This window comes from Lithobates pipiens, unplaced genomic scaffold (assembly GCF_037356315.1).
Source record: "Lithobates pipiens isolate NorthernLeopardFrog02 unplaced genomic scaffold, aLitPip1_a1.2 Scaffold_23, whole genome shotgun sequence".
Classification (NCBI taxonomy): Eukaryota; Metazoa; Chordata; class Amphibia; order Anura; family Ranidae; genus Lithobates; species Lithobates pipiens.
In genome coordinates, this window is record NW_027507785.1 from 309,274,503 (window position 1) to 309,418,681 (window position 144,179).

At 44.9% G+C, this 144,179-nt stretch overlaps 1 protein-coding gene across 2 annotated transcripts; it reads left to right on the forward strand.

The window, feature by feature from the left end:
- Positions 1–29,689: 29,689 nt before the first annotated feature.
- LRRC40 (leucine rich repeat containing 40) lies at positions 29,690–107,906 on the forward strand. Of its 2 annotated transcripts, XM_077450488.1 has the most exons (15): positions 29,690–29,901; positions 31,370–31,551; positions 35,659–35,732; positions 48,015–48,144; positions 49,601–49,724; positions 60,163–60,305; positions 60,698–60,870; positions 61,648–61,738; positions 66,656–66,707; positions 72,983–73,091; positions 77,735–77,842; positions 88,961–89,071; positions 98,642–98,719; positions 101,746–101,931; positions 103,996–107,906. In XM_077450488.1, exons 1-15 carry the CDS (start codon positions 29,751–29,753, stop codon positions 104,099–104,101), a joined length of 1,818 nt encoding a protein of 605 aa, XP_077306614.1. In that variant the 5' UTR covers positions 29,690–29,750; the 3' UTR covers positions 104,102–107,906. The 2 variants fall into 2 exon arrangements, with proteins under 2 accessions (XP_077306614.1, XP_077306615.1); XM_077450489.1 differs by lacking the exon at positions 98,642–98,719.
- Positions 107,907–144,179: the final 36,273 nt, after the last annotated feature.

A 144,179-nucleotide genomic window follows, 5' to 3' on the forward strand; every position in this document is an offset into this window, starting at 1 on the left:
CCGCCGGGCGAACCGTTCGGCCATCACTATTCATTACACCCCAGAAAGTGGGATTGTATCATATTAAGTAATAAGGGAGTCCACGCCGACTCCTAAGTGGCAATACACTCAATAAGGGATTGGTGAATTTTGTCTTGAGTCACCAAACCCTTAAAAAAATAAAAAAAATTTAGGGAAGAGGAAGATGAAATGAACCAACATTTTGTTTATTGTGTACTTATGAGTGTAAAAATAAAAAATAAATAACATTTTGTAAGAGGCCTCTAAGGGCCATCTTGCCACAAAGTACTTATTTTAATTAACTAATACCTATCAAAAAAAAAAGGAGGAAGTGAAAAATGATTAAATCCAAAAATGTATTGTGCACTTATTAGTGTATAAAACAAAAATATATGTAAAAGGCCTCTAAGGGCCACATTGCCACTAAGACCCCTTTCACACTGGGGCGTTTTTCGGGCGCTTTAGCGTTAACAAAAGCGCCTGTAAAGCGATTGAAAGAAGCTGCAACTGCAATCCCAATGTAAAAGCCCGAGTGCTTTCACACTGAGGCGCTACGCTGGCAGAGCATCAAAAAAAGCCCTGCTAGCAGCTTCTTTGCAGCGCTTTTGAAGCGGTGAAATCAATGGGAAGCACCTGTAAAATGCCTGAAAAGCACTATTGGCAGCAGCGTTTTGTGGGCGCGTTTAACCCTTTATTTGGCCATTAGCAGGGGTTAAAAGTGCCCTAATAACGCTTGAAAAACGCTGGTAAAGTGATGCTAAGTGGCGCTTTACGAGCGTTTTTCAGGTGCTGACATTGTGAAAGGGCTCTTAAAGAGGAAGTAAACCCTTCCAAACAACTTGGACCTATAGGTAAGCCTAGATTAAGGCTTACCTGTAGGTCCAAGCAATATCTCCTAAACCTATATGGTTTAGGAGATATTTGCCCGAAAATGGGCACCGCTGTCTACGGCGCATGCGGCGCGCAGCGCACTAAATGCGGCAAATCCAAGAATGGATTTGCCTAATTTGTCGACTCCCGTGCGCATGCGCGGGAGTGACGTCATCGCGGCTTCGCCGTATGGCAGCGGTGGAGCTGCGAGACGCGACTCCCGTGCGCATGCGCGGGAGTGACGTCATCGCGGCTGCGCCGCTGTGATTCGTCGGAGCTGCGAGACGCCACCAGCAACATGGATGCGGCGGACTACAGGGGACAGCGGCGACTTCGCTGGCTCCTGTGTCAGGTAAGTGACACATAATGAGCTACTATGCGATGCATAGTAGTCCATTATGCTTTACCTTTGCAGGGAAAAAAAGAGGAAGTAAACCCATCAGGGTTTACTTCCTCTTTAAAGCACTTGGGCTTTCACATTGGGACTGCAGATGAGGCTTCTTTCAAGCGCTTTACAGTCGCTTTTTTTAACGCTAAAACGCCTGAAAAATGCCCCAGTGTGAAAGGGGTCTAAGGGCAAGTGCCTATTTAGTTCACTTAATACAAAAAAAAAAAAAGGAAGTGATCATTAATGATGAAGATTCTATTCAATATAATGTGAGAATACAGTACACAAATAAGATACAGAAAATAAGTGCCATTCGAATTATAAAGTGTAAAGTCCTTTGTTATGTGACCAGGACATCTTCAGTTGCTTGTGTAGTGCCGACTGGTGAGAGCGATATTAAGGCGTTTTTATCATTATGTTGATATAAGTGCAATCTTACTTTTTTTTAATAATAAACTTACCCTAAGATTTTGTGAAGCATCTTTGTATTTCCGGGGATGGATTTATGGAAGCATCATCTGGATGGCCTTCACCTTTGGCTTTGAGGGGATCCAATACAAACGGCATTGAAATGCCATGGCTGGGTGTTTAGCCACAAGCGTTGCTGACCTTCCACGATGGAAGGACTAATTGAGCTGGTAAGTGGGCATTTTTGTCCAGACACAGGTAGCGGTGCCCTATTCAAAATATACAGTATGTATGAAAAAAAATTAATAGTGATACATATTCTCTCTTGCAAATTGTAACCACTTTCTGCCCACGCTATAGTCATAAGATGGTTACAGCGTGGGCATACTTTGCTGGGAGGGCGTACATGGACGTCCTTCCATAATAGTGCCACCCGTGATCCCCCGGTGGCACGCAGACAGCACACTCTGTGATCGCTTAGTCCTTCAGACTCACAGACCTATCACAGCGTCCCTTTACCACTTGATCAGCTGTGTCCAATAACAGGTGATCACACATAAACACAAGCCAGTTATCGGCTTTTCTTTGCTCAGGCTGACAGCATGAGGAGAGGAGAAGAGAGCCGATAACCGGCTTGTGTTAAATGGACATCGGCATTGAATATTACTGCAGTCCCAACAGTGCCCACTATTGCTGCCAATTTGTGCCCACCAGTGCTGCCTATCAGTGCCCATCCATGCTGCCAATCTGTGCCCATCAGTGTCACCATCAGCGCTGCCTATCAGTGCCCACCAGTGCCACCTCATTAGTGCCCACCTGTGTTGCCTATCAGTGCACATCAGTTAAGGAGAAAAATTACCTGTTTGCAAACTAAGATAAACTAAGGTTTTTCTTTTCAAAGTGTTTCTGTCCCTTTTTGTTTGTTTAGCAAAAAATAAAAACCCCAATGATGATTAAATACCTCAAAGGAAATCTCTATTTGTGTGAAAAAAATGATAAAAATCTCATGTCAGTGTTGCATGATCGTGCAATTGTCATTTAAAGTGCAACAGTGTTAAAAGCAGAAAATTGACCTGGGAGTGCCCAATTATATATTATATATATATATATATATATATATATATATATATATATATATATATATATATATACACACATACACACACATACATACATACATATATATTTAAAAAGAAGAGAAAGAAGTGGGATTTTAAATGAAGCACACAGCAGTAAAGGAGTAAGTCAAGTGACTAAGAAATAATGTTCATTTATTTAGTATAATCCATGATAAATTATAAAACATTTTGGGCATAAAACCTCTAAAAATGCTTTGGGCGATAAGCCTCTTCACAATAAACCATGGATTAATTATACATAAATGACACAATAAATCACAATACAATGGACATTCATATAAAAACGCAAATGACAATAAATGCGTATGTATATATTTCATGCTGTAATTGAACCCAAAATGGGCAAAATGACTTAGATAAAAAATATATTAATAAAAAAAAAAAATCCGTAATAAATAATTATGAGTATGGGTAGGATCATATAAATCTTGATATTCCATGATTTAGGTATAGAGGTATTAATAAAAGGCTCTACACGTTTCGCGGTGTTACAGCCGCTCATCAGGAGCATAAGTCATAGAATAATTCTAAAAAAAAAATAGGGAAAAAAGAAAAATGAAATGCAGTGTGTCCTGCTGCACCAACAGGACACACTGCAACTGCGTGCAATGCATACAATTGCGGTTTGGTACCCCCACAATCATCCACTTGCCTTCCGAAAGGTTTACTCCCCTTCCTGCCAAGGCCATTTTTTGCGATACGGCACTGCGTTACTTTAACTGACAATTGTGCAGGCGTGTGATGCTGTACCAAAATAAAATTGATGTCCTTTTTTTTTACATATACAGCTTTCTTTTGATGGTATTTGATCACCTCTGCCTTTTTTATTTTTTGCGCTATAAACAAAAATGACAGACAATTAAAATGAAATATATTTTTTTTTACTTTCTGCTATAAAACATATCCAATAAAAAATGTTATAGCGTCTACAAACTATGAAATATATACTTTTATTTTTAAATTAGTAATGGTGGCGATCAACGACTTATAGCGGGACTGCGATATTGCGGTGGACAAATTAGACACTAACTGACACTTTTTGGGGACCAGTGACACCAATACAGTGATTAGTGCTAAAAATATGCACTGTCACTGTACTAATGACACTGGCTGGGAAGAGGTTAAATATATAGGGCGATAAAATGGTTAACTGTGTGCCTAGCCAGTGTTTCAGTGTAGTGGGGGAGGTGCTTTTACTAGGGGAAGGCATGGATCAGTGTTTCTGCTCTACAGGAACACAGGATCCATGCCTTCTGTACTGACAGGACAGTGATCTGCATCGTTTACACAGACAGACTGCTGTTTTTCCTCTGTACCGAACGATCAGCAGTTTCCTGGTGGACATCGAGTCAGCGGGACCCACTGATCAGCTTCCCCTGTGTAAAATTGCAGCGGAAGCAAGCCGCTGCCGGCCCACCCTTGCGCCCTATATTCAGAAGTGCAGAATCACATATAAATACGTGATCCTACGCAGCGTGTCCGCCCTGTTGCAGTAAATGAGCTTTGGGGCGGACAGGAAGTGTTACATCATTACCTGTCAAACACCTCTGAAAAGCTATCCTAGTGGATTGCTTTTTAGCAGAGTGGCAGTGTCTAAATTAACCCATAAGCTTGTGGTAAGGACTGCCATGCCTCTGAAAAGCGATCCGCGCTTGAATTGCTTTTCAGTGGCACTCGACAGGCAGTGAGGTGGTTTGTCGGACCCTCAACATTTGTTTTAACCCCGTGAATGCTGCACAACAGTTGCAGTATAGCCTCACGCATCTGAACCGGTTGCATTAGTGTCCATAAAACATGACAGGGGATATAATTCCTCCCACAATCAGGAAACAAAGCATTGCGGCATGTGTACACCTCTGGCTCCTACCTTTGCAGCTAAAGGGGGAGAAGCTGGGGAACCAAACCAAAAGATATATATGAGCCCTAAAGGGGCGTTTTGGATAGATTGGAGAGGGATTTAAACACCTGTCATGTTTTTAGTGTAGTCTGTGTCCCCGCCAGCAGGGCCGGTTTAAACTCATTGCGCCAATCGCACACAAATATGTGGCCTCTTGGCGGCCGGGCCTTGGCGCTGAGTGGCTGCATATTTGCATGCAATAGTGCTGATAGAGCTGTGCGGAGAGCACGCTCCCTGCGTGGTCCTGACACATTTACCTGGGTGGGACTTAAGGTCACGTGACTAATGTGATTGGCCGTCACATGACCATAAGTCCCAACCCCACCTCCTGGCATTCTAAAGCCCTTAAAGGGCCAGCCTTTTTATGGAAATAAAATAAAAATGCTATTTTTTTTTTTGTTAAAACAAATTAGATAAACAAATTTAAATAAATAGAGTGGGGGTGAGAGAGACAGGGGGTGGGGGCTGAGAAAGAGGGGGGGTGAGGGAAAGAGGAAGGGTGAGAGAGAAAAGGGGGTGGAAGAGAGAGGAGGTGAGAGAGAGGAAGGGTGTTGGGTGGGGGAGAGAAAGGGGCTTAAAGAGAGAGAGGGGGATTAAGGGGTGAGAGAGAGAGGAGAGAGAGAGAGGAAGAGTGAGAAGATAAGAGGGGTGAGAGTGATAGGAGGAGGAGAGATAAAGGAAGGGTGAGAGAGAGAGAGGGGGTGAGAGAGAGGGGGTCAGAGAGAAAGAGAGAGGGGGTGGGTGTGTGTGAGAGAGAGAGAGAGAGAGAGAGTAATAGAGGGGGGGTGTGAGAGAGAGAGGGGCGAGAGAGAGAAAGGGGAAGGGTAATAGAGAGAGGGGGTGTGAGAGATAGAGAGAGGAAGGGTGAGAGAGACAGAGGGGAAGGGTAATAGAGAGAGGGGGTGAGAGAGAGAGGAAGGTGAGAGAGATAGAGGGGTATGATGAGGGGGAGAGAGAGAGAGAGAGAGAGAGAGAGAGAGAGAGAGAGAGAGAGAGAGAGAGAGAGAGAGAGAGAGAGAGAGGAAGGAGAGGGAGAGAGAGAGGAAGGAGGGAAGGAGAGAGAGAGAGAGAGAGAGAGAGAGAGAGGGAACCTTTGGGTAGCTTTAGTGGGATAGTAATATGGTGGAACCACATTGCGGTAAGAGTGGGAGGGGCTGCCCTACACGTGATGCATGGGAATGGGTAAGGGCAGATGATTCATGTAGTATTTACTTTCTGGAATCCATCTGCCCTTAGCTCAGTCATGTAGGCAGGAGGGTGTGCTTAGCTGATGAAACCCCTCCCCTCCTCCAGATTAAAGACAAGAAAATGCCATGTGATGGGATGTGTGACATTATTTGGCCTAGGTCAAAAAACAAAATGTAACTGAAATGGTAAAAAAAAAAAAAAAAAGAAGTTTTTAAAACATGAATATATTCCTAGCTATTTACTAACAGACATATCAGTCTGGATGTCACATCACTTCCTCAAACTCAACCTATCCAAAACCGAGCTCATGGTATTTCCTCCCCCAAGTGCCCCTTCCCCTGATATCTCTGCCAATATCAACAGTTCAACTATCAACCCCATATCTGCCAACAGTCCCGAGAAAAATCAAGGTAATATGGTGTTGTCCCGGCAACACATCACCGGCCAACCACCGGCTGCAGCTCCCGGTTGGGAAGACATGGCCGCAGGGGGATCTCCGTGCGTCTAGCAGGTCTCTTCCATGTGTGTACAGTGCAGAGGGGAGGGGCCTCCAACCTGGCAGATAATTGGCTTCTCTCTTTAGTGTACACGCAGAGCAATTAACTTGTACACTGATGTTTGGAGGCCCCTCCTCTCTGCACTGTACGTACATGAAATGGACCTGCTAGCCGGAGGGAGATCCTGCGGCACCACAGAGCTACCGTCTTAGTGAGCTGACAGGCAGCAGAGGGGCAGGGGGGATGCTGCTGACACCAGGATGTTGCAGGGGAGCGGCCATCATGGGGTGATCTGCTGGTCGGTCTGTGTGTTGGGGGGGGGGTACAGAGTGCTGTGTTGGAGGTGCACATCAAGTGTAGTCCTGTACCTTGCCTGCACCTTCTCATCCTCTCCTGTACCATGAATGCACCCTCTCACCCTCTCCTGTACCATGCCTGCACCCTATCACCTTCTCCTGTACCATGTCCACACCCTCTCACCCTCTCCTGTACCATACCTGCACCCTCTCACCCTCTCCTGTACCATGTCCGCACACTCTCACCCTCTCCTGTACCATGTCTGCACACTCTCACCCTCTCCTGTACCATGTCCGCACCCTCTCACCCTCTCTTGTACAAGGTCCGCACCCTCTTCTGTACTGTGCCTGCACCCTCTCACCCTCTTCTGCATCATGTCTGCACCCTCTCACCCTCCCCCGTACCATGTCCCCACCCTCTCACCCTCTCTTGTATCATGTCCGCACTCACTCCCCCTCTCCTGTACCATGTCCGCACCCTCTCACCCTCTCGTACCAGGTCCGCACCCTCTCCTGTACCATGCCTGCACCCTCTTCTGTATCATGTCCGCACCCTCTCACCCTCTCCTGTACCATGTCTCCACCCACTCACCCTGTCCTGTACCATGTCCGCACCCTTCCACCCTCTCTGGTACCATGCCCGCACCCTCTCCTGTATCGTGTCCCCACCCACTCACCCTATCCTGTACCCTGTCCGCACCGTCTCACCCTCTTCTGTACCATGCCTGCACCCTCTCCTGTATCGTGTCCGCACCCACTCACCCTGTCCTGTACTATGTCTCCACCCTCTCACCCTCTTCTGTATCATGTCCGCACCCTCTCTCCCTCTCCTGTATGATGTCTGCACCCTCTCCTGTACCATTCCTGCACCCTTTCACCCTTTCCTGTACCATGTCCGCAACCTCTCTGACTGTCTCCTATATCATGTCCTCACGTGTCTGCAGTCTCTGACCATTTCTTGTATCATGTCTGCAGTCTCTGTCCATTTCTTGCATCATGTCTGCAGTCTCTGACCATCTCTTGTATCATGTCCGCACACTCTCTGATCAACTCCCTTTCTTGCCTTTTCTCTCTCCCTCTTTCTCCCTTTCTTTTTCTCTCCCTCTCCCTTTATCCCTCTTTCATTTCAGACTCTAACCACACCCCCATTAAGCCATGCCCAAAATTTAATTTAAGCCACGCCCATTTCCACTGCATCTGTTTTCTCACGACTAAGCCACACATACAAATGAATGCCCCACCCCTAATTAAAATAATACTCCGCCTACATACAAAAAAGTATCCCTATTCATTTTTTCTGAATTTTGGCAACTATGCAACCCGTTCCCCCATGCCAAGGTCCTAGATTTAATCCTGGACTCCGATCTAGCCTTTCGGCCCCACATCCAATCGCTCTCCAAAATTTGCAGCCACAACATCTCTAAGATATGCCCCTTTCTAACCAATGTCTTGTATGGGATGATAATGGACAATATACAAGATTGTTGTAATGAGAACGGTATCATTAGCAGTAATCAGCATGGATTCATGAAGAATTGTTCTTGCCAAACCAATCTATTAACCTTCTATGAGGAGGTGAGTTGCCATCTAGATAAAGGAAGGCCCGTAGACGTGGTGTATCTGGGTTTTGCAAAAACATTTGACACAGTTCCCCATAAACGTTTACTGTACGAAATAAGGTCCGTTGGCATGGACCATAGGGTGAGTACATGGATTGAAAACTGGCTACAAGGGCGAGTTCAGAGGGTGATGATAAATGGGGAGTACTCGGAATGGTCAGGGGTCAGGGGTGGGTAGTGGGGTCCCCCAGGGTTCTGTGCTGGGACCAATCCTGTTTAATTTGTTCATAAACGACCTGGAAGCTGGGGTAAACAGTTCAATCTTTGTATTTGCGGATGATACTAAGCAAAGCAGGGCAATAACTTCTCCGCAGGATGTGGAAACCTTGCAAAAAGATCTCAAATTAATGTGGTGGGCAACTACATGGCAAATGAGGTTACATGTAGAAAATTGTAAAATAATGCATTTGGGTGGCAAAAATATGAATGCAATCTATACACTGGGGTAGAGGTGTAACTTGTACCTTCAGGGCCCCGATGCAAAAAAACATGAAGGGCCCCCCAGACAGGGCTCTTCTCTCCAAGCCCGGTGGCGGAACAACAGGGCCCAGTCACAAGTGGGTGGCTGAATATAATGGAACCAATTTCTCCCCCCCCCCCCCCCACTTCTCCTCCTCTCCCACCCACAGGCATTCAGCAGCTGCAGGAAGAAAATAGAGACATGGGTTCCTCTATGTCTGTTTCTCAATCTTTTTCCAGTCAGGGCATCCTTGAACTATACCCCTAGGTGAATGGGGCTGCACTGCAACCACCCAGCAACTGTGTGCATTGCATGCAGTTGCAGCATAGTTATGATGCATTTAAGGGGTTAAAACAGTCAGTAGGCAACATATTGCCTCTTTACCGGCTGTCAAATGCATCTGAAAAGCGATCTGAGCATGGATCGCTTTTCGGAGGAACAGCATTAATTTGCTGGTACTATGAACAAGCAAGAAAAAAAAAAGAAATAGGTTCTGATTGTACACATATAGGGGGTCAGGATTAAAAACGACTACATAAAATGTGCATACACACACACACACACACACACACACACACACAATATATATAAAAACACACACACATTTTATATATATATATATATATATATATATATATATATATATATATATACACGCATATATAAACCAGTGGCGGCTGGTGCTCAAAATTTTTAGGGGGGCTCGAGCAAACTGAAAAATTCTGAAAAAAAAAAAACATCAATTGCAACCACTGTACCCATCAATTGCAGCCACTGTACCCATCAAAAGCCGCCACTGTGACCATCAATTGCCACCACTGTGCCCCATAAAATGCAGCCACTGTGCCCATCAAAAGCTGCCATTGTGCCCATCAAAAGCTGCCACTGTGCCCATCAAAAGCTGCCACTGTGCCCATCAAATGCCACCACTGTGCCCATCAAATGCCACCACTGTAAATCCCCCCCCACTTGTTGGCCATCTGCCCCCCCTGCACTGCCCGGCACTTACCCTGTCGCGGTGGGGCAGCTGATGACGGCCACGAGTGGGGTCCTCCATGCGTCTCCTGCCGTCCTCATCTCTCGTACTCAGAAGAAAGCGCAGCTGGCTCTACACAATAATGGGAAACAAAAGTATTAATTGAAGACCAGGAAGCTGCTCTACAGATAACTTCTGGTGCGACATGTCGAACTGCTGCCCAAGAGGTCGAGATGCCCCGAGTTGAATGAGCAGTCACTGCCTCAGGAGGAACCATGCCCTTTGCCTTGTATGCCCTTTGAATCGTTTGGACCACCCAAGATGAGATTGATCTTACTGATGCTCGCATCCCTTTATTTTTGCCATGGAGAAGGACAAAAAGAAAGTCTGTTCGTCTGAACGAGGCAGTAGCGTCCAAATATTGCTTCAAGGTGCGACCAACATCCAAGGGATGAATCTCTTGGTTGTCTGACATTCTAAACGTAGGTAGCACGATCTCCTGATTTTCATGAAATACTGATGTAACTTTTGGATTTGACCCAAGCATAGGGATCAGGACCACTCTGTCCGGAAAGAAGGTTAGAAATGGTTCCACAGACCCAAGATTCCTAATTTCCGACACTCTTTTGGCTGAAGTTATTGCCACCAAAAACACAGTCTTGATAGTGAGATCTCCTAAAGACAGGGGAGCGTCCAAACTTTTCCCAAGATCAGAAAGAAAGTCCAGTACTAATGGAAGGTCCCATTTGGGAAACCTGGGCCTTTTTTGAGGCCTAAGCCTGATGGCTCCTTTAAAGAATTGTTGTATTAATGTATGATTCGCCCATGAAACTCCTGTAAAGGCTGAAATGGCTGAAACTTGTACTCTCAGTGAACTGCCAGAGACAAGTCTAACCCTGACTGAAGGAAAGACAAGATATCTTGAACTGCCGGAGAATTATATGAATTTGACCTAGAAGACATGTGGACCATAAACCTGGCCCATATACGTTCGTATACTTTATTGGTACTCTTCCGTCTGGCACTAAGAAGGGTTGGAATCGCTTCTTCTGGGCAACCCAGAGCTTCTAGCCTTCCCCTCTCAAGAACCATGCCCTGAGGTGTAGACAGGATGGGCACGGGTGTAACAGTGTGCCCTGGGACAGTAGATCTGGCCTGAGAGGCAGGGGAACTGGATCCTGATAGCTGAGGAGCAACAGCAGAGGAAACCAAGGCCTGTTGGGCCAGAATGGTATTATCGCAATGATCTCCACCTTCTCCCCTCTGAGCCTCCGAAGAAACTGTAGGATTACAGGAACTGGAGGGAAGGCATAGGCTCTCTGGAACTTCCAACAATCCGTGAGAGCATCTGTCCCGAATGCCTGAGGATCCCTGAACCTCGAGTAGTATCTGTGCATCTTGCGATTGTACGGCAAAGCGAACAGATCGACCTCTGGAGATACTCCCAGAGTCAGAAGCCACTCAAAGACATCCCTGTGAAGGGACCACTCGTTGTTGTCTATTCTGACCTGTGACAAAAAATCTAACATTCTGGACCCCTGGGATGTATACAGCAGAAATGTTGACCAAATTCTTCTGAGCCCAGCTCATTATCGGTTCTACTTCTCGTAATAGAGACCAACTGCGAGTCCCTCCTTGTTTCTTTATATAGGCCACCGCAGTTGTGTTGTCCAATCTTTTTTTTTTTTTTTTTTTTTTTTTTTTTTTTCCAACAAAAGTTTTATTGATAAAAGGTATGAACATGTACAGCATGAAAAGTCGACATAAAGTACCGCAGGTACTCAATAAGTCATTCAAACATATCACATCTGTGAGGAGGGTAAATACCCTAAAATGGTACAATACATTAACACAACTTGAATAGCTTTACATTCTTGAAATGATCTACAGAAATATAGGCCTCAAGGATTGGAACAGCAGCGTAACCCAATAATGAAGACAATGGGTGTTCACATTCTCAACAATTATCTTAACAAAAAAAACACCATTAGACCAGTTGTTAGACAGTGGAGAAAGAAGTAGGGATAAGCCCTAAAGAATGACAAAAGCTAAAATAAAAGTGAAAGTGCAAGACCCTAGGAAGTTAATGAGGAATATTCCGATGAATTTCGGAAATGCTGCCAGCAAGCCCAAATTTTCCAGAAACTTAATGGGGAATCTTTCGATTGGTGTATTAATTGTTCCATCTCAGCCACCTTAGAAATGCGATGGAACCAATCCGAGATGGAAGGAGGAGTACTGGATTTCCATAGGACTGGGATGCACATTCTCGCGGCATTAATGAGGTGCTGCGTCAGTGATCCTCGATATTTTGATCTCGAGATCGAGGAATGGTGAAAAAGGAATTGTGCAGGAGTAAAATCAACGGATAGGGTAGTGATTTTACAGAGGAGACGGTGTACCTCCGTCCAGAAGGGTTGGATATTGGGACATGACCACCAAATGTGGAGGAGAGTTCCCTCTTCCTGGGAGCATCTCCAACATGTAGAGGGTACTTGGGGGAAAAATTTGTGTAACTGGGAAGGAGTCTTATACCATTTAGCGGCAATTTTGAAACCATTTTCTTGAACTGACACATTGACAGATCCCTTGTGTATATGGGAGAATATAGTTTCCCACTCTTCTTCTGACCATTGCTGGTCCAGGTCTGATTCCCAACTGCTGGAGGATTTAAGATATTTGGGATTACAGTCCGTGAAGAAGAGGGTATAGATTTTAGATATGAGGTGTCTTTGAGGTTCTATCGTGTCGCAGAGAGATTCAAAAGGAGTGAGTGATCTAGCAAAGTCTGGTTGATGCTGGTGTGATGTTAGGAAATGTCTAATTTGAAAGTATACCCATTGAGGAATAGGTCGTCTGGTGTCTAAACACGGTACAGATGTACGTGGTAAAAGATTCCCATTGGTGAAAAAGTGCTGTGCTAGCATCTCTGAATGTGGCCATATGGAACGGAGAAAGGACTCAGACTGACCAATCGGAAAGTCTGGATTATGTCTAATAGATGTTAGTGGGCTGTGGTGTGACGAGATACGCTGTGTTTGGCACGCCAAGCGAAACACATGTAAGGTAGGAGCAATTAACGGGTGCTTTTTGCAGATCGTGGGGATGTGTTTCTGGTCCAACCAGGGTAAATATCTCGTCGGAATGGGTGCAAGCGTATTTTCCAGCTGTACCCAAGCTTTGGTAGCGTTATGTACTTTCCAGTCTACAACTCTGGAAAGATGGCAAGCCCAATAATATTTCCTCATATCTGGTAAGCCTATACCACCTTTTGTTTTAGGAATTGTTAGTCTGTCGTGGCTCAATCTGGGCCTCTTTCCGTTCCACAGGAAATGGGTGCAAATCGATTTGTATGAGTTGAAAAAGGCCATTGGGATCCTAATGGGGATTGTTTGTAGTAAATAAAGTAATCTGGGTAAGATATTCATCTTGACGATCGAGGCTCTGCCAAACCAAGAAAAGATTCCCGAGGACCATTTTTTAAGATCGGTTTGAATAGTTTGGAGCAGGGGGAGATAATTAAGCGTATAAAGATTCTTAAGGTCGGAAGGTAGTTTAATGCCCAGGTAAGTGATAGCTGAGCTGTTCCATTTAAAAGGGAAATTTCTTTGACATTGCTCTACTGTAGGTTCGCTAAGGGATACATTAAGCGCTTCAGATTTGCTAAAGTTTATCTGTAAATTGGAGATGTGTTTGAATGAATCTAGATCTTTCAGGAGGTTGGGTAATGTAACATGCGGTTCTGTAAGGAACAATAGGATATCATCAGCGAAAGCTGCTATCTTTTGTACTGTACCTGCCATTGACACACCTCTTATATCACTATTTGCTCGAATACGATTGAGTAAGGGCTCTAACGTGAGAACAAATAGAATGGGCGAGAGCGGACATCCCTGACGAGTCCCGTTGGATACGGAGAAGGCGTCCGACAGGTGGCCATTCACTCTTACCTGAGCTTTCGGCGAGGCGTATAGTGCCATAATATGTGAAATAAATTTGTGAGGTAGTCCGTGTTGTCCAATCTTAACATTACTGACGACCCTGCCACCAGATGGCGAAACGCTATGAGCGCTTGAAAGGCTGCTCTCAACTCCAGGATGTTGGAGACCACACACAGCGACGGGAACGACCACCTTCCTTGAGCTACTTCCGTAAGGCAATGAGCGCCCCAACCTTTGTTGCTGGCATCTGAAGTTACTATTACCCAGGAAATGGGGACTATCGAATGATGGTTGCGTAGATTCTTCCCTTGAAGCCACCAGAGGAGAGACATCCTCATCGCTGGAGTAAGGAGTATGCGTTGTGTTTGACTGGACGAGTCCCACTGTTGCAGAAACCCTTTCTGGAAGGGACGAGTGTGCCACTGGGCCCACTTCACCATAGGGATGGTGGCCGCCATTGTGCCAATCACCTTCAAACATTGTAGAGCCGAAAGATGAGATGATTCCCAAGCCTTGTGAATCCTGTCTCGGATCACACTGATTTTCTCCTCCGGTAGGGAGATAGTGCCTTTTAATGTGTCGAACTGAGCCCCTAGAAACACGATAACTTGAGTTGGAACCAGATGGCTCTTCTCCAGGTTTAGGAGCCAACCAAACATCTGCAGAGTGGAGATGACTAAACTCTTGTGTTCCAGAATTTGATCTCTGTCCTGAGATAATAGGAGCAAATCATCCAGATAATGATGGAGACGAACTCCTTTGACTCGTAAAAGAGCTACTATAGCTAGGAGTACCCGGGAGAAGACCCGAGGAGATGTTGTCAACCCGAATGGGAGACAGGTAAACTGGAGGTGTTCGCCAACTGCGAAACGGAGAAATTGCTGGAAATCCCTTGCTACTGGCACGTGAAAGTATGCGTCCTTCAAATCGATTGAGATTAACCAATCCCCTAGCTGCACCGACTGTTGGATTGTAAGAAGAGATTCCATCTTGAACTTTTCCTTGCGAATGAAGGAATTGAGGTGGGTCAAATCTATCACCGGCCTCCATGCGCCATTTCTTTTCTGAACCGTAAACAGAGGAGAATACATGCCGTCGTCACGTTCGTCTTCTGGCACGGGCACGGCTGCGCCTTGATCCAGTAAACAACTTACGTAGGTCAATAGGACCTGTTTCTTTTCCTCTGAGCCTGGAATTGTTGTGGGAACGAACCTTAACCTCGGAGTGTTGATGAAAGTCCACTTGTGACCCGAGGAAACCGTCTTGACGGTCCAATAATCTTGAATTGATGCCACCCAAACATGTCGGTAGTGAAGAAGGCGAGCCCCCACCTGACATGTTTGAGCGGGCCCAATTTCAAAAAGATTTAGTAGAATCTTGGTTATCTGCGGAAGCCCCCTTTGAGGTTTTCTTAAGGGAGGATTGTCTGGACCTCCAAGGTCTAGAGAACTCCCTGCCGGGTCTATAACTGCGCGCTTCTCTAGCGCGATCTGAGGTCTGCCTTCTTGGAAAAATACCTTTTTGGTTTTGAAGATGTCTGTCTTGAGGGAGGAACCCAGACCTCCCACCCGTGGCCCGGGATATGGCGCTATCTAGTTTATTACCAAACAAGGAGGTTCCCTCAAATGGTATACGACACCATGCCTGCTTAGATGTTGGATCCGCCAACCAGGGACGGAGCCACAAAGCACGGCGTGCCGAGACTGCTGCCAACATAGCCCGAGACACAAGGCGGGTAATGTCAATAGATGCCTCCCCCAAAAAGGCTGATGCCATTCTGATCTCCTGAATGGGAGAGTCTTTAGCCGTATTCACCGAGATACCTCTCAAGAACTCCTCAACATTGTCAGCCCATGTTTCAATAGCCTTTGAGACTGCGGCTAAAGCCAAAGTTGGTTTACAAGCCATCCCTGAAGTTAGATAAATTCTTTTCAGATCTGAGTCAATTCTTCTCTCTAAACGGATTTTTGAAAGATACCGTGTCTTCCAAAGGGAGAGTCACGTATTTGACTAAAACGCATAAGTGCTGCGTCTACCAGAGGAGCTGATTCAAGGTGCTTCACATCATCCTCCTTAACCACTTGCTTACTGGGCACTTAAACCCCCCTCAGTCCCAGACCAATTTTCAGCTTTCAGCGCTGATGCACTTTGAATGACAATTGCGCGGGCATACAACACTGTACCCAAATGAAATTTTTATCATTTTTTTCCCACAAATAGAGCTTTCTTTTGGTGGTATTTAGTTACAGCTCGGAGTTTTATTTTTTGCTAAACAAACAAAAAAAGATGCAAAAAAAAAAAATCATGTTTTAATAGTTTGTTATAAAATTTTGCAAACGGGTCATTTTTCTCCTTCATTGAAGTGCGCTGATTAGGCGGCACTGATGGCTGCATTGGTGGGCACTGATGGGCTGCATTGGTGGGCACTGATGGGCTGCATTGGTGGGCACTGATGGGCTGCACTGGTGGGCACTGATAGGCATAGTTAAGGCGGCACTAATAGGCACAGATAAGGCAGCACCGATGGGCACAGATAAGGCGGCACTGATGGGCAAAGATGGGCACAGATAAGATGGCATGGATGGGTGGCACGGATAAGTGGCACGGATGGGTGGCACGGATGGGCACTGATAGGTACCACTGATAGATGGGACTGATCGGCACTGATAGGTGGCACTGATAGGTGGCTCTGATAGGTGGCACTGCTGGGCACTGATGGGCGGCACTGCTGGGCACTGATGGGCGGCACTGCTGGGCACTGATGGGCGGCACTGGGTCGCAGCACCTTTGAGGCAGATTGTGGGCACTGTGGGTGGCACTGTTGGTGGCACTGCTGGATGGCACTGTGGGTGGCATTGTGGGCACTATGGGCACTGATGGGGGGCACTGATGGGGGGCACTTACTTTTATTCAGGATGGCACGGCGGTGGGCAGGTGGGCACTGGCAGGGGGCAGGTGGTCAGCTGTATTGCTGGCCGTGATCGGGACTGATGTCCCGATCACGGCCGCCGGTGATCGGCTTTTTTTTTCTCTCCTCGCGCTGTCAGCGCGAGGAGGAATAATAGCCGATTACCGGCTCCGTTCTATCACATGATCAGCTGTCATTGGCTGACAGCTGATCACGTGATAAGGGGTCGGGATCGACCCTTTGCACGGATCGGTGATCAGGCGAGTCTCATGGACTCGCCGATCACAGAGCGCGCCGCATGCGCCCCTCAGGGGGCGCGCAGGCCGCTCGTATCCGGGACGACGTCAATAGACGTAGTCCCGGAAATGTAGGTCCGCGCTGATGCCGTCATTTGGCAATAGCGCGGATCTGTAGTGGTTAAAGGGGTACAGTTTAGACACTTTTTATTGCATGGAGCTCTTCCTATCAATCTTGCTCCACTCTTCAGTAATGATTTCTCCCAATTCAGATAGGAAAGGAAAATATTGCTGTTCCTTTTTGAGTTGTTTGAAAAACTTTCTTTGCTTGGGGAGGGGGGAAGTAGTGGGTTCTTCCCAGGGCTGGACTGGGACAAAAATTTGGCCCTGGACTTTATCCAGACTGGCCCACTTTAATTTTGCAAACACGCACAAAAACAGTATATAAACTATACGCAATTGCGCAAAAAAATAAGTAAAACATTCCTAAGTAAGTAAAACTGATACGTGGCACTAATGACAGATGGCACTAATATGTGGCACTGATGACAGATGGCACTATGTAGCACTGATGACAGATGGCACTATGTGGCACTGATGACAGATGGCACTTATACGTGGCACTGATGACAGATGGCACCGGGGACAAATGGCACTGACAACAGGTGGCACTGGGGACAGATGGCACTAACAGGTGGCACTGGGGGCAGGTAGCACTAACAGGTGGCACTGGGGGCAGGTAGCACTGGGGTGGATGGCACTGGGGTGGATGGCACTGGGGCGGATGGCACTTTTTTTAATTAATTTTTTTATTTTCCCACTTACGGCCGCTGCAGCCGTTCATCTCTCCCTCCTCACACGCTGTCTGTGTGAGGAGGGAGAGAGGCGATGAGAGATGATCTCATATGTTTACATATGAGATCATCTCACATTGGACACGCCGATCGCGCTGTAAACGGCCGCTGTGATTGGCCGTTTACAGCTATCTGTGTCTCTGGGGGACACGGCAAACACAGAACTTCCCTGATGCGCGCCAGCGGCGGCGCACATTGCGGAAGTAAATACCAGGACGTCCAGGGATGGCCTCCCGGACGAAAGCGCCTGCTCTATAGCCGTCATTCGGCTATAGGGCGGGCGGGAAGAGGTTAATCAGTTACAGTGGACAGTGGCAGTACATTTACTCCTACCCCCCCCCCCTCCCCCCCCCTGCCATGCTGCATATTACAGATATCACATAATTATTTAGCTGGTTTTCTCTGTTAGTAGAGCAATGCTAAAATGTACAGTAATCTTTGAAATCCATCATATAGGCTACATTCAGACACACAGATGGTTCAGGTTTGGTCAAGTATTGTAAATGGAAGTGCGGAGAGACGAGCACATGCCTGTCTGTGGTATACTGTTAAAACACGCTGACCAAAATATTAACAGCCTGCAGTTGATTTTACTATTTAGTGCTTACTTGATGTCTGATAATGTGATTGCTTTGTCCCTGGACAGTGGACACTGACACAGTCTGTGCTGCTGTTTACTCTGGAGACAATCCTGCAGGCTGCAGCTGTGGAGCAATGATATGGTTCCTCGCTCCTCGTTCCTCCTCGGCAGCGCTTTCCCTTCACTCCCAGACCAGGCAGCTAGGCTTGAACTCCTCCCATATCCCCGGGCCGCCTCCGCCCTCCGGCCGTGACGTCGCGGCGCTGGGACAAGGGGAGTGAGTGGCAGCGTCAACCGGGGGGTTGTACTTGTGCGCCGGGCCGGCCCAGGTGCTGTGGCGGAGCCGCGTTCGCGGCCGCCGCCACCGCCGTCGGAGGTGGGAAAAAAAAAATTAATAAGCTGAAACTGATAACAACCGGCCCAGCGGCCCACTGAGCCAATCGGCCCACCGGGAATCTCCCGGTAGTCCCGATGGCCAGTACAGGCCTGGTTCTTCCCATTTTAAAGCTTCTTTCACTGCCTTGACTAGAGCAGGTACTAAAGCATAATCAAATCCTACTCCTGGATCCTCTGGATCCGATTCGCTGTCAGACAAGAGTACAGAGTGGTGGCTTGGTTGAGAAGATTCCCCAGTCTCTTGTAAGAGCCCTTCACCACCTGAAGGACATAATGGGTCTGAAGGGGATTCCATAGAGTGATGAGCTTCCCTCTGCTGCAGGGATTCCTTTACCACCCTTCTCACCATAGATTCCAAGCGTTGATCCGCACCATCTCTTTCATCTGCGACTTTAGAGAAGCAATGATCACAGAGCGATTTGTCTGATGGGATGGGCATCTTACAGCCCCAACATGAATTATCTGGTCCTCTGCTTGAGTGCGAGTGACCACTGCGTTGTTCAGATCTGGAAGACCTATGGTAACCAGACTTTGATGATGATTTACGGTGGTGCGATTTTGACGATCCACTGCGACTATGCGCACTGTAATGCGGTTCGGACCTAGAAGGGCTATAAGGAAATATACAAAAGAGAGAGAGAGACACAGACCAGGCTGGTATCAAATGCTAAGGAATACTCCACATATACACAGCAATCCAGCCATGCACATACCTGTTACAAGCGGGCAGGTCACTAGTAGGCAGTGAGGCATCCATGACTAAAGAACGCTGACTAACAACAATAGACCCTCATAAGCAGCCATACAAAACACAGGAGCAACAATACATCAGAGCAGATCATAACCTACCTTACACCAACCAGCGACTTCCCGGGGCCATTCTCTGAATTTCCTGCAATCATTCCCAAATTCTGACATCTCTCACTGTGTTTTAAATATGGTGCTCATGACGTCATCAGCGGCGTCAGACGCGAGATGCCCGCGCGCATGCGCGGGAACCAAGCCTCGCTTTGGATTTGGGTCCGCGCATGCGCAGAACGCAGCGCTGGACCCGGAAAACAGTAGGAGAAAGGCTGCTGGAACGCGGAAACGTCAGCGCCTATGCACAAGAACCAGCTGGCATATGAAAAAGACACAGGTAGAAAAAACACATAAACACTGCTGCCATGAAAAACTGAATTTTTACAGCTCACCACTCCACCAACGATCATCTGGCCGAACAGATTCAAGCACACACCACCGATCCACCGGGCAGATAATGGCCACCTTACATAGCAGGTAATAAGCCGTGCGCACTTATCTTCGGACAAACCAAGCCTTCAGCGCTACTCTGCCATACACTCCATACCCATGCTTAACAGACAGGGCCTATCGGAGGAAAATAGCTTGATAGTCGGCCGTCTTGATCGTAGTGAAGATCTCTTCAGATAGGAAACACCTATCCTATGGAGGAGGACAAAAAAGGAACACGGATAGCAGCAAAGATTTATGGGAGTAGAGGTCCTATTGGGTAATTATGGAGGCGGGGCTAACCCACACGTATGCTGCCATGGAGCCTGTCAGGAAAAGAGGTTTAACCTTAACCACTTACAGACCGGACCATTTTGCTGATCAAAGACCAGACCACTTTTCGCGATTCGGCACTGCGTCGCTTTAACTGACAATTGCGTGGTCGTGCGACGTGGCTCCCAAACAAAATTGACGTCCTTTTTTTCCCACAAATAGAGCTTTCTTTTGGTGGTATTTGATCACCTCTGCGGTTTTTATTTTTTGCGCTATAAACAAAAATAGAGCGACAATTTTGAAAAAAACGCATTATTTTTTACTTTTTGTTATAATAAATATCCCCCAAAAATATATAAAAAAAACATTTTTTTCCCTCAGTTTAGGCCGATACGTATTCTTCTACATATTTTTGGTAAAAAAAAATCGCAATAAGCGATTATTGATTGGTTTGCGCAAAAGTTATAGCATTTACAAAATAGGGATAGTTTTATAGCATTTTTATTAATAATTTTTTATTATTTTTTTTTTTACTAGTAATGGCGGCGATCAGCGATTTTTATTGTGACTGCGACATTATGGCGGACACATCGGACATTTTTGACACATTTTTGGGACCATTGTCATTTATACAGTAATCACTGCTATATAAATGCAGTGATTCCTGTGTAAATGACACTGGCAGTGAAGGGGTTAACCAGTGGGTGGCAGTGTAGGGGTTAAGTGTTCCTAGGGGTGTGTTACTAACTGTTGGGGGGTTGGGCTTTCATTTTGTGAACACTGATCTCTGCTCCAATCACATGGAGCAGAGATCAGCGTCACTAGTTGCTAGGCAGAATGAAGAAATTCTGTTTACACGGCATTTCCTCCATTCAGCCTGTCCCGTGAGACGATCGCGGGTATGCCCGCGGCGATCAAGTCCGCGGGTCCCGTGACCGGACTCACGGGGGTCCCGACCAGCGCGGGTGCGCTCCGCCGGCGGCGCGCTCCCGATGGCAGGGCTGCATTGAAGATTGGACGTACATGTACGCCAATATGCCTGCCCGTGCCATTCTGTCGACGTACATCATCGTGCGCTGGTCGGGAACCGGTTAAACTATATAGAGGGTTCTTTACTGTAAGAGCAGCAAGGATGTGGAATTCCCTTCCACTGGTGGTGGTCTCAGCGGGGGGCATCGATAGTTTCAAGAAACTATTAGATAAGCACCCGAAGGGCCGCAACATACAGGGATATACAATGTAATACTGACATATAATCACACACATACGTTGGAGTTGTGTCTTTTTTCAACCTCACCTACTATGTAAGACTATGCAATGTCACCACAAGGCTCCTGATCCACTCCCTGGTCATCTCTCACCTCCACTACTGCAACTCCCTCCTCATTGGATTACCTCTACATAGTCTATGCCCAGTTCAGTCCATCATGAACACTGCTGCCAGGCTCGTCCACCTCACAAACCGCTCAGTGTCTGCCATACCCCTCTCTGCCAATCCTTTCAATTTCAGACACTCAACCAACAAATTCAATATAAGATACTAACAATAACTTACAAAGCCATCCACAACTCGGCCCCCAACTTCATCACCAGCCTAGTCTCTAAATACCAACCTAATCGCTCACTTCCCTCCTCCTAAGACCTCCAGCTCCCTAACTCCCATGATCACCTCCAGGACTTCTCCAGAGCCTCTCCCATCCTCTGGAATGCTCTACCCCAATCTGTCCCATTATCTCCTACTTTATCCACTTTCAGACGATCCCTGAAAACTCATCTCTTCAGAGAAGCCTATCTGGTCCCCCACCTAACAACCGTACATTTATCTTCTCCATCAGCCCATCCCCCACAGTTATCACCTCTTATATCTCTTGACCCTCCCTCCTAGATTGTAAGCTCTAAGGATGAGCCGAACACCCCCCGGTTCGGTTCGCACCGGAACTTTCGAACGGACCCCAAATTCGTACGAACGTTAGAACCCCATTGAAGTCTATGGGACTCGAACGTTCGAAATTAAAAGTGCTAATTTTAATGGCTAATATGCAAGATACTGTCCTAAAAAGGGTTTGGGGACCTGGCTCCTGCCCCAGGGGACATGGGTCAATGCAAAAAAAAGTTTTAAAAACAGCCGTTTTGGCGGGAGCACTGATTTTAATGACAATTAAAGTGGGAAAAAAAGTGAAATATTCCTTTAAATATGGTGCCTGGGGGGTGTCTGTAGTATGCCTGTGAAGTGCCACGTGTTTCCCGTGTTTAGAACAGTCCCTGCACAAAATGACATTTAACGGAAATAACGTCATTTAAAGCTGCTTGCGGTTTTAATGTTATATCTGGTTCCTGCAATATGGTTGAAAATCATTGAGAAAAATGGCATGGGTAGCCCTCCCTGCCCATTACCAGCCTATTTGGGTCTTGTACGCATATTAAGGGGAACCCTGTACCCATATTAAAAAAAGGAAATGCGTGTGGCCCCCAGGCCCTATATACTCAGAACAGCAGTATACAGGCGGTGCAAACAAGACAGGGACTGTGTAGGTTTGTTGTGTTAAGTTGAATCTGTTTGTAATTTTCAACTGGTACATTTTTAAAGTGTAGCTCCAGTCAAGAAAACTATTTTTAAGCTTTTTGGAAAACATAGGGAAGGGTTATCACCCCTGTATAATTTGTTTTGTCGTCCATCTTTTTTCCTCTCACTTGCTGTTGTCTCCTTCCGTTTGCAAGTAGGAGATGTTTGTAAGTTGGATGTTTGAAAGTAGGAGCCTGCCCTATATGCTCTGCAGAAATGGCGGAACAAGGTGTTGGTTTTGCCACAACATTGTAAGCCCTCAAAGTGACTCTTGGTGGGCGCTGGAGCGCCCTGCTGTGAACGATTATATCAAGAATTGTAATTACATGCCATTGTTGAACAGTGGTAGAAAAATTGACCTTTGGTGGTTGTGGTGCTGGTGCCACAACACTATAAGTCCTCACCGTTACTCTGGGTGGGCACAGGAACGGGCCCTCCTGTGAAATATTATATCAAGAATTGTAATTACATGTCCCTGTTAAACAGGGGCAGAAAAATTTGGCCTTAGGCACTGCTGCTGGTGCCACCACACTGCAACCTCTCCCATATACTCTAGTTTTATTGCAGGAATTAGCCCTGCTGCAAAGCATTGCATCAAAAATTGTACTTAAACGCCCCTGTTAAACAGGGGCAGAAAAATTGGGCCTTAGGCACTGGTGCTACCACACTGCAACCTCTCCCATATACTCTTGTTTTATTGCAGGAATTAGCCCTGCTGCAAAGCATTGCATCAAAAATTGTAATTAAACGCCCCTGTTAAACAGGGGCAGAAAAATTGGGCCTTAGGCACTGGTGCTGGTGCCACGACACTGCAACCTCTCCCATATACTCTTGTTTTATTGCAGGAATTAGCCCTGCTGCAAAGCATTGCATCAAAAATTGTACTTAAATGCCCCTGTTAAACAGGGGCAGAAAAATTGGGCCTTAGGCACTGGTGCTGGTGCCACGACACTGCAACCTCTCCCATATACTCTTGTTTTATTGCAGGAATTAGCCCTGCTGCAAAGCATTGCATCAAAAAATTGTACTTAAACGCCCCTGTTAAGCAGGGGCAGAAAAATTGGGCTGATGGCATCACCCAGAACCAGAAATGTTCTTCCAACATATCATCGGAGAAGGAAGAGGATAGACAATCAACATAACAGGACAGTCACTCAGCATCAGCATAGGCAGTCTTGAAGGGATGTGATATTTCAAAAAAAATTATTCGGTTACATCAGCTTCGGGTGCTTGGTAGCTGTGGGTTATCCAAGACTGATTCATCTTGATGAAGGTCAGTCGATCAACTGATTCGGTGGACAGGCGCACCCTGTGATCGGTAACAAAGCCACCAGCAGCACTGAAGGTGCGTTCCGAAAGAACGCTGGATGCAGGACAGGCCAGTAGCTCAATTGCATACTGTGCAAGCTCTGGCCAGTGATCCATCCTCAAGACCCAGTAAGCCAGAGGATTTTCGGTGGGAAAGGTGTCCAAGTCTGATCTTGCCCCTAGGTATTCCTGCACCATGTAAATCAGACGCTGGCGATGGTTGCTGGAACCGATCATACCTTGGGGCTGCGGACTAAAAAATTGTCTGAAAGCATCAGTCAGACGGCCACCTTCTCCTCCGCTCCTTCTAACCGATGCCTCAGCAACACGTTGTTCAGGACCAGGAGTTTGTAACCTCCCAGTCTCTGGGAACGCGTTGCACAGACCTTTCTGCAAGGCCTCCCGGAGATGTCTCATCCTCTGCTCCCTCTGCGATGGCAAGATAAGGTCGGCAACCTTACCCTTGTACCGTGGATCAAGGAGAGTGGCCAGCCAGTAATGGTCCCTCTCCTTGATCCGAAGAATACGAGGATCCTTCCGCAGGCTTTGCAGGATCAGGGAGGCCATGCAGCATAGGTTAGCTGAGGCATTCTGTCCGGAGTCCTCTGGGTCACTAAGGGCAACATGATCCGCAGCTACCTCCTCCCAGCCACGTACAAGTCCACGTGTTTCTTGGGACTGTAAATCATCCCTACAAGACTGCTGCTGCTGATGCTGAGTGCCAGCCTCCACCTCCATGCTGACACAATCATCCTCCTCCTCCTCTTCCTCCTCCTCATCCTCTTCCTGTGTGATGGGTGGCACAGCAGGAACACTGTCTGGATAAAGGGGGCCTTGAGAGGCAAGGAAGTCCTCCTCTTCCTGCCTCTGTTCTGCCTCAAGTGCCCTGTCCATTATTCCACGCAGCGTATGCTCCAAGAGGTGGACAAGAGGTACAGTGTCACTGATGCATGCACTGTCACTGCTCACCATCCTTGTGGCCTTCTCAAACGGTGACAGGACAGTGCAAAAAAAAAAATATATGTAAGCTCACCCACACATTAACAAGAGAAGTCTGTATGATAGAGATGTCGTATAAATTACTATCAAGATGGTATATGACTCCTAAAAGCATGCAGAGGTTTACAGGGGCACGGCAGGCATTGTGTTGGAGGGAGTGTTCGGAAGAGGGCTCCCTCTCACATATATGGTGGAGTTGCCCCAAAATATCCCCGTTCTGGGATAAAATTGTAGAAATTATAAACCTGGTGGCACAAAAGAAATTAAAGAAAAACCCCTGGACATGTCTTTTTCACGACACCGAACTTGGAGTAATACAATATAGGAATACGATAGTCCCACACCTCCTCAATGCCGCCAAGATATTGATTCCCCGTTTTTGGAAATCTAAACAAATCCCAAGAATTACGGAATGGGTTCAGAGGGTAGAACAAACGAGGAAAATGGAGGAATCATTACATAAACTACAAAACACAGAGGAAAAAGATCATGGGGAGTGGCAACACTGGCTGGCATTGTTGGAGAGGGAGGACTGTCGCGAAATGTTTGAGGGTTAAGGGGACAGGGAGGGAGAGGACAGGGGTTTTTTTTTTTTTTTTTTGGGGGGGGGGGGGGGGGTAAAAGAAATTTAGGGAGGGTAAGTAATTGTCAGTAGTGTACTTATATGTGAATAAATGTATAATTGTTTATTAAATGAGAAAGATAAAGGAAAGGTAAAAGAAAAACTTTGCCACAATGATGTCAAAAGGATTTAGCGGAGACATGAACAGTGAGTTGATTATACTCCGCAAGGATAAAGTATTGGACTGAGATGGCAAAAAAAAAAAAAAAAAAGGACAGTGCATGCATCCCTGATCATGCCCCACTGGCGTGGTGAGAAAAAACCGAGCTCCCCTGACCCTGTCCTGGTGCCGTAGTCGCACAGGTACTCATTGATGGCCTTCTGCTGCGTGTGCAGCCGCTGCAGCATGACCAACGTTGAGTTCCACCTGGTGGGCATGTCACATATAAGGCGGTTCTTGGGCAGGTTCAACTCCTTTTGGAGCTCAGCCAGCCGAGCACAGGCATTAAATGATTGGCGGAAATGCACACAGACTTTCCTGGCCTGCGTCAGTACATCCTGTAAGCCGTGGTACCTGCCCAAGAACCGCTGCACCACCAGGTTAAGGACGTGAGCTACACAGGGCACATGGGTCAGTTTTCCCTGTCGGAGGGCGGAGAGGAGGTTGGTGCCATTGTCGCAAACCACCATTCCTGGCTTAAGCTGGCGTGGCGTCAACCACCTCTCGGCCTGCCCCTGCAGAGCTGACAAAACATCCGCCCCAGTGTGGCTCCTGTCCCCCAAACAAACCAGCGCAAACACGGCATGGCATCGTTTTGCCTGCGTACTTGCGTAGCCCCTGGAACGCCTACGGAGCACCGCTGGTTCTGAGGACAGAGCACTGGAAGAGGCCATGGAGGAAGAAGAAGGGGAGGGGGTGGAGGAGAGAGGTGTGTCACAACCAATAGTAGCATTTTGGAGGCATGGTGGCGGAACAACCTCCAACACTACTGCACCTTGTCCTGCATCCTTCCCAGCTGCCAGAAGAGTGACCCAATGGGCCGTGAAAGACAGGTAACGTCCCTGTCCATGCCTGCTGGACCATGAGTCAGCGGTAATATGCACCTTGCCTTCCACATGCCGGTAGAGAGCCGGAATCGCCTTCCGTGAGAAAAAGTGGCGTTTGGGGACCTGCCACTGAGGAACCGCACATTGTACAAACTCACGGAAGGGGGCCGAGTCTACCAACTGAAAAGGCAGCAGTTGAAGTGCTAGCAATTTAGCCAAGCTAGCATTCAACCGCTGGGCATTTGGATGGCTGGGAGTGAACTTCTTTCGCCGGTCCAGCAGCTGGGGCAGGGACATTTGCCTGATGTAATCGGACGTGGGTGTACCGCTAGCAGAGTGCCCGGAAACACTTGGCTGTGACACACCTAATTCTACACCTTCATTCCTCTCAGAGCAGGTTTCAGAGAGGACTGAAGGTCTAGTGGGGTTGGAGATGCCAGCTGATGAGGAGCAAGGAGAGGGTCGCTTTGTTCTTTGGTGTGGGTCTTTGAGGTACGCTTGCCAACGAGCTGCATGGCAGGTCAACATATGTCTGGTCAAGCATGTGGTGCCCAAGCGGCTGATGTTTTGGCCACGCGAGATACGCTTGAGACATATGTTGCAAATAGCAGCGGTGCGATCTGATGCACTCGTCTCAAAAAAGGCCCACACCAAAGAACTTTTAGAATAACACGCAGAGGCAGCGCCCTGCACAGGCGGAGCTCTGCGGTGTGATTCAGTCGGTGTGCTGCCCCTAAGCTGGCCCCCGGAGGGCATCCTGCCTCGTTGGACATGTGCCTCCTCCTCCTCCTCCTCCTCCTCCTCCTCCTCCTCCTCTCTCCTACCAGGCACCCACGTGGAGTCAGTGCCCTCATCATCCCCTCCCTCTTCATCGCTGTAGCAAACCTGGCAGTATGCTGCAGCTTGTGGAACATGACTGCCAGATTGCTGTCCTTCTTGAGCATCCCCTCTCTCTGCATTCACGCTACTGCCTTCCTCTAGCTGAGTGTCATCATCAGAGCCCACCAAACACTGGGCATCCTCCTGGAGCATGTACCCAACACTGTGCTCAAAGAGTTCAGGAGACTCCTCAGGAGGACGTGGTGGGTCTAGGGAAGGAGTCACTGATGATGACATTGAGAGGAGGGAAGACGATGCGTTGGCAGCTGCTTTGCTAGTACCCTGAGACTGGGTGAGAGAGGATGAGGAGGATGAATAGGGCTTGGTCATCCACTCTACCAAGTCGTTGGCATGTTGCGGCTCAACATGTCCAGCTGCCGAAAAGAAGGACAAGCGTGTCCCATGGCCCCGTGCTGATGACAATGCACCGCGTCCACGACCAGCACTGTTGTCTCTAGACACAGAGCCTGCTTGCCCTCTTTTATCGGCTCGCGCCTGTCTGCCTCTCCTTGCTGGCCTTCCAGACATGGTAATGGCCTGAAGGGAGTTTGGTAAAAATGCAGTTGGGTAGTTTATATTGTGCTAGAGGCACACAACACCCACTAACTCCTGCAGATGCCTTTATTACAGAGATAAGGGGGTATATACAGATGTATACTGTGCTGTGCTGGAAGCACACACAACTTCCAATAACTCCTGCAGATGGCAAGTGGGCTCAAATAGAGAAGATGGATATAGCGGTATATACTGGGTACAGAGCACGCAGACAGCACACACAAGCTCCTAACACTACTGACTGCAAGCTCTATTATAAAAGATAGATCACTAGCTATATAGGTGAGGTGAATATAGTGGTGTATACTGCGGTCAGGGCACGCAGACAACAACCACTACACAACAGCAAGATAGAAAATCGTCCGAAATCGATCGGTGTGTACTGTGTTGAAGGTACACAGAACACCCACTAACTGCTTCAGACGCCAACACACTACACAAGGCCGCCGCGCTGGCGGCCTTATATAGTGTGGGGCGTGCACTACACAGCCTGAGCTATGATTGCCTGTGGCCAATCATGGCTCTCCTCGCTGCTGGCGCTGCAATTGGCCAAGCATGCGGGGTCACAGTGCATGCTTGGCCAATCATGAGCCAGCAATGCACTGCGCCATCGCAGTGCATTGTGGGCCGTGAGCGCCACACGAATTTGGCGCGAACGGACCAAAACGTTCGGACTTCCCCGAATGGGCGAACAGCCGATGTTTGAGTCGAACGTATGTTCGACTCGAACGCGAAGCTCATCCCTAGTAAGCTCTAATGAGCCGGGCCCTCTGATTCCTCCTGTATGGAATCATATAATGTAATTGTACTGTCTGCCATAATGTTGTAAAGCTCTGCGCTATATAAATCCTGTATTATAATAATAATAATACTAGCAGCATAAGGATTAAAAATAGTTAATAAACTCGTATTGATTTTTTTTAAATAACAGAAATTCTTTCTGGGTACCAGACAAGTCATTCATGTTTCCTATTTCTGTGTGATATAAAACTGACAATAAATTGTGCTCTGTAGCGGCATCTAGTGGCGGCAGTGGGGTATGGTCAGATCTGTGCTCTGTAGCGGCATCTAGTGGCGGCGGTGGGGTAGTGTCCGGTCTGTGCTCTGTAGCGGCATCTAGTGGCGACGGTGGGGTAGTGTCCGGTCTGTGCTCTGTAGCGGCATCTAGTGGCGGCGGTGGGGTAGTGTCCGATCCGTGCTCTGTAGCGGCATCTAGTGGCGGCGGTGGGGTAGTGTCCGATCCGTGCTCTGTAGCGGCATCTAGTGGCGGCGGTGGGGTAGTGTCCGGTCTGTGCTCTGTAGCGGCATCTAGTGGCGGCGGTGGGGTAGTGTCCGATCCGTGCTCTGTAGCGGCATCTAGTGGCGGGAGTGCGGTAGTGTCAGGTCTGTGCTCAGAAGCGGCATCTAGTGGCGGCGATGGGGTAGTGTCAGGTCCGTGCTCTGTAGCGGCATCTAGTGGCGGCGGTGGGGTAGTGTCAGGTCCGTGCTCTGTAGCGGCATCTAGTGGCGGCGGTGGGGTAGTGTCAGGTCTGTGCTCTGTAGCGGCATCTAGTGGCGGCGGTGGGGTAGTGTCAGGTCTGTGCTCTGTAGCGGCATCTAGTGGCGGCGGTGGGGTGGTGTCAGGTCTGGGCGGGTTCTGCAGTTTGAACCGGGTGCTGGTAGCACGCTGTCCGGGGGGGAGATGTCTCGGTTCAGGCGGGGAGGGAGAGCTCCGGATCCCCGGGCTGGTTTCCAGGATCAGAGGGAGAAGGAGCCGACCGTTCCCCAGGGACTGATCAAGGCGGCCCGGAAGAGCGGACAGCTGAACCTTTCCGGGAGAGGCCTGACCGAGGGTGAGAGACCGGGGCCCTGCTAGAACCGGGGTGTGCGGGAGATAGGTGTAATAATGGGGTGTCTGCAGGTGATAGGTGTAATGATGGGGTATCTGCAGGTGATAGGTGTAATGATGGGGTGTCTTGCGGGTGATAGGTGTAATGGGGTGTCTTGCAGGTAATAGGTGTAATAATGGGGTGTCTTGCAGGTGATGGGTGTAATAATGGGGTGTCTTGCAGGTGATGGGTGCAATAATGGGGTGTCTTGCAGGTGATGGGTGTAATAATGGGGTGTCTTGCAGGTGATGGGTGCAATAATGGTGTGTCTTGCAGGTGATGGGTGTAATAATGGGGTGTCTTGCGGGTGATAGGTGTAATAATGGGGTGTCTTGCGGGTGATAGGTGTAATAATGGGGTGTCTTGCGGGTAATAGGTGTAATAATGGGGTGTCTTGCAGGTGATTGGTGTAATAATGGGGTGTCTTGCAGGTGATGGGTGTAATAATGGGGTGTCTTGTGGGTAATAGGTGTAATAATGGGGTGTCTTGCGGGTGATAGGTGTAATAATGGGGTGTCTTGCGGGTGATAGGTGTAATAATGGGGTGTCTTGCGGGTAATAGGTGTAATAATGGGGTGTCTTGCAGATGATAGGTGTAATAATTTTTTATCTGTGGATGTTAGAGGTAATAACTGGGTGTCAGGTGTAATAATGGGGTGTGTGCAGGTGATAGGTGTAATAATGGGGTGTCTGCAGACATTGATACATGTAAAAATAAGGTGTCTGTGGATAATAAGTGTAAATAATGGGGCGTCAGCAGATGATAGTTGTAATAGTGGGGTGTCCACGTGTGATAGGTATAAGTAATGGGGTGTCTGTAGATGACAGATGTAAAAACAGGCGTCTGCGGGCAATAGATGTAATAATGGGGTGTCTGCGGGTGATTGGTGTAATGATAGAGTGTCAAATGCAATAAAGGGTAGTCTGCAGGAATTGGGTATAATAATGGGGTATCTATGGACATTAGATCTAGTAATGGGCTATATGCAGGCGGTGGGTGTAATAATGGGGTGTCTGTAGGTTGTTGGTGTAATAATGGGGAGTCTGTAGGTTGTTGATGTAATAATGGGGAGTCTGTAGGTTGTTGATGTAATAATGGGGTGTCTGTGGGTTGTTGGTGTAATAATGGGGTGTCTGTGGGTTGTTTGGTGTAATAATGGGGTGTCTGTGGGTTGTTGGTGTAATAATGGGGTGTCTGTGGGTTGTTGGTGTAATAATGGGGTGTCTGGGTGATCAGTACAAGACTGGGGTGTCTTTGGGTAAAAGATGTAATAATGGGGTGTCTGCGGACATTAGATCTAATAATTGGGTGAGTGCGGGCGTTGGGTGTAGTAATTGGGGTGTCTGTGGGTGATTGGTGACCCCGGTGGGGAAGTGACAGAGGTGGAAGGTGTTTAGTTCTCAGCCTTTCCTTGTGTCTCCTCCCCCGCAGTCCCGGTGAGCGTGTGGCGGATAAACGTGGACACCCCGGAGGAGGCGCACACCAATGTGCAGTTCGATGGGACGGACCGATGGTGGGAACAGACGGAGCTGACCAAGCTGATCCTGGCCTCCAACAAACTACAGTCTCTGTCGGAGGAGCTCCGCCTGCTGCCGGCTCTGGTGGTGTTGGATGTAAGTCCGGTGTTCACCGATAACTACCCCCTGTACTGCACTATGACATCACAGTGTCCAATAAACACACAGAGTAGTGATCTGTCATCACAGACCAGTCCCTGCATACCGAGTCTGAAGAAGGAGAGATCTTTTCAGTTAGAATTCCAGATAAAACCTTTAATTTTTGGCTAGAATGTGGAAGGATTGGGTCCTCTGTCAGGTTTTTATCTCTGTGTTGGGGAGATTTCTGATCACTTCCTGTCCCTGTGACCCCCCTTTTGTGTTTTTGGTTATCCTGTCCTCATACATTCCTATTGAGAATCCTCATGGGGACAGTGACAATGTCCTTGGCGGTGACAGGTCTGTGCTCTCTACTGGCCTCTAATGGTGGGAGTCAGGTAGTGACAGATCTGTGCTCATTACTGGCCTCTAATGGTGGGGGTCAGGTAGTGACAGATCTGTGCTCATTACTGGCCTCTAATGGTGGGGGTCAGGTAGTGACAGGTCTGTGCTCACTACTGATCTCTAATGGTGGGGGTCAGGTAGTGACAGGTCTGTGCTCATTACTGGCCTCTAATGGTGGGTGTCAGGTAGTGACAGGTCTGTGCTCATTACTGGCCTCTAATGGTGGGGGTCAGGTAGTGACAGGTCTGTGCTCTCTAATGGTGGGGGTCAGGTAGTGACAGGTCTGTGCTCACTACTGGCCTCTAATGGTGGGGTTTAGCAATGTCTCGCTTCAGCAGTCAGGTAGTGACAGGTTTGTGCTCTCTAGCAGCATCTAATGACAAGGATCGGGTAGTGTAATGTCTGCTCTCTAGCAGCACCCGGTGGCGGCAATTGGGATTTTCAGGTCCTGTGCACCCAATGCATGAGACTCTGGCATTTAGGTGGGGGTAGAAGGCATAGGTGCACCATCCATCTCTTCTGGCAGCAGCCTGTAAAAGTCTATGAGAGGCTGACAGTTGCTGGGTGGGGTTCAAGGGGTTAAAGCAGGCAATTAGAAGGCAATATAACGCCTCCTCACTGCCCGTCAAACGCTCTGTGATGAGTGATCCTAACATATATCGTTTTTCAGAGTAAAGATTATGTGAACAAACCCTAATGGGTGCCCCTGCTGGGTGTGCTGTATCAAATACAGTGGATATAAAAAAATCTACCCCCCCATTAAATTGTCAGGTTTCTGTGATGTAAAAAAATGAGACAGATAAATAATTTCAGAACTTTTTCCACCTTTAGAGTGACCTGTAAACTCAGCTGAACAACAAAACAACAAACTTAACATTTCTATGCTGTAAATAGGTGCATACAGGAACTCACCAGATCCAATGGACCCCCAAGCAGTACTGCATTGTGGGTCAGGTAAGCTTAAGCCGCGTACACACGATCAGACTTTCTGACGGTGACAGGCGATGACAGGCTGTTGGCGGACAATCCGACCATTTGTACGCTCCGTTGCACAATTTTTGTTTGACTTTCGGCCCACAAATGTTGGATGGCAGGTTTTCAAATTTTCCGCGGACAAATGTATGTTGTCGGAATTTCCGAGCGTGTGTACAGAAGTACAAAGTACAAACACGCATGCTCGGAAGCAAGGACGAGCCGGAAGCGGTCGGTCTTGTAAACTAGCGTTTGTAATAGAGAAATAACATTCGTGAAATTATGGAATCTGGAAATGCAGTGCACAATTCTCTTCTTCTTTAATGGGATAATAATGAAGCTGCTTTGCTGGTGATACTGATGGAGTTATTGCAAACTAATTTTCAAAGGCTTTTTTTCCTAGTGATATCAAGAATAATATTATTATTATGCTTTTTTTTTTTTTTTTTTTATATATTTGGGCAAGTTACCACAACACCATCATCCCGTAGTTTTTAAAGCAAAGCTCCACCCTAAAGTGGAGCTTCCGCTCATTGGAATCCTCCCCCCCCTCCGGCGTCACAATTACCACCTTTCAGGGGGGAGGGGGGTGCAGGTACCTGTACAGTAAAGGTATCTGCACCCACTTCCGGCATAGATATCCGCAGAATCTACGCCCCTTTCCGCAGGTCCCCCCGCTGCCTGTTGGGAAACACACGGATCCCAGAGACAGAGGGGACCATCCTTATTGCGCAGCGCGAGCGCAGCGCAGTAGGGAACCGGGAAATGAAGCCGCAAGACTCCACTTCCTGATTCCCATACCCAAGATGGCGGCGGCATCACCCGAGAGACGATCGAGAGATCGGCTTCAGGTGCCGACATCGCGGGCGCGCTGGGCGGGTAAGTGTCATTATTTTAAAAGTCAGCAGCTGCAGTATTTGTAGCTGCTGGCTTTAAAAAAAAAAAAAAAAAAACGGCGGACTCCCGCTTTAGGATCAAAGATACAACTATGTTGGTGTCCTTTGTAAATTTTACTTTGTTTTTTTTTTAAATGTAACTGCCTACTCCCAAACTGTCATTTGAAGTAAAACACATAGCCAATATACCAAATCAAATTATTATTCAACCAGAAAAATGTCAAAGCAATAACTCCAAGGCCAATAATAAATAACATGTTATCTCCTCCGATTCCACAACAAGTCTGGTTGACGAACGGCCGTTCAGAAAGGAACTGAAAAGCTCAAAATGAAAAATGCGAATCAACACTCACCAAACTTCTATTAACACAAAATTAGCAGAAGGAGCCCAAAGGGTGGCGCTAAAGAGCTGAAAAACCACGTAGTACGTCTCAACGTTCGTAATTATTGGCCAACGTTGGTGTATGCAAGACAAGTTCGCGCCAACACCCTTCAGACAAAATTCCACAGTTTTGTTGGCCAGCAATCCGATCGTGTGTACGAGGCTTAAGTATGTTGAGCAGGGTGATGAAAACGCCAACTCCTGGGTGTTTTCAGGCACAGACATATGGCGAAAAGAGCCCACGTAGTAAAGTACGTCTTTAAAATGAATCTTTACAAGGTTCCAAGGTGGAGGGCAAACGGATGAACATCAATTACCAATCCATTAATCGATAGGTTCTCTCACAACCTAACTGCAATTGGACAGACATCGGACGTGATGTCACCGCCGTGCCGCAAGCTGCGTCTGGCTTTGGGGCTGTTTTTCTTCAGCTGGAACAGGGGCCTTAGTCAAGGTAGAGGGGATTATGAACAGTCCCAAATACCAGCCAATATTGGCACAGAACCTTCCGGCTTCTGCTAGAAAGCTGAACATGAAGAGGAACTTCATCTTTCAGCACAACAACAACCCAGAGCATCCATACAAATCAGCAAAGGAATGGCTTCACCAGAAGAAGATTCAAGTTTTGGAATGGCCCAGCCAGAGCCCCGACCTGAACCCCAACGAAAATCTGTGGGGTGATCTGAAGAGGGCTGTGCACAGGAGATGCCCTCGCAATCTGACAGATTTGGAGTATTTTAGTATAGAAGAGCGGGCAAATATTGCCAAGTCAAGATGTGCCACGCTGATACTCATACCCAAAAAGACTGAGTGCTGAAATAAAATCAAAAGGTGCTTCAGCAAAGGATTAGTGTAAGGGTGTGCACACTTATGCAACCATATTATTTAAGTTTTTTTATTTTTACTTCCACCTCTAAAAGATTTCAGTTTTGTTTTTCGATTGAGTTGTAGTTTATAGGTCACATTAAAGGTGGAAAAAGTTCTGAAATGATTTATCTCTGTCTCGTTTTTTTTTACATTGCAGAAACCTGACAATTTCCCAGAGATATGTAGACTTTTTATATCCACTGTATATGTAGCGTCCGCTTCACGTGAATTATTCAGCGGCGCTCAACCTGTCTCTATTTTCTTCCAGGTGTGAGACGGGAAAAATTCCTGTCTCGCTGCTGGAAGACAGCGTTGTATACTACGTGCAGCTTAGGCTTTATACACTTCATGTAGAGCACCCAGCAAGCACACCTGTCAGTGCAGTAAATTACTAGTTTGGGCCAGCTTGGCCTGAACAAACTGTTTAAAGGGACATTAAATATGTAAGTCTTTAACCATGCGCTTCCCCCCACTCTCCTCCCCGTCACCCAATTTGGGCGTCTGTGACTTCTGCACTAAGAGGTCAACCCGCATCCAGTTGTGGTTGGATTTATAGACAGGTACCTGAGAAAAGTCATTTTCTGAAGATGTTTGTGTTTGTAGGTTCATGACAATCAGCTGTCGGAACTTCCCAGAGCGATCGGGGAGCTGGTGAACCTCCAAAGGCTGAATATCAGGTATGGCCTCCCCAGAAATTCTGCTTTTATTCTAGGTTGTTGTCGGCTTCAAGCTGTAATATGAAGGGGCATACATGTGTGATGGGAGACCCTACAGGGCAGTGTAAGTACACAGCCGAGGCCAAATGTTATGAGAATAACACACACATCATTTTTTACAAAGTCTGCTGCTTCAGTGATTTTGGATCTTTTTGTCAGATGTTACTATGGAAGTATAATTACAAGTATTTCATGAGTGTCAAAGGCTTTTATTGACGATTACATGAAGTTTATGCAAAGAGTCAATATTTGCAGTGTTGGCCGTTCTTTTTCAGGACCAATTCGCCCTGACATACTGTCTATTAGACCCCTTTCACACCATGGCGTTTTGCAGGCGCTATATCGTTAGAAATAGCGCCTGCAATCCGCCCTAAAAAAAAGCTGCACCGTTGTTTGAGGGCTTTCACACGTCAGGGAAAAGTCCTGCCAGCAGCTTCTTTGGAGCAGTGAAGGAGCGGTGTGTTTACCGCTCCTCCATCGCTGCTTCCCATTGAAATCAATGGGGCAGCGCTGTAATGCCGCCGGCAAAATGCCGCTATTGTGGCATATTGCTGGCGGTTTTAACCCTTTCTCAGCCTCTAGCGGGGGTAAAAGCGCCCCGCTAGATGCCGAAATGCCGAATTGGCGCCGGTAAAACGCCGCTAAAAATAGCGGCGTTTTACCGCCCACGCTATGGGCGGTGTGGTGTGAAAGGGGTCTAAAAGTGGTTGTAAAGCCTTATAGACCACTTTAACCTACAGGTAAGCCTAGATTAAGGCTTACCTGTAGGTGCAAGAAATATCTCCTTAACCTACACGATTAAGGAGATAGTTTCCTAAAAACGGGCACCGATGTCTACGGCGCATGCACTGAGCATGCTGTTAGTGAAGGCTATCATGCAGTCACTGACGGCTCCCGTGCGCATGCGCCAGAGTGACGTCATGCACCAGTCACAGCGCCGGAGCAAAGATACCCAGAAGTCACTCCGGTATCATGGCGGCGACGGAGGAGGTGATCAAGGGTCATTTCAAGGGCTTTGATCTCAGGTAAGTAATTCATAATGAGCTAGTATGCTATGCCTTTGTCCTGCAGGGTGTTTTTTTTTTTTTTTTTTTTTGTAGAGAGGGATTACTTCCTCTTTGACTTCTGGACCACATCCTGACTGATGGCTGTCCATTCTTGCATAATCAAAGCTTGGAGTTTGTCAGAAGTTGTGTTTTTTTTTTTCTTTTTTTTTTTTTCTTCACCCGTCTCTTGAGGATTGACCACAAGTTCTCAATGGGATTAAGGTCTGGGGAGTTTCCTGGCCATGGACCCAAAATTTCGATTTAGTTTTGTTCCCCAAGCCACGTAGTTTTCTTTATCATACATCATGGGACACGGACTAGCTATAGTAATTACTATCTGTGTTATACGCCACCTATAGGTGAATGGACACTGGCACACCCAAAAGACAGGAAGTCCCCCCCCCCCCCCCCCCCTCTATATAACCCCTCCGATACAGGGAGTACCTCCAGTTTTTTTCGCCAGTGTCTGTAAGGTGGTGGTCACTGATGTGATACATAAGCTCTTGGAGCATACTTGGAAGTCTGGACGGTTCTATTAAGAATCATGGACTTTAATCGGATCCATTCGAAAAAGCTGTCAGACAAAATGTATGGTATCCTCATTGGAAGAAGAGAAGATTCCTTGAGGTTTGCCTGTAATGCAGCCTTATGGAGGTGGACCCTGCGTAATGGAACCCAGATTAAGGGGGGACCCAGTCTCTGAAGATCAAGTTGGATGGTTTGCGCTTGTGATCAGCAATCTTTAAGTCTGACCACAGATTTTCTATTGGATTGAGGTCTGGGCTTTGACTAGGCCATTCCAACACATTTACATGTTTCCCCTTAAACTAGTTAAGTGTTGCTTTAGCAGTGTTTGGGGTCATTGTCCTACTGGAAGGTGAACCTCCGTCCTAGCCTCAAATCACACACAGAGTGGTACAGGTTTTGTTCAAGAATATCCCTGTATTTAGCACCATCCATCTTTCCCTCAACCCTGACCAGTTTCCCAGTCCCGACTGCTGAAAAACATCCCCACAGCATGATGCCATGTGTCACTGTGGGCATGGTGTACTTTGGATGATGTGATGTGATGTGTTGGGTTTGCACCAGAGTTTTCTTTGATGGCCAAAAAGTTAAATTTTAGTCTCATCAGACCAGAGCACCTTCCTCCATACATTTTGGGAGTCTCCCACATGCCTTTTCCCAAACTCCAAACGTGCCATTTTGTTTTTTTGCTGAAAGTAATGGCTTTCTTCTGGCCACTCCGCCATAAAACCCAACTCCATGGAACGTACGGCTTATTGTCGTCCTATGTACAGATACTCCAGTCTCTGCTGTGGAACTCTGCAGCTCCTCCAGGGTTACCTTAGTTCTCTGTGCCGCCTCTCTGATTAATGCCCTCCTTGCCCGGTCTGTGAGTTTTGGTGTGCAGCTGTCTCTTGGCAGGTTTGTTGTTGTGCCAGTTCTTTGCATTTGGTTATGATATATTTGATGGTGCTCCTAGGGATCATCAAAGATTTGGATATTTCTCCCTTCGTCTTTCAGGACAGCACCTGGAGAGAGCGCAGCTCCACCCACTTTCCCAGGAAACACTGCAGATCACTTTAAAGACCGGACACTTCCACCATGGCCTCAGTTGTAGTGTTTCCTCCGGCCATGGTGGAAGCGCTGCAGGGAACCAAGGGGTGCTGCGCTCTCTCCAGGTGGGGAGAGTTGGAGGCATACCACTGTTTGCGGTTTGAACAGACCTGGCCCAGCTTCCTCCCTTCACGTGCGGGGGTCGCTCCGGTGCCCGCTCTCCTTCATACCCAGGGGGGTCAGGCTGTGGAGGTTCCTCCCTCCTCTAGACCGGCGGCTGGGTCAGGGACGCGGCCGAGATTCATATCTCGCGCCGTTCATTCAGGCTCATGCCTTCCGGGTCCGGATGGCGAGTGCGTCATTTCCGTCCGGGGGCGGGACTTCCGACGGTGCGACACAGCTTCTGCTTCCGGCCACTGGAATGCAGGGAGAGGGGGCGGTCTCTTCGGCTGACATCACTTCCGGGATTGGCGCGGAATTCAAACAGATAAAAGCGCCCAGACGCCATTGATCTTTGCTGAACGATGGAGGAGGATCAATCGGCGGTGGCAGGAGCCACGATTGTCAGCCAGGCTCAGGTAAGCAGGGGCAGTGGTCTCTGTCATTATTGTTGGAGCCTTGTTTGTTTTCTCCCTTCCTTGCATGGGGAAGCCTGCAGCATTGTTTTCCTAGGATGCTATTTAGGAATAATGCTTTCAATGGTTGTTTAGTGAGTCTGTGGGGGGATTCACTGGCTGAAGAGCAAATAGAATGTGAAAATCTGTTCTATTTGGCAGCATATCTTCTTTTTTCTACTTTATGTGTATTGTAACTCAGGTTTGGTTTTCCTTGGTATATTTCAGAAAGCAAAAGAAAAGACCAAACATGTGTCCCCTCCCAGCAAGAGGAGGTGTCCATCATGTAAAAACGTACTTAGAGATTCTTGGACTAAGGTGTTATGCAGGTCCTGCATAAGCGACTTGGTCAAAGAAGAAGCAGCTTCCAATACCCCTGCGTCTCAGCAGGGAGAGCTATTAAGTTCTTTCAGGAAAGAATTGTCAGATACCTTTGAATCTTTCCGGTCTTATTTAGACAGACGCCCAGCTGCAGGTAGTGGCTCAGCGCTCCATTCTCACTCTCCAGCATCTGCATCCAGGGGGGGCAGTGACTCGGAGGAGGAACACGGTACGTCCTCTGTTTCAGAGGGGGAGGCAGAGGAAGTAAAGGAGGCTTCTGCTTCTTCATCCCGGTATAAATTATCCTTAGAAGAGGTGGATGACCTGCTTAAAAATATCCACACGACTCTAAATATCACAGAGGATAAGGCCCAACTGTCACTACATGACAAAATGTTTCAGGGTTTGGGCGAGGTGAAACGCAGAGTTTTCCCGGTGCATAAGTTTCTATCCAAAACTGTCAAAAAGGAATGGAGAGCCCCTGAGAGGCCTCCTTTCTTTTCCAGGTCCCTCAAACGCAGGTTTCCCTTTGAAGAGGATAGCTCTCAGGTGTGGAACAAGAAACCTAAGCTCGACGCGGCCTTTTCCCAAGTCTCAAGGAATACGGATCTTGCGTTTGAGGACATGGGTATCCTCAAGGATCCCATGGACAAAAGAGCTGATTCCCTGCTAAGGAAGGCCTGGGACTCAACATTGGCAAATCTCAAACCAGCAATGGCTTCTACTGTAGTAGCCAGAAATTTGGAGCACTGGCTAGAACAGTTAAAAGACCATATCGAGGCAGGAACACCTAGAAAGGACCTGCTCGATACCTTGCCTGTTCTCTTAAAAGCAGTAGGGTATATGGCGGATGCCTCAGCGGAGTCAATTAAAATGTCAGCCAGGTCCTCAGCCCTGATAATCTCAGCCCGTAGGGCCTTATGGGTGAAGACATGGACAGGGGGATACTGCCTCAAAAGCCAAGTTATGCGGTCTTCCGTTCGAGGGAGATTTGGTGTTCGGCCCTGACCTTGAAGCCATTCTGGACAGAACGGCTGACAAGAAGAAGGGTTTTCCTGTTAAAAAGAAGGTGATTCCCCAGAGCACTAAAAATTTTCGTGCTTTTCAAAGAACCTCAGAGACCAAAGAGACAGGATATAGAAGGCCCTGGAAGCCTCAGAGGGGAAGGGGCAAGTCGGGAGTGTTATTCCGGCCCCCCTACCCCAAACCCAAAGAGCCAGTGACAGTCTTCCAGCTGTGGGAGCAAGGTTACAGGCCTTTCTTCCGCAGTGGAAGTCAGTGACAGACAGTCTGTTCATCCTCAGTATAATAGAAGAGGGTTACAGGATGGAATTCGCTCATCCCCCCCCCCCCCCCCCGCACAGTTTTATGTAACCCAGGCTCCCCAGGACTCAGAAAAATCAGTAGCCATGATCTCTATTCTGCGGGAACTGATGCAGCAAAAGGTGATCATGTACGTTTCCCTCGAGGAGCTAGGGCTGGGCTGTTACTCACACATTTTTCTTGTAAGAAAACCATCGGGCGAATTCAGATTGATCCTGAATCTAAAGATTTTAAACAAATCGAACAAAATATTCAGGATGGATACAATCTTCTCGGTGAAGAGTCTTCTGATGCCAAACTGTTTTATGGCATCCATAGACTTAAGAGATGCATATCTCCATGTGCGCCTGGCCATAGCTTCACAGAAATATCTGAGGTTTGCGCTCAGGACGGGAGGCTCTGTGATACATCTCCAGTTCAGAGCTCTCCCATTCGGTCTATCCTCATCTCCAAGGATATTTACAAAGATCGTAGCAGAGGCCCTAGCCCCCCTCAGGGTAGAAGGTATATCAATCGTTCCATACTTGGACGACCTTTTAATCTTTGCCAATACAAAACATCTATTGGAGAAAGACCTGGGGAGGACAGTAAGACACTTAGAGGGTCTCGGATGGCTGATAAACAGGGAAAAATCAAGCATGATTGCATCCCAGTCGATAAAGTTCCTGGGGTACACCATCGACTCCAGACAGGAAAAGATTTTTCTACCAGTGGAGAAAATAGAAAAAGTCCAGAGTGCTGTGAAGAGGACCCAGACAAACCAGCCTATTTCTGTCAGGGCAGCCATGTCTGTGTTGGGCCTCCTCACATCATCCATCCCTGCAGTACAATGGGCACGCCTGCATGCAAGGGAGCTCCAACAGGCAATTTAGACGAATTGGTCCTACGGGGACTCCCTGGAGAAACAATTCAGGATGCCCCCTCGGGTCCAGAGAAAGCTCTGGTGGTGGAGGAGTCACTCAAATCTAGACAGGGGTCTACTTTGGTGTTTTCCGGTAGACCGGAGGCTGACTACAGACGCAAACTCCTGGGGGTGGGGTGCCCACCTGGAAGGGCAGATGGCCCAGGGGAGCTGGACAGTCAGGGAGTCCAGGAGATCCTCCAATTGGAGGGAACTCAGGGCCATTCTGCTCGGACTATGGGCCTTCAAGGAAGTGGTTCAGGGGCTCCATATCCAGATCCTATCTGACAACGCCACAGCTGTATCCTATATTACAAGAAGCAGGGTGCTGCTATCCTTGGCCAGCCAGATTCTGTCATGGGCAGAGGGCAACCTGAGGTCCATATCAGCAGTACACCTTAAGGGGGACCTGAATGTTGTAGCGGATTTTCTGAGCAGGGAAAAAGTTTGGGAATCAGAATGGAGTCTGAACCCCAAAGTTTTTCAGGATCTGACAGTGAGATGGGGTCTGCCTCAGATAGATCTATTTGCGTCCCGGAGCAACACCAAGGTGAGGGCCTTCTTCTCTTTAAACAGGCAAGATCAGGCAAGCGGACTGGATGCCCTAGCACACCCGTGGGATTTCCGCCTGTGCTACACTTTCCCCCCTTTTCAAATAATCCCTTTGGTTCTAAAGAAATTGCAGGGGGAATCCACAAGTCTAATTTTAGTGGCCCCCTTTTGGCCCAAAAGGTCATGGTTTGCTACATACAGAGGATGGCGGTGGGACCCCACTGGGTTCTTCTGCTTCGAAGGAATCTCCTAACCCAGGGACCTCTTCAGCATCCGAACATCGTACAACTCAACTTAACCGGGTGGTTACTGAGGAGCACCCTAGATTGTATTTGAAAAATGTGGTGTTATTGTTATGTTCTGCTTATTTAATTTCAGCATGGCTGGAGGTACTCTATAAACAACTGAGGCCATGGTGGAAGTGTCCGGTCTTTAAAGTGATCTGCAGTGTTTCCTGGGAAAGTGGGTGGAGCTGCGCTCTCTCCAGGTGCTGTCCTGAAAGACTCGTAGAAATACCGTTACCGGTAAGTCTAACTAGGGTTTTTTTTTTTATAACCTAACCCTGACTTGTATAACATTATCCCTTACTTGTTTGGAGAGTTCCTTGGTCTTCATGGCAGTGTTTGGTTAGTGGTGCCTCTTGCTTAGGTGTTGCAGCCTCTGGGGCCTTTCATAAAGGTGTGTATATCTAATGACAGATCATGTGACACTTAGATTGCACACAGGTGGACATCATTTATCTAATTATGTGACTTCTGGGTCCATCAAAGATTTCTGTAATGGCAGTGGAAAGCCGTTTGTTTTTTTGGGTTGATCACAGCTTCGGAGGGTTCTCAAAGCGTCTAGCCCCAGTACTGGTCTTGCTGAAGACACTTCAATCTTTGCTCAGGAAGCAATCAATTCCAGGGGTTCCTTTGATATATTTCTACAGGAGGAAGCTGTGTTTAGGCCAAAGCGCGTTCTCTACATACAGCCCTAGCTCTACTACTCCAGGTCTTAGTAGAGGTTCATTCTCTGTCTGGAACTTACAGATCCAGTCATTGCATTGCCGGAAGACTCTGTTTCTGGGGTGTTGCAGGGCAAAAATTGGGGCTTGATATTCTTTTTCAGAAATTTGGAAAATAATACCCACTGATGCCAGTCTAAGTAGACTTGAGGCTGGCTACAGTTCAGTGGGCTTGGTCTCCACAGGAGAGAATACTGTCCAATAGCTTGGAATTCTTGGCCAGTATGCCTTGCTCTGGATTATAGGACAAACCTGTGGTAGGTTCAATCTGGAAATGCCTCTGCAGATAGAGAGATAGAGATAGAGAGAGAGATATATATATATATATATATATATATATATATATATATATCTCTCTATCTCTATCGACCACCAGGGCGGCACCAGAGGTCATGCGACTCGGGGAGGTGTAGCAACGTAGAGTGGTGGAAGAGAAAGGAAGGAGGTGCCCCCCAACTAGGAAGCAAACTAAGCTCTAAGGATCAGCCAGGCTGTGCAACCTCTCGGAAGTATGCGTCAGTGTAAATGTAGTGTTGCCATGGTCTCCATGTCTCCCGAAAGGTCTCCTCCCTACCGTACATTGTAGCAGTGAGATCCTCCATGTTTCTTAGTTGATTCACCTTGGCAAACCACAGGGAATTCGCCGGCGGCATCTCCGATCTCCAAAACAGGGGAATACATGTCATGGCTGCGTTTTAAGAGCTGGACGGTAAGGGAGGCTTTGTATTTCTTGATGGGTCGCTTTGAGTGGTGCAATAAGCAAGACCCAGGGCCCCCCTCCAGTGTAACATTAGTCAGGTGCTTGATCGTGCATGTCACCTCCAGCCAAAAGGGTCTGATCTTGGGGCAATCCCAGAAGATATGTAGCACCGTTCCCTCCTCTGTGCCACATCGCCAGCATAGACTGGGTACCTGCAGGAAGAAGCGGTGCAGGGTAGTAGGAACTCTGTACCATCGGATCATGATCTTATAGCAGGTCTCTTGAACTCTGGTAACTATGGAGAACTTCTGAGCAAAGTGGAGGATCTTCTCCCTCTGTCAGTAAATCAGACTCCCAGATCTGCTTCCCACTTGGAGAGAAATGGGGGGGGGGGGGTGTAAACTCTTCTGCTGGTAGAATCAAGGAGGAGTAGATTAGAGAGAGGCAGTGACGGACTGGCTCTCCACAGTGGCAGATTCGTTCTAGTTCCGTGAGCGGGCGTGAGATACCCGGAGTTCGCGATCACTGACGTAGGAAGTTACATAGCTGGAGACCGCTCCAGAAGTCCAGAGGGGGCCTGTAGCAGGCACCCCTGCTTCTGCGAGTTGACCGTCTGGCCCCAGAAAATCATGAAGGCAAAGCCGCCCACCTGCTGTCGGACGCCTAAAAGTTGGGATTCAGATGGCCGGACAGATTTGTTACCCTTCTTGACACCAGGCCATCCTCCAAAAGTCTTCTCCTCACTGTGTGTGCGCCAATGTACTCACACCTACCTGCTGCCATTCCTGAGCAAGCTCTGCACAGGTGGTGCCCCGATCCCGCAGCTCAATCAACTGTAGGAGACGGTCCTGGCACTTGCTGGACTTTCTTGGGCGCCCTGAAGCCTTCTTCACAAATTCAGTGGAAATGTATTTTTTATGGGATGAAGTTCATTTTCATGGCAAAGAGGGACTTTTCAATTCATTGCAATTCATCTGATCACTCTTCATAACATTCTGGAGTAGATGCAAATTGCCATGATAAAAACTGAGGCAGCAGACTTTGTGAAAATGAATATTTGTGTCATTCTCAAAACTTTTGGCCACGGCTGTAGATCTTTGCCAGCACATCATGGATCTTCAGGTTGAGTCCAAACAATTTTTTTTTTTATTGAAACATGATCACATCACAAACAGCAGAGTGCAACGTTTTGGAGCCACGCAGGACCCCTTTGTTAGACGTGGTCATCATGTCTGGGGTCCTGCATCACCCTGAAACATTGCACTCTGTTGTTTGTGATGTGATCATACTTCATTAAAAAATAGTTTGGACTCAACCTGGAGATCCTTGGTGTGTTGACCAGTGACTTGGTATATTTTACTTATATTTTCCACTAAAGGTCTGGAGGAGGTTCATGAGAAAGGAGTTTTTTTTTTTTCACCCCTTGAAATGTTGATTTCTTCTCCCCTCTCTCTCTCTCTCTAGGTCTGGCTCTCCGTCTTCTCTCTCTACTCTATTTGGGGTGCAACTCCTTGTATGTATTCGCAACATCAGCTGCCATCTAAGGCGCTAGGGTTACACAGGCACCAGGGCTTGCTACCCCTCTGTAAAGCAATCTGCGCCTATTTAGGAAGACAGGCAGGCTTCTGTATTGTCGGGGGGGGGGACATGATGAGGCTTGTATATGCTGTATGTCCCAGGGTTCAAGTGACATATCCTACTGGCATTCATGTTGCTGGTGAGAATTTGCTAGAAATGCAGGCAAGGAGGGTGGGGGGATATACATATCTACTTTGTGTGTTGCTCCCTCTCTGGTTTCGGCAGTGGAGCTTTGCTCCCTTGCTTTTGAACGTGTTGCAAACCAAGAGAGCGCCATCTTGCCTCTTCAATCAGAGAGTGACATCTGCCAGCAGGTAAGTGTTTTACTGGCTGCATGTGTCCCTCCAGGGTGATCCTGCCACAGTGTGACATGGCTCTAAAGGCTCTGCGGCTAAACGTTAAGGCCGGGTTCGCACATATGCGAATTGGATACGGTTTTCCCCACATCCAATTTGCATGACATGTGAGTGTGACTGGCTTTCAATGGAGCTGGTTCACACATGTCCGGGAGACGGCCGTGGTCTGCAATGAAAAGGGGTCTGGTGCGTCTTTGGGTTAGGTTCAGGTGCGAATTCAGGTAAAAATTCAGACCTGAATCGCACCTGAACTGGTGTACAGGAATGCACATGTGTGAACACGGCCTTATTTCTTGTTAAAGCGGAGTTCCACCAAAAAATGCTTTTCTGGTCCCCCCTCCCCCTCTGGTGTCACATTTGACACCTTTCAGGGGGGAGTGGAGAGCAGATACCTGTCTAATACAGGTATTTTGCTCCCACTTCTGGGCATAGATACCCGAGCCACCCACGGGTATACACAACACTCCCCCCCCCCCCCCACTGTCTTCTGGGAGACACATGGGTCTCAGAAAACAGCAGGGACCAGTGGGATAGCGCAGCGTGAGTCGCGCATTGCGCAGCAGTGAACCAGGAAGTGAAGCCGCAAGGCTTCATTTCCTGATTCCCTTACGAAGGATGGCGACGGCAGCACCTGACAGCCGACGGATAGATCAGCTTCAGGTGCCAACATCGTGGCCGCCCTGGACAGGCATGTGTCCTTATTTTAAAAGTCAGCAGCTGCAGTATTTGTTTCTGTTGACTTTAAAAAAAATTAAAAATCAGCAGAACGCCTCTTTAATCAGTTCAACCCATTGGAGCAAATTGGACCATGCATTAGAAAGAGTTTTTGCCTTCCACTGGATCAGCTGTGGGTATAGGGTTCTGTATATAGGATTTCAATTTATTTATTCATTCTTTTTATTGGACTTTTTTTTAAACCTAACTTTATACCTATGACATGTAAGGCCGCGTACACACGGGCGGATTGTCTGTCCAACTTAGTCCGCTGAACCGTGTTTCAGCGGACAATCCGCTTGTGTGTGGGCTTCAGCGGACTTTTTCAGCGGACAGTCTGACGAACAATTTCCGTAAGACAGTCCGTTCAAACTTGGTTTTGTCCGTCCAAACTTGGTTTCAGCGGACAGTCCGCTCGTGTGTAGGCAAGTTGGACGGACTAAGTATGGCGCATGCTCAGAAAGGATTTACACGGCCAAAGGTTGCATTGCAGTGTATAGGACGCCGTTTTTCTAGTCCCGTCGTACGTGCTGTACACGTCATCACGCACGCTTTCAGCGGACTGTCTGCTCATCGTGTGTGGTCAAGTCCGTTCATTCAAATTTTGAACGGACTGTCTGTTGGATTGTCTGACGAACTTAGTTGGGCAGACAATCCGCCCGTGTGTACGCGGCCTAAGAAGAAGAAAAAAAGCAGCTCTGCAATACATACATTTAATCTAAAGCTATCCCCTGCAGTACCTCTCCTTGGCCACAAGATGTCCTCAGTCTTCCAGGTTACGAAACCTTGAAGTAGAACTACAAGCAAAAACATTTTGCCTCTGTAAGGGAGGGTCATAACCCCTGCCAGGTTTTGCCATCTGCGACCCACTGGGGAGATTACCTACACTTCCTGTCCTATAACCAAAATAGAAAATCAGAGGAAATCCCTGCAGATTTTCAGGCGATCCCTTGAGGCCGCACAGGTCACCAGAACTAGCGTCCCCATTGGATGATTTCCCCTGTATTTCTGTTCTGGGGACAACCCAAAATTTGGTATTTTTTTTTTTTTATTTCACTTTCAGTGATAATGGTAAACAGGACAAATACAGAGGGGGGATCTCTCTAAGGGTGGCATAGACTGCAATAAAAACTGACAGGGGTTCTAATCCCTCTTCACTATCCCAAAAAAAAAGTGTTTCCTTTAGTTATACTTGAAGATTCTATTGCGAGTGAAAGGCATCGTGGCCCCGCTATGTAGGGGTGGCACCGCGGCTACCTTCATTTACAGTGTGCTGGTGCAGAGAGCGCCACTGATGTCACCACGTCGGCACCGCTGTCTAGATCAGTGAGGATCACCCAGACCTGAGAAGAGGCGAACATAAATAGGACTTTTCCGTAGTCATGTGACCCACCTCCTTACGACTTTAGAAAAGGTAGCTATAAAAACGCAACTGTAAAATTTACCAATATGGTGGGGGGGGGGGGGGGGGGGATAAAACGGAGCTCCAAGATAGTATTAAATCTTTTAAAAAAGATTTGAGTTTTTTTTTTCTTTATTTTATATCTGTCTTGTCTGTATTTCTTTCTAACAAAGTCACAATAAGTTGAAAAGTCTTCCAGAAGAACTGGCCCAGCTGCAGAACCTCAAGAATCTTCTTCTTCACCACAACCAATTGGAGGAGGTTCCCGGCTCCATGGGACAGCTGACTGCTCTGGAGGAATTGGTAAGCTGTTTATAATGATAGAAAGGTGGTCAGTTAAAGCCCAACTCCGGGCAAAATTTTTATTTGAATTATTTTTTTCATGCAGTGGGCCTGTGCTTTTACTGCATGGGTCACCCTATCCTTTGATCCTCTGGAAAATTGCGCTCCCCTTAGGTACAGCAGTGGACTCCCAGTGGTCTTGAATAGTTGACTGTTCCTAATGTTATCACGCCCAGAGTAGGCTCCATAGACCAGGAATAGTCCACTATTCAAGACTGCTGGAGAGTGGGGGGGCCTGACCGGTCTTGTGTGGGGAGGATCAGGCAAGTATATCTCCGCTCTCCTCTCCCATAGAAAAATAGCAGTTAACCTATGCAGTGCGGACCCCAGATGGCTGCAGAATCGATCTGATACTGCATCTGTAACCTGCCAGCTTCACACTGAGAACTGAGTGTTCAAACGTCGATGATTGCTCAGTTCTCAGGTCCACTGCTAGCACAGAGCTGTGACTTTCAGTCACCAGTCTGTGCTCTGCCCCTCCAGCGCTCACTGGGGTACCCGGGCTGGGGGGCGGGGGGCAGGAGGGCGGGAGCGGCTGCCTCATGCTCTCAGTGGTGTGCTGAGAGGATGAGCCAACTGCTGGTAAGGCATCTGGGTGGATCCCAACCTTATTGCCAGGATCTCTGCAAAGCCTGGGAGGCTCTGCGACGTCAGCCAACAGCGGCAATTGACCCGTTGTCTGCTGAATGTGGGTCAAAGGAGTGCAGAATTAAGTGCACTCCTGTGACCCACAGAAGTATGGCCAAAAGAGCTTTAAAACTTCTCCTTTTAAAGGAGCAATTCACATTTAAGTCTATGTTTCATGTTACAACCATAATTAGGGTGTAGTATGAAGCACTATAGCATACAGTCACCCCAGTCTGCCCGTACTTCCTTCCCACCTGAATTGTGGGGTGCATCATACTGGGAGATCCTGTTTTTTTATTTTTGTTTTTATTTAGTGCAGCTTTGCGTGGCTCCGCCTGCGTTGTAATCTTTATATTGTAAAGCGCTGCGTAAATTGCTGGCGCTATATAAAGCCTGAATAATAATAATAATAATCTCGGCAGTTCTGTGGTACATTGATTACACTGCCTGATATTCAACCACCCACTAGAGCAGGGGTAGGGAACCTCGGCCCTCCAGCTGTTTTGAAACTACAAGTCCCATGAGACATTGCAAGACCCCGACAATCACAGGCATGACTCCTGGAGGCAGAGGCATGATGGGATTTGTAGTTTCAAAACAGCTGGAGGGCCGAGGTTTCCTACCCCTGCACTAGAGGGATAATGTACAAATGTGCACTTGTGGACCGGTTCCGAAATTTAGAACAAAAACAAACAAAGCAAAATTTGAATCCAGTGTTTCTTTCATGTAAAAATAAGCACTTACTGTAAATGCTGTAGTGTTCCCTTTTAACATGGCAATAATATTGCAGGACCTCTCCAATAACAGCCTGAGGAGCGTTTCCAGCTGTCTTGGTGCCCTCACCTTCCTCACCCGGCTAAACTTGTCCAACAACAAGCTGAAGACCCTTCCTCCAGAGATCAGCCGCATGAAGAGTAAGATGGTCTCTTTTTATAAACCGATATAGATGTTATTTCTTAATTGCATAAGGCTTCTTGGGCACACAGTATGGAGATCAGACACAAAATGATGGCAAAGGTTGCTTTTCTTCTTGGTAAACAAATTACGAAGGAGAAAAGACTTCTGGGTTAATGCAGCATTTACATTCAGGCCAGTTAGAGACAATCCCTTCCACTGGGATTTAAAGGAGCTGTACGCTGTAAATTATTGAATTTTATGTCCGTTTAAAAAAAAAATGTCTGGAAGACCAGTTAACTGCAGCTCGTGAACTAAGACACCCCCCCCCCCCCCCAGTGTTGCAAGGCAGATGTACTAATCAGTGAGCCTCTTTGGCTTCCCCACTTTATCTTAACCACGTGTTTACTGAGCACTTAAACCCTCCTCAGTCCCAGACCAATTTTCAGCTTTCAGCGCTGATGCACTTTGAATGACAATTGCGCGGGCATACAACACTGTACCCAAATGAAATTTTTATCATTTTTTTCCCACAAATAGAGCTTTCTTTTGGTGGTATTTAGTTACAGCTCTGAGTTTTATTTTTTGCTAAACAAACAAAAAAAATGCAAAAAAAATAAATCATGTTTAATAGTTTGTTATAAAATTTTGCAAACAGGTCATTTTTCTCCTTCATTGAAGTGCGCTGATGAGGCGGCACTGATGGGCTGCATTGGTGGGCACTGATGGGCTGCATTGGTGGGCACTGATGGGCTGCATTGGTGGGCACTGATGGGCTGCATTGGTGGGCACTGATGGGCTGCATTGGTGGGCACTGATGGGCTGCATTGGTGGGCACTGATGGGCTGCATTGGTGGGCACTGATGGGCTGCATTGGTGGGCACTGATGGGCTGCATTGGTGGGCACTGATAGGCATAGTTAAGGCGGCACCGATGGGCACAGATAAGGCGGCACTTATGGGCAAAGATGGGCACAGATAAGATGGCACGGATGGGTGGCACGGATGGGCACTGATAGGTACCACTGATAGATAGGACTGATGGGCACTGATAGGTGGCACTGATAGGTGGCACTGATAGGTGGCTCTGATAGGTGGCACTGCTGGGCACTGGTAGATGACACTGATGGGCACGGATATGTGGCACTGGGGTGCAGCACATTTGTTAAGGCAGATTGTGGGCACTGCTGGGTGGCACTGTGGGCACTGCTGGGTGGCACTGACGGGGGCACTTACTTTTTATTAATGTGGCACTGGAAGGGGGCAGGTGGGCACTGGCAGGGGGCAGGTGGTCACTAGCAGGGCTGGCCGTGATCGGGACTGATGTCCCGATCACGGCCGCCGGTGATCGGCTTTTTTTTTTCTCCTCGCGCTGACAGCGCGAGGAGGAATAATAGCCGATTACCGGCTCCGTTATATCACATGATCAGCTGTCATTGGCTGACAGCTGATCACGTGGTAAGGGGTCGGGATCGACCCCTTGCACGGATCGGTGATCAGGCGAGTCTCGTAGACTCGCCGATCACAGAGCGCGCCGCGCGCGCCCCTCAGGGGGCGCGCAGGCCGCTCGTGCACGGGACTTACGTCAATAGACGTAGTCCCGGAAAAGGAGATCCGCGCTGTAGCCGTCATTCGGCTATAGCGCGGGTCTCAAGTAAACACCCTTCCTGCCCAGACCAATTTTCAGCTTTCGGTGCTCTCACACTTTGAATGACAATTACTCAGTCATGCAACACTGTACCCAAATAAATTTTTTGTCCTTTTTTTCCCACAAATAGAGCTTTCTTTTGGTGGTATTTGATCACCTCTGGGGTTTTTATTTTTTGCGCTATAAATGAAAAAAGACCGAAAATTTTGAAAAAAAAAAGCATATTTCTTTGTTTCTGTGACAAAATTATGCAAATTATTAATTTTTCTTCATAAATTTTGGCCACAATTTATATTGCTACATATCTTTGGTAAAAATAACCAAAATTAGTGGATATTATTTGGTCTTTGTGAAAGTTAGAGAGTCTACAAGCTGTGGTGCGAATTGCACAAAATTGATCACATCTGATGTACTGGTGGCCTATCTCGCTTCTTGTGACCCGAACAAGTCAGGAAAGTACAAATACCCCCCAAATGACCCCTTTTTGGAAAGTAGACATTCCAAGGTATTTAGTAAGAGGCATGGTGAGCTTTTTGATGTTGTCATTTTTTCCCACAACTCTTTTCAAAATTAAGATTTATTTTTTTCCACAAAATTGTCATTGTAATAGGTTATTTCTCTCACATGGCATGTGTATACCACAAATGACACCCCCAAAAAAATTCTGCTACTCCTCCTGAGTATTACGATACCACATGTGTGGGACTTTTTCACAGCCCGGCCACATAGAGAGGCCCAACATGCAGGGAGCGCCTTCACATGTTCTAGGAGCATAAATTACACATCTAACTTGTTGACTACCTATTACACTTTTGAAGGCCCTGGGGCACCAGGACAATGACACGTGGCACTTATACGTGGCACTGATGACACTTATACGTGACACGTGGCACTAATACGTGGCACTGATGACACGTGGCTCTGATGACACGTGGCACTAATATGTGGCACTGATGACAGATGGCACTAATACGTGGCACTAATACGAGGCACCAGTGACAGATGGCACTAATACGTGGCACCGATGACACGTGACACTGAAGACAGATGGCACTGATAAGTGGCATTGATGACGCGTGACACTGACAACAGATGGCACGTGACACTGACAGGTGGCACTGATGACAAATGGCACTGATACATGGCACTGATGACAGATGGCACTAATATGTGGCACTGATGACAGATGGCACTAATATGTGGCACTGATGACAGATGGCACTTATACGTGGCACTGATGACAGATGGCACTGGGGACAAATGGCACTGACAACAGGTGGCACTGGGGACAGATAGCACTAACAAGTGGCACTGGGAACAGATAGCACTAACAGGTGGCACTGGGGGCAGGTGGCACTGGGGGGAGGATGGCGCTTTTTTTTTTTTTTTTAAACTTACGGCCGCTGCAGCCGTTGATCTCTCCCTTCCCACACACTGTCTGTGTGAGGAGGGAGAGCGGCCCTGAGAGATGGTCTCATATGTTTACATATGAGATCATCTCACATTGGACACGCCGATCACGCTGTAAACGGCCGCTGTAATTGGCCGTTTACAGCGATCTGTGACTGGCTGTGTCCGAGGCACACGGCCAGCACAGAACTTCCCCGATGCGCGCTTGCGGGAGAGCGCATTGCGGAAGTAAACAGGAGGCCGTTCAGGAACGGCCTCCCGGCAGTTAGCGTCCGCTCTGCAGCCATATTTCGGCTTTAGGGCGGGGGTGAAGCGGTTAAAGAGGAAGTAAACTCTCCCACTCTGATACTTCTTTTCATTTAGTCCATTATAATAAGTACCATATTTATCGGCGTATGACACACACTCTGTTGTGCTTTTAAGGACATTTTTCCCGCACAATATTTCCTAAGTAATTTTTAACGAAGATATTTTTAAGATGCAGAATCAGTCTATATGACACAGTCTATATATGTGAAACTTATTCACGGAGACGAGTGATCATACAAAATAGCTACATTTATTGGTTGACAGAAAACAAACATTTACATGAAATATTAAAATACAGATTACATTACTTGATCATTTTGACAATTTCTGTGAACACCCTCAAACTGGGCGTAGTAGTACCTTGGACACAATTATCACCATTATCATTTCTCGGTAGAATCAATAACCTTTTGATAATTGACAATTAAACAGAATGTCTGTATTTCACACATCCAACCGTTACTATACTGCAGGTAAGTAAGTGGTTAACAATGTGAAATAAATTAGACATTTGTTTGTCAATAAAATTGGCATCTATGCAAAAAGAAATGTAAGAAAAATTTAATTTAGAGAAAAATCTAAAAGGCGGTTATTGATTCGGGAGAAGTATTTCAATAATAGGATATTCAAAAACATCAATATTTAAGAGAACATAAAATAGATGATAAACATATATTTACCCATTTCCAATATGGCTATTAGTGTGGAGTATTAGTTACCAGGAATTTTAAGATGGCTGCCGTGGCTTCAACATTCCAAGGAGCAGGGATCTTCATGAATGTAAAATGTGTATTCATGCATGTCTTCCAGTGTCCCTTCTCAGGGGGGGTCCCTAAGCTTCCCCCTGACTCTCTCCCCCCAGCTCTCCTCCGAGCTTCCTTCTTTTTCTCCATCTTTCTAGTTTCTTAAATATCCTCTTCAACAAAAGGATTATAAAATTATACTAAGTTCTGCCCAGAGGGTATGTGTTCCCCCCTCATTGGCCGACAGACTTAATGGTTAGCTTTCCCGGGAGTCTCGTGATTTTAAGGTAATAGCACCTTCCACCACCAGGTGTCTCACCTATGTTGGGTGTTTTATTTCTTTAAGTGAATATTTTTCTAATTCTGTAATATGTGTTCGTTATTTATATGTTCTAACGAATATATTAATATATAAGTGTTCAAGAATTATGGCATAATGTAGAATACTCTTTAACATAAATTTCAATAATCACTTGCATAAATTGTTGATATATATGTATATCAATGTATATCTGTTAATCTTTAGTCCGTTTAGAAAGGACACAGGTTAGATATATCACAAACAATATCACATACAATTATTATCTATATGGATCCATGTATAATTTGGGTATCCAATCAATATTTGTTTATCTAAACATAGGTTAAATTCTTATACAATTATAATCATGATTATATGTTTTTCATAATACTAATTTGTTGCTAAAACACTTCTACTTATAATCACACTTTCATATATAATTCTTTATGACAAAGTTCTTTAGATCATTAGATACTAAATTTATAATCTCAGTTGTGACCTATGTATAAATTGAATGGCTTAGAAAAATATAGATGATACTGGTAGATGAATCTTACAGCATGTTTTGGGATGAACTCTGAGCTTCCAATAAATGATTAAATGGGTTAGCTGTGTCCTTCAATATGTTTTTGGATGAGGCGTCAGCTATTTGCACGGTTGTATATTGTCCAAATAGTCTTTTACTTACGTACAATGGGGTTCTCTAGTTAAGGGTTATTTCCATGTGATAAATACTTATGCAAGTTTGGCCTTCTCACTCTAACCAACAAAATAAGTAAACAGCTTTTTATTTGGTGACAGAAGATACCATTGTTTCAGCGAGTTTCTTTTTTAAACACAGGTTTTGTAAAAGTTTAACAAGAACTAATCCTTTCAACATTTGGAAAAAAAAAAAACCTGCGAGATCTTGTACTTTGCTTTAAAGGTCTCCAAGAGGTCACAGTTCAATAAAATACTGAAATCCCTCATCTCGGCCAGCGAATATTAAATGTATTTCTTCATGAATTCACAACAACTCCAAGTTTGGGAGGGAATTTTACAGAATTTTTTTTTAGGAGGGTAGTTTAAGGGAAAAAAAACTTAAATTTAAATGCCCATCAATGCAGCCTGGTCAGTGTCCATTGCAGCCTTGCCAGTCATTTGCAGCCTTGTCAGTGTCTTGCCGGCTTGCCGTTTAAAAATGGCGCCACTGAGATACAGAGCGCATTTCCTGTGTATCTCGGCGGCGCTCGGTAGCTCTCGGGGCCTTTCGACTATTTTCGGCCGTTCTTTCCGAAAGCCGCCGAAAATAGCTGAAAGGCCCAGAGATCGGCCGAAAATAGCCGAAAGCCTCCGAGAACAGCAGAAAAGCCCAGAGAACTCATAATCGGCGGGGGATTGGCGTATAACATGCACCCACAATTTCCCCCTGATTTTAAGGGGAAATAAGTGCGTGTTATACACTGATAAATAAGGTAATTATCAAACTATAGCCACTGTAATCCTGCCCAAATTGCATATTACTTACTGTTTAAAGAAACTTTAAAAAACTTGTTTCCAGGGGTTAGGCAGTACCATCTTAAGTATTGTTTTCTGAGTCCACAGTGGAGTGTATTTCTGCTCTTACATTGAGCACTTCCTGTACTGTTAACCAAGCCTCCTTCTCAATCCAACGTTTCTATGGCAACCCTGCTTCTCTGTTTATAGCTTACTTGTTTTATTTCATAGTATTTACTTGTGCTGATTATCTAGTGTTTGCCTGTGTGAGTCCTATCAGCTTCAGATAATAAGACTGCAGTAATGCTCTCCCATGCCCTGCTTTACACTGCATGTGATGTCACATGGACACATGGTGTGTAGGAGGAAGCACTGAGTGATTATGAAGTCTCCTGGGAGTTCAGTGTTGTGCCGTAGGAAGTCCTGATAACAGAAAGATAAGCAGATAGAGAGTGTGCTGTAAATCAAGGGAGATCTGGGCATGCCCAGTGACGTCATTCTAAAGAACAAAAAGGATTACAACAATACTAAGCAAGTAAGGAGATATCTACAAGCAGTGTTCATTAGGGTTTTTTATGCTGATTTACATGGGGCAAAGTTGTGGGGGAGGGTTTACAACCACTTTAAGCACCCTCTGGTGAATCCCTGAACCAGCCTGCTCACTAGCCAAATGAATGTGAATGTAAAATGTTGGACATCCCATTCCAAATCAATAGGCATTAATACGGAGTTGGCCCTCAACTTTTCGGGGAAGTCTTTCCACAAGATTTTGGAGGATATCTGAGGGAATTCAGCCAAAAAAGCATTTGTAAGGTCCGGTATTGATGTTGGATGAGAAGCCCTGACTTGCATTCAAATTCATAGGTTTGAGGTCAGGGTTGTGTCTGGGTCACTCCACACCAAACCCGTCAAATCAAGTCTTTATAGAGCTAGCCGCGCACAGTAGCGCATCTATGCTATTGCAGAAAAGAACCTCGCATCAGGACAGAGAAATTTCGTAGAACGACCTGAACATAATAAAAGAGTGTGCAGACAAATGGCAAATGAGGTTTAATGTGGAGAAATGTAAAGTAACGCACTTGAGGTCAAAAAACATTAATGAAAAATATTCACTGGGTGGAGAACAGCTGGGTGAATCGAGGATGGAGAAGGATCTAGGGGGGGTGCTAATAGATGTCAGATTGAGCAACAGCATGCAGTGCCAAGCTGCAGTTACCAAAGCGGGCAGAATATTAGCATGCATAAAAAAGGGGATACCCTCCAGAGACAAAACCATAATTCTGCCACTCTATAAAGCTCTGGTCAGACCTCATCTGGAGTTTTCCATTCAGTTCTGGTCACCAGTCCTCCGAAGGGATGTACTGGAGCTAGGGCTGGGGAAAAAAAACAATTTAAATCTAGAATCGATTTGTGAGGTCAAATCGATTTAAAATTGTAACCACTTGGCGCCCACACTACGTCTATTGACGTCATGGGCTTTGTGGCGGTATATCTGAATGATGCCTGAGGCCACAGACATCATTCAGATATCGGCGTTTTCAGCTGGCGATTCCCTGCACCATAAGAACGATCATGTTCCGCCGCTTGATCAAGAATGTTCCGCCGCTTGATAGTTCTTACGGGCGGCGGGAGGGGACACCCCCCCCTCCCGCCGCCCTCCGGTGCTTGTACCGACTCACCACTTCCATCGGTGAGTCGGTCACAGGATCCGCCAGCACCCGGAAGTTACCATAGAGATTTCCAGTGGACCAGATCGTCCCCGGAGTCTCTATGATCGTTCGGAGGCCAGGCGCGATGTTATGACGTCACGCCCGGCCTCTGCATTCAAATTAACGGCGCCGATTTGGCTGGGAAGCCGGGATGTTTTTTTTTTTTTTTTGATTTTAGGCTTCCCAGCCTAGAGGTGAGATATGGGGTCTTATTGACTTCATATCTCACTGTAAATCGGTCCGATCGTGCCATATTCCTATTACAAGGGATGTTTACATTCCTTGTAATAGGAATAAAAGTAATACATTTTTTTAAAAGTGTCAAACTAAAAAAATAAAATTACCAAAAAAAAAAAATTTTTTTTTCTTAAAGCGCCCCTGTCCCTGTGAGCTCGTACACAGAAGCGAACGCATACGTAAGTCCCGCCCACATATGGAAATGGTGTTCAAACCACACATGTGAGGTATCGCCGCAAAATTTAGAGCGAGAGCAATAATTCTAGCTCTAGACCTCCTCTATAACCTAAAACATGTAACCAGTAAAAAAATTTAAATCGTCGCCTATGGGGATTTTAAAATACCAACGTTTGACGCCATTCCGCAAGCGCGTGCAATTTTGAAGCGTGACATGTTGGGTATCTATTTACTCAGCGTATCTTCCTCTTTCACATTATGCAAAAAAATTGGGCTAAGTTTACTGTTTTTTTTTTTTTTTTAAGCATGTTTGAAAGCATGTTTTTTTAAGCAAGTTTGAAAAATTGCTGCACAAATACCGTGTGAGGTAAAAAGTTGCAACGACCGCCACTGTATTCTCTAGGGTCTTTGCTAAAAAAAATATATAATGTTTGGGGGTTCTATGTAATTTTCTAGCAAAAAAATTATGAATTTTACATGTAGGAGAGAAATGTAAGAATTGGCCTGGATGCGAAGTGGTTAAGCAAATAAATGTTTTTTAGATTTTTTATTTTTTTTTCACCACCGTGCGTGCCGGTCCTGAGGAGCTGTGGGTGTTTTTAGGCGAGGCCGCAGCTTTGGCCTAGTCCGCGGCCTAAAAACTCCCGCTCGCAGCTCCTCGGGAATCGTGAATCCAGTTTTTTCTTTTTTTTTTTTAAATCGCTGATTTTTTTTTTTTACAAAATCGCCCAGCTCTAATTGGAGCTAGAGAGAGTCCAAAGAAGGGCAAAGAAACTTATTAGGGGACTGGAGGATCTCACTTATGAGGAATGGCTGCAAACACAAAATGTATTCTCGCTGGAGAAAAGACACGTGAGAAGGGACATGATGGCAATCTACAAATATCTCAATGGTTTTCCTAGCATAGGAAATAAACTTTTCATTCCTAGGGAGTGTAAAAGGACACGAGGGCCACACAATGAGACTGGGGGAGAAGCGGTTTAACCTTAAACTGCATAGGGGGTTCTTCACTGTCAGGGCAATAAGGATGTGGAACTCTCTTCCACAATTCGTGATGGATGCAGGGAATATGGATATCTTTAAAATACTTAAATATACATCTTAAAGTATACAACATACAGGGTTATGGAAAATCAGCATAGACACTGATACATGCACCTACACAGATTGAACTCGATGGACTGTTTTCTTTTTTCAGCCTTGCCTACTATGTAACCTTCACTAATATGTTATAACAAGGCTGGAAGCACACAGTTGTCTAAAATATTTTTTGATGCAGTAATGATACCCGTTGTTGGAAACACCTGACCTCAATCATTTAAATATGCTCTCCCAGGCCTGTCTGTGTTCGTATGTGTATATATGTGGCGGCTTCAGCCTGCTCTGCTTTACAAACCATGTTACTGACGTGTTTCGTCCCGCCCACTGGATCTTGTTCATAGAGGACTGGGTGGGGCGAAACGTGTCAGCCGGCGTGGCTTGTGGAGTTGGCAGAGGCCACCACATATATACATGGACACAGACAGGACCAGGGGAGTAGTGTTATTCTGCTTGCAAAATACACACTACTGGATGATGTTATTACACGCCAGCACCCCATTCCTGAGACCAGTGGGACAATGTTCATTCCTTTTCCTTTGAGCGGCACTGCAAGTGACAAGTGTGTATCAATCATTTAAATAGTTCTACTTGTATATAAAGTTCCTGAAATCACTCCATTGTCACATCTGTGCACTCTACTTAGAAAACAAAGCAAACCCCTAAGATCGGAACACAACAATTTATGAAAAAAAAAAATATTTTATTAGGCCCCTTTCACACTGGGGCAGTTTTCAGGCGCTACAGCGCTAAAAATAGCGCATGTGTAGCGCCTGAAAAAAACAGCCCCTTTCACTCCAGTGTGAAAGCCGGAGGGCTTTCACACTGGAGCGGTGCACTGGCAGGACGGTGAAAAAAGTCCTGCTAGCCGCATCTTTGGAGCGGTGTATTAACCGCTCCTACCCATTGAAATCAATGAGGCAGTGCGGCTATACTGCCGGCTATTTCGGCCGCTAGCGGGGCCGCTAAAACGACGGTAAAGCGTAGCTAAAAATAGCGGCGCTTTACCGCCGACGCCCGCACCGCCCCAGTGTGAAAGGGGCCTTATACATAGAAAACATAAAAAAGATTTTTACACATGAATAGACATGATTAAAAACATATATTCACGTCTGAACAGAGTTCGGCCCATCATGGCCAGTTAATGCATATTTTTACATAGCATTGGAAAAGTGAGCCCCTGTGCATCAACGCGTTTCACAGACAGATTTGCTTCCTCAGGACACACAGAAGGATAACAGAGGATAGAACAGGCCTTGTATGTACTTTTGGCAATATAGGTAGGTCTGATGGTCAGCTGACTACTAGGTTTTGGCTTTATAGTATAACTGTCTTTTGCTGACTCCTGCAGGTCTCCGTCAGCTGGACTGCACCTCCAACTTGCTGGAAGACATCCCTCCTTCCCTGGCCGGTATGGACTGTCTGGAGCAGCTTTATCTGAGGCAGAATAAACTGACCTTCTTGCCAGAGCTGCCCAACTGCAAGCTACTCAAAGTAAATCCTTATAATGTGATTATTTCCTGTATTTGTATAGAGCTGCCTTGTTCTGCAGTACATGTAGCTATTCACGTCAGTCCCCGCCTCAGAGGATCTTACATTTCTTGGGCTTCATGAATAACGTGTGCAAAGCCCGTATTAACTGTCTGACCAATCAGACGTCTGAGTTTTCCTTCCTAACCATGGAGCTTCAGTTTGTAACTGTCAATCTTTTTTTTTAATGGGAAAAATAGAAATTAAAGTGCTATTATTCATGTGTCAGTGTTGAGTATTTTGACACCTTTACTACCCACTTGGCGTTTTCTATGTACAGTATGTTTGGTTTTATATATAAATGTTTTCTTGGAGTTTTGTCTTTCATAAATGACCCCGAGCCTTTGGCTTCTCAGGAGCTGCATGTTGGGAACAACCAGATAAGCACAGTGGGCCCCCAGCACCTGACCCACCTCACTTCCCTCTGTATCCTCGAGCTGCGGGATAACAAGCTGAAGAGCTTACCCGATGAGATTACCGTGCTGAAGGGACTGGAAAGGCTCGATCTCACCAATAATGACCTTGGCAGGTAAGGACGTGGTCAGGGCACAATTAGGCCTTTAATGCTTTACTTTTATAAATGGCTAATGCCGCGTACACACGGGCGGACTGTATGGCGTACTTAGTCCGTCTAAACACATTTCAGCGGACAGTCCGCTCGTGTGTGGGCTTCAGCTGACTTTTTCAGCGTGCAGTCCGGCGTACTAAGAATTTCGGATTTTTCAAAATTCTGTCCGTCGTCCTTTGGTTTCAGCGGACAATCTGCTCGTCAGTATGCTAGTTCGACGGACTAAGAATGGCGCATGCCCAGAAAGGATTTACACGGCGGAAGGGTGCTTTGCTGTGTCTTGGACTTCCTATTTCTAGTCCCGTCGTACGTGCTGTACACGTCATCGCGCAAGCTTTCGTCGGACTGTTTGGGTATCCGTGTGTGGTCAAGTCCGTTCAGTGGAAAGTATGACGGACTGTCCGTCGGATTGTATGACGGACTAAGTACGCCATACAATCCGCTCGTGTGTACGCGGCATAACAAATGCAGCACATAATATTCTTTGTTTTTTTGCAGACGCCTAGTGCACTAGGTAGGCCCATGAGTAACTATCTGGGGTCAACAAATGACGGGTATGCAGTTGCTCAACAGCTGTCATCATTCCTCTGTGCCCTATAGAATTAGTTCTTTATGGGGACTGATACTCCCATACATAGTATATAGAAGCCCTCTTATGGTCATACAGAAGAGTACTGGAGTTGTCAGATGCCCTTTGTTTGCTTTATCTATATAAAGGATTTTATTTTATGTTTACAGTTTGCCCGGTGCCCTGGGATATCTTCCGAATTTGAAATCCTTACAGCTGGAGGGTAATCCACTGAGAGGAATTCGTAGAGACATACTGAGTGTGAGTATTTGGCATAATTCTCCAGCTATGGTGTTAGTGCTTAACCACTTGCTGAAAGAGCCATAACCTAATGACAGCTGCAGCTCGGTCGGCTAGTTCTGGTAGGGTGTACTTTGATGTTCTCCTGAACTTGCGGTTACCGCCAGTGCATCAGCGTGAGTGGGCTGGATCTGAAGTGCCCACAGTGCCCATCCATACCTCATCTGTACCCATCCATGCCACATCCGTACCCTATCTGTGCTCATCTGTGCTCATCTGTGCTCATCTGTGCTCATCTGTGCTCATCCGTGCCCATCCGTGGCTCATCCGTGGCTCATCCGAGCCTCATCAGTGCCCTACAGTGCCTCACAAAAGTGTAATTTATGTCCCTAGAACACCTGACATTGCTCCCTGCATGTTGGGCCTTTGTATGTGGCCAGGCTGTGTAAAAGTCTCACATGTGGTATTTCCATACTCAGGAGGAGTAGCAGAATGTATTTTTGTGGTGTAATTTTTGCTATGTACATGCTATGTGTTAGAAATATCTTAGAAATTGTCAACTTTGTGTAAAAAGAAAAAAAAAAAGCGTTTTAATTTCTTTTACACATTTTTTCAAAAATTTGTGGAAGAAAATGTCACGTTCAAAAGACTCATTCTGCCTCATAGATTATACGCTGGGGTGTTTACTTTCCAAAATGGGGTAACTTTGTTGACGTTTCCATTGTCCTGGGGCTCCAGGGCCTTCAAAAGTGTAATGCGTGGTTAAGAAATTAAATGTGTAATTTCTGTCCCTAGAACTCCTGATGGCGCTCCTTACATGTTGGGCCTCTTTATGTGGACAGGCTGTGAAAAAGTCTCACACATGTGCTATGGCCATACTCAGGGGGAGTAATAGAATGTGTTTTGGGGTGTAGTAGCAAGTATGCATATGCCATGTGTGAGAAATAACTTGTTAAAGCGGTAGTAAACCCGCAATTTTTTTTTATTTTTTTTTATTTTTTTTAAAACCTGCAAAGCAAAAGGCATAATGAGCTAGTATGCACCGCATACTAGCTCATTATGAAATACTTACCTTAGAACGAGGCCCCGACATCTGGCCCGATCCACGCCGAGGGAGCCGACATGCTCCCTCGGCGTCTCTTCCGGGTATCGCGGCTCCGGCGCTGTGAGTGGCCGGAGCCACGATATCGTCACTCCCGTGCATGCGCGCGGGAGATTTCAGTCCGGCCGCACGAGCGCTGCCGGATTTTCACGGAGAGAACCCCCTTGTGCGCATGCGCCGCTGCAGTCAGCGGCGCATACCGAGGGGAATATCTCCTAAACCGTGGGACTTAGTAAGGATTATTTTGCTAGAAATATATATAATTTTATTTTTATTATTTTGGCAGAGCCCCTATAGAATAAAATGATGGGCGTTGCAAAATGGATGGTATTTGGGCTGTGGTTTTTCAAACACAACTTTTTTTGTGAAAAATACACTTAAATTAATTTTATTGCACACAAGCACAATATAATACCCCATTTTTGGGGAAAATATAAAAGATAATGTTAAGCCCAGTATATACCTAACATGTCACGGTTTAAAATTGCGCACGCCCGTGGAATGGCACCGAATTACAGTACTTAAAATTCTTTTTACAGGTGATGCCTTTACAGGTTACCAGTTTAGAGTTATACAGGAGGTCTGGTGCTAGAATTATTGCTTTTGCTCTGACGTTCGCGACAATATCTCACAAGTGGGGTGCGATTGTTTAAATAAGTATGTGGGACTTACATATGTGTTCGCATTTGCGCATAAGCATGGGGGAATGGGGGAGCTTTATTTATTTTTTATTAACTTTATTGCTATCACCAGGGGTCAGCAACATCCCTTGTGACCGCATGGCCTATGACGGGTCCTCTTTAAGGAGAGAGCTGGTGTCTATTAAACCCAAAATCTCTCCTCTGGCCTCCAATACATCCGATTTAAACACAGATTGGTCTGATCATCTGCTTTCCTGTTCATTAACAGTTTCTGGGGTCAGAGGGCGGAACAACATCAGTTCCTCTCTCTCTGTGAATTGCAGGTATGTTGCTGGTATAACCTCCAAACCTCAGGGACGTGCATGGATGTCCTTGGGCAGGAAGTGGTTAAGTGCAATAAAATAATCTAGAATAACAATTACTATCCTTTTAGAACATAAATAAATGTCCAAAGTGTTACCACTTTAAATAATAATGATACCCGTCATTCAATGTGAAGAAAAATATCAAATCACAATAAATAAACCCCACATAGCGTAATGCTTTTTAAAAACTCCGGTTTATTGCTAGTAATTGCACTCGCATAAGACAGAAGTCACTCGCACATTTCGAGATTCAGAACCCACGCGTAACATGATGACTTCAGACTATGAGCCCCGCATAACGCGTTTCGTTAAAATTGACATCTTCAGGGAAAACGGGAAGCACATGGTCACGTTGCCAATCTGAACAATGAGTTCTTGTCACTGCAAACGTGAAGCATGCTCACTCCGGGGGCCGTATATTGCAGCGTATGGTGCACAGACCACTACACCAGCAGCATGGGGGCATCGCTGCTGCTGTCCGGAGGGGTGGCCAGGATATTTTGGAGTTGGTTCAACTTTTTCATTTTTAATGAAAAAAGGTGAAATTACCCTCTTAAAGTGAAACCTGTGCTTTGCCCGTTCACCACTGAAATAGACTGGAATCTGCTGAAGTTTGCTTGATGCACGCCTCCTTAGCATACAAAAAAAAAAAATCAAAGTTTTTGGGGTATATTACATACTATAATTATCATTATTATTATTATACAGGGTTTATATAGTGCTAGCAGTTTGCGCATCGCTTTACAACATGAGCGCAGACAGTACAGTTACAATACAATTCAATGCAGGAGGAAATGGAGGGACCTGCTCATTTTAGAAGGCAGCACGGTGGTGTAGTGGTTAGCACTTCCACCTAGCAGCACTGGGGTCGTCGGTTCAAATCCCAACCATGGCACTACCTGCCTGCAATTTGCAGGTTCTCCCTGTACCTGTGTGGGTTTCCTCCTACCACACTCCAAAGACATGCTGGTGGGATAATTGGCTCCTGTCTACATTGGCAATGTAGTATGTGTAAGCTCCTTGAGGGCAGGGACTGATGTACATTATACACTCACCGGCTACTTTATTAGGTACACCTGTTCAATTGCTTGGTAACACAAGTTGCTAATCAGCCAATCACATGGCAGAAACTCAATGCATTTAGGCATCTAGACGTGGTGAAGACAACTGAAGTTTAAACTGATCATCGGAATGGGGAAGAAAAGGGATTTAAGTGACTTTGAACGTTGGATGTTGTTGGTGCCAAACCGGCTGGTCCGAGTATTTCAAAAACTGCTGATCTACTGGGATTTTCACACACAACCATCTCTCTGAGAGAATGGTCCGAAAAAGAGAAAATATCCAGGGAGCGGCAGCTGTGCGACGGAAAACATTTTGTTGAAGTCAGAGGAGAATGGGCAGACTGGCTCCAGAGGATAGAAAGGCAACAGTGACTCTAATAACCGCTTGTAACAATCAAGGTATGCAGAATACAATCTCTGAATACAGATGAGTCAGATGGGCTACAGCTGCAGAAGACCATTCTGGGTGCCACTCCTGTCAGCTAAGAACAGGAAACTGAGGATACAATTCGCACAGGATCACCAAAATTGGATAATAGAAGACTGGAAAAATGTTGCCTGGTCTGATGAGTCTCAGCTGCAACATGATGAGATTTCAGCTGCAACATTCAGATGGGTCAGAATTTGGTGAAAACAACATGAAAGCATGGATCCATCCTGCCTTGTATCCCTGGTTCAGGCTGGTGGTGGTGGTGTAATGGTGCCGGGGAATATTTTCTTGGCACGCTTTGGGCCCCTTAGTAGCAACTGAGCATTGTATAAACCCCACGGCCTTCCTGAGTATTGTTACATAGTTAATAAGGTTGAATAAAGACACCAGTCCACCCAGTTCAACCTGGGTGAGCGTCTACAATTGTCCCTATCCGTGTACATTGCACACTCACATCAGTCCCTACCCTCAAGGAGCCCACAAGCCAAGGTCCCCATTAATATATTAGGGCCAATTTTGGGCAGAAGTCAGTTAACCTACCTGCATGTCTTTGGAGTGTGGGAGGAAACCAGAGTACCCGGAGGAAACCCACGCAGGCACAGGGAGAACATGCAAACTCCAGGCAGGTAGTGCCGTGGTTGGGATTCAAACCAGCGACCCTTTTTACTGCTAGGTGAGAGTGCTACCCGCTACACCACTGTGCTGCCAAAGTGTTGCTGCCCATGTTCATCCCTTTATGACTACAGTGTCCCCCTCTTCTGATGGCTCCTTCCAGCAGGATATTGCCCCATGTCACAAAGCTCCAATCATCTCACCACTGGACAATGAGGTCCCTGTACACCAATGGTCTCCACACTCACCACATCTCATCCAATAGAGCACCTTTGGGATGTGGTGGAGTGGGAGATTGGCATCATAGATGTGCAGCCAACAAATCTCCAGCAAGTGTGTGATGCTATCATGTCACTATGGACCAAAATCTCTGAGGAACGTTTCCAAAACCTTGTTGAATCCATGCCACAAAGAATGAAGGCAAAAGGGGGTCCAACCCAGTACTAGCAAGGTGTACCTAATAAAGTGGCCGGGGTGCATATGTAAAGTACCTGTAATAAATAACAATCTAAACAATTTGTCTTTTTTTAATAACAGGTTCACTTTCAACTGAGTTTTATTGCTGGAAAAAAACAATTTGAAAATTAAAAATATAACATATATATGTGTGTGTATATGTGTGTGTGTATATATATATATATATATATATATATATATATATATATATATATATATATATATATATATATATATATAAAATATTTTTTTTTTTCATTGTCCCTTTTAGAAAGGCACTCAGGAACTACTAAAGTATTTAAGAGACAGAATACAAGTTCCAGGTAAGTTATTTTCACTCTTCAGTTGACATTTCACATCTGGGCTCTGAGGTCATCGTTCAAAAAAAAAAAAAACATTCCTCTTGCTTCCTCTTTCCAAACAAATGATAGTAGCTTACCAGGTTTACCTTTGTATCTGCAGGCTTTTCTTCTATTTGGACCTGCGGCTCCTGCCAGTGTCCTAGTGCGATAACGCTGCCATAGTCTGTGCCTCTGCAAGAGCAGCGTGGTCTCCCTAGGGGGCGCTGGAACTTTGCTAGCTGTGTTCTCAGGTTCCAGATTCTGCACCAATGGAAGGTGTAGCATTTATAAAAAAAAAATATATATATATATATATATATATATATATATATATATAATCTCTCTATATCAATATTTATTTAAAGCAGAGGCCCTAGAGAATAAATTGGAGGGTTTTGCACTTTTTGATGTCGCATGATGTTTGTGCAGTGGTTTTTCAAATGCAATTTTTTTGGGGGGAAAAAGTACACTTTTTTGGAATTTTAATGCAAAAAAACAAACAAACAAAAAAAAACCCCACAATACGTCACCATTTTTTTTGTAAAATACACTGAGCAAAATTATAAACGCAACACTTTTGTGTTTGCCCCTATTTATCATGAGCTGAACGCAAACATCTACAACTTTTTCCATGTACACAAAAGGCCTATTTCTCTCAGATATTCACAAATCTGTCTAAGCCCAGGTAGGTACACTCTGATTGCGGGAATGAAATCCAGCAGGTTCAGCTGAACTCACTCGCACGATTTCATTCCCGCATGTCAGTCCCAATTCCAGAGGGCGATTTCAGAGACATCTGTGCGGGTTTCTTCACAGATGTCAATGGAAATCGCATTCCGAAATCACCAAAAGTAGTACAGAGACTACTTTTGGTAATCGGTGCGGCGCTGCAAATGCAGTGTCGCTCTAATTCGGACGGTGCCGTTGCCGGCAATTGCTGCTGATTTGGCATGATAATTGACATGTCAAATCGGATGCCAAATCGCATCAATGTGAACCAGAGCTTAATCTGTGTTGGTGAGCACTTCTCCTTTGCCTTGTCTCCATCCACCTCACAGGTGTGGCATATCAAGATGCTGATTAGACAGCATGATTATTGCACAGGTGTGCCTTAGGCTGGCCACAATAAATGGCCACTTTAAAATGTGCAGTTTTACTGTATTGGGGGGGGGGGTTCTGAAAACCAGTCAGTATCTGATGTGACCACCATTTGCCTCACGCAGTGCAGCACATCTCCTTCACATAGAGTTGATCAGGTTGATGATTGTGCCCTGTGGAATGTTGGTCCATTTCTCTTCAATGGCTGTGCGAATTTTCTGGACATTGGCAGGAATGGGAACACGCTGTCGTATACGCCGATCCAGAGCATCCCAAACACGCTCAATGGGTGACATGTCCGGTGAGTATGCTGACTAGGGATGAGCTCAGGCGTGTTCGCATGGAACACGTGCAGAGCCCGCCAGGAAGTCGGCGCAGCGCTGCGCTAATCACAGGCATTGAGACATTGCCCCGGTGTGCGGCTGCAGAGAGCGGCACAATGTCTCACTGCCTGTGATTAGCGCAGCGCTGCGCCGACTTCCTGGCGGTCTCTGCACGTGTTCCATGCGAACACGCCTGAGCTCATCCCTAATGCTGACCATGCAAGAACTGGGATGTTTTCAGCTTCCAGGAATTGTGTACAGATCCTTGCACCATGGGGCCATGCATTATCATGCTGCAACATGAGGTGATGGTCGTGGGTGGGTGGCACAACAATGGGCCTCAGGATCTTGTCACGGTATCTCTGTGCATTCAAAACGCCATCAATAAAATGCACTTGTGTTCATTGTCCATAGCATATGCCTGCCCGTACCATAACCCCACCACCACCATGGGGCACTCCATCCACAACCTTGACATTGGCAAACCGCTCACCCACACAACGCCATACATGCCGTCTGCCCTGTACTTTGAAAACCGGCATTCATCCGTGAAGAGAACACCTTTCCAAAGTGCCAGAATGTGAGCATTTGCCCACTGAAGTCAGTTACAACGGCAAACTGCAGTCGGGTTGAGACCCCGATGATGAGGACAAGAATGCAGATGACCTTCCCTGAGACGGTTTCTGACAGTTACTGCAGAAATTCTTTGGTTATGCAAACCGATTGTGGCAGCAGCTGTCCGGGTGGCTGGTCTCAGATGCGGTTGTGAGGCCGGTTGGATGTACTGCCAAATTCTCTGAAACACCCTTGGAGACGGCTTATGCTAGAGAAATTAACATTCAATGCAAGCGCAACAGCTCTGGTGGACATTCCTGCAGTCAGTACGCCAATTGCACGCTCCCTCAAAACTTGTGGCATTGTGCTGTGTGATAAAACTGCACATTTTTAGAGTGGCCTTTTATTGTGGCCAGCCTAAGGCACACCTGTGCAATAATCATGCTGTCTAATCAGCATCTGGATATGCCACACCTGTGAGGTGGATGGATTATCTCGGCAAAGGAGAAGTGCTCAACAACACAAATTTAGCCCTGGTTCACATTGGTGCGATTTGACATGTCAAATTACCGGCAATGGCACTGTCCCAATCGGTGCGACGCTGCATTTGTGGCGCCGCACCGATTTCAAAAAGTTTATGTAAGACTTTTCGCGATTTCGGGCTGCGATTTACATTGACGTCTGTGCAGAAACCCGCACGACCAAAGGCAACTCGATTGACAAAGATGGAGGTTAACCACTTCCCGACCGCCGCACGACGATGTACGTCGACAGCATGGCACGGGCAGGCATATGGGCGTACACGTACGTCCCTGCCTTCCCGCCCGGTGCCTGCGGCGGTCGGTATCCGTGCAGGAGCGATCGGTGATGAGGAGGCGGCCATTCATTCATGGCCACCCCCTCGCGATCGCTCCTGACGAATGGGAGTGAAGCATTGCATCACTTCCTCTCCTGTAATGTAAACACAGGAGAGGAAGTGATGTATTCTCTCCTCCGTGTCGGTATTTTTCGTTCCGGCACCGAGGAGAGAGCATCGGTGAGTTGCACAAGCACTACACTACACAGTAGAACATGCCAGGCACACTCACATCCCCCCGATCACCCCCCCAATTACCCCTGCCCCCCCAGTCACAGTGACACCAATGCATTTTTTTTTTTTTTGCATTGGTGTCATTTGTGACTGTAATAACTGTTAGGGCAGTTAGGGTTAGCCCCCTTTAGTTCTAATGTACCCCCCTAACCCCCCCCAATAAAGGTTTAACCCCGTGATCACCCCCCGTCGCCAGTGTCACTAAGGCTGGGTTCACATTGCAGCGGTTTATGAGAACGGATGTGATTCGCAGCGCACTGCAGTGCAAATCACATCCGATCTCTGCGATTCGAGTTCAGCCATTCGCCGCACCCGCCGCAAATTCGCACGGGACCCTTTTTTTGGTCCGCAGCAGAATCGGATCGCATGGGTGTTCACACCATGCGATCCGAGTTTGCAGATCGCACTGCGATATGCGAACTGATCTGGGGGTGTCATTAACATTTCACTGACACTCCTAGCAGTTCGCATAGGGCAGTGTGAACTGCCGCCGGGAGGCATGCGATGCGGGAACCCGCCGCGGATTCGTGGCGTTCCCGCATCACTCCAGTGTGAACCCAGTCTAATAAGCGATCATTTTTCTGATCGCTGTATTAGTGTCACAGGTGACGCTAGTTAGGCAGGTAGGTATTTAGGTTCGCCGCAGCTTTTTATAGCGCCAGGGACCCCCATATACTACCGCATAAAGCCCCCTGATTGCCCCCTAGTTAACCCTTTCACCAGTGATCACCATATAACTGTTACAGGTGACGCTGGTTGGTTAGTTATTTTTTTATAGTTTCAGTGCACCCGCCATTTATTACCTAATAAAGGTTTAACCCCCTGATCACACGGCGGGTGTCATTTGTGACTGTAATAACTGTTAGGGCAGTTAGGGTTAGCCCCCTTTAGTTCTAAGGTACCCCCCTAACCCCCCCAATAAAGGTTTAACCCCGTGATCACCCCCCGTCGCCAGTGTCACTAAGGCTGGGTTCACATTGCAGCGGTTTATGAGAACGGATGTGATTCGCACCGCACTGCAGTGCAAATCACATCCGATCTCTGTGTGATTCGAGTTCACCAATACAGATAGTATGGCTGAATTCGTGTCGCACCCGCCGCAAACTCGCACGGGACCCTTTTTTTGGTCCGCAGCAGAATCGGATCGCATGGGTGTTCACACCATGCGATCCGAGTTTGCAGATCGCACTGCGATATGCGAACTGATCTGGGGGTGTCATTAACATTTCACTGACACTCCCAGCAGTTCGCATAGGGCAGTGTGAACCGCCGCCGGGAGGCATGCGATGCGGGAACCCGCCGCGGATTCGTGGCGTTCCCGCATCGCTCCAGTGTGAACCCAGCCTAATAAGCGATCGTTTTTCTGATCGTTGTATTAGTGTCACAGGTGACGCTAGTTAGGCAGGTAGGTATTTAGGTTCGCCGCAGCTTTTTATAGCGCCAGGGACCCCCATATACTACCGCATAAAGCCCCCTGATTGCCCCCTAGTTAACCCTTTCACCAGTGATCACCATATAACTGTTACAGGTGACGCTGGTTGGTTAGTTGTTTTTTTATAGTTTCAGGGCACCCGCCATTTATTACCTAGTCTCACTAGTGTACCCCTAAATTTAGGGGTGTCTACTTTCCAAAATGGGGTCATTTGGGGGGGGTTTGTGCCATCTTGGCATTTTATGGCCTTCAAAACTGTAACGCCCTTAGAAAGCCTGAAGGCGGTGCTTGGTTCTCGGGGCCCCGTACGCGGCTAGGCTCCCAAAAAGTCCCACATATGTGGTATCCCCATACTCAGGAGAAGCAGCAGAATTTATTTTGGGGTGTCATTTCACATATGCCCATGGCATGCGTGAGCAATTTATCATTTAGTGACAACTTTGTGTAAAAAAAAAAAAAAAAAGTTTGTAATTTTCCCGCAACTTGTGGCAAAATATAAAATATTCCATGGACTCAACATGCCTCTCAGCAAATAGCTTGGGGTGTCTACTTTCTAAAATGGGGTCATTTGTGGGGGTTTTGTGCCATCTTGGCATTTTATGGCCTTCAAAACTGTAATAGGTAGTGAGAAGTGAAATCAAAAATTTACGCCCTTAGAAAGCCTGAAGGCGGTGCTTGGATTTCGGGGCCCCGTACGCGGCTAGGCTCCCAAAAAGTACCACATATGTGGTATCCCCGTACTCAGGAGAAGCAGCAGAATTTATTTTGGGGTGTCATTTTCACATATGCCCATAGCACGTGTGAGCAATATATCATTTAATGACAACTTTGTGTAAAAAAAATAAAATAAAAATTTTGTCATTATTCAATCGCTTGAGGCAAAAAAATAAAATATTCAGTGGGCTCAACATGCCTCTTATCAATTTCCTTAGGGGGTCTACGTTCCAAAATGGGGTCATTTGGGGGGGTTTTGTACTGCCCTGCCATTTTAGCACCTCAAGAAATGAGATAGGCAGTCGTAAACTAAAAGCTGCATAAATTCCAGAAAACGTACCTTAGTTTGTAGATGTGACAACTTTTGCGCAAACCAATAAATATACAATTATTGACTTTTTTTTACCAAAGACATGTGGCTGAATACATTTTGGCATAAATGTATGACTAAAATTGAGTTTATTGGATTTTTCTAATAACAAAAAGTAGAAAATATCATTTTTTTTCAAAATTTGCGGTCTTTTTACGTTTATATCACAAAAAATAAAAATCGCAGAGTCAGTCAAATACCTTTAAAAGAAAGCTCTATTTGTGGGAAGAAAAGGACGCAAATTTCGTTTGGGTACAACATTGCATGACCGCGCAATTACCAGTTAAAGCAGCGCAGTGCCAAAGTGTAAAAAGACCTCTGGTCATTTACCAGCAAAATGGTCCGGTCTGAAAGTGGTTAATCAAGCTGATGAATAAATACCGATCGAGATCAGATAAGGAAAGAAAGTTATGTGTGAAACCAGCAATTAGTCAAATGATAAATATATTTTGTGTCCCCCTACAGGTTTGCATATCTGCATTTTTTGTTGTTTCACAATTGCATGCAATTTTACATCTGTGTAAGTTTATTAATCACACCTTTTTACATTTTAGTAGGAGTATTGTAGATTCCAATGTGCTTGTGGATTCCAGTGGTGATTTTAGTGTTTTTTACTATAGTTTTTACTAGGGGTAAAATAAAGTAAATTAAATTATTGTTTATTTTTGTTATAAGTTTCAAAGAGTGAAGAAAATACAAGTCCTGTGGTTACGGCTATGACACTTCCAAGTGACTCCCTGGTTAATACACATGCAATTTCTTCACTGAAGACCTTAGAGTATAGGTAGGTATCCTTTTGTCATAATTTACTTTAGTTATAGCCTTGTTCAGTATTGCTGAATTATTCACATGATTTTACATGAATGAAATATTATTTTTTTATTGTCATTTTATTTTTATATATATATATATATATATATATATATATATATATATATATATATATATATATATAGCAATATACTAATAAATATAAAATATAGATAAATATATATAGACACACTATTTATTTATATATATATATATATATATATATATATATATATATATATATATATATATATATATATATATATATTTATTATAAAGCTCTAAGGAGCAGGGCCCTCTGATTCCTAGTGTATTAAAGTGTATTGTATTAATTGTAAGCGCTGCGCAAACTAAAAATCCTGTATAATAATAATTATATATATACATATATTATAATTTTTTTTCTACAGACATTTCTGTGACCTGTGGCTTTTATACATATCAGTTCTTTTCTAGCCGAAAGCACACAACGTACAGCAGTTGTATTTGAGAAACTTAATAAGGAGGACCAAACTGTCCCCGTCATTCTATACAGTGCCTTTGAAAAAAAAATTCATACCCCATGTTACAACCAAAAACTTAAATGTATTTTATTCAGATTTTATGTGATGGGCCAACACAAAGTGGCACATATGTGTGAAGTGGAAGGAAAACATTTCAACATTTTTTACAATTAAATATGTGGAAATACTTTGTAGAACCACTTTTCGCTACAATTACAGCTGCAAGTCTTTTTGGGGGTGTCTCTACCATCTTTGCACATCTAAAGAGGGACATTTCTGCCCATTCTTCTTCTTTGCAAAATATCTCAAGCTCTGTCAGATTGGATGAAGAGTGTCTGTGAACAGCAATTTTCAAGTCTTGCCTCCGATTCTCAATTGGATTTAGGTCTGGACTTTGACTGGACCATTCTAACACATGAATATGCTTTGATCTAAACCATTCCATTGTAGCTCTGGCTGTATGTTTAGGGTCGTTGTCCTGCTGGAAGGTGAACCTCCGCCCCAGTCTTAAGTCTTTTGAGCCTCGTACACACGATTGGACTTTCCGATGGGAAATGTTCGATGGCAGGCTGGGCTGTTGGCAGAAAATCTGACCTTGTGTACGCTCCATCGGACAATTGTTGGATTTTCCGCGGACAAATGTTGGATGGCAGGTTTTAAAATTTTCCGTGGATAAATGTCTGTTGTCGGATTTTCCGATCACGTGTACACGAGTCTGTCAGACAAAAGTCCAAAGTATAAACACGCATTCTCAGAAGCAGAAGCAGTCGGTCTTGTAGACTATCATTTGTAATGGAGAATTAACATTTGTGACGTGGCAAATTATGAAATCTCAAAATGCAGCGCACAATTCTCTTCTTCTTGAGGCTGGGTTCACACTGGAGCGGCTACGAGAACCGGATGTGATTTGCACCGCACTGCAGTGCAAATCACATCCGATCTCTGTGCGATGCGATTTCAGCCATACAGATAGTATGGCTGAATTCGCATCGCACCCGCCGCAAACTCGCACGGGACCCTTTTTTTGGTCCGCAGCAGAATCGGATCGCATGGGTGTTCACACCATGCGATCTGATTCCTGTCCGAGTTTGCAGATCAGACTGCGATATGCGAACTGATCTGGGGGTGTCATTAAGGTTTCACTGACACTCCCAGCAGTTCGCATAGGGCAGTGTGAACTGCCGGCGGGAGGCATGCGATGCGGGAAAACGCAGCGGATTCGTGGCGTTCCCGCATCGCTTCAGTGTGAACCCAGCCTTAATGGGATAATAATGAAGCTGCTTTGCTGGTGATACTGATGAAGTTATTGCAAACAAATTTTCAAAGGCTTTTTTTTTCTAGTGATATCAAGAATAATATTATATATATTTTTTTTTTTTTGGCAAGTTACCACAACACCATTATCCTGTAGTTTTTAAGATCAAAGATGCAACTGTGTTGGTGTCCCTTGTTAATAAATTTTACATTGTATTTTTTTTAAATGTAACTGCCTACTCCCAAACTGTCATTTGAAGTAAAACACATAGCCAAGTATTATTCTCCACAATTTTCTTTTTATTGTGCATTAAAAAAAGAAAACAAATAAAATTAGACATGCTATCTGCCAATAGAACTTAACCAAAAAGTGCATTTTATGCATCCAAAACTATAGAAAATATAACAAATCAAATCATTATTCAACCAAAAAAAAAGTCAAAGCAATAACTCCAAGGCCAGTAATAAATAACACGTTATCTCCTCTGATTCCGCAACATGGCTGGTTGAAAAGCGTGAAATGAAAAGAAAGAATCAGCACTCCCCAAACTTCTACTAACACGAAATTAGTGGAAGGAGCCCAAAGGATGGCGCTAAAGAGCTGAAAAACAACATAGTACGTCACTACATTCCTATTTGTTGGCCAAGAATTGTGTGCTGTGTGTATGCAAGACAAGTTTGGGCCAGTGCCCTTCGGACAAAAGTCCACGGTTTTGTTGGCCAACAATCCGATCGTGTACGAGGCTTAACAGGTTTCATTCTAAGATTGCCCTGTATTTGGCTCCATCCATCTTCCCATCAACTCTGACCAGCTTCCCTGTCCCTGCTGAAGAAAAGCATCCCCACCACATGATGCTGCCACCACCATATTTCACAGTGGGGATGGTGTGTTCAGGGTGATGTGCAGTATTAGTTTTGCACCACACATTACGTTTTGCTTTTAGGCCAGAAAGTTCAATTTTGGTCTTGTCTGACCAGAGCACCTTCTTCCACATATTTGCTGTGTCCCCCACATGGCTTCTCACAATCTGCAAAAGGGTCTTTTTACGTCTTTCTTCTTGCCACTCTTCCATAAAGGTCAGATTTGTGGAGAGCACGACTAATAGTTGTCCTGTGGACAGATTTTCCCACCTGAGCTGTGGATCTCTGCAGCTCCTCCAGAGTTACCATGGGCCTCTTGGCTGCTTCTCTCATTAATGCTCTTTCCATTTTCATCGATAGAACAGTGCTCCGTGAGATGTTCAAAGCTTGGTATATTTTCTTATAACCTAACCCTGCTTTAAACTTCTCCACAACTTTATCTCTGACTGACCGGTCTGGTGTGTCCCTTGGCCTTCATGATGCTGTTTGTTCACTAAGGTTCTCTAAGAAACCTCTGAGGGCTTCACAGAACAGCTGTATTTATACTGGATTAAGTTACACACAGGTGGACTCTATTGACTAATTAAGTGACTTCTGAAGGCCATTGATTCCACTAGATTTTAGTTAGAAGTTTCAGAGTAAAGGGGGCTGAATACATAAATACACGTCACACTTTTCAGATATTTATTTGTAAAAAAATGTTGAAAACCATTTATCATTCTTTGTTCCACTAAACAATTATGAGCCACTGTGTCGGTCTATCACATAAGAACCCTTTCACACCACGCCGCCCATAGCTTCGGCGGTAAAACGCCGCTATTTTTAGTGCTGTTTTACCATCGGATTTGCGGCGCGTTTCGGGTGCTAGTGGGGCGCTTTTACCCCCATTAGCGGCCGAGAAAGGGTTAAAACCGCCAGCAATACGCTGCAATAGCGGCGTTTTGCCAGCGCTGCCCCATTGATTTCAATGGGGAGCAGTGGTGGAGGAGCGGTAAACACACTGCGCCAAAGAAGCTGCTGGCAGGACTTTTCCTGACGTCCTGCCAGCGCACCGATGTAGTGTGAAAACCCCACAAGCCTACAACCGCATGCATCGGCAGCTACTACACTGATCTGTCGCAGACAAATGTAGTAACTGCAGGCATCTCAGAACTTGTTGTCGGCTGTTCTCTCCACCTGTCAGTTTGCTCCTTGTCAGAACATTTTCATGTAGCACATCCGACTTACTCCAAATAGGCCCCTCCTTCTCCCAGACTGAGTGCTGCTGTACAGGGAAGTGCAAGAGACTGAAACCAGATCAAATTCAGGTATTTGTCATTCCTATTTAACTCCATAGAGTTCAGCTTTAAAAAACAGAAAAGTGCAAAAGGGTATTTGAATTAAAGGGGTTGTAAAGCTTTGTTTTTTATTTTCTAAATAAGTTCCTTTAAGCTAGTGCATTGTTGGTTCACTTACCTTTTCCTTTGATCACCCTTCTAAATGTTTTTTTTTTCTTTGTCTGAATTTCTCACTTCCTGTTTCTCCTCAGTAAACTTCACACCATCATCTGAGCGGTGTTTAGTCAGCCAGAACAGCTTACTGAGGAGGAACAGGAAGTGAGAAATTCAGACAAAGAAAACAAAGAAAAAAAAACATTTAGAAGGGAAATCGAAGGAAAAGGTAAGTGAACCAACAATGCACTAGCTTAAAGGAACCTATTTTTTATTTTCTAAACGAACCTTTTCAACCCTTTTAATATTTGAATAGTTTTTATTTTATAATAGAATTATAATTATAATTTGATGTTTATTAATTCTCCTGTTGTCCCCTCCTCTGTCCCGTCATCAGGGATGTCACACCTGAGATGCTTTTGCCTGTCCTCACCATATCCCGTCTTGACTATTGTATCCCTTCCCAGTGTGCCGTGCCAACCTTTTCCTTCATTGCAGCTGTTTGTGTTTTTTGTGTTTTTGTTGTTCACGTGTCACATTTTGTCATATTTTGCTCCTGTTTCTTCTAGTGACAAGCAGGCTGCTGCCATCCCAGATGCGGTGTTCAATGCTGTTGGCTCCTGTCCCGTCACCACAGTGAATTTCAGCAAAAATCAGCTGACCGAAGTGCCCCCAAGGTAAACCCTGCTTTATTAAGGAGAGCAAAATACATTTTTTTCTGAAGATGCAAAATCCACTTTGTATGTTAAAGTGGATCTCCGCCCAAAAGGGGGAAGCTCCGCTCGTTTGCTCCCCCCCCCCCCCCCCCACTCCGCTGCCACATTTGACCAGGGCAGCACTCAGTTCCCAAAATTTCAGAAACAACCAAAGTCAATTTGCCCAAGGGACTTTAATCATTTCTGGACCACCGCATGCCAATATACGTCCTAAATTTGAAGAGGGATATCTTTGTTATGGCAGCAGCTAGCTGCCATAACCCTGGTATCCTTTTCTTCGGCGGGAGGTCCGGTTTCCGATGATAGTGGTATCTGTGGCGGATTCGCCGCAAGATCACTTTTATCAGCGCTGGGAGAAGGCCCCCGCTTCCACTCTCCGGTGCCCCTTGCCACTTAATGGAGCTGATCGAATCCTTGTCCTTGCTTGGTATGGAGACGAGTGAGGGGAAGATGGCCACCCATCTCCATACCATTGCTGGGCGGAAGCGACGCCAATACATCACTTGTGCCCATAGCTCTTAAAGGGCCATTTTTATAAAAAAAGAATTAATTGACAATTTTTTTTATTTTTTTTTATTGCATTTTAATGTAAATATGAGATGTGAGATCTTTTTGACCCCGGATCTCATATTTATGAGGTCCTGTCATGCTTTTTTTCTATTACAAGGAATGTTTACATTCCTTGTAATAGGAATAAAAGTGACACCATTTTATTTTTACACTGTTCTTGAAAAAAAAAAAAAAGGTAAAATAAATAAGGGGAAAAAAATTAAATTTTTTAAATGCGCCCGTCCCGCCGAGCTTGCGCGCAGAAGCGAACGCATAAGTGAGTAGCGCTTGCATCTGAAAACAGAGTTCAAACCACACATGTGAGGTATCGCCGCGATCGGTACAGCGAGTGCAATAATTCTAGCCCTAGACCTCCTCTGTAATTCAAAACATGCAACCTGTAGAACTTTTTAAACCTTGCCTATGGAGATTTTTAAGGGTAAAAGTTTGTCGCCATTCCACAAGCGGGCGCAATTTTGAAGCGTGACATGTTGGGTATCAATTTTCTCGGCGTAATGTTATCTTTCCCAATATAAAAAAAAAATTGGGCTAACTTTAATGTTGTCTTATTTTTTAATTAAAAAAAGTGTATTTTTTCCCCCAAAAAAGTGCGCAAATACGGTGTGACAGAAAGTATTGCAAGGACCGCCATTTTTGTTATTTAGAGTGCTAGAAAAAAAAATGTAGAATGTTTGGGGGTTCTAAGTAATTTTCTAGCAAAAAAAAAAAAAAAGTATTTAACTTGTAAACAACAAATCTCAGAAAGAGGCTCGGTCCTTAAGTGGACAGTGGTGCTCAGTAAAATAGTACAGCAAATGTATAAAAATTCTACATTTATTTTAAAATACTGTACATAAAAAAAACAACAGGCACATGTTCACATTCATTAATTAAAATTCATCATTTCGCCAATGTACATTCAAGATGCCAACATAATTCATATTGCAGACACTGTAATCTCTCTGCATTTCGTGGGCCAACGATTTTCCCTTGGGCAAATTGTCTTCTTTGAAAAAAAAAAAAAAAAAGGAGGGGGGGGGGGGAGGGGTGGGGACTTTATGTGAATATGTCTCCATCCTTGATTCAGTAGAAACACTATAATTGCATAACATATTAGAAAAATCTGAAAAAATCGTTTTTTGTCCAAAATAACATCATGTAACAAACATAAAAAAATAAATGATATAAATAATAAATCTTGCGAGCTACCAATGATATATTGGGCTTGAAGCCTTGAGAGAAGCATCCCATTGATGCAAGGAATTCTAATAATGCCTTTCAGCTGCTGACACCGGTCACACTCCCATATGTTGTGTTTAAACCAAACAATTCTATATAAATATTGTGCCGCGCTGTGTAAATAAATCTACATAATACTGCAAATAAAATATACAAAACTGCTGTCGATCCGTAAAGTGCAAATCAATGTTGTGACCCACTATGTGAATGAATCAACTTAAATATAGCACTATAATTATAAACGATGTAGAACAATATAGTGCAAATACAAAATAACTATAAATATATGTATGTGTGCAATAAATATTCCAGTGCAATAAATCAATGTGAGCAAATTTCATTCATTAAAAATATATACAGTCCGTAAATGATCAATAGATCTATATATAGTGCTTCCAAAGAAGATTCCACAGTGAATTAATCAACCTCAATATAGCACAACAATTAAAAACAATGCAAAACAATATAGTGCAAATACATACAATATATTGTTTTATATATAAAAATTGTGCCGCGTTGTGTATATAACTCATATTGTAAAAAAAAAAAGACAAAACTGCTGTAAAGTGCAAATGCACATCAATATTGTGACCCACTACGTGAATTAATAAAGGGGTTGCAAAGGTAAATGTTTTTTCACCTGAATGCATTCTATGCATTAAGGTGAAAGAAACATCTGACATTGTCTGCGCCCCGGGCCCCCTCCCCCCCGGTTTTACTTACCTGACACCTCAAAAGTCCTGCGCTCGCCCCCGACGTCCTCCTCTTCGCCACTCAACCTGCCCGCTGATTGGCAGGAGTGGATGGATGGAAAGCAGCGCAGCCATTGGCTCGCACTACTGTCAATCACATCCAATGACACGGCGCGCCGGGGGGCGGGGCCGCATGATACAGCGAGCGGCTATAGCTGCCGGCTTTTTCACGGGAGCGCGCCCGCAGGTGCTTTTTACAATGCGAGGGAGCTCGCATGAACATGAGAAGTACCTGCGGGAGGAAGCAGAGACAGCCGCCGAGGGACCCCAGAAGAGCAGGATCGGGGCCACTCTGTGCAAAACGAGCTGCACAGTGGAGGTAAGTATAACATGTTTGTTATTTTAAAAAAATAAAAAAAATACCCTGACAATCCCTTTAATCAACTTCAATATAGTGCAAATGCAAAAAATATATATATAAAAAATTTGATATGTGCTATAAATATTTTGGTGCAATTAAAACACTTAGAGACTTTCTCGCACGTGCGCACCCCCCGTGTGATTGCGCTCCCCCAAGGGGGCATGTGACCGCACAGCCCTTATCACATTAGCCAGCCTATTTTTTTTTTTTTATATATGATCCGGGGACATCTATATGGAAGCATCTGAGGATATATAGAGTCCACTAACCTTGAGCCAAATGATGGTTCTACTGCTTGCCTGACCAAACTTTAACTGTGTGGTCGCATCCCCTGGGGTGGTGCACAATCACACGGGGGGGTTGAGGTGCACGTGCGAGAAAGTCACTAAGTGTTTTAATTGCACTGGAATATTTATAGCACATATCAATATATATATATATATATATATATATATATATATATATATATATATTTTTTTTGTATTTGCACTATATTGTTTTGCATTGTTTATAATTATTGTGCTATATTGAAGATGATTATATAACAGCCATCCTAGATGACACGGACCACCTCAGAAACGGTATAAAGATAAAATTTGTATATATGTAACTGATTAAAACATCCAATGAAGATGAGATGCAGCCAATAAGCCCTATGTCTTTTGTGCATTTAATCCACTCTTCAGGGGCAAATCCATTAAATTATATATGAGCTAAATATGAAGTGGTGAGATTGCATCAAAAGTGTCGCTCAAGGCGTCTGTCACGGGAGCTGAGGTACCGGGACCCAAGGATCAGAACAGGAGCATAAAAGGAACTCCAACAGATAAGGAATGTCCAGAGGTGATGTGTATAGGCTCCAATACTTAACCCCCTTAACTCCTCTGGAGGGAGTCCATTCCACCTTTTCCCAGCTCTTACCGTGAAGAAACCTTTCCGTATTTGGAGATTAACCACTTCAGCCCCAGAAGATTTCACCCCCTTCCTGACCAGAGCACTTTTTGCAATTCGGCACTGCGTCGCTTTAACTGACAATTGCGTGGTTGTGCGACGTGGCACCCAAACAAAATTTACATTTTTTTTTTTTTTAAATAACAAAATGTAATACTTCCACTGTCCCGCCCGTTTTGCACAGAGTGGCTCCGAACCTGCTCTTCTGGGGTCCCTCGGCGGCTGTCTTGGCTCGTAGCCGCTCACTGTATCACTCGGCCCCACCCCCGGCGTCATTGGATGTAATTGACAGCAGCGCGAGCCAATGGCTGCGCTGCTTTCAATCCATCCACTCTAGCCAATCAATGGCCAGGGTGAGCCTTAGAATGCACTTTTACCTTTACAGCCCCTTTAAAGTTTATGTGGGTGTAAAGGTAGTCGTCCCAATACTTTTGGTAATATAGTGTATGTTTAGTTACTGTGTCCTGACATACACTTTAAATGTCTTGGGGCCCTGGTGCCCAATCTGTGACTTTATGGGCCGTATGCGACCCTTTGGTATAAGATGTGCGGCCCTTGGATCTCAGCAGTCTGTATTGGGATCATTTATTGGGGTAATGGCATTGATCTACCAGCCTCATGTAACATCTTCCCAATTTCATATTGTCTTCTGCAAAATCTCCCCCACCAACAATATTTATCCTGTCCTCACTCTCTGACCCTCATTTCCTCTATTGGTTCTGCAGTTTCTGACAGTCCTCTGAATCTTTACATATTTCATTAGGTGTGGCCCTTTTGGTAATGTCAGGGGCTGCATTTAAGGCCCTATATAGCTCATAAGTTAACAATCATTGTCTTAGGGGGTCTTTTATGGGGCCTTTACGGTTTTGCCCCCCCCCCCCCCCCCTTTCATCGGAATGGATGAGTCAGTTGGCTGGTAAATGCAGACGATGTAGTAGATGATAATCTGAGATTTTTACAAGCACCGAGGGAAGCCGGTGTAATTTCCCGGCACTTCCACGCCGAGCGTCTGCCTGTTCAAGAGCCCTCGAGGGGAACTTTAAATCCTTCCTACTTACTGTAATTCACTGTAAGTGCTTTCCACCAGTCATCTTCTGCGTGTGCGTGTGTGTTTGCTCATTTCAGCATTTGCTATAATGACGTCCCATCACCAGTGAGATGAAGACCCTGGGGGGGGGGGGGGGTTCTGCCAATACTTGGATTCATAGGTAAACAAAATATTGGAATATTTTTTAACCACTTGCTTACCGGGCACTTAAACCCCCCTCCTGCCCAGACCAATTTCCAGCTTTCAGCGCTGACGCACTTTGAATGACAATTGCTCAGTCATACAACACTGTACCCAAATGACATTTTTATAATTTTTTTCACACAAATAGAGCTTTTTTTTTTGGTGGTATTTAATCACAGCTGTGGTTTTTATTTTTTGCTAAACAAAAAAAGATGGAAAATTTTGAAAAAAAATAGATCATGTTTCATAGTTTGTTATAAAATTTTGCAAACCGGTAATTATTTTATCCGTCATTGATATGCGCTAATGAGGCTGCACTGGTGGGCACTGATAGGCTGCACTGGTGGGCACTGATAGGCTGTACTGGTGGGCACTGATAGGCTGCACTGGTGGGCACTGATAGGCTGCACTGGTGGGCACTGATAGGCTGCACTGGTGGGCACTGATAGGCTGCACTGGTGGGCACTGATAGGCACAGTTAAGGCAACACTGATGGGGACAGATTAGGTGGCACTGATGGCCACTAATGGAGCCCTGATGGGTGGCACTGATGGGCACTGATAAGTGTTACTGATGGGTACCACTAATAGGTGGCACTGATGAGCAGCACTGTTGATGAAGCACTGATTGGGCACTGATGGGTGGCACTGTGGGCACTGGTAGGTGGCACAGATGAGCTGGCGGCAGCTCTCCTTGATCGGGACCGATGTCCCTCTCGCAGCCGCTGGTGATCGGCTTTTTTCTCCTCAAGCTGTCAGAGCGAGGAGAAAAGATAGCCGATTACTGGCTCTGTTTACATCACATGATCAGCTGTCATTGGCTGACAGCTGATCACGTGGTAACGGGTCGGGATCGACCCATTACACCGATCTGCAATCAGCCGAGTCTCATAGACTCGGCTGATCACAGAGCGCCCCCCGCAAGGGGGCGCGCAGGCTGCTCGGGTGCGGTAGGACGTCAATAGACGTACTCCCGGCAAAGTAGGCCCTGCGCTGGAGCTGTCATTTGGCTATAGCGTAGATCTGAAGCAGGTAAAGAGACCCTGTCACCACCTGGTACTCAAACTGAAGGCACATAGGGAATCTGCATAAGGCCTGTGGCTTTACCGTGACATCAGTTTGAGACCATTTTGAAATCATTCAAACTTCATTGGCAGGTCTATGTGATCTGCAGTTGCAAAACTTTATTGATGTAGGTATGGACACAGAAGCCTCATCTGGGACCTCCTCAGTCTAAACCCGAGCATGGCTGTGCCTTGAAAAAAGGGATCTCAAAATGTTTGCCGGTGATGACTACTTGGCGACCGCAATATGTACATATACGTTGCAGTGTGCAAGTAGTTTGTCAGGATTATGTCTGAAGATATCAGCCATAACCCCGGTGCCGTTTTATTTCAGCCAACGGCTAGCTTTTTCACTAAAGCATTCCGAGCGACTCATGAGCCACTGGAATGCTTTCCGAAGCAGCGGGACAGACACTCCCCTCTGCCGGCACTTGTGGTTGTTTCTCGGGCTTACCTTTTCCGCCTCTTCACCCGAGAAATGATCCGACGGTGCCGCTGACTGCTCCCATAGGCGATCAAAGAGTTTCTTGAATTTAACCAGTTCCATACCGGGCCTATTGTGGCACTCCTCTCCTACATGTGAAAATCATAATTTGTTTGCTAAAAATTACTCAGAACCCCCAAACATTATATATATATATTTTTTTAGCAGACACCCTAAGGAATAAAATGGCGGTCGTTGCAACTTTTTATCTTGCACGGTATTTGCGCAACAAGTTTTTAAACAGCGTTTTTTGGGAAAAAAAAACAAAAACTGTTTCCTGATTTAAAAAATAACAAAACATTAAAGTTAGCCCAATTTTTTTGTATAATGTGAAAGGTGATGTTACGCCAAGTAAATAGATGTCACGCTTTAAAATTGTGCACACTCATGAAAGGACACAAAACTTTGGTACTTAAAAATCTCCATAGGCAACCCTTTAAACTCTACATGTTTAGATTTACAGAGGCGTTCTAGTCCTAGAATTGTTGCTGTAACGCATGCGGCGATACCTCACATGTGTGGTTTGAACAGCATTTACATATGTGGGCGGGACTTACGTGTGCGTTCGTTTCTGACAGGGGTGTTTTAAGTAGTTTTTATTTTTTAAATTTTTTACATTTTTTTTTTGATCACTTTTATTCCTATTACAAGGAATGTAAACATCCCTTGTAATAAGAATCGTTTGCGACAGGTCCTCTTTATGGAGAAGTGCAGGGTCAATAAGACCCCACATCTCTCCTCCAGGCTGGAAAGCATGAGATCACAGAAAAAAATCTACGATCTCATGCTTACCAGCCGCGATCGCGGACTTGTTTACATCTGCAGCCCCGGACGTGACATCATAACGTCGCTCCCGGGCCTCCGACGGTCATAGAGGCGACCGGAAATCTCTATGGTTGTCATCCAGCGGGGGGCGATTTTTTTTTATCTGGGTCCCCGATGGCACGGGATTGCCCGGAGAAGCACTGGATGGTGGCAGGAGGGGGGTATGTCCCCTCCCATCACCTGCTGCTATGCTCTTATGGTGCACAATATCGCCGGCTGAAATTATGCCTGTAGCTGCAGGCATCATTTAGATATTCCTACTGAAAGTCAGACGTCACATGACGTCCTTGGGCAGGAAGTGGTTAAACTTGTAAACAAAAACGTTAAACTTGTAAATAAAAAGTGCCAGTAAAAGCCTGGTCTTCAAGTGGTAAAGGACAAGATTGTCCATATACCAAGGTGTGCTGGTGAAAATCCTTATTTTATGATGATCGTATGGTGGCGCCAGTATCTACTCTTTGATCACCTCTATGGCCTTCGAGGACCGGAGCGACATTGTGAAATCACTTCTGGTCCAGACTGGATGTAAATCATTTTTTTTTTTTATTGTAAATCAAAAGATTTTTTTTTTTTCCTTGATCTTTTGCTTTTAAATGTAAATAAGAGACCTGTCCTTAAAGAGGATCTGTCATCCTTTCTATTTCAAGGGATGTTTACAAGGGACAGTGTAAAAATAAATAAGAAAAAAAATCCCTCTGTGTTTGTGCGCAAGTTGCGCACGCATATGTAAACGCTAAAACGCTGTTACACTAAAATGCAATGAAAAATAAAAAAATAAAATAAAATGTCATAAAATAGAAAAAACAATGGCCCTCTAATGCCCTGTACACACGGTCGGAAATTCCGATGGAAAAAGTCCGATCGGATTATGTTGTCGGAAAATCCGATCGTGTGCGGGCTCTATCGGACTTTTTCTGTTGGATTTTCTGATGTACAAAGTTTGAGAGCAGGATCTACAATTTTCCAACAACAAAATCTGATCGCATAACTTCCGATAGTTTGTATACAATTCCGAGGGACAAAGAGACGAAAGCTATTGGCTACTGGCCCATTTATGGTCCTGACGTACGTGTTGTACGTCACCTCGTTCAGGACGGTCGGATTTTCTGCCAACTTTGTGCAACCGTGTGTATACAACACAAGTTTTGGACAAAATCTGTCGGAAAAAATCAGACGGATTTTGTGGTCGGAATGTCCGACCGTGTGTACAGGGCATCAGAGCTATGGGCAGAAGTGATATCTTGCATTGGTATGGAGACGGGTAGGGGCCATCTTCCCCTCACTTGTCTCCATATCTAGCCAGGAGAAGGACCCGATTGCCTCCGCCTCTACCGACGGCTCCAGTAAGCGGCGGAGGGCAACGGAGCTCAGCGGGAGTGGAGCTCAGCTAAATTGTTAAGTGGTCCAGTGCTGTCACATAAGAAGAGAGGATCTGCTGATCATTGGGGAGAGAAAGGGGGGAGGGTCTGTGCCACGGCTCCATGTCTGAATGGACACAGGGAGCTGCAGCTCGGGTACCCCCATAGCAAGCTGCACTCAACAGGAGGGAGGGGCCAGGAGAGCCGACGAGGGACCCGAGCAGAGGAAAATCTGGGCTGCTCTGTGCAAAACCCCTGCACAGAGGAGCTAAGTATAGACTTGTTTGTTATTTTTAGCTAAAAAAAAAACAAAAAGAAAAAACAAGACTTTACGATCAATTTCAGTTAGTTCCATTAAGCTTTGGCAACAAAACCCGGAGGCTGATTGGTTAGTATGCACAGCTTCACCAGATTCTGTTTGCACCAATTTAGTAAATCTTCCCCATAGTGTATCAACCTGCTAATACAAAACCTGCAAACATATGAAGTAAGCACACCACTTCCAACTAATGTTTTTGCATTAACGTTGTCTTCAACACGTATAGAAGCATTATAGCAGAATAGGCACTATCCAAAAATTTCACATCGAACAAAATATAGCAAGGGTATTTGCTACATTGGTAATTCCAACCTATATCCTAATAAATACCCGCATGCACACGGGTAAGGTGAGCACCACTCAGTCATATAGTAGCTAATGTTGAGAATACATACTGTAGCCCAAATAGTAGTGCTTAAACAGGGCTGTCTGTCTTTGATATGTACATTTCTGGTGCTGCTGCAGAATGAATTGGGTCAAAAGAAAGACATGCCACCCTCGGAGGCTTTTTTCACATGGGGGTACTATAGCGCACATCTGTGGAGGGCCATGGTGACCCGCATGGGGATGCACAAATGCTCCTTGCATTCTCCTGCAGGCAGGCCCATTGATGTCAATTGGGATGCAGTGGCTGCACAGACACAGCGGCTGTTCCCAAAATTACATTCATGTGGTGTGGGTGCGGGTACATGTCTGAACACAGACCATGAGTTTGGGGGACATGCACCCACATGCATGTCATATGGGCTGTATCAGTGTCCCAATTGACAATAAAGGGACTACCTGCACCATGATGCACGGAACACCCGTGTATCCCCCTGTGTGGGTAAACACGGCCCTGCGCAGGCGAACGCTATAGTACACCCTGGAGGTACACTGACTACTCCTTGTGGCTCTTTTCCGGAGCACAGCTAAATATTACATTGGCATTGTACAGCTCAGGCAGGTGCATCTGGTGTACATACCTGTACATGTTTGGCTTGGAGGAGGAAATCCATATTAAAGCCGAGTTCCACTCATAAAATTAACTTGTCATTTTACTCACGTTTTGATGTCTGTTGCTAAGGGGTGCCTTGGAATCTGCCTCTTCCCCTCCCTGGCGCCTGACATCATTTCCCTCCGAGCCCGTCCTCGCTAGTGCTCCTGGGAGAGGGTTGTCATCATTTACCAGGAGGTCGAAGGGCAGCGCCAAGGGCTTTGCTGACATCACAATGGGGGCAGGCGATGCCCACTGTGATGGCAACGTCAGAAGTGTACGGCGCTGCGCCGTACATACAGCGCATGCACGAGAACGGGCGGTGCATGCTGATCGCTCAGCTACACCAGAGCCCGGAAGATAGTGCTTGTGGGCTTCACATGCCCACAAGCACCATGGAAACTGCCAGGAAAGAGGAATATAAGATATATATTCCTCTATGAAATCGGCAATCGAGCGCCAGTTAAGCACACAAACATGAATGCTATAAATAAGCCTTGGAAACATAAGATATGCATCCTAAAAATAAAAAATAAAATTAACAGTGGGTACTCTGCTTTAATATAGAGAAAAAAAAAATCCATGCAGATCGCTGCCCTGCTAAAAATTTGAAGTTGTCTCTCTTTCGGGCGGTTAGGCCAGACTACTGACCATGGAACCAGAGTACTGCCCAGGTTTGCCAGGTTACCTCTACAATTGGGAAGTATAAGTCAATAGAGATAATTGGTGCCTCTATCAGAGAGGTGGGTGAAGCTATTCCCCTTAGTTATGGAAAGGGAACAAGACACCCTCTAATTGATTCTGCAGGTGCGGAGATCAGGATACTGAGATAAAAAGAAACTCTTGGCTGATTTGGTTTGCAGGAATTCCGCAGGTGAATGCAGTAGGAGGACTCTTGAAGTTAGAGTCTACGTTTTTTTTTTTTCACATTTCTTCTGGAAAGACTTTAATATTAAAACTTTTTCTTGTAGGATTGTAGAATTGAAAGAATCTGTGTTTGACGTCAACCTGGGCTTCAATAAAATCCCAACCATCACCTTGAATTTGTGCATGTTACTGAGATTAACACATCTGGATATGAGGTCAGTATCTCAATTATTAACCACTTTCAGACCGGACCATTTTGCTGGTCAATGACCAGAGGTCTTTTTACAATTTGGCACTGCGCTGCTTTAACTGGTAATTGCGCGGTCATGCAATGTTGTATCCAAACAAAATTTGCATCCTTTTTTTCCCACAAATAGAGCTTTCTTTTAAAGGTATTTGACTGACTCTGCGATTTTTATTTTTTGCGATATAAACGTAAAATTTTGAAAAAAATTGATATTTTCTACTTTTTATTATTAGAAAAATCCAATAAACTCAATTTTAGTCATACATTTAGGCCAAAATGTATTCAGCCCCATGTCTTTGGTAAAAAAAAAGTCAATAACTGTATAATTATTGGTTTGCGCAAAAGTTGTCACATCTACAAACTAAGGTACGTTTTCTGGAATTTTTTAGCAGCTTTTAGTTTATGACTGCCTATCTCATTTCTTGAGGTGCTAAAATGGCAGGGCAGTACAAACCCCCCCCCAAATGACCCCATTTTGGAAAGTAGACACCCTAAGGAAATTGATAAGAGGCATGTTGAGCCCATTGATTATTTTATTTTTTTGCCTCAAGCGATTGAATAATGACAAAAAAAAAATTTTTTTTTTTTTTTTTTACACAAAGTTGTCACTAAATGATATATTGCTCACACATGCCATGGTTATATTTGGAATTGTACCCCAAAATACATTCTGCTGCTTCTCCTGAGTACGGGGATACCACATGTGGTCGACTTTTTGGAAGCCTAGCCGCGTACGGGGCCCCGAAAACCAAGCACCGCCTTCAGGCTTTCTAAGGGCGTAAATTTTTGACTTCACTCCTCACTACCTATTACAGTTTTGAAGGCCATAAAATGCCAAGATGGCACAAAACCCCCACAAATGACCCCATTTTAGAAAGTAGACACCCCAAGCTATTTGCTGAGAGGCATGTTGAGTCCATGGAATATTTTATATTTTGCCACAAGTTGCGGGAATATTACAAACTTTTTTTTTTTTCACAAAGTTGTCACTAAATGATATATTGCTCACACATGCCATGGGCATATGTGAAATGACACCCCAAAATAAATTCTGTTACTTCTCCTGAGTACGGGGATACCACATGTGTGGGATTTTTTGGGAGCCTAGCCGCGTACGGGGCCCCGAGAACCAAGCACTGCCTTCAGGATTTCTAAGGGTGTAAATTTGATTTGATTTCACTCCTCACTACCTATTACAGTTTTGAAGGCCATAAAATGCCAAGATGGCACAAACCCCCCCCCCCCCCCAAATGACCCCATTTTGGAAAGTAGACACCCCTAAATTTAGGGGTACACTAGTGAGACTCACAGGTAAAAAAGCACCTAGGCTGTCAGCGACTGTATCAAAACGCTACAAAAAAACCTGTTAGCGATCGCAGGGATCAGGCCTGACTCTGCGAACGCTGCAGTTATGTGTGTTGTGTTTTGTAAGTGACAGTGATCGATCGATACTGCACTTGGGTGCGCTGGGCTGGGCTTGGCGGAGGGGCTAAACGCAGGTGCTAGCAGGTATCTGGGCTGATCCCGCTAACAATGCGTTTTGGGAAACCTAAACTGCTGGCGACGCTAATATAGATCTGATCAGATACTATATTACTAAGGGAGGTGTATGCTTTGTGCGTGGGTGTTAGCGGTACTGGCACTAACCTGACGCTGCCTGGGGCGACGCAGACCTTATCTGACCCTCAAACTTATATCACCCGCCGGGTGATCAGGGGGTTAAACCTTTAATAGGTAATAAATGGCGGGTGCCCTGAAACTATAAAAAAATAACTAGCCAACCAGCGTCACCTGTAACAGTTATATGGTGATCACTGGTGAAAGGGTTAACTAGGGGGCAATCAGGGGGCTTTATGCGGTAGTATATGGGGGTCCCTGGCGCTATAAAAAGCTGCGGCGAACCTAAATACCTACCTGCCTAACTAGCGTCACCTGTGACACTAATACAGTGATCAGAAAAACGATTGCTTATTAGGCTGGGTTCACACTGGAGCGATGCGGGAACGCCGTGAATCCGCGGCGGGTTCCCGCATCACACTGCCCTATGCGAACTGCTGGGAGTGTCAGTGAAATGTTAATGACACCCCCAGATCAGTTCGCATATTGCAGTGCGATCTGCAAACTCGGACAGGAATCGGATCGCATGGTGTGAACACCCATGCGATCCGATTCTGCTGCGGACCAAAAAAAGGGTCCCGTGCGAGTTTGCGGCGGGTGCGATGCGAATTCAGCCATACTATCTGTATGGCTGAACTCGCATCGCACAGAGATCGGATGTGATTTGCACTGCAGTGCGGTGCGAATCACATCCGTTCTCAAAAAACGCTGCAATGTGAACCCAGCCTTAGTGACACTGGCGACGGGGGGTGGTCACGGGGTTAAACCTTTATTGGGGGGGTTAGGGGGGTACCCTAGAACTAAAGGTAGCTAACCCTAACTGCCCTAACAGTTATTACAGTCACAAATGGCACCAATGCAAAAAAAATAAAAAATGCAATTGGTGTCACTGTGACTGGGGGTGCAGGGGTGATTGGGGGGTTGATTGGGGGGGTAAAGGGGGGGTGTGAGTGTGCCTGGCATGTTCTACTGTATTGTGTCGTGTTGGTGCAACTCACCGATCCTCTCTCCTCTGTGCCGGAACGAAAAATACCGACACGGAGGAGAGATTACATCACTTCCTCTGCCTGTGTTTACATTACAGGAGAGGAAGTGATGTCACGCTGCACTTCCATTCGTCAGGAGCGATCGCGAGGGGGTGGCCATGAACGAATGGCCGCCCCCTCATCCCGGATCGCTCCTGAACGGATCCCAACCGCCGCTGGCACCGGGGGGGGGGCCCCACCCGCGGGAAGGCAGGGATGTACAGGTACGCCCATATGCCTGCCCGTGCCATTCTGTCGACGTACATCGTCGTGCGGCGGTCGGCAACTGGTTAATGAACAAGAGCTCTCCTTTTTTTTTTTTTTTTTTTTTTTTTTTAATAAATACGTTGCCCCATTGTGGGACTCTGTAGTCACATGGGCTGCTCAGATGTGATAGGGAGGAGATGTTCAGCATAGAAACTCACTAAAAACTTAGCATGTGCAGAGTTGCCACCATAGCTGCAAAATCCCTAGCTGAATTGGGGACATGGACAGAAGGGGGAGATAGCGAGCAGCAGGATCAACCATTTTTTTTTTTTTTTCAGAATACAGAAAACAAATCTCATAGTGACGGAGTATAAACAGCATGTAATACACCATTTATTGATCGTTTAACCACTTGCCGACCGGCTCACGTCGGCATAGCGGCACAGGTGCGCAAAACGATATACCCGTACATCACTGCTTCGTCAGGTGGCGTGCCTTCCGCAGGAGCGTGCCCGCTGATCCCACAGACTCGGATGTTCACCAGTGGCCTGCGATCACGGAATGGGGAGATGCATAAGTAAACAAGACATTTAACTGTTCTGCCTAGCAACATGACAGGGATCGATTGCTCCCAGTGATCGGGAGCAGTAATCTCTGTCATATTCTAGTGAGCCCACCCCCCCTACAGTTAGAACACACTGAGGGAACACACTTAACCCCTCGATCGCCCCCTAGTGTTGAACCCCTTCCCTGCCAGTAACATTTACATGATCGCTGTATAAATGACAATGGTCCCAAAATAGTGTCACGTTTCCGATCTGTCCGCCGCAATGTCGCAGTCACGATAAAATTCACAGATCACTGCCATTACTAATAAAAAAATATATATAATAAAAATGCCATAAATCTATCCCCTATTTTATAGACGTGATAACTTTTGTTCAACCCAATCATTATACGCATATTGTGATTTAAAAAAAAAAAAAAAAAAAAAAAAAAATTTTTCCAAAAATATGTAGAAGAATGCATATTGGCCTAAACTGAGGAAGAAATTATTTTATATTTATATATTTTTTGGGGATATTTATTATAGCAAAAAGTCAACAATATAGCTTTTTTTCAAAATTGCCTTGATCAAATTCCACCAAAAGAAGGCTCTGTTTGTGGGAAAAAAAGGACGTTTGGGTACAACGTCGCACAACAGTGCAATTGTCAGTTAAAGCGGCGCAGTGCCGAATCGAAAAAAAGGCCCTGGTCAGGAAGGGGGTAAATCCTTCCGGGGCTCAAGTGGTTAATGATGTGTGTTTTGTGACACTTTACATCCTCACTTCACTTTTCTCCACCTTCCTTGGTCCTTGACTTGGGGACAGCATTTAAACAAAAAGAGACATCTCCATAGTGCAGTATGTTTAGATGATTAAAATCATAATCTTATAGTATCATACTCACACTTTATCATACAGAGAAGCACTATACATGAAAATATTGTTTATATTATTATGATAACATGCTCACCAGATATAAAAGATTTGTAAAAGTGCATGAGTTATAAAGGCATACTCGGCATTATCCCCCAGGGCTTTTCTATATACAGTAAAACCTTGGATTGCGAGCATAATTTGTTCTGGAAACATGTTGTAATCCAAAGCACTCTTATATCAAAGCAAATGTCCCCATAAGAAATAATGGAATCCCAGATTCGTTCAACAACCATTTATTTATAAATCCTTCCGTTTATAGTCCATATAAAAAGATTATAGGAATATGATGGGTTGTGTAACCATAAAATGTCCATCCACAAATGGAAGCCTCCACATGGGGAGTAGAAGTAAAATCCAGCAGGAGCTACAGAATATAAAAGAAGAGAGGCGCCTGTAAGTGCAGCAAAACTCACATGGTTGATGATTAAAAGAGGCACATCTAAGTATGCAGGCATCTGGGGAAAAGCTGTCCACATAGACTGTCCTCCACACCGCCGGCTCTCACCAATGTCAGTCTACAATCGTGACCAGGAAGACTACCCTGCAGTAGAGCGATCTGAAATTGGGGCTTGAAGCGCTTGTGGAGCACAGCGTGGAAAGGAAGACTGATGGTGGTGAGGAGGACGGTCTATGTGGACAGCTTTACCCCGGATGCCTGCATACTTAGATGTGCCTGTTTTAATCATCAACCATGTGAGTTGCTAAATGTTGTACCTTCATGCAAATGTAACCATATTTCTACACTTAGAGGCGCCTCTCTTCTCTTTTACACTCAGCTGTGACATGACACTACTTGTATATCAAGACAACACTTGTATATCAAGTAAAAAATGTTAGAAAAAATTCTGCTTGTCTTGCAAAACACTCTCAGACCAAGTTAGTCTCAATCCAAGGTTTTAATAAATATATATATATATATATATATATATATATATATATATATATATATATATATATATATAAAATGTAATATGGATCTTCGCCATCACCACCATCTCCAAAATGTACTCCAGACTGGTATCAAAATAAAGAGACTCTCTTGGTGCAGTATTTCAACATTTAAATTACAGATATCAAAATTCTATTAAAAAATGATTCTGTACCATGTGGTGTATAACTACAGATGTCATAATATTACTACCGCTCATCAGATATAAATAACCCACTTAATACATCTGTGAGTCAATCAGACCATCCACATGAATGTACGGTCTTTAAATCTGCCATATATAATGAAGACAGAAGACTCACCAGAGGCAAATGACTCGTGCACTACAAAAGCAAAAAAAGGGCACACCAGACTAGCGCATTACCTTTGTAAACACTTTACTGATGAAAACAAAATAGATGTATACTCACAAACAACTGTGTACAACACGCTCATCAAAATCATCTAAAGACAATGTTGCCCATAAAGTCACCACTTGGATATATTCAACTTACACGTTCCAAGTGGGATCGCTTCATCAGAGCCATCCTCCACCCCCCCCCCCCAAACGCGTAAGCTGAATAGATGCAGGTGCAGTGGATCAGGCAATATTGTCTTTAGCTGATTTTGATGACCATGTTGTTACACAGTTGTTTGTGAATATACATCTATTTTTTTTCATCGGTGAATGGTTTAAAAAAGGTCCCCAGTCCTAAGAGGGCAGCAAAGCGTGGTGCCTTTCTTAATTCTTGGGGTAGTGGACAAGTGAGAAGTATTGGGGTCCGAACATCACACTTGTGTGTAAGAGGTTGCTGATATTGACCCACTCAGTGTATATGTGAGTCAATATAACTATCCATAGAGGTGTACCATCTCTTTAATTAACTGAACATCATAAACAGAATGGAGTCAAACACGCTCCTTCATCAGTCCCCAAATCCACTCTATTATCACCAATTCAGACCGGGAGTAGAAGCATCCAAAACCAACCATCCTTTCTTGATCTCGGGGTAATCCAGCTCACATTTAGAATTAAAGAACTTGCATAGTGTAGTATTCTAAAGTGCTTTATTATTATATATACTGTGTGTGTGTGTGTGTGTATATATATATATATATATATATATATATATATATATATATATATATATACACACATATTACCAAAAGTATTGGGACACCTGCCTTTACATGCACATGAGCTTTAATCGCATCCCAGCTTAAGTCCATAGGGTTCAATATTGAGTTGGCCCACCCTTTGCAGCTGTAACATTCTTCTCTTCTAGGAAGTCTGTGCACAAGGTTTAGGAGTGTGTCTATGGGAATGTTTGACCATTCTTCCAGAAGCGCATTTGTGAGGGCAGGCACTGATGTTGGGCTAGAAGGCCTGGCTCGCAGTCGCCGCTCAAATTCATCCCAAAGGTGTTCTAACTGGTTGAGATCAGGACTCTGTGCCTGCCAGTCCAGTTCCTCCACCCCAAACTCACTCATCCATGTCTTTATGGACCTTGCTTTGTGCACTGGTCCAAATCATTTGGTGTGGGGTTGCTTTTCAGGGGTTGGGCTTGGCCCCTTAGTTCCAGTGAAGGGAAATCTTAAGGCATCAGCATACCAAGACTGGGATGCCATTAAAGTTCATGTGCGTGTAAAGGCAGGCGGCCCAATAGTTTTGGTAATATAGTGTGTGTATATGTGTGTGACAAGATATATATTGTGTATAAGAGTTCCCCAAGAGCTGAATTTTTTTTTTTTTAGAGGTTCCTCTTGGGTAAAAGCTTGAGAAAATCTGATTTAAAGTGTATTTAACCCCCCCCCCCCCGCCCAAACATGAGTATTAATATATTGCAGTTTACCAGTCTCTAGATATGGTGCCTGTTTTTTTGTTTTCTTTTTCCATCCTTATTTTTTTCCCTTTATTTTCTCCTGGTGATCCCGCCAGTGACACATTTCCTGTCAACTTCTTCACCTACTGCTATATCTGCTATATAAGGGGGGGGGGTGTTTTGAAATATTGTTACACAGGAAGTGACAGGGGCACTAGGAATTCTGGCTGACCAGCGGGTATTTTTCTATTTTTCTATACCATTACTAGTATTAAAAAAAAAAAAAAATCCTGTATATATCCCATAGTTTGTAGACGCGATAACTTTTGTGCAAATCAATCAATATCCGCCTGGGGAGTACTTTTTCTTCTCTCTTTACAGTTATTACGAGATGTTGGCAACTTACATTGGAGATGCAATTTCTCTGCAGTGGTTTCTGTCCTTTAAATATATGCTTATTGGGATTTTTTTTAAACAAAAACATGTAGCAGAATATATATTATCCTAAATTTATGAAGAAATTAATTTTTTTACATTTTTTCTATTGTATAGGTTTTGGTAAAAAAAAAAAAAAAAAAAAAAAAAAAAAAAAAATATATATATATATATATATATATATATATATATATATATATATATATATATATATATATATATATATATATATATATATATATATATAGTGGTGTGAAAAAGTGTTTGCCCCCTTCCTCATTTCCTGTTCCTTTGCATGTTTGTCACACTTAGGTGTTTCGGAACATCAAACCAATTTAAACAATAGTCAAGGACAACACAAGTAAACACAAAATGCAATTTGTAAATGAAGGTGTTTATTATTAAAGGTGAAAAAAATCCAAACCATCATGGCCCTGTGTGAAAAAGTGATTGCCCCCCTTGTTAAAACATACTATAACTGTGGTTGTCCACACCTGAGTTCAATTTCTCTAGCCACACCCAGGCCTGATTATTGCCACACCTGTTCACAATCAAGGCATCACTTAAATAGGAGCTGCTTGACACAGTAAGGTCCACCAGAAGATCCTTAAAAGCTACACATCATGCCGAGACCCAAAGAAATTCAGGAACAATTGAGAAAGAAAGTAATTGAGATCTATCAGTCTGGAAAGGGTTATAAAGCCATTTCCAAAGCTGTGGGAATCCAGCGAACCACAGTGAGAGCCATTATCCACAAATGGCGAAGACATGGAACAGTGGTGAACCTTCCCGGGAGTGGCCGGCCGCCCAAAATTACCCCAAGAGCGCAGCGACGACTCATCCAAGAGGTCACAAAAGACCCCACAACAACGTCCAAGGAACTGCAGGCCTCACTTGCCTCAGTTAAGGTCAGCGTTCATGCCTCCACCATCAGGAAAAGACTGGGCAAAAATGGCCTGCATGGCAGAGTTCCAAGGAGAAAACCACTGCTGAGCAAAAAGAACATCAAAGCTCGTCTCAATTTCTCCACAACACATCTTGATGATCCCCAAGACTTTTGGGATAACATTCTGTGGACCGATGAGACAAAAGTGGAACTCTTTGGAAGGTGTGTGTCCAAGTATATCTGGCGTAGAAGGAACACTGCATTTCATAAAAAGAACATTATACCAACAGTAAAATATGGTGGTGGTAGTGTGATGGTCTGGGGCTGTTTTGCTGCTTCAGGACCTGGAAGACTTGCCGTGATAAAAGGAACTATGAATTCTGCTGTCTACCAAGAGATCCTGAAGGAGAATGTCCGACCATCTGTTCGTGTACTCATGCTGAAACGAACTTGGGTTCTGCAGCAGGACAATGATCCTAAACACACCAGCAAGTCCACCACCGAATGGCTGAAGAAAAACAAAATGAAGACTTTGGAGTGGCCTAGCCAAAGTCCTGACCTTCATGAATCCTATTGAGATGTTGTGGTATGACCTCAAAAAGGCCGTTCATGCTCGAAAACCCTCTAATGTAACTGAATTAGGACAATTCTGCAAAGATGAGTGGGCCAAAATTCCTCCAGGACGCTGTAAAAGCCTCATTGCACGTTATCGCAAACGCTTGGTTGCAGTTGTTGCTGCTAAGGGTGGCCCAACCAGTTATTAGGTTTAGGGGGCAATCACTTTTTCACACAGGGCAAAGGAACAGGAAATGAGGAAGGGGGCAAACACTTTTTCACACCACTGTATATATATATATATATATATATATATATATATATATATATATATATATATATATATATATATATATATATATATTTTTTTTTTTTTTTAAAGTTGACAGTCTTTTTTTTTTCTTTAGAACGCAAAAAAATAAAGACCTCGAGGGTGATCAAATTAACGTTAAATTAACGCAGTACTGTATCGCAATAAATGGCCAGGTCACGAAGGAGGGTAAATCTTCCGGAGGTCAAGTGGTTAAATATATTACCTGTGATTTGTGAAATATTTACTAAATTGATTTTTCTTTTTGTAGGAATAACTTTCTGTCATCACTCCCTGATGAGCTGGAAGCTTTGACCCGCCTACAATCCATCACCCTTTCCTTTAACAGGTCCGTCATACATATACCAGTTTGATATATTTAAGTATGAGAAAAATTATAAGTTGCGCTAAACCTGTGAAACAACCAACCAAATAAATCGGTGGTCTCCCCAATAAAATTGAGCTGAATAAATATAAAAAGATAATATATATATATATATATATATATATATATATATATATATATATATATATATATATATATATAATATGGTCTCTTTAAATATAGTCAACAAATGGTATACACCCGTGCGTGACTGAGGGAAAAATCCAATCAAGTCATCAAAAAATTCTTCAAATTTGTGATCCGTGTCCAATCCACCACCACTTGTGTAAATATTCACTTCTTACCAGAAGTCTATGACCCCCCGTTACAGAGGATCATAGAAAGTATAAGATGGTATTGCAGCCTCCCAAACCGTCAGACCATCCCGCTGGTTTGCATAATCTCCACAGCATAAGGAATGAACCAATGTTCTCCAAATTGTCCCACACCAATCAAGACTCATGGGTGGATGTAGATGCACATAAAAAATATGAAGGCTCCAATAGTGTAAAAACCCTAGATTTATTGTAATACATAAAATAACATATTGCGCTTACAGACACAGGATGTCACAAGCCTTAAGTCCGGTGCGCCGGCCAGACGCACACAAACAGACCTGTCCTTCCTGGATCCTACGACCACAAACACGAGGTGATGTCAGTGCGTCGCTCCACCATACGCGTTTCATAATAGTTACGTCGTCCAGGGGCCTAGTTGGTTATTTATATTTACCCCTGCATATAGAGATATTTAGGAATAAATTACCTTTTTTTTATTTATTTTTTTACTTTACATATTAACTAAATTAAACACCACAGTTTTTTTTTAAAAATAAGGTTAGTAACCGATTAATCAAAACAATAATCGGCCAACTAATCGATTATGAAAATAATCATTAGTTGCAGCCCTAGATATGATTCTGTTCAAATACGTTTGGTAAATTTACTGTTCACACTCTTAATTAGCCTAAGACACCGTGTCTAAATGAGGACAATGGTGCCTCACGCTTAGGCCTTATGCCTCATGGCTCACTTAAAGTGGGGTGCCCCTAAAAAAATAAAAATAATTAAAAGTCAGCAGCTACAAATACTGCAGTTGCTGACTTTTAATAATCAGACACCTGTCCCAGGGTCCAGAGATGCGGGGGAACAAAGCGCCCCCTTGTTCCCCGCTCTGCTCACGGCGTTGTCATTCGTACTGTGGACACCCGGCTGTGACTTCACAGCCGGGCACCCACTGCGCATGCGCGAGCGGCGCGGGGCGCCGTGATACGCCGCACAGTCATCTGAGACACGTGACAGGTCCCAGATGATTGTGCGGCGCGAGGGGAAGTGATGTCACCAGCCCAGGCAAGGAAGAAGACAGACTACGAGGGACCTCCTAGCAACAGGTATTTAGAGGTGAGTTAAACCTTTTTTTTTTTTTCAATTTTTTTTTAAAGAATTTTAAACACTTTTTTTTTTTTTTGGTGGCAACACCACTTTGTTATACCTGTCGGTAGTTCTTGCCAATACTCGTAATTACCTTTTACTCCTTAACTTACTGCCTTGGCTGGTTTAGCCACTATTGCCCTCCTGGCTTACGCAGTATTTAAACAGTATTTAAAATGTCATTGGTTGTTCACGAAATATCACTGGATGCCCCCCACGGGCATCTTTCCTTACTACTGTAGACCCACGTGCCAGATATGTCCCCGGAGACCCTTCAGATACTTTGGTCTCCCACAACATACCACCATTGAGTTCTGCTTCTTGGCGTATATATCTATCCTGTAGATATATGTATATCCATGTTGGCTGTAACAACCCGGAGACCGTTCACTGCTTCCCCCACCAAGTACACATATACCCTTCTAGGGTATTATGCACACCCATTTTTGTCCCTGGTTGTCACTACTACTGACCTACCAGTAGACACCTTTCCTATCTCTTTAAGTGACATTCAGGCACTTTTTGACCCTATTTAGGTTTCTCTTCTCCATCGCCCTCCCTCTCCTTTTCTTCTAACCCTTGTTGCGGCCCCTCCTCCTACTACTGCCTCTCCCGTTTCCTCCCAGCATCCATCCCTTACCTTCATTCCCCCCCCATCTCTCCTCCACCTTGGTTATGGCTCCACTAAACGTTCTCACATTTAATGTCCAGGGCCTCAACACCCTATAAAAACGCACCAAGGCATTTTGATCTTTTTCATCAGCTAAGGCACATGTGGTTATGACTCAGGCCTTATAGGCTGAAACGCGTCAACTGACTTAATCTGCGTTTGTTCACGGTGGCTATTTAATACCATGAAGAAATTTTAAAAGCAACAACTCTACTCAGTCATGTGTGACTTTATAGTCACATGGGCTGCTGAGATGTGATAGGGAGGAGATGTTCAGCATAGAAAACTGAGCATGTGCAGAGCTGCCAACACTGCTCTGCAAAATCCCCAACTGAGTTGGAGACATGGACTGAAGATGGAGATAAAGAGCAGCAGGAGCAACCAGTATTTTTGCAGAAAACTGATCTCATAGTGACTGTGAGAGGATGACCAGCATGTAATACACCATTTATTGATCTTTTTTATGATGTGGATTTAGTGACACTTTAAATCTGAGGTTTATTCTGATAATAATTTGCCTTCCTAGGCACCCCCCGTCAACATGCTAATGAAATGTTTGAAAAAAAATCTTTTTTTTTTTATTTTATTTTTTTATTTTTTTTACATACCTTATTTCATCACTGGGTCTCTGAGCCTCTCTATACAATGCAGTCAGATTATGGCAGACACATGGCAGTGCCGTTAAGTGTTAATGGCACCCCCATGCATCTCGTTACAGGGGTCATGGACTTCTTTTGAGTGTTTCTTGCATGTGGGCAATCCAATTGGTTGCCTGTACATGCCACGTGCAAAGGTGCGCGTGTGCGCTCCATGGAGCCCAACCCTTGGTTTAATGTTGTATTCCCGGGTGAGCAACATTGTAACATCATCTTTTATTCCTCTGTTTCCAGGTTTAAAACTTTTCCCGAGGTTCTGTACCGGATCCCTACTATGGATACAATCCTCATTAGCAGCAATCAGATCGGATCCATAGACCCCTTGCAGCTGAATAAACTGACAAAGCTGTCCACCCTGGACCTCCAGAATAATGACCTCCTGCAGATCCCTCCAGCCCTGGGGAACTGTGAGAGCATAAGGTGAGGGATCATTGAGTCACCTTTCCTAGTAGGCTGGAAAAGCTCAGCCTGGGGCCTCCTGTTATCCTTCACAGTGACATGAATTCCACACAGGACGGAGCGCTGCTTATGTAAACAAGGCAGAGCTCTGTCCTGTCTGCAGGGATGTGCTGGTTTTTGTTTCCCTGGGAAGCAGGGAATAAAATCCAGCACATCCCTTAATAAAAACAGTACATAGTAAACACTGGTTAGGCGCACATTTTACCCTTTGATCACCCTAGATGTCTAACCCCTTCCCAGCCAGTGTCAATAGTTCTGTGACAGTGCTTTTTTTTTTTTTTTTTTTGCAGTAATCACTATATTAGTGCCACTGGTTCCCACAAAGTATCAGATCGCTGCCATTGCTATTAAAATAAAAAAATAAAAAAATTCCAGTATATACATGATAGTTTGTAGACTTTTAAATCCATCACTGGGTCTCTGTGCTTTGTATGCTATACAGGCAGATCATGGCTGGTGGGAGGTGAACTCCCTGAAAACATCCCAGCACCCGGCCTCAGTACTCCTCTCAAGAGCCCTCTGCCCTGATGTAAGCAGTGGGCTGGCTCTTGGGAGAAGTTACGCAAATATCAAAATGTCTTGATGGACGGATGTCCGTCTGAAAGCGTTCCTAGGCAGGCTGTATTTAGGCAGACTGCCCTAGATAAGCTCCATGTGTGATTCTGAGCTTCTATGATTGAAAGAGCTGAAAATCAAATTAATGAAAGGGGCAGGTCAGGGATAGTCAGATTGGAATGAAAAGGGCTGGGATGATGCTGGACGTCATCCAGCCAGGAAATGAGGTGGACAAGAAAAAAACAGCCAAACACTTCCAGCGCTCAGTCCTCAACAGAGGAGGAGGCCAAACCACAAACTGCAAGTGCTTCTAAAACCTCACATGGAGCATGTTGACGCGTTTCAGGGCCGCACAAACGTGTCAGTTACTCCATGTGAGGTTTTAGAAGCACTTGCTCTTTGTACCTCATGTTATTCTCTCATTTACATGCTGTACACCTTGGTACTTTTGTGAGTATGCATTTTATTGGCTTTCTTTTATTTTAATAAATATCTTTTTACTCTGGTAAGGCGCCGGGGGTTTGCACCTTCCCTTCTAGAAAATGAGGCTGGTTCTAATCGACTTGCTTATAAATCTATATTGCCATGCTAGAAGTGACAAGTGAAAATCAAAAAACCCAACTAAATTCTCAACACCAAAGTGTGCAACCACATTAGATACAGAGGACTCTTACCGGGACATATGGACCCCTTTTTGTGAATAGAGTCACAAGAGCTTTGTAAATCCATGCGTCTTCTGTAGGGGAACTTGTATCGCCTCCACATCGCCACCTGTAGTCAAGACCTCCCATCCAATGACATAAGAGGATCAACCGTGATAAAAAACTGAAAATCAGGGAACCCACATAGTTTAAAACTGTATATGTATTTTTATTAAAAGTATGTAACCACTCAAAAAGGTTAAAAACAACAAGCGCTTGATAATGCCAATCAGGGGATCTGATCCAACAACTTCCTGGTTTGAACGTGCCTGGTGACGCCACAAGCATGAGCTCCATCCTACGTGTTTTGTTACTTCTGACGTAATTAGGGCACAGAGGCCACTCTCATCACCATGCTACCTAAATATTCCATTGAATAAGGGAATAAAACCCCTACACATAGGTGGAACTATGTGTTATCAAAGCCTCATTTTGGATTCTAAAGGGGTCAAATCCCGTCCTCCACATCAGTGCAGAGCGGGATAAGAGCCAGACCTCGTTCCCTGAAAAAAGACTTGCTGCAGATTCTAATGCACATTCTGAGCAGCTCACAGTGTGCGGTTAAACCAGAGTAAACTATTTTGGTCCAGGAGAGGAGCCGGTACAACTGTGCAAGACTGAAAAGAAGAGTGGAGTTCTACTTAAGTGTTTTTAGGAAAATGTATTTTATGTGACAAAGTCCCTTTTTATTTTTTACTTTTGCCTGAAGTATATCTTTACCTGACCACAGTGATGTGTCTAATGCTGGGTGTATATTGCTTGTCCACAGAGCTCTCCATCTGGAAGGAAACCCGTTCAGGAACCCGCGGGCGGCCATTCTGGCCAAGGGGACGACGGCTGTTATGGAGTATCTCCGGAGCCGTATTCCCACCTAATGATGTTCGGTGAAGAGAAGCAGCCGGGGGTTTCTTCACAGGGGTCCGGTTCTCAGCCAATGCTGGGGGATATATTGGTTTATTCTGAAAGGTTCCACTGCCATCATCGATTGTAATTCCTGACATGGCACATACTTCTATCTATCACACTACTATGTGGAGACACAACTCAATGCCGGGGAGCCTTATTGAACCTCAAATGCTTCTCACACTGCCAACACTAACCTCTTGGGGAGTATACTTTAGCTAACAATGTTTAGATTTGACATTTTATGACAACCATGAAGTTTAATTCTAAAGAGGACTTGTCCCTACTTTTTATGCCCGGGTACATTGTAAAAAATAGCAGTGACATCATCACTGTGCTGTACATAGTCTGTGCTGAGAGCAGTGCTGTGGGAGGGGCCCAGCAGGCTCCACCTACTACGCGCTGCCTGTAGACAACTACAGGAGGGGGCGGAGACAAGACCAGTCACCCTGCACAAAGAGAGAGAGAGCAGCAGTGTCTGGTCTGTATTATAGGAAGCTCCTGCATTACTGCACAGATCTGGAATAAATACACAAAATGCACACCAATATTCAAGGAGGTATACATGATTCTTGTATTTAGACAATATTTGCCTAGCCCGGAGTTCATCTGTAAAGTGTAAGTTCACCTTCAGCTTGATTTTCCTGAAATTCATATGCTCTGAATAGAACATACCAGGGTTCCCTCCTGTTTTAAATGGTGTAATCCTCCCATTACATATGCAGCGCTGGTGGAGGAAGGTGCTCTCCACAAAGACCGCAGGCTCCTTGATCCCTCTTCATCCTATCATTTGCAGGACAGGCTGGGCATTACAATTGTACGCCCCCTAGTGGCAGCTCTGTGTCATTCAAACTATGTTTAGTGCAACCACTCCAGCTGAGCTCAGTACCCGAAACGCCAGGCCGTTCATTAGGCATATGTTTAGTGTGCAGCACGCTCTCTGAGCTCAGCTAGAGAAGGAAAGAGTGCACTGGCATAGTCTATACAGTGGACACTAGGGGGCGCTCAGCTGTATTGTCCAGCTCATCCTGCAAACGACAAGATCAAGAGGAATTGAGGGTCCAGTGGTCTTTGTGGAAAGCTCCCCTCCTCCACAGCTGCATGTGTAATGGGAGGATGTACATCATTTAAAACAGGAGGAGTGCTGATATGTACTGTTCAGAGCATCTCGAATTGCATCAGGGGATTTTGGGAAAATGTTGCTGAAGGTGAACAAACACTTTAAGCCCATTTTACATTATGGTGTGGGGTACAGCAGGGCACAAGTGCAGAAAACATACCCTAGCTCAACTGCTGCTTCCAAACTTCAATGGTTGAAACCCGGTGCTCTGGCTGGGAAGTTCAGTCCCATGTGTAGCTCAATCACAATTAGAAAGCCGGCAACTCTGAACTCTTCATTCCAAAATATTTATTTACTACATTCAAGCATGTACAGTGTAAAAATGCAAATGCGTTATTGCCAATATGGCCTTCTGAGGAAGGCCATAGTGGCCGAAACACGTTTGATTTTTACACTGTAGATGCTGGAATGTAGCCAATAAAGAGTTCATTGGTTTTTTGGCTCTCTAACTGTGATACAGCGGGGTACAAGGTGTGAGGGGTAGAGCTCTTCAAGGGGAAAGACTCCAATCCAAACCCTGCCTAGTTTCTCGTTCCACTAGACAGTTGGTACTATTTCATCAGCCCAAGTTTTTCAAAGCCAGCAAGCTGTCCATTGTTGCTCTCAGATAGCCGGAGTGCCGTGTGACCTTTCTCAGGTGGAGAATTTGGTTACCTTTTGCTCCACCCTCTTGACACTCAGGACCAGATAATCTGTTGATGTTGCACCATTAAACAGTGCAGGTTGTGGCATTTATACTAGTGCACTAAATAAACAGCAAATCGCAATGCACACTCCGGTGGAATGTGGTATATGCAATGGAAATCTGAATATCCCACTTTGCGAAGTCTTGGGTAAATGTTTAGTGCACCAAGCAGGAGATTGCGCAAGACTCCTTCAGCCTTTAGTCGCTTAAGAGTTGAACCTCAGTAGAGGAAAGTTGTGGAAGCCCATTACAGAACACCTCCCCCAATGTTATAGAGATAAGGAGAGTGGGGGTGTTCTGTAGTCCAGCAGGGGACAACTGCTTAGGGCTGCCAACACTACCTGGGATGTCACTGCAGCAGAGGCAGAGTTGTCAGCTCACTGCAAAAAAAGTGTATCTCTAGGCACAACTTTTTTTAAGGTTTGGATCGAGTGGGGGAAGGGTCAGACCCTTTTGTAAAATTTTGTATTTTATAGAAAAACATGTGCTGTTCAGAAATAAACTTCAATCATTTTACAATGGTGTGACTTGTCAGGGGACTTGGTCTTGACAAGTTTCGCTCCATTTACTGCAATGGAACCGTTGTAATCAGTTCCTGCACTACTTGGGGAGCGACTTCAGAGTGGCTTGCATTGACATCTATTAAATAAGCCAAGCAATCAATAATGGAAAAAGTCTCAAAGTATTCATGCCAAGCCACTGTGATGCAATAAAACTTTCCACCCATACCACCACCCGGCGTGACTCCTTAACAGAAAATAAGACCTCATTACAAAGGAGGTCCTATCAAACCTTTTCTGATCCCAGGCAGGATGACCAGCTCTCTCCTATGTAATGGTAATGGCCACACACCATACCAAACCTTGGCATCAGGCAGGATGGATGGCTTTCACCTCAATGCACAAAAATATTCATGGCAAACCACAACATAAAGCCTTGGAAACAAAGGAAACAACAGTGTTATTTTCTAATATAGTGTTTTATTATATGAACAATGTAGAAAATTGTTGGACGGCTCACAACACTGCTGCTCATCTGAAGTCTCCGCTCCTGATGTGTTTCGTCTCACAAGTCGTCTTTCGCTCCCTTGAAAAAAAAAAAGTGAGGGGGAAATCCAAACTTTTGAAGTTGTCCCTAAAAGAAAAGGTGAAAGGAAATCTTCCAATGTTCCAAGGACAGCTGTCCACGATGGTAACTCCCCAGTGGTAAGCAGACAGACAAAAATAGGTTTTAACCCTCTTTACCCTCTTCAAAGCTAAAAATATGTTTTGGCTAAACATATACACTTTGTTCCCAGACCTGCTCACCTACTGTGCCTAGTCCAAGGTGGTGTAACTCTTCCTTCAGAGTTCTTAATGTATTTTCTGTTATTTAGCAGACGTAGTTAGACTTTTTGTAGCAGGTGTGAGCTGATGGGCGGGAAAGTCTCACTGCCATAGTCCCTAGGATGTAAGTGGAATATCACTTTATGGTCTTATTAAGGAGAGTAAACTGTACCCTGGAACCTGCAGTTTTCCTCTGTTTAAAAAATATCAGATTGTGATGACTAAAAATGAATTCATTAGTTGTATTCCAGTGAGGGAGATTTACTAAAACTTGAGTACACAGAATCCGGGTGAAGCTGTGCATAGTAACCAATCAGCTTCTAACTTCAGCTTCTTCAGTTAAGCTTTGACAATAAAACCTGGTAAGCTGATTGGTTAGTATGCAGAGCTGCACCAGACTCTGTGCACCAGTTTTGGTAAATCTCCCCCCCATTGTATCTTCTGCATTTTGGTCTGATGGACCCGGATGGGCTTTTATTGCATGCTGCGACCTTAAATTGCTGCACTCAGAATAAAATTGCCGGGAAATGTCATGGAACCCTTTACTGTGATAAAAAAAAACAAAAAAAACAAGCTATATCTTAGTACAAGTTCTACACAAGCCATTTTGTTATGTCTTGTTATTAAATGTTACTTTTTCATTTCTATCTGCAGCCTCTGTGTTTTTCTAAGTGCAAAAAATTCAGATATTTTGCAACCAAGGCAACCGTACTCTTTGTATACATGTTTTATCACGGTTATGTGATGGTTTATGTTTTCTGGGGTTTATTTTCGAGATGTGCAAAGAGAAAAATACTTGCAGGTAAAATCAAACTCTATATCAGTGGTCAATAACCCTATCCTCAAGGCCCACTAACAGGCAGGTTTTATGTATTGCCTTGGGGCAATGTATTTCATGCATGTATTTCAGTTATCTTGCAAACCTGGCCTGTTAGTGGGCCCTGAGGACAGGGTTGATGACCACTGCTCTATAGCAGTGTTTCTCAACTCCAGTTCTCAAGGCACCCCAACAGGTCATGTTTTCAGGATTTCCATTATTTTGCACAGGTGATTTGATCAGCTTCACTGCCTTAGTAATCACCACAGCTGTTTCATCTAAGGGAAATCCTGAAAACCTGACCTGTTGGGGCGCCTTGAGGACTGGAGTTGAGAAACTTCGCTCGTAGAACATTTAATTAAAGGGTAAGTTCACCTTTACAGAAAAATCTGTAAGGTGAACTGTCACAGGACACACACCGGTCCTGCTGAACTGGAGCACGGCGCTCTCCCACAGTGACACACAGGGTTGCTGCTTCACCGGTCCGGGGCTTAGAAATCCTCTCGGACTTAATCTCCAAAACGTACCTCGTCAGGAGGTACGTTTAGGAGCATTCTATTGGGCGGCGCCGACCAATCAGAACCCGCATAGCCTGTCCTGGCACCACGAGCGAAGAGGAGAGAAAGCCATGGGGATTTCAAATCCCTTGACTGGTAAAGTGGACTCCAGATTAGCGGGACCGGGGGGGGGACAGGATCCAGGTGTAAGTTCACCTTACACATTTTCTGTAAAGGTGAACTTACACTTTAAGTGATGACAGATGGAGAGAACAAATATAATAATGGTGAAAAAAATATAACTAGAAACTTCGCTATAGATGCAATTCGCCAAGGTGTCCTGTCCGTTTTCCAGCGGCTTGGCAGATGATCAAACCAGACGTGTCCATGTAGCAGCCCTGGTGAGAGACTAACTTATTCCAGTTTTGTCTGTGGTATATACAGGAATAATTCACATTGATGACTTTTGTTGCATTCCCATTGACTAATGCTGGTGATAAACTAAACCAAGCAGCATTCAAACTAGTTTTCAAATGATGAACACTCGGCCATGAGAGCCAACGATAGTGCCATCATGTAATGACAGAATTTCGCTCATTAAGAAATCGCTCAATGGACTTAAATGTTTTTTTTTTTTCAGTTTCAGTTTTTTTTGTCATATACGCACAGTGCAAGCTGGTTAGACCTGGAGCAGTTGGCAAAAGAAGAGTGGTCCAAAATTCCGGCAGAGAAGTGTAATGCCGCGTACACACGAGCGGACTGTATGGCGTACTTAGTCCGTCAAACAATCCGATGGACAGTCCGTCATACTTTCGACTGAATGGACTTGACCACACACGGATACCCAAACAGTCCGTCGAAAGCTTGCGCGATGACGTGTACAGCACTAGAAATAGGAAGTCCAATACACAGCAAAGCACCCTTCCGCCGAGTAAATCCTTTCTGGGCATGCACCATTCTTAGTCCGTCGAACTAGCCTACTGACGAGCGGATTGTCCGCTGAAACCAAAGTACGACGGACAGAATTTCGAAAAATCCGAAATACTTAGTACGCCAGACTGCACGCTGAAAAAGTCTGCTGAAGCCCACACACGAGCGGACTGTTCGCTGAAATGTGTTTCGACGGACTAAGTACGCCATACAGTCCGCCCGTGTGTACGCGGCATAAGAAACTCATTGATGGTTACAGGAAGCGACTGATTTCAGTTATCTTTTTCAAGGGGTGGTGCTACCCAATATTACCACTTGCTGACCACAATACTTTTACAGGTGCATCTCAAAAAAATTCAATATCATCAAAAAGTTAAGTTCTCATTCGTTCATTGACAGATACAGTGCTTCCTTATTCAGAACCATAGGGTTATATCTCCCCCTACAGGAGTAGGACAATAGGCAGAAAAAAAAGACTTTGCTAAGCCCATGGGCAGTGCTAGGTGATATTTTTTCTGATGAGATCTGCAATCAACTGCTGGACTGGGCAATGGTCTGGACACTTGATCAAATGGTGTCCCCAGTCTGGCCAGCGAGCGCGTGCAGACCGCAGCTAGGCACTAGGTCAGTCACTACAAAGCCCCACTGGACGGGGGCTAGCCCTGCGAGTTAAACGTCTCACGAGGTCGCATACGACCGGGTCTCGCCTTGAGTTGCAGGGTCCTTCATGGCCGACAGCCCCCCCCACTTCAGTGGCAAGGAGGTTCTGTCTGGAGCGGTGCCCTCCTGGTATGGTGGATAAATGTCCCCTCTATATGGGGTAGTGTGGTGCCATGATGGATCCAGGGGGGTGGGGTTGAGTACTGGTGGGCAGGGGGTGCAAGCTGCCAGGTGCAGTGCTTACCGGGGGGGAGAGGCACTGGGGGTCCAGTGCCCACATTCTCTTTCAGGGTCTTTCCTGGGGTCTGTGTTGACCTCGTGTAGCTGGCGGCCATTTTGGCATAGCAGGGGTCTTTATTCCCCCTGGTGTCTGCTGACTTCTTATGGCTAGCGGCCATGATTTGGTAGTTTTTGTGCTCAGGCAGTGGCAGCCATTACTGTGTATCCCAGACTGCATTTTAACCTTCCTCTCTCTGCTACAGGCTGTGGGGTGTCCTGGTGTTCCGGTACCATTACTGGCGTGGGGGGTGTCCCTTTACAGTGGTCGTTCTTGGTGTGGGAGGTCTGTTCTTCCCCTATGGAGTCTCAGGAGCACGTTTCCCCACCTGACCCCCTATCAGAGGCTGCAGGTCCCTCTGGGTCCCAGCCATCCGTTGACACACTGATGGCGGCCCTGGAGTCCTTTGTGTCCCGGGTGGAGGTGGCTCTTGGGTGGTTGACTAGCAAGAAGTGTCCCCCCCTCCTTCTCCTGCTGGTCAGATCCTGAATCTGAGGATCAGCCCCGGTGGTTGTGCACAAGAAGACACTGGTGGACGCACTGATTGCATCTGTGCGGGAAACTTTAAAAATGGAGGATGCGGCTGCAGTGGAGGTTCCTGTTCCTTTTGGCACTCACAAGCCATCTTGCGTGGCAAAAGTGTTCTCTTATCCCTCCTTTTTTGACAAGTTTGTCTATAAGGAATGGGAGCGTCCAAAACATCCCTTTTGCAGTCCCAAAGTGCTTCGCTGTGCGTTTATCCTTTTGAGGGGAGTCTTCTCAAGAAGTGGATGACTCCACCTGTGGTAGACCCTCTGGTCTCTTGATTGAACAAAGCCACCATGGTTCCAGTTGAAGACTCCGGCTTTTAAAGATCTGGCTGACAGGAAGGCAAAATCTTTAAGCCTCACTGTTCTCTATTGTGGGGTCGGCCAGTCCTGGCCATTGCCCTGGTGTCTCAAACGCTGACAGAGTGGGTGAAGCTGTTGCGCTGGGGGACCGGAAAAAAGGAAATATAACAAGCTCAGTTTTAGAAAGATTGAGTTTGAGAAAGTGGTGTGACATCCATACCGATCTATCATTCAGTAAGTTGGAGATCTAGGGGGTGAGTTGAGGAGTGAGATTAAAATAAAAAATAAAGGGACGGTGTAAAAATAAAAGAAAAAAATGAAAGTGCCCCTATCCCTCCATGCTAGCGTACAGAAGCGAACGCAGATGAAAGTCACATGTGAGGTATTGCCGTAAACGTTAGAGCGTGAGTAATAATTCTACTTCTAGACCCCCTCTGTAACTCTAAACAGGTAACCTGTAAAGGCGTTTAAAGCGTCGCCCATGAATGATTTTTAAGTACTGTATTTTGTCGCCATGAGTGTGCGCAATTTTAAAGCGTGATATGTTGGGTATCTTTTTACTCTGTGTAACATCATCTTTCACATTATATGAAAAAAATAGAGTAACTTTAATGTTTTGTTTTTTTAATTCATTAATATTTTTTCCAAAAAGGATTGCGTTTGCAAAGCCGCTGCGCAAATACCGTGTGACATAAAAATTTGCAATGTTGAAAAATGAGCCATGAATTGATAAAAAATGTAACCACAAAAAAAAATACAATTTTAGCAGGCTACAAGTCTTGCCTTCACTCTTCTGTAGAGCTATAGGTGTGCTGCTGGTGCCTACATTTTCCAGGTGTGTCTGAAACCTGGTCGCCCTCTGCATACTGTGGTTCTTCCCATTGCTCGCTATGTCAGTACAGGACTCAGTGGTGGTCTGGAGGAGTGATGCTTTTAGCAAAGATTAACACATCATCTGCTGGAACGGTAAATCTAAAACATTAGGCTTACATGTTTGTTTGTTTGTTTTTTATAGTAGAGACAGGGTTGCTTTAAGCATTGCAACTTTCAAAACAAAGTTTGTGCAAAATGTATTAAAAAGAGCACCCTGCCCGCTTTACAACAGGTACAAATTCACCCCATAGCTTCTTGCTGGCGTTTTATAACCAGTAGATGGCACTGTTGCATTCTTTCAAATACAGTAGTTTTCTATATGCAATACAGCAAGAAGAATATTTGTGATTTAGTATTGGCTTGTACTATGGATTACACAGGCTTTTTTTCTTCCTTTTTGTTTTGTTTTTTATTTTTATTTTTTAACATTTCAAAAAAAAAAATTCATTTTTTTTTTTTTTTTTTTGAAGATTATGTGTGACACATTTCTCTTATGTGGCTTGCTGGCACTAGGGAAGCAGGCTTACAGGACAACTTTCCTTTTAGGGAAGTAATATATTTTAATACCCCTCCCGATGTAGATTGCACACTAAAATACTTACCTTCTTTTATACTCTAGAGTTCTTCTCTGCCCAGCAATCATATAGCCTTTGCAAGAAAACTATCTGTAGCACCCTGATGTTATGCAGGGTTGTTATTAAATGTATTTGCCAAGTGATAGTTGCCATGGCCAATTGTTAGGAGATCAATTGATTTCGCCCTAATTCTGGAATTGCTGCACTTCTCTCTTCTGTCGCTAGGTGGCCGGGTATCTGGTGATATTAGATAAGACAAGGGCATTCCAATGACAGATTAGGAATGAATGAGGTGTCTCAGCCAATAGGCAGGGATTTTCTTGGGTCCCTTGGCCTGCTGGGAGAACCCATTTATTTGGGGGGAGTCAGGTGATCGGGGTTCTGTGCCACCTTGATGGCTGTCTGGGTGGATGTGTGTTGTATTGCCTCGGGCTGCTAGGCCAAAAGCCTAAGGCCCATCCCGGGGACATCTGGTTGCAAGGCTGTCTGAGGGCCTATTCAGAAGCAGGAGAAGCAGCGTTGGGTTGGGACTGCAGGCTTGTAGTCCAACCAGAAGTTATGGTTCTGCCAGCCAGAGAACCTGTCGTGATCAGAGGTAGAGGGGAAGCTGTCACCTCTAAGGGACCATCCACCTTGTTACCGGGAACCACTGTGAGTAGCTGAAGCAAGCACCAGAGCAGGCTTCTCACCATCCGGGGACGGTGAAGAAGTGGGAAAACTTTAGCAAGTGCCAAGCCAGGGCCCCAACCAGTAGAGGTGACGTTTGCACAGCATTATTGTGTGCCAAGCCAGGGTCCAAGTAGGCCAGCGAGGTGATGCTTGAGGATTATCTGTGAGTGCCAAGCTAGAGACCCAGCAGGGACGTGGTGTTTTCTTCTTGCCACTCTTCCATAAAGGTCAGATTTGTGGAGAGCACAACTAATAGTTGTCCTGTGGACAGATTCTCCCACCTGAGCTGTGAAGCTCCGCATCTCCTCCAGAATTCCTATGGGCCTCTTGGCTGCTTCTCTGATTAATGCTCTCCTTGACCGGCCAGTCATTTTAAGTGGTCGGCCATGTCTTGGTAGGTTTGCAGTTGTGCCATACTCATTTCCATTTTCGGTTGATGGATTGAACAGAGCTCCGTGAGATGTTCAAAGCTTGGGATTTTTTTTTATAACCTAACCCTGCTTTAAACTTCTCCACAACTTTATCCCTGACCTGTCTGGTGTGTTCCTTGGCATTCATGATGCTGTTTGTTCACAAAGGTTCTCTAACAAACCTCCGAGGGCTTCACAGAACAGCTGTATTTATACTGAGATTAAATTACACACGTGGACTCTATTTACCAGTTAGGTGACTTCTGAAGGCAATCGGTTCCACTAGATTTTAGTTAGAGGTATCAGTGTAAAGGGGGCTGAATACAAATGCACGCCACACTTTTCAGATGTTTATTTGTAAAAAAATTAAAAGCCATTCATCATTTTCCTTCCACTTCACAATTTTGTGCCACTTTGTGTTGGTCTATCACATAAAATCCCAATAAAATACATTTACGTTTTCGGTTGTAACATGACAAAATGTGGAAAATTTCAAGTAGTATGAATACTTTTTTTAGGCACTGTACATAGTAAATGCACTGTGTGTGCACCAAATGCCTTTGCTAACCCAGAAATTACCTTGTAAAAGAAGCAGTGACATCATCACTGTGCTGTACATGGCCCGTGCAGAGAGCAGAGCTGTGGGAGGGGCCCAACAGGCTCCACCCAATACAGGCTGCCTGTCGAAAACTACAGGAGGGGCGGAGATGAGACCAGTCACCCTGCACAAGGAGAGAGAGCAGCAGTGAGCGGTCTTTATTACAGAAGTCTCACTGAATTAGTGCACAGATCTGGAAGAAATACACAAAAGATTTGATGGTTGGAAGCTGAAGAGTGGGAACTTGGAGTGGAGAGTGAAAAACAGTTTTGCATTTGGCTGCTGGTGTTTGCTGTGTTTGCCTTTTTTGGTTCTTTTTGGGGTCGTCCCTTGCAGCTTTTTAACACCTTTTCTGCCACTTTTTAAACAGGCTTTTTTTTTCTTTCCTACCTTCAGACTACTAATTAAGGGGAGTGATTAATTGGTCACAGGTGCGTGAGGTCCTTTATATAACTTTCTGTAGAACTAATTTCTGAGCTTGATCATCCTCGAGCTTGCCACCTTTTTTGCTTGCTGGATTCATCAAACCTGTAAGTAACATCTGAAATTTCCTGTTAGTAATATTATTGTAACTGGTAAAATGGGGGTTAGCAAGATTTAAGTTTTTTTTCAGTGCAGTGTTCCACATGTGTACAACAACGGAGTAACAGCTCCAGGGTGTACACTGCTGCGACTGATGTGAGCAGGTTGCCCTTCTGGAAGCTCACATTAGAGAGCGGGAGGAGCAGATTGCAACACTGGGCAGAACTGACAACCTTGAAAGGGGTCCTCGCTCACTGAGCAGGTGGCTAGTTGGGTTAATGGGGAGGGTGGAGGGTTAAGTCAGGATTACCAGGCAGGAAGATGGGTTAATACAGTAGAGGGAGTGGTAGGGGGCTCACAGTAAAGGAAGGCCAGCCCTGGATTTGAGCACCCTAACAGATTTGCCAAGTTGGGTGAAGATGTGGGGATATCAAGCTCAGAGGTGGCAGCCCTAGATGTCACTGCTCCCCCTACTAGCCGGGAGAGTAGCCCATCTAGTAGGGGTGGTGAGGGGAGTGCAGGTAGGCCTAGACAGTTGGTGGTAATAGAGTATTCTATAATTTAGAAGGACTAGTAGAATAATTTGTTGCCAGAATCACTTCAACCGGATGGTTTGCCATCTCCCTGGTGCCAGGATTCAGCATGTGATGGACCAGGTTGATAAATTACTGGGAGGGTCTGGGCATGGCCCAGCTGTCTTGGTCCACGTTGGAACCAATGACAGAATCTATGGAAGGTGGAGGCTCCTTAACCAATTTAAAGCGGAGGTCCACCCTAAAGTGGACCTTCTGCTCATCGGAACCCTCCCCCCCTCCGGTGCCACAATCGGCACCTTTCAGGGGGGAGGGGGGTGCAGTTACCTGGATAATCCAGGTAACTGCACCCACTTCCGGGATAGCTCTCTGCGGAAAGGGGCGTAAGTTACGCCCCTTTCCGCAAGTGCCCGTCCCCTTCCTCAAGTGCCCCGCTGCCTGCTGGGAAACACACAGATCCCAGAGGCAGCGGGGAGCGTCCTTATTGCGCAGCACGATTCGCGCATGCGCAGTAGGGAACCGGGAAATGAAGCCGAAAGGCTCCATTTCCTGATTCCCATACCCAAGATGGCGGCGGCAGGACCCGACAGACGACCTAGAGATCGGCTTCGGGTGCCGACATCGCGGGCGCGCTGGACAGGTAAGTGTCACTATTTTAAAAGTCAGCAGCTGCAGTATTTGTAGCTGCTGGCTTTTAAAAAAAAAAACGCGGAGTCCCGGTGGACTCCCGCTTTAAAAGAACTAGGCTGCAAGTCAAAGGGAATGACCTCCAAGGTGATATTCTCTGAAATATTGCCTGTGCCATGCACAACACAATGAAAGGCAGGGGGTCATTAAAGAGCTGACTGCGTGGCTAAAGACCTGGTGTAAGGAGGAGGGATTTGTTTTTTTTTTCATTGGGGTGCAACCTATATGCTAAAGATAGTTTGCACCTAAATGTAAGGGGGACCCACTGTGCTGGGCGAGAGATTTATGGGAAGGCTGGAGGAGTATTTAAACTTGGATTGTGGGGGGAGGGTGGATTTGATTATAATGGGTCAGACAGGGGTCAACCCCAATTGGTGGGTGGAATGGGGGAAGGGCTATGGCAGATGATATAAAGGTTCCTATGTTACAATCAACCATTGGAAATGGTACTATTTGTACTAAAATAAAAAATATGCAACATACATTTGCAAAATGTGACAATGAATTAGTGTTCACCAATTCCACAAGTCTAAATAAAAAACAAGAGCAACCAGTTGGGACTTTGTGTATGAACGCAAGGCTGACACCACCAAGTGCCTCCATCCCTATTAATTGATAAGAAGGAAGCAAGGTGGGACTTTATATGAAGCATACACCCCTGGAGATATCATGATATACATGAAGATGGGCAGTAATAAGTATATTAGAACTATAGACATTCCAGGACAGCATTGCAAAACAACAATTGGCAGTCATTAGTTTATTGATATAAAAATAACAATAATAGTAATACCATGATAAAATATTGACATAGTAAGTTCATAATATAACCATTAAATAGAACAAAGTTCATTGGAATATATAAATTATGACAATGATAATAATGGCATACTAGTAACATAATGAGTTCATATTGTACACATTGTATAGAACCATTTTCATAAAAGCGTGTCTCCCTGGTAAAAAAAAAAAAAACCTATATCTCAAATTCATTGGTACGATCCAATTGGTAAGTATGGTAATTGATGGTGTTGCAAAATATGAGCGAAAAAGGCATCTATCGGCTCAACGCTTTTCGTGGCGACTGCCACTCTTCATGAGCAGGTATGGGGTAGATGTCTATAAGTATTTAAAAACATAGTTAATTTGTAAAAATAAAATAAAATAATGGGTATTTTATGCAGGAAGAAGAGAGGGGAGATAACACTAATTTACCAAGACTACTTACAGGAATGCCAATGAAACTGGGTGCAGGCATGGAGGGCCAGAAGGCCGACCAGAAACAACATCAGTCCTGGGAGCTGAGGTGGACAAACCCAACCGTAGATGGATAGCCAAGGGGAGACGACATTCCCCAGGGATATGCCCGCATGGATGGAAAAAGGGAATGTAATCCACAAAGGAGTATATGATAAAATATATGGGATATAGCATTGGATAAATTATTACAAAAGGTGACTAAAAATATCAAAAATATTGGAAAAACTAAGAAAATTATGGTGCAAGGACTATCCATGATATAGACATGTCAAGGGGGTACCTATTGTGCAGGGTATTAGGGGTAACATAATAACCCCCATTGTGGTAACAAAAGTAATTCTGAAAAAATGGGAAATGGCAAATAACCCCGAAACTATGGTATTGATACCAAGGATGGGGAGGGATTGGCGCAAAGCATAATAGTAAATAGTGAAACGGAAGGGTAGGGGAAACCAATAGGATACCTGGAATACAGTGAAGCTGATGAAGTCCAGTAGTGCACCATAACCATGTCGGTAGTAACCCTGAAGGGGGTATGAATCAACTGGTAGGACTATATAGACACTCCAACTAGTGATGTTGGCGTGACGACGCTGGATGTGTCCATCTAACGTCCCCCATGAGGTGGATGGCACCGGACGGGGGGTTGGTGAATTCCGCTCTTCGTTTTGATGCCTTTTCTTCTTATTGCCCGTTAGCATGGCGTTGGTGGACACCCATGACCCTTTTGGAGTGTCTATATACTCCTCCCAGTTGATTCATACCCCCTCCAGGGTTCCTACCCCCATGGTTATGGTGCACTACTGGACATCATCAGCTTCACTTTATTCCAGGTATCCTATTGGTTTCCCCTACCCTTCTGTTCCACTATTTACTATTGTGTTTTGCCCCAATCCCTCCCTGTCCTTGGTATCAATACCGTAGCTTCTGGGTTATTTGGCATTTCCCATTTTTTCCAAATTACTTTTGTTACCACAATGGGGTTTATTATGTTAGCCCTAATACCCTGCACTATAGGTACCCCCTTGACATGTCCATATCATGGATAGTCCTTGCACCATAATTTTCTTAGTTTTTCCATCAATATTTTTGATATTTTTAGTCACCTTTTGTAATTATTTATCCACTGCTATATCCCATATATCTTATCATATACTCCCTTCTTTGCAGATGGTTACAATTTTGTGGATCACATTCCCTTTTTCCATCCATGGGGGCATATCCCTGGGGAATATAGCCTCCCCTTGGCTATCCATCTACGGTCGGGTTTTCCACCTCAGCTCCCGGGACTGATGTTGTTTCTGGTCAGCCTTCTGGCCCTCCATGCCTGCACCCAGTTTCATTGGCATTCCTGTAAGTAGTCTTGGTAAATTGGGGTTATCTCCCCTCTCTTCTTCCTACATAAAATACCCATTATTTTATTTTTACAAATTAACTATGTGTTTCAATACTTATAGACATCTACCCCATACTTGCTCCTGAAGAGTGGCAGTCGCCACGAAAAGCGTTGAGCCAATAGATGCCTTTTTCGCTTATATTTTGCAACACCATCAATTACCATACTTACCAATTGGATTGTACCAATGAATTTGAGATATTGTTTTTTTTTTTTAAACCAGGGAGACACTCTTTTATGAAAATCGCTCTATACAATGTATACAATATGAACTCATGTTACTAGTATATTATGTCATTATTATCATTGTCATAATTTATATATTCCAATGAACTTTGTTCTATTTAATGGTTATATTATGAACTTACTATGTCAATATTTTATCATGGTATTACTATTATTGTTATTTTTATATCAATAAACCAATTGCTGCCAATTGTTGTTTTGCAATGCTGTCATGGAATGTCTATAGTTCTAATATACTTATTACCGCCCATCTTCATGTATATTGTGATATCTCCAGGGGTGTATGCCTCATATAAAGTCCCAGCTTCCTTCCTTATCAATTCCAGAAGTCTGCCGAGCAAAATAGGTGAGTTGGAAGCTCTGGTGCACAAGGAGAACTATGATCGAGGCTATTCCCCAGCCTACCTGGTTCCATCACTCACCCGGAGCAGCATTTTCTTTTCCTATTGCTAACAAACACATATGGGTAAGATAAAAACTCAACTTTAAGAGAGCAAATTTTCCAAGGATGAGGGCTGCTCTCCAGGACTTGGACTGGGAGGGAATATTGGCATCAATGAACACAGAACAGAAATGGTAATTCTTCAAAGTGACTGTATGTAAACTCACTGCAAAGTATATTCCCATGGGCAATAAGTTTAAAAGGCTAAAAATAAAACCGATGTGGCTCATGGCCAAAGTTAAAATGGCTATAGATAACAAAAAGAGCTTTTAAAAAATATAAAAATTAAGGAACACTATCAGTGTTTAAATGTTACAAAGACTATAACAGAATATGTAAAAAGGAAATCAAGGACGCAAAAATTCAAAACGAACGACAGATTGTAAAAGATAGTAGGACAATCCCCAAAAAATTCTTCAAATATATTAATAGTAAAAAGGTCAGGTCTGAGCATGTAGGCCCTTTACAAAATAATCTAGAGTGGGTGACTGGGGCCAAAGAGAAGGCAAAATTATTAAATATTTTCTTCAGCTCTGTGTATACAAAGGAGCATGGGGGGAGTTCATGTCCATAATGGGGGTGGTAGTGACACAGCCCCAAATGATTCACAATGCCTCAAAAGTGATATGGTCCAGAAATATTTAGACAGAAAAAGGTGGATAAAGCACCTGGACCAGATGGCATCCACCCACAGATCCTAAAAGTATTGAGCTCTGTCGTTTCAAGGCCATTGTTTCTAATTTTTAGGGACTTGTTAATGAATGGAATAGTACTACTGGATTGGCGTAGGGCCAATGTGGTGCCCATATTTAAAAAGGGATCAAAGACTTTACCGAGTAACTATAGACCTGTTCGTTTAACTTTTATAGTCGGGAAGATACTGGAGAGTTTAATAAAAGACCACATAGACAAGTTCTTGCTGGAAAAAACATTTTAAGCAACAGACAGCATGGATTCATGAAAGACAGAAGTTGTCAAACAAACCTGATTTCTTTTTATGAGGAGGTAAGTAAAACCTTGGACAGAGGGGTGGCTGTGGACGTGGTATACCTGGAATTTGCAAAAGCGTTTGATACAGTTCCACACACGGCTCATGTGTAAGGTAAAGTCTACAGGCTTTAAAAGATCAATTTGTAAATGGATAGAAAAGTGGCTACAAGACAGAATTCAGAGAGTAGTGGTTAATGATTATTACTCTGAATGGTCTAAGGTTATCAGTGGTGTACCCCAAGTTTCAGTGTTGGGACCCTTACTTTTTTATTAACTTTATAAATGATATAGGGTCTGAGATTTGTTTTTGCATATGACACCATGCTATGCAGTGGAATAACACCCTTGCAGGATGTCTCCAGTTTACAAGCCGATCCTCAATGCACTAATTGGGCAACTAAGTGGCAAATAAGGTTTAATATTGATAAATGTAAAGTTATGCACTTGGGAGCTAAGAATATGCATGCGTCATACATGTTAGTACAACTGGGGGAATCAATGGTGGAGAAGGATCTGGGGGTTTTGGTAGATCAGATGCTCAATTGTAGCATGCAATGCCAAGCTGTGGTTTCCAAAGTGAGCAAAGTCCTTTCTTGTATTAATAGAGGTATGGACTCCAGAGAGAGAGATATAATTTTGCCCCTGTACAAATCATTAGTAAGACCTCATCTGGAATATGCAGTTCAGTTTTGGGCACCAGTTCTCAAAAAGGATATCGGGGAACTGGAGAAAGTGTAGAGAAGGGCAACCAAACTGATAAGAGGCATGGAGGAACTCAGCTATGAGGAAAGATTAGAGGAACTGAATTTATTCCCCCTTGAGAAGAGGCAATTAAGGAGGGATATGATCACCATTAGGGATGAGCTTCGTGTTCGAGTCGAACGTACGTTCGACTCGAACATTGGCCGTTCGGCGAATTCCGAACGTTTTGGCCGTTCGCGTCAAAATTCGAGTGACGCGCGCGCGGACCACAATGCACTGCATTGGCGCAGTGCATTGCTGCCCGATGATTGGCCAAGCATGCACTGTGACCCCGCATGCTTGGCCAATCGCAGCGCCGGCAGCGAGGAGAGCCATGATTGGCCACAGGCATCCTGCCTGTGGCCAATCATAGCTCAGGCTGTGTAGTGCACGCCCCACACTATATAAGGCCGCCTTTAAGGCGGCCTCCTGTAGTGTGTTACTTTGCATCTGAAGCAGTGGGTGTTCTGTGTACCTTCAACACAGTACACACCAATCGTTTTTGGCTGATTTCCTATCTTGCTGCTGTGTAGTGGTTGTTGTCTGTGCCCTGACTGCAGTATACACCACTATATTCACCTCACCTATATAGCTAGTGATCTAGCTTTAACCACTTAACAACTGCCCATTGCCGATTAACGGCTTCAGGGCGGTTGTTTAACTCAGAGAGGCCGTTAATTAACGGCCTCCCAGAATTCTGCTCTCGCGTGCCCCGAGGTGTGCGCACTCGAGAGCATCCGTGACCGCCGGGTCCATAGGACCCGGCGCATCACGGTAAACGGCCGCTCATAGCGGCCGTTTACCACGTGATTGCTCCGTCAAATGACGGAGTGATCACTTGGAAACAAACCGGCGTCATGTTATGACGCCTGTTCCTACCTCCCCTTTCTGTACCGATCGGTACAGCGGAGGGGAAAGATCGGTGTCAGCAGCGATGTGGGCTGCATCTGCAGTGCCCACATCGCTGCTCACCGAATTTAACCCCTCAATTCCCTGCCAATACTCTGCAATACCAGTGCATACTCTGCAGTACCCTGCCATTACTCTGCAGTACCCCGCCATTACTCTGCAGTACCCCGCCATTACTCTGCAGTACCCCGCCATTACTCTGCAGTGCAGTACCCCGCCATTACTCTGCAGTGCAGTACCCTGCCATTACTCTGCAGTGCAGTACCCCGCCATTACTCTGCAGTACCCCGCCATTACTCTGCAGTGCAGTACCCCGCCATTACTCTGCAGTGCAGTACCCTGCCATTACTCTGTAGTACCCCACCAATACCCCGCCAATACTCTGTAATACCCTGCCATAAATTGCCATACCCAGCCATACTCAGAGATACCCAGCCATACTCGGTGATACCCTGAAATACCCAGCCATAGACGCCCCCCACCCCTCACCGCCCTCCGGTGCTTCTACCAACTCGCCAGTACGATCAAAGCCAGAATCTTTTTTTTATTTTTTATTTCAGGCTTCCCAGCCTAGAGGTGAGATGTGGGGTCATATTGACCCCCCAGATTTCACTGTAAAGAGGACCTGTCACCCCATATTCCTATTACAAGGGATGTTTACATTTCTTGTAATAGGAATAAAAGTGATCAAAAATATATTTTTGGGAAAAAAAATGTCAAACTAAAATAAATAAAGTAAAATGAACAATAAAAAAATAAAATAAAAATTAAAGCGCCCATGTCCCCATGTGCTCGCATGTGCCACACATGTGAGGTATCGCCGAGAATGTTAGAGCGAGAGCAATAATTCTAGTCCTAGACCTCCTCTGCAACTCAAAACATGTAACCAGTAAAAAAATATTTAAAGCGTCGCCTATGGGGATTTTTTAAGTAGCGACGTTTGGCGCCATTCCACGGGCATGTGCAATTTTGAAGAGTGACATGTTTGATATCTATTTACTCAGCATAACTTCATCTTTCACTTTATGCAAACATTGGGCTAACAAGTGGTTAATAATAGAGCTTGCAGTCAGTAGTGTTAGGAGATAGTGCGTGCTGTCTGCGTGCTCTGTACCCAGTACATACCGCTATAATATAGGGCAGGCCCCTACTTTCAAACATCCAACTTACAAACATCTCCTACTTGCAAACGCAAGGAGACAGCAGCAAGTGAGATGAAAAAAGATGGACGACAAAACAAATTATACAGGGGTGATAACCCTTCCCTATGTTTTCCAAAAAGCTTAAAGATAGTTTTTTTGACTGGAGCTACACTTTAAAAATGTACCGGTTGAAAATGACAAACAGATTCAACTTAACACAACAAACCTACACAGTCCCTGTCTTGTTTGCACCGCCTGTATACTGCTGTTCTGAGTATATTATAGGGCCTGGGGGCCACACGCATTTCCTTTTTTTAATATGGGTACGGGGTTCCCCTTAATATGCGTACAAGACCCAAATAGGCTGGTAATGGGCAGGGAGGGCTACCCATGCCATGTTTCTCAATGATTTTCAACCATATTGCAGGAACCAGATATAACATTAAAACCGCAAGCAGTTTTAAATGGTGTTATTTCCGTTTAATGTCATTTTGTGCAGGGACTGTTCTAAACACGGGAAACACGTGGCACTTCACAGGCATACTACAGACACCCCGCAGGCACCATATTTAAAGGAATATTTCACTTCTTTTTTTTCACTTTAATCGTCATTAAAATCAGTGCTCCCGCCAAAACGGCAGTTTTTAAAACTTTTTTTTTGCAGTGACCCATGTCCCCTGAGGCAGGAGGCAGGTCGCCAAACCCTTTTTAGGACACTATCTTGCATATTAGCCGTTAAAATTAGCACTTTCCAATTCGAACGTTCGAGTCCCATAGACTTCAATGGGGTTCTAACGTTCGTACCGAACGCGGGGGTCGTTCGCAAGTTCTGGTGCGAACCGAACCGGGGGGTGTTCGGCTCATCCCTAATCACCATATACAAGTACAGAAGTAGTCCATATAGTGAACTTGGTGTTGAGTTATTCACTTTAAGGTCATCACAGAGGACAAGGGGGGCACGGAAAGGTTTCTTCACAGTAAGAGCTATAAAAATGTGGAATAGACTCACTCCAGAGGTGGTTCTGGCAAGCTCAGTATATTAATTTAAATAAAAAAGGCCTGCATTCTTTCCTAAATGTACATAATACAACTGGGTAGTAACATTTATAAGTAAAATTGATCCAAGCAAAAATGGGATTTTTATATACAGCTTACCTGTAAAATCCTTTTCTTGAGAGTACATCACGGGACACAGGAGCTTCATTACATAGTGGGTTATATAGGCACCTCTGGTGATTGGACACTGGTTGACCCTAATTAAGGAGAATTCCTCCCCTATATAACCCCTCCCATCTGGGAGGCACCTCAGTTTTGTAGCAAAGCAATAAGAAACCACGTAAAACCCAAGAGGGGCGGGAGCCCTGTGTCCCGTGATGTACACTCAAGAAAAGGATTTTACAGGTAAGCTGTATATAAAAATCCCATTTTCTTGATAATACATCACGGGACACAGGAGCTTCATTACATAGTGGGATGTCCCATAGCAATGCTCAGATTGAGGGGAGGGAGACACAGATCATAAGCATAGACCGCCAGGGACCTGAGGACCTAAACTGCAGCCTGCAGTACACTGCGCCCAAAGGCGATATCCTCTTGCCCTCTGACATCCACCTGATAGAATCTGGTGAATGTGTGGACTGATGACCAAGTCGCAGCCTTACAGATCTGAGCCAGGGAGGCCTGGTGATGCACTGCCCAAGAAGCACTGACAGCCCTAGTAGAGTGCGCTTTCACCTGAAAAGGAGGAATCCTCCCCTTTAAGCCATAGGCCTGAGAAATAACTTGTCTGATCCACCTTGAGAGGGTGGACCTTGACGCTGCCTGACCCTTTCTGGGGCCTTCCGGCAGAATAAATAAACAATCAGTCTTCCTTATCTCCGAAGTTGCTTGAAGATAAACACTGATTGCTCTAACCACATCCAAAGTGTGTAAAGACTCTTCCTCTGTGGACTGAGGGTCCGGAAAAAAGGATGGTAGGATTACATCCTGATTCAAATGGAAACCCGAAACCACCTTAGGTAGAAAGGACCTGTTGGGACGCATAACCACCTGGTCCTTATGGATAATTAAATACGGCTCTTTACTGGAAAGAGCTGCCAACTCTGATACTCTTCTAGCCGTGGATATGGCTACTAAGAAGACCAGCTTTTTAGTCAGGAGAGCTAAAGAAGCTAGATGCAAAGGTAAATGGTTGCCCCTGTAAGGCAGAGAGAACCAAATTCAGATCCCATGGGCATACCGGAGGTTTAACTGGCGGTTTTGTCCGCATAGCCCCCTGGATAAAAGCCCGTACCAGGGAATGTGATGCAAGCGGTTTTTGAAAAAATACCGACAGGGCCGAAATCTGCACTTTGATAGTGCTTATGGCCACATTCATTTCTAGGCCTGACTGGAGAAAGGCCAAGATTCTGTTAATGACATACTTTCTAGGATGCCACTTCCTGAGTTCACACCAGGAAACATATGTCCTCCAGCTTTTGTAATAAATACGCCTGGAGGCCGGCTTTTTGGCATTGACCAGAGTAGAAAGGACTGGCCCCGAAAGGCCACGGTCTCTCAGAATGTGGGTCTCAGCAGCCAAACCGTCAAATACAGACTGCGTAAAGCAGGATGGTAGATTGGACCCTGTGAGAGCAGATCTGGCCGGAGAGGGAGGGTCCATGGCCTGCCTACTGCCAACTTCATGATTTCTGCATACCATGGTCGCCTGGGCCAAGCCGAGGCCACCAAAAGGACCGACTTCGTCTCCCTCTTGACCCTTCCCAGGAACCGCGACAGTAGCGGGCTCGGGGGGAAGGCATAGATCAGATTGTACTGATCCCAGGGAACCGTCAGAGCATCTGACCCCTGAGCAAGTGCATCTCTTGTCCTCGACACAAACTCGTCCAGTTTCCTGTTGAACCTGGATGCAAACAGATCTACGTCTGGAGTGCCCCACTTGTGACATATGTTCTGAAACACGTCGGGGTGCAGAGCCCACTCTCCTGGGCACAATTGCTGGCAGCTGAGAAAATCCGCCTGCCAATTCTCCACTCCTGGGATGAAGACTGCAGAAAGACACGGAATATGCTTTTCTGCCCAGACAAGTATGCGATTCACCTCCTTTTGGGCCACCAGACTTCTGGTACCGCCCTGGTGATTGATATAAGCCACTGCGGTGGCATTGTCGGACTGAACCCGAATCGGGAAACCTCGCAGTCTGTAAGACCACACTATGAGTGCCATGTAAACTGCCCGAATCTCCAAGATATTTATGGGCAGTAGACTTTCGGTCGCAGACCATTTCCCCTGCGAGCACGTTCCCTCCAATACAGCTCCCCAGCCTGTCAGGCTGGCATCTGTTGTGATAATCTTCCATGAGAGAGGAAGAAAAGTTTTGCCTTTCAGCAAATTCCTGGTTTGTAACCACCAGACAAGACTTTTGCGTGTCCTGGGGGATAAACGCATAGGAAGATCCAGGGATTGGGGCTTCCTGTTCCAAGCCGCAAGGATGCATCCTTGCAGAGGCCTCGAGTGGAACTGGGCGAATGGGACGGCCTCGAAGGAGGCGACCATCTTTCCCAATAGTCTCATGCACAACCGAATGGAGGAAGATCTTCTGCCCAGAATCAGGCGCACCAGATCTCCGATGGCCAAGGCCTTTAGCCTTGGAAGAAACACCCTGCCCTGAGCGGTGTCGATAATCATACCTAGGTATTCCAACCTGGTAGTCGGTTGTAGGGACGACTCTTCTAGGTTTATAATCCAACCTAGGCGTTCTAGATGTTCTAGCGTTTTGGTGACGCTGCGACTTAGGAACGCTGCAGTTCTCTCCACGAGAAGCAAGTCTTCTAGATAACCCATGACGGCTATACCCTGAACTCTTAAGATTGCTAAGAGAGGGTCCAGAATCTTTGTGAAGACTCGAGGGGCTGTAGCAACCCCGTACGGCAAGGCCACAAATTAAAAATGGCGCCGCTCTACCGCGAACCTTAGAAATTTCTGGTGTGCGGGAAAAATTGGCACATGGAGATATGCATCCTTGATATCTATTGATGCCCTGAATTCTCCCCCATGCAGGGAGGAGACCACAGTGCGGATTGACTGCATTCGGAAGGTCTGGATGTGTAAAAACCGGTTTAGGTCTTTCAGATCCAGGATAGGTCTGACACTTCCATTTGGTTTTGGAACGGTGAAGAGATTTGAATAAAACCCTGAACCCTGATCTTTCGGGCTCACTTCTACTATCACACCCTGGGATAGTAATTGATCTAAGGCCAGGAATAGCGGTTTTTGCTTTACTGGATCCCTGGGGATCCTTGACCTTAGGAAACAAGAAGGTGGAATCTCCTGAAACTCTAGCTTGTAGCCCAGAGATACTGAAGAGATCACCCACTTGTCCTGAATCTCTTCCCGCCAGGCGCCTGCAACTGCAGGAGCCTTCCCCCCACTCTGTCGAGCGGGGGCGCCCCTTCACAAGGAGGTTTTGGGGCTCTGCTTGGCAGGCTTTCGCCCCCAAGTCTTTTTCTGTCCCTGGACTCGGCCTTGAGCCTTTCTAGCAGAGGAGGACTGAGAAGGCCGTCGCCACTGTTTAGAGCTTGATGCTCTAAAGAGAGAGAGCACGCCTGAATGAAGGACGCTTGCTCTTTTTGACTGGAAGGAGAGTAGACTTACCTCCTGAAATATTTTGGACGAATTTATCTAATTCTTCCCCAAACAAACGCTCCCCTTTAAACGGGAACCCAGTCAAATGCTTTTTGCATGACAGCTCAGCAGCCCAATTCTTTAGCCATAGAGCCCTACGCATGTGTACCAACATGAGGGATAAACGTGATGCTTGTTGGACAGAATCCAAAATCACATCAATTATGAAACACAGGATGGGAGGCAATTCTGCATAATCTTCTACTTCCTCACTGGGAAGGAGCCCAAACATTTGTTTAACCTGTTCCTTGAGGAACTGACACAACCCCACGGCTGCGACTGTAGGTTGCACCACAGCGCCAGCTATGGAAAAGGAGGTTTTAATAAGGTTTCCAGCCTTTTATCAGTTGGATCCTTAAATACCTGCGCATTATCCAAAGGACAAGTTAGGTTTTTATTCACACAAGAAACAGCCGCATCGACAGATGGGACCCCCCACTTCTTGGTGAAACTTTCCTCCACAGGATAATGCATGGAAAACCTTTTGGGAGGAGTAAACAGTTTATCGGGATGTCCCCAATCCTCATACATCAATTTATCCATTAAAGGATGAATCGGAAAGGAATAGGCAGTCTGTGGGGCTTTCCTGACTCCCAGGGAAGAGACAGAGGACATAGCGACTTCAGCAGCAGGCATTCTGAATGTGGTACGCACCAATTCAGTATAATACTGCACCTGCTTTCTGAGTGCCTGGGAGGAGGGGACTATCTCCTCTTCCTCTGACTCATCCGACTGCTCATGATCCCTATCCAAAGATAGGGATCCCTCCTCATTTTCAGAACAACTATCCGAGAGAGGGATTTCAGCAGAGGGAGGGGATCTACCCCTTTTCCTGCTATCTTTTAGGGAAGCAGAAATAAAATTCATGATTCTCCCTTCAAAACCCTCCAATGTAGCCCTAAGGGAGTCCTCAGTGACATAAACCGGGGCTGCGACATTAGGAGAGGCTGCAAAACCTGACAGGTGCACTGACTCGTTATGAGAGGCTGGCTCCAGTCTTGCAGAGGGGGATGGTAATTTACAGGCACTTTTGGAACCCCTGGACCTAGGCGGTGACTTGCCAGTGCTCTTATTACCTCCCCCTGAAACCCTCTTACGAGGAGACATAGTACTAGGCTACAAAGCAGAGGTACTAGTACAAGTGCGATCACTGTTGCGCTTAAAGTCTCACAATAAATCAATATATGCTTAAACTGCACAACCTGATGCTGAGTAGGTGTCTTAAGGTTTGCCTGGATCCAATCCCCACGGATGCTTACTGCCCACAGCTCCTGTGTCTCCAGTTACAGTCCCCTGACGCTCTGGGCTTTTTAAAAACTGCCGCCTGGCGCCTGCGCAGTACAGCGCCGTGCACACTGACATGCACGGCTCGCAACCACACCCCCCCTCCTCCATAAGGCCGGGAGCGCGCCCGGCGCGCGTGCATGCGTCCGCGCACGAGGACCGCGGAATCCGGGGGGGGGGGGAGGAGAACCCAAAACGGAGCAGCGTGGGACCCCTGAACTGCGTGGGACCCCTGTTTACCTTCATCTGTGGCAGGGACTGTAATGGAGACGTGAGTAGCTGGAGAAACCAGGCTTTCACTGAGCGTGTTTGTATTGAAAGGCATGTAAGTATGCATCAGGCTGCTCTTACTCCCTCTAGTGGTGGAAACCAGGTAAGACATACAACTACTCACAATGAAGAAATCCATTCATATATTTAAATATACAGGATGACTTCCCTTACCTGTCCCCGCCGCAGGAATTGCTGAATCAGACCGATTCCAGCCTTCACCCATCACGGCGGGTATTGTTAGCCAACCTTCAGGTATATCTGGGGTTCTTACGAAAAGATCCTCCCACCTGGGCCATGTAGAAAGCTCTGCCAGAAACTTTCGGGCGCTCTGAGTAAACAGTACCCCAAGTCTGGTTTTCCCAGAGCCCAGTCTTCCAATGGAGAGGACTTACAGGCAAAACCTCGCTTCTTTGGCAGACGAGGCCCGGGTACCATACCATCTTGGGAGTCAAATATCGGCCCGAGGTATGGATCCGGTTTGTTGTAGCCCTTCGGCCCTCGCAGGGACCTGCATAGAGCTAAGTTTTACGTGACCATCACCCAGACACTGGTGAAAAAACTGAGGTGCCTCCCAGATGGGAGGGGTTATATAGGGGAGGAATTCTCCTTAATTAGGGTCAACCAGTGTCCAATCACCAGAGGTGCCTATATAACCCACTATGTAATGAAGCTCCTGTGTCCCGTGATGTATGATCAAGAAATAAATCTACATGCCTGTAAAATGTTCACTGTGGCCCATTATTTGCCTTTAGCCAGTCCTTTGTGCCCTTTTATCTTCCTGACACCAAGGATGGGGCACTATGCCTTTCAATGATGGATCACCATTCCTCCCACTGACACCAATGATGGGTCGTAATTGATACCACTTACCAACCCTGTGGCACTATTCCTTCCATTTTAATGATACCAACAATGGGGTACTATTCCTTCCACTGGTACCAACAATGGAGCACTATTCTTCCCCTTGCCATCAACTGCAGGAAACTATTCTTCTCATTGACAGCAGTGATGGGACACTATTCCGCCTACTGATATCAACAGGGTGCTATTCCTCACCTTAATACCTAGGATAGGGCAGCATTCCTCCCACTGATACTAATAATGGGACACTATTACTTCCACTGACACCAATGATGGAGCACCATCCCTCCCACAGACACTAATGTTGGGGCATAATTCTTAACACAAATACCATTACCGAGGCACTATTCCTTTAACTGATAAAAAATTATGGGGCACTGTTCCTCCTACTGACACCAACAATTAGGGCATAATTCCTACCATAGATACCAACAATTCTTCCACTGATACTAAAGATGAGACCCTATATCTCCCACTGATACCAACGGTGAGGCATTATTCCTCCTACTGACATCAATGATGGGGCATGTCACTATTCTTCCCACTGACGCCAATAATGAGGCACTATTCCTCCCAATAATACCGTTGATGGGCACTAGGGAAGCCCTTGTACACACGGTCGGAGAATCCGTCGATATGTGTCCTATCGGACCGTGTTGTCGGATAATCCAACTGTGTGTGGTATGCATCGGACTGTTTCCGTCGGACCAAATTTTCCAACTTGTTGGAAATATTTTCCGACCAACTGGTCTGATAGGACATACTCCGATCATGTGAAGAGAATTTCGATCGGACAAAGTGCCATGCATGCTCAGATCAAATTCCTACATCAAAGCTATTGGCTACTAGCCTGAACGTAGTCCTGTCGTAACGAAATTACGTCATCACGTTCTGAAAGATCGGATTTTTCGACAACTTTGTCCGACTGTGTGTATGCAACAGTTTCGGACAAGATCCGACGGATTTGGTTGTCAAAATGTCCGACCGTGTGTACAAGGGCTTAGGTCTGAAAGATAGCGACAACCATTTGTTTAAAAAGTTTAATGTCTCCTGATATAGCGGTTGCTTTTTGGTTCCTTTTCTGGTTCCCATCGCTTGGTCAGGTTGTCTTTTTAAAACCTGTGTGATTAACAGAGCATTTTAACAAAATACAAGCAACGAGTCACGTGTACAATAAGCTGACAATTTATTTTTGTACAATAGACTTTTCTTTTTATATATATATTTATACGTTATTTAAAACACTTGAATACTGAAAAAAGTTGATACTTCAAAGCCTTTAAAAATTGTCTGCTGTACATTGCACAGCATTGATCTAGTCCCTGTATAATAATGTATTTACAGAAACCATCTGCAAAATTTACCCCAAACACAGCATTGAATTATCGATCTCAGTTGCTTCATTGTCTGAAAATTAGCTGGAAGTGTACACTTTGCTGAATGCAAAAAAAAAAGAAGAAGATAAAAATAGCAAGAAATTGTATTGCACAAAGTTAAAAGAACAACCCCAGTCAAGTGTTAAAAACACTATGTAGTTCACGAAAATGTTTTATTTTGTTTAAATCTTTTTATCTAGTTAGGGCTAATTTTTATTGAGAGTCGCTGAAAGTTAAAGTGTATCTAAATCCAAAGAGAAAAAAATGTAATATATTGCAGCTTACTAATCCTCAGATGTGTAAATTGCATTCATTTTAATTTCCCCCTGTTGATCCTGCCAGTAACACACTTCTTATCCTAGGGTGACAACAATTATTGTACTGTATCAATGGCGGAGCAGCGTTGTCACCCTAGGACAGGAAGTGTTTTTGGACTACCTTTCCCTTTCATCATCTCTATATCACAGGTTAGGCTTGTTTTGCATTGTGTCTATTAAGGTTCTTTGCGATATAAGCGAGGAAGCTTAGTAGACACAAAGCACAACAATTGGGGGCTCGTCCGGGATTTACGCTTATCGCATTGCTTAATATCTTAATGCAGCATTGCAAGCTCAGTACGTGAAGCTAGGAGCTCGCTGGATTTCTGGCAGGATCAATGGGTATTTTTGCACATATCTAACAGAGATAACAAAACACTTTCAATTATATATATCCAAAAGGGAGAAAATAGGTGAAGTTCACTGTTAAGATTTACATACACTTTAATACCAGTCTAAGGGGGGGCAGAAGTTTTTTGGGCTTGCAAAAGCTCATAGTAATTTTCACCAATGTGGTGAAGGCAGGAGAAGGGGCAGTAGCACAGAACGGCAGGATCTAAAAAAAAAAAGTTTTTGCCACCCTCCAACATCTCACAGCGAGTGGTTTTGAAGGATCCATATTTACTCAATGCTTTTGGGAGGTGACCTATGTGTGTTTTTCGGATTTTTGCTGGAGTTGCCCTTTTAGTGTAAAGTATATACCCTCCGCACATCATGTAAAAGCAGCTTTCAGGTTTATTAAATCTTTAAATTTCGAAAAGGAAAAAAAAAAATTGTAATACATTCACAATTTATTGGAATCTAGCAGATCATAGCTACTGCTATTCAGCTTTTATTTACATCCAACTTAGAAATAAAAATTACATTTTCTTTATATATATATATATTTATAGCATTTTAAACACTTACAAAATGACAAATCTTCATAATTTCAACTCAAAACCACAAATTTTTCATTTATTTTTAAAAAAAGTTAATTGTACCTGCATCGTTTTTTAAACGTTCTTTATACAAGTCTTGTTTATTAATCTATCTATATAGCATTCAGGAGATGTATAAAAAATTGGCTCATGTCTAATAAAGCTCATTGTGATCTGTGGCCTGCAAGTATAAAACATTTGTGGGGGTTTTTTTTTTTGTATTTTTAATATTTTTTATGCTGTTTTTAAAAATGTCACCAGTCGCAACTCGTGGAGTCAAAGAATTCAGTTAATAACATTCTTGTAAAATGGATTCCTTGAAAGAAAGAAAAAAAATATATATCAGTGGAGTGATACAAACAAAAACTGTGATCTTGGTAAAGTAAACCCATCTTGAGGAAAACCGTAGCTTTCTTCCTTCTGAAAATGCTGGCTGACTGGCCAGTTACTTATGATTCACTAACTGAGAATGACTATACAGATCAGTAAGGTCAGAGAAAAAAATTCATTTTTGTTCCAGGTCAATGACTCAAAGTACTAAAGCCAAAAGCTCAACATGGCCATCAAGAAACCAACCTTTTTTTTTAGGAGATCGGCAATGGCAACTTCCAAGTTTCTCTCATCACAGAATTCCTTTGAAGGATGAATTAAATTTTAATTTGAACACTTTATTTTACCTACTCTACTAAACTTCTCAATGGTAATATAAATCTCATTGCTGGTGGTCAAACTTCTCCTATCCATGGTCTGCCCAGGACTAGATAGTATTCACAGACTTCCTGGTGTCCTAATAGTTACAGCCAAAGCCATAGATGGCTATGGTGATGGTGTCGACCATTGACCTCTATGGTTGACTTATGACCACCAAAGAGGACACAAACACTGCAAACCCAGACATAGTTGATCATGATGGCCTTAACCCATACATGGTTTTGGCCATTGTTCTCTACGTTTGACTTTTAAGAACACATAACCACCAAAAAAACAACAACACAAACACTGAAGCCCCAGTCCTAGATGGTCTTTATGGTCTTAACCTATAGGCAGAGTTCATTGTTGTTCTTTATGGTTGACCATGAGGAATGCATTACCACCAAAAAGGACACAAACACTGCAACCCCAGACATAGTTGGTCATGATGACCTTAATTCAGAGGTGGTGTTGACTATTGTTCTCTATGGTTGACTTTGAGAAACGCATAACCACCAAAGAGGACACAAAACAGTGCAGCCGCATTCTTAGATGGTTATAATGGTTAACCCATAGGTGGAGTTGGCTGTTGTTGTTTATTGTTGACCATAAAGAATGCATGGCCACCAAAGCCGACAAAACCACTGCCCAGACCTCAGACATGCTGTTCCAGTGGAAGTGAAATTAGTTACATAATTACTGAAGAAAGACACAAGTCCATCTAGTTCAACCAATAAATTTGAGTCGGGGGAGGAAGTTTAATTGTAAATAAAGTGAGTTTATCCGTCCAAGCCCTTCTCACAGGCCGGATCTGGTTTTGCTCAGCATGGGATCTGTCTGTTGATCCCCTGCTGAGCAAAGCTGATGACAGGTCCATGTCTGCTCTGCTTATGCAATGCGGACACGGACATAGCTGATCTATAGGCAGTCGATTGTAAATGTACTGGCTGTTCATTTATACCCAACGTCCCTCCAATCTGATCCAGGCCAGACAGAGGGGAACAGATCTCCTTCCATTTTGTTTTTATTGGATCAGAGGTAGCCGGGTGTAAGGAAACACAAGTTCAGATTTACATTCATGTTTACATCTGACTGCCCATTGAGGAGAAGGGAGAACAGGCAGATCTGAATGGACCTCTTGTGGGAAAGGGGACTTGAGTCTGAGTCCATGCCAATGACCTGAGTGTCGCTAATTTGAAATTTACTAAATTCACCAGGCTGGAAATTTTCCTTAATTAAAACTGAAATAGGGGTAGTTTGTCTTTTGGTATGACTGTTTCCTTCTCTTTGTAACTGGCTGACCTGATGGAAGACGTTCAGAGTGTTGAATGTTGAGTATTTTGAATGTAAGCATCTCTTTCCTTTCAATACTGACATTTGGCCATTTTAGCTCAACACAATAAAGTCAATAGGAAAGGCAAAACAAGTTTTTTTTGGTGCTTTTTAAGGATGCGATGACTTCTAAATGGCTCCTTATAGTTAGGTAAGTTTGTTTTACCTACTCTTTTCTTGTGCCTAAAGCAGACATGGTCATCACATGGCTTTGTTAATAAACAAAGCCATGCCACACAACCCCCAGGCGGCGCAAATATACCGTACTATACACTTGTAACTTTAACGGTAAACTGTTTCCTTGAAATGCCACATTGCACAATCAAGGGGGAATTACAAAAGAAACATTTGGCACAAATGACATCACTATTTTTGCAGCAAAATAAAGTTTTGTTGAAATTGCTCACTCATCCCCACCAACCAACAAAGCCTACAGGACACAAGAAGGCCAGAGGTGAATTCATAAGACTGCATCTTCCCAAGATTGAAATGTGACTTTTGGCAGGACCCATGCCCTTTAAAGATGAACACCAGGCATATATAATTCATGAATACATTATTAACCGATTCCCGACCGCCTCACGCAGATATACTGCTGCACATTAACGTACCTGTACGTTGCCCTTTAAGAGGCGGCTTGCGGGCGTGCACGCGCCGCAGGGAGCTCCATGACCGCGATGTCCACAGGGATACCCGCAATCGTCTCACAGTCCGGTAGAACGGGGAGATGCTAATGTAAACAAGCATCTCCCTGTTCTGCCTAGTGACAGGACACTGATCACAGCTCCCTGTAATCGGGAGCAGAGATCAGTGATGTGTCACACGTAGCCCCTCCCCCCCCACAGTTAGAATCACTCCCTAGGACACATTTAACCCCTACAGCGCCACCTAGTGGTTAACCCCTTCACTGCCAGTGACATTTTTACAGTAATCAATGCAATATTTTAGCATTGATCGCTGTATTAATGCCAATGGTCCCAAAAATGTGTCAGAATTGTCCGATGTGTCTGCCATAATGTCACAATCCTAATAAAAATCACTGATCGTCGCCATTACTAGTTAAAAAAAAAATTATCAATAAAAATGCCATAAAACTATTCCCTATTTTGTAGATGCTACAACTTTTGTGTAAACCAATCAATAAATGATTATTGCGATTTTTTTTTTTTTATCCAAAAATATGTAGAAGAATACGTATCGGCCTAAACTGAGGAAAAAAATAATTTTTGTATATATTTTTTGGGGATATTTATTATAGCAAAAAGCGCAAAAGCTAAAACCCGCAGAGGTGATCAAATACCACCAAAAGAAAGCTCTATTTATGGGGAAAAAAAGGATATCGATTTTGTTTGGGAGCCACATCGCATGACCGCGAAATTGTCAGTTAAAGCAGCGCAGTGCCGAATCGCAAAAAGTGCTCTGGTCAGGAAGGGGGTAAAATCTTCTTGGGGTGAATGGTTAAATGCATTTGTTAAAAGCAACCAATGCAAACCTGAATATGACTTAGTGTCAGCCCCTTGCACTCCCTATACCAGTCTGGAGCTCATATTTGAAGATGGCGAAGCAGCTCAAGGAGACAATCAGGTGTGCTGTAGTGCTTATGTGCTAACAAGGAAAATGCTGACATGAGTAGAGAGCAGAGTGACAGAGAGATGAGCTTATCAGTCTTCTGCTTCTCTTTTCCCTGGCAGGTCTTCCTGCTCTAGCAGACTGGGCTGTGCTGTGTGACAAAGCTGTGTAAATCTCAGGACTGGATGGACAGCAATACAAATCCTCTGGCAAGTAAAATTACTTATATATAGTGGCAAAAAATTGTGTGAACCCCTAGGAATTAACTGGTTTTCTGCAGTAATTTGCCATTAAAAATGTGATCTGATTCTAATCTAAGTCACAACAACAGACACACACCATGTGCTTGAGTTGATAACACATAAACAATTCTAATTTCTCATGTCTTTATTGAACACACCCGTTAAACATGCACAGTGCTGGAGGAAAAAAGTAAATGAACCCTTTCAGTTAATAGCTAGTCGAATCCTCTTTGGAGCTTCAAGCAAGCATTTTCGGTAGCTCTGGATCAGACCTGCATTCAGGAGAAATTTTTGGCCATTCCTTTTTATAACACTGCTCCTGCTCAGACACCTTTATAGGACGTCTGGTGTGAATGGCTCTCTTGAGGTCATTCCACAGCATCTCTATGGGGTTCAAGTCTGGGCTCTGACTGGACCTCTCCAAAAGACACGTTTTCTTTTTCTGAAGCCAGTCTGTGGTGGATTTATTTTAATGGGTAGGGTCATTGTCCTGCTGCATCGTCCAACTTCTTCTTAGCTTCAGCCAGCAGACAGCCACCCTGATATATATACAGTATCTCACAAAAGTTAGTACACCCCTTACATTTTTGTAAATATTTTATTATATCTTTTCATGTGACAACACTGAAGAAATTACACTTTTCTACAATGTAAAGTAGTGAGTGTACAGCTTGTATAACAGTGTAAATTTTCTGTCCCCTCAAAATAACTCAACACACAGCCATTAATGTCTAAACCGCTGGAAACAAAGTCAGTACACCCCTAAGTGAAAATGTCCAAATTGGGCCCAATTAGCCGTTTTCCCTCCCTGGTGTCATGTGCCTCGTTAGTGTTACAAGGTCTCAGGTGTGAATGAGGAGCAGGTGTGTTACATTTGATGTTATCTCTATCACTCTCTCATACTGGTCACTGGAAGTTCAACATGGCACCTCATGGCAAAGAACTCTCTGAGCATTGTTGCTCTACACAAAGATGGCCTAGGCTATAAGAAGATTGCCAAGACCCTGAAACTGAGCTGCAGCACAGTGGCCAAGACCATACAGCGGTTTAACAGGACAGATTCCACTCAGAACAGGCCTCACCATGGTCGACCAAAGTTTAATGCACATGCTCAGTGTCATATCTAGAGGTCGTCTTTGGAAAATAGACGTATGAATGCTGCCAGCATTGCTGCAGAGGGTGAAGGGGTGGGGGGGTCAGCCTGTCAGTGCTCAGACCATACGCTGTACACTGCATCAAATTGGTCTGCATGGCTGTCCTCCCAGATGGAGACATCTTCTAAAGATGATCAACAAGAAAGCCCACAAACAGTTTGCTGAAGACAGGCAGACTAAGGACGTGGATTACTGGAACCATGTCCTGTGGTTTGATGAGACCAAGATAAACTTATTTGGTTCAGATGGTGTCAAGCATGTGTGGGGGCAACCAGGTGAGGAGTACAAAGACAAGTGTGTCTTGCCTACAGTCAAGCATGGTGGTGGGAGTGTCATGATCTGGGGCTGCATGCAGGGCTGGTGCAAGGATTTCTGACACCCTAGCCGAAACCTCATTTTGCTGCCCCCATTGGCTCCATCCCTGATTCCACCCCCTTTGCCCTGCCCTTGTATATCCCACCTTTTTAATGAAGCGCCCATCAAATACAGCCTCCTCAATGCCCATTAATGCAGCCTCACCAGCGCCCATCAATGCAGCCTACCAGTACCCATCAATGTAGCCTCACCAGTTCCCATTAATGCAGCCTCACCAGTGCCCATCAACGCAGCCTCACCAGTGCCCATCAATGCAGCCTCACCAGTGCCCATCAATGCAACCTCAACAGTGCCCATCAATGCAGCCTCACCAGTGCCTATCAATGCAGCCTACCAGTGCCTATCAATGAATGTTTGCTTGCTTTCATTCATTCGGGAGTCGGGACACAGACACATTCCTCCACCACCGCTGCAGCTCTGACACTATGTGCAATTGGAGCGGCGGCTGCCTGCTGATGCTGAGGAGAGAGTAGGAACACCAGTGGCCAGGCGCCCCTAGGCAGCAGTGCGTCCTAGGTGGCTGCCTAGTTTGCCTAGTGGTAGCAACGGCCCTGGCTGCATGAATGCTGCCGGCACTGGGGAGCTACAGTTCATTGAGGGAACCATGAATGCTAACATGTACTGTGACATACTGAAGCAGAGCATGATCCCCGCCCTTCAGAGACTGGGCAGCAGGGCAGTATTCCAACATGATAACAACTCCAAACACCTCCAAGACGATCACTAACTTGCTAAAGAAGCTGAGGGTAAAGGTAATAGACTGGCCAAGCATGTCTCCAGACCTAAACCCTATTGAGCATCTGTGGGGCATCCTCAAACGGAAGGTGGAAGAGAGCAAGGTCATCCACCAGCTCAGTGATGTCATCATGGAGGAGTGGAAGAGGACTCCAGTGGCAACCTGTGAAGCTCTGGTGAACTCCATGCCCAAGAGGGTTAAGGCAGTGCTGGAAAACAATGGTGGCCACACAAAATATTGACACTTTGGGACCAATTTGGACATTTTCATTTAGGGGTGTACTCACTTTTGTTGCCAGTGGTTTAGACAGTAATAGCTGTGTGTTGAGGTATTTTGAGGGGAGAGCAAATTTACAATGTTCTACAAGCTGTACACCAGGGGTACCCAACCAGTGGCCCACGGAGCCCTCTCATGTGGCCTGCGACCTCCTGCTCTGGGATAGAATAGAATTTAAAGAATACTGTTATTAAAGGTCAGTTTATTACTAAAATCACAGTGTATATATGGGCATATTTTTTCTGCAGTGGTTACTGGGCTGCTTTCAAACTGAGGTACAGAGCAGTTTACCTGCGGGGTTACCTGCACTGAGTCATACTTGCAAGTTTGGTGAGCTTTCTGAAAGTGCACCAAACCTGCAGAATATAATAGAAGTCTATTGCAAACTGCAAGAAAGCCAAAGGTACACTGCATTGCACACGTGGTGCGGGTAAACCACAGCGCATCAGTGCGAAAGCAGCCTTGGACCCTTTTCACGCGGTCAGTCCGACCAATTGGACCCTCTAAGTAGTGGCAGACATAAACCGACTTGTGTTCTACCTCCAATACGAGCCGCTAAAAAGTATCGTGGGCTGCGTCCGTGCAAATGCAGAGTGGACACGGACATGCCATCCACCCGCTCCGATCATTGTGGTCTGCTACCGATTACCAAGTCGCTTAAGTGGCCCTCGCTCTTCAAAAGGTTGGGCACCCCTGCTGTACACTCACTACTTTACATTGTAGCAAAGTGTCATTTCTTCAGTGTTGTCACATGAAAAGATAGAATAAAATATTTACAAAAATGTGAGGGGTGTACTTACTTTTGTGAGATCCTGTGTGTATTTCTATCTATCTATCTATCTATCTATCTATCTATCTATCTATCTATCTATCTATCTATCTATCTATATATCTATCTATCTATCTATCTATTTAGCCATTTGCCTGGAGTTTAGCTTTAAATTGCATCATTGCTGGTTTTCATGGGCAATACCACCACTTTTTGCCATGTTTAAAATTTGTCTGTGGGCCGTCTTATATTATGGGCACATCTTGTATAGTATTCACCCCATCGTCTGAAATTTCCTGAAGCAGCTGCGATTATGATACAAAAGTTGGCAAACTGCAAATTTTGCAAGGATGTTCTCTATACAACTCTTTGTAAGCCTCTGTTCACATCGGGCTGATTTGACATGTCAAATCGGCACCTATTGATGGCAACGGCACCATCCGAATCTAACTTTGCAGCTCCGCACCGATTCCCAAAATGAGTTCCTGTACTACTTTTGGCGACTTCGGGGGCAATTTCAATAGACATCTGTGCATGAACCCGCACAGGTGTCTCTGAAATTGCCCCCAAGTCAGACTCAAATGCCGGTTTGATGTCAAGCAAATTCAGCTAAAACGCAGTTCAAACCCGCACTTCAGTGTGGACCCGGGCTAAATCTCATTTGTAGCTGCTCATTCGAGATCTGGATTGTATTTTCTTCTGAGTTTCGTGGAATTGTGAAGTCATTTTGAAGCTGAGAGTAACTTGTTTATATTCCTAACGCTGCATGCAAGGACTCCACTGAGAATTACCGCTCATCTGCATTCTCCAGACCCTCTCTTCTGGTCTGCTAGTTAACTCGCTATTCTAATTAGCGCCACTGCCATTACCTTACATGAACCGGCGATGCCAGTAAGCCAGTTAGCCAACAACTGATGCAGTCAGGAGACAACCAGACCTGCTACCTATTTCCCGCATGTGAGCAGAGATTATTTAATGTTGTGATGTACAAACAACAGAAACCATCTTTTTCTAGCCATAGCGGCATGTGCAAATTAAAGCCGGACACATTGCATACACATCACCAACCACTCTGCCCCCCGTTCTATTTTTTTTTTTTTTTTTTTTTAGCAGGGAGGTGCATTGTTTTTTTTTTCTGGGGAATAAAAGGTGAAATATGAGATTTTGAAGCACTAAGAGCCCTATTTATAAAAACAAAAAAAAAAAAATAAAGCGCTTGAGCAAATGTCACAAACATTGCTATAGCCAGGAGAAATCCTCCATGTATTTTGTAGAATATGTATATTTCCTATGATTGTCAGCTCCATCTAGTGGACATAATGCATTTTTTTTTACTGATTTTGGTATTTCAGGAAAACACCACTTTATGGCCACTAGATGAAGCTTATGATTATGGGAAATAAAGAGACAAAATGCGGGAGGATTTTTATACATTTAAATTTCACCTGTTATTTTTGCAGCAGATCAGGGAAGATATAAACCAGTGATGGTGAACCTTGGCACCCCAGATGTTTTGGAACTACATTTCCCATGATGCTCATGCACTCATGCAGTGTAGTTGAGCATCATGGGAAATGTAGTTCCAAAACATCTGGGGTTGCTGAGGTTCGACCACCACTGGCATAACCCGTCCTCGTTCATCTTTCAGTTATGAGAGTCTTAGTATGCGTTTGGTGAGTGATGTTAATGGTGGGCTTTAAAGCAAACCTTTACTAGTAATTGGGTTATTAAACTCCCCACCTACCTGCCAAAAATAGTGAGCACCATGCTCCCTTTCCTAACCAACTTCTAGGCTACGGGGACAAGAGTCTGGAGTCTAAAAAAGAGCCAATCATGACTTATGCAAGGCTCTGAAGATTTCATTTTTAATAATTTAGCAGACTTACTTATAAGGCCTCATGCACACAGCCACCTGGGAATATTTCCCCACCCAGGAGCCTTAGATGCTGCATGCAGGAGCCCATGGAAAGCAATGGCTGTACACAGGTATACACCGCTACATAATCATGGCCATGTGTACAAACATACCACCCTGGGCGCAGTCAGTATGTGCCCAGGGATGAATGCCCAGAACCTAGATGGGACACCTGTGCCCTCCATTTGCACTTAAAGTGTTACTAAACCCAGGACCCTGCATTCACTATATCTGGTCTCCCACAGAACATGGAAATGCAATTATTTTAGTAAATATAAACTATTAAATATATTTCTCATCAGCAGTATATAGCAGTCTTGTGACTTCTATTAGTGTCTGGTTAAAGCTTGTAGGAGGAGTTTTCATTCGTCTCTGACTGTCCTATGAGGTTGCAGGACCCCTGACCCTCTGTCTGGACAGTGCTGATTGGCCCTGTGCTGATCACATGCACCCTCCCAAAAAAACAAAACAAAAAAACTCTCCAGCAATACACACCAAACTGAGCATGTGCAGAGTGATTCCAAATGCTCTGTACTATCAGGAGATGGTTTGGGGACTGTGGGAGAAGGAGAAGATCAGAGAAGACAGGACCAAACATCCTTTTTACATAATGTAACCACAGTGAGTATAACAAGACTGCATATACAGACTGATTTTACTGTTGTGGGTTTAGTAACTTTACCAGACGATTCATTTCAACAAAGATCTTTCCATAGGATTATGTGTGCATGTAACATATTTTCAGCTTGGTTCACACCTACAGGTGCAACCAAGTGCGTTTCCATGCATTTTGCTTGTGTTGCCCATTTCAATATATATATTTTGAGGTCCATTTGCACTACGCACAAGAGAAAAGCAGGAAAGGAATCCCTGACTCTTTTCTGAAAACACGCACACGTGGCACACGTGAAGCCCTGTGCGTTTGCACATACATAGGGTAGCCATTACCAAATAATGGCACCTCCGCACATCTGTTCAATGATGGTGCGCTTCTCTCCGTGTCGGAAACGTGTGTTATTGCATGTATTACCGACATGCAGTAATGTGAACCTAGCCATAGGTATGTTTTTTACCTTATAGAGGCTTTTCACATAAGTGACTATGCAGCCACGGCTCTGAGAAGCAGCCCATGGTTGACTGTAGGACAGGTGGTGAAGAGGGGACATGTCACGTCCTCATTGCTTGCTTTAACCTTCGAAATGCTGAACCACCACACTGTATCTGCATGCATTACATGCGATTGCACTGTAGACCCAAATAATTGAATGGGTTTCGTTCTGTGACAGTACCACATGCTGAATGTGACTTGCCTTTTAACTTTTGCCGCAACTGCCACAAGGGTACTGCCCTGAGTGGTTGCATTGCTTTGCTTAGGTGGATGGTATGGGGGTGGTAAAAAGGTTCAACCACAAGCTTTTACTGCCCACTCCCCTTGCCCCCGTGCAAAAAGAGCCCTAGAAGCCTCCCTTGAGCAGACAGCTGAAAGCCCTGAGATTGCTGCTGGGCACCACCATCTTGGATGTGATGTCAGCAGCCCCATGAGACTCAAAGATTATGTAGGGAGGTGAGAGGAGGGGCAGGGGAGCTGGCACAGCACAGTAATAATTAGACCCTCCCAGAGGAAGAGAGGGCTATGATGTGCCAGAAGGGAGGGGGCTTTGCTAATGAATTGACTTTTCTAGCAAAATCAAGGCCACATTGCAAGTAAATAAATAGATAATTTATGGAAAGGACTTGATTGTTTTGTACTTTAACCAGAAATTTGGTGACAGGGTCTCTATAAGGTCAATGGTGACTGGTTTTCTTAGAAGATTGCCTTTAGGCCAATGCAAATTCCTTCACCTTGGTGCACCACGGGCTCGCGGTTTATATTCAGGAGCAGTCCTGGTCTTAAGGGCAATTTGTAGGATAGAAAAGCTTTGCACTGAGACGGCAGAAATATCTAATTGTGGAGTTGTCTTGGTGAAATAGTTACCATGGCAACCGCTGCAGAGATAAATGAGGGAAGCGGACCCAGCAATGAATGCATTTCAATGTTAATCTTACTTGTTTTGAAACAATAGCCTGCCTTGACTAAGATTACTTTTCCAAATACCTAGTTGTTAAGGTATATGATGGCCTCTACGGAGATGGCCTCTTCTATC

Bases quoted from the DNA above. Each gene is read 5' to 3' on its own strand.
- LRRC40 (XM_077450488.1), top strand. From the start codon at position 29,751: ATGTCTCGGTTCAGGCGGGGAGGGAGAGCTCCGGATCCCCGGGCTGGT. The intron at 35,733-48,014 runs GTATGGCCTCCC...TTTCTAACAAAG, and splicing joins CTCCAAAGGCTGAATATCAG to TCACAATAAGTTGAAAAGTC. The intron at 77,843-88,960 runs GTAAACCCTGCT...TTTTTCTTGTAG, and splicing joins CTGACCGAAGTGCCCCCAAG to GATTGTAGAATTGAAAGAAT.